This window comes from Hyperolius riggenbachi, chromosome 11, assembly GCF_040937935.1.
Source record: "Hyperolius riggenbachi isolate aHypRig1 chromosome 11, aHypRig1.pri, whole genome shotgun sequence".
Taxonomy (NCBI): Eukaryota; Metazoa; Chordata; class Amphibia; order Anura; family Hyperoliidae; genus Hyperolius; species Hyperolius riggenbachi.
The window spans coordinates 238,357,025-238,501,203 of NC_090656.1; the positions used below are offsets into that span (position 1 = coordinate 238,357,025).

At 45.8% G+C, this 144,179-nt stretch overlaps 3 protein-coding genes across 4 annotated transcripts in view; 1 reads left to right on the top strand and 2 right to left on the bottom strand.

Annotated features, from left to right (window-relative positions):
• Positions 1-37,390: 37,390 nt before the first annotated feature.
• Positions 37,391-96,329, bottom strand: IFTAP (intraflagellar transport associated protein). The gene is made up of 7 exons (XM_068260055.1): positions 96,244-96,329; positions 73,251-73,399; positions 57,093-57,211; positions 55,318-55,383; positions 53,118-53,187; positions 40,807-40,919; positions 37,391-38,049 (listed from the first exon to the last, which is right to left on the bottom strand). The coding sequence occupies exons 1-7, from the start codon at positions 96,312-96,314 to the stop codon at positions 37,909-37,911; spliced, it is 729 nt and encodes a 242-aa protein (XP_068116156.1). The 5' UTR covers positions 96,315-96,329; the 3' UTR covers positions 37,391-37,908.
• On the top strand, positions 84,782-117,149 carry RAG2 (recombination activating 2). 2 transcript variants are annotated; one of them, XM_068260053.1, is made up of 3 exons: positions 84,782-84,841; positions 109,581-111,163; positions 116,141-117,149. In XM_068260053.1, the coding sequence occupies exon 2, from the start codon at positions 109,586-109,588 to the stop codon at positions 111,143-111,145; it is 1,560 nt and encodes a 519-aa protein (XP_068116154.1). In that variant the 5' UTR covers positions 84,782-84,841; positions 109,581-109,585; the 3' UTR covers positions 111,146-111,163; positions 116,141-117,149. The 2 variants fall into 2 exon arrangements, with proteins under 2 accessions (XP_068116154.1, XP_068116155.1); XM_068260054.1 differs by having other exon boundaries at positions 109,581-111,073.
• Positions 117,150-140,219: 23,070 nt separating this feature from the next.
• The window catches only part of RAG1 (recombination activating 1), a 12,180-nt gene continuing 8,220 nt past the window's right edge, over positions 140,220-144,179 (bottom strand). The window contains exon 2 of the mRNA XM_068261650.1: positions 140,220-143,895. Within this exon, the coding sequence (XP_068117751.1) occupies positions 140,754-143,891 (3,138 nt within the window). The 5' untranslated portion in view covers positions 143,892-143,895 and the 3' untranslated portion in view covers positions 140,220-140,753. The remainder of the gene's footprint in view (positions 143,896-144,179) is intronic.

Below are 144,179 nucleotides of genomic sequence, written 5' to 3' on the forward strand. Positions count from 1 at the left end.
CTATATGTCCTGGTGGGCGGGCAGCAGCTGCACAATGCGTGCACTCTGAGGCATTCTGTTTCTCTCCTTCTCTATGATGCCTCAGAGTGCACAGATTGTGCAGCCGCTGCCCGCCTGCCATGACAGATAAAGGTAAATAGCGATGCGGTTACACTTGCAGGGTCCTGGGGAGCAGTGCCACAGAGAGCAGCAGCAGGGTCAGCGGCGCAGGGGCCTCTGTGGAGGTTGGGGCCCCAGGGCAATTGCTCCCTTTGCCTCCATGGCAGCAGTCCTGGCCTTCTGGCCTTACTTAGCAGCGCTCGTTAGGAGCACACTTTACCTTAGTTCCGCAAGCTGTTTCCGTAGCAACGTGCGTAACTTTAAATGCGTTCTACAGGGATTCACTGAGATTTTGTATTCTAAAGGGATTCAATGAGATTTGGTGCTCTAAAGGGATTCACTGAGATTTGGTGCTCTAAAGGGATTCACTGAGATTTGGTGCTCTAAAGGGATTCACTGAGATTTGGTGCTCTACAGAGATTCACTGAGATTTGGTGCTCTACAGGGATTCACTGAGATTTGGTGCTCTACAGGGATTCACTGAGATTTGGTGCTCTACAGGGATTCACTGAGATTTGGTGCTCTACAGGGATTCACTGAGATTTGGTGCTCTACAGGGATTCACTGATATTTGGTGCTCTACAGAGATTCACTGAGATTTGGTGCTCTACAGGAATTCACTGAGATTTGGTGCTCTACAGGGATTCACTGATATTTGGTGCTCTACAGGGATTCACTGAGATTTGGCGCTCTACAGGGATTCACTGAGATTTGGTGCTCTACAGGGATTCACTGAGATTTGGCGCTCTACAGGGATTCACTGAGATTTGGTGCTCTACAGGGATTCACTGAGATTTGGTGCTCTACAGGGATTCACTGAGATTTGGTGCTCTACAGAGAGTCACTGAGATTTGGTGCTCTACAGGGATTCACTGAGATATGGTGCTCCACAGGGATTCAATGAGATTTGGTGCTCTACAGGAATTCACTGAGATTTGGTGCTCTACAGGAATTCACTGAGATTTGGTGCTCTACAGGAATTCACTGAGATTTGGTGCTCTACAGGGATTCACTGAGATTTGCTGCTCAACAGGGATTCACTGATATTTGGTGCTCTACATGGATTTACTGAGATTTGGTACTCTGCAGAGAGTCGCTGAGATTTGGTGCTCTACAGGGATCCACTGAGATTTGGTGCTCTGCAGAGAGCGTTGATGCTCTACAGGGATTCACTGAGATTTTCTGCTCTACAAAGATTCACTGAGATTTGGCGCTCTACAGGGATTCACTGATATTTGGTGCTAGACAGGTATTCACTGAGATTTGATACTCTACAGGGATTCACTGAGATTTGGTGCTCTACAGGGATTTACTGAGATTTGGTGCTCTACAGGGATTCACTGAGATTTGGTACTCTACAGGGATTCACTGAGATTTGGCGCTCTACAGAGATTCACTGATATTTGGTGCTCTACAGGGATTCACTGAAATTTGGTACTCTACAGGGATTCGCTGAGATTTGGCGCTCTACAGAGATTCACTGAGATTTTGTGCTCTACAGGGATTCACTGAGATTTGGTGCTCTACAGGGATTCACTGAGATTTGGTGCTCTGCAGAGAGCGTTGATGCTCTACAGGGATTCACTGATATGTTCTGCTCTACAAAGATTCACTGAGATTTGGCGCTATACAGGGATTCACTGATATTTGGTGCTTTACAGGGATTCACTGATATTTGGTGCTCTAGCTGCCATTTGGCGCTCTACATGGATTTACTGAGATCTGGTTCTCTACAGAGAGTCACTGAGATTTGGTGCTCTACATGGATTTACTGAGATCTGGTTCTCTACAGAGAGTCACTGAGATTTGGTGCTCTACATGGATTTACTGAGATTTGGTACTCTGCAGAAAGTCGCTGATATTTGGCGCTCTACATGGATTTACTGAGATCTGGTTCTCTACAGAGAGTCACTGAGATTTGGTGCTCTACATGGATTTACTGAGATTTGGTACTCTGCAGAAAGTCGCTGATATTTGGTGCTCTACAGAGAGTCGCTGATATTTGGTGCTCTACAGAGAGTCACTGATATTTGGTGCTTTACATGGATTCACCGATATATTTGGTGCTCTACAGGGATTCACTGATATTTGGTGCTCTGGCTGCCATTTGGCGCTCTACATGGATTTACTGAGATCTGGTTCTCTACAGAGAGTCACTGATATTTGGTGCTCTACATGGATTTACTGAGATTTGGTGCTTTGTTGGGATGTAATGAGTTGTGGTATCCTACTGGGATTCACTGAGATTTGGTGCTCTACTGGGATTTACTGAGATCTGGTGCTCTACTGGGGTTCACTGAGATTTGGTGGTCTACAGAGAGTCACTGTGATTTGGTGCTCTACTGGGATTCACTGAGATTTGGTGCTCTACTGGGATTCACTGAGATTCGGTGCTCTACTGGGATTTACTGAGATCTGGTGCTCTACAGAGAGTCACTGTGATTTGGTGCTCTACTGGGATTCACTGAGAGTTGGTGCTCTACATGGATTCACTGAGATTTGGTGCTCTACATGGATTCACTGAGATTTGGTGATCTACAGGGATTCACTAAAATTTGGTGCTCTACAGGGATTCACTGAGATTTGGTGCTCTACAGGGATTCACTGAGATTTGGTGCTCTACATGGATTTACTGAGATTTGGTACTCTACAGAGAGTCTCTGGGATTTGGTGCTCTACATGAATTCACTGAAATTTGGTGCTCTGCAGAGAGCTTTGATGCTCTACAGGGATTCACTGAGATGTTCTGCTCTACAAAGATTTACTGAGATTTGGCGCTCTACATGGATTTACTGAGATTTGGTGCTTTGTAGGGATTCAATGAGTTGTGGTATCCTACTGGTATTCACTGAGATTTGGTGCTCTACTGGGATTTACTGAGATCTGGTGCTCTACAGAGAGTCACTGTTATTTGGTGCTCTATTGAGATTCACTGAGATTTGGTGCTCTACTGGGATTCACTGGTGCTCTACAGAAAGTCACTGAGATTTGGTGCTCTACAGGAATTCACTGAGATTTGGTGCTCTACAGAGAGTCACTGAGATTTGGTGCTCTACAGAAAGTCACTGAGATTTGGTGCTCTACAGAGAGTCACTGAGATTTGGTGCTCTACAGAGAGTCACTGAGATTTGGTGCTTTGCAAGGATTCACTTAGGTTTTGATTTTCAAAGCTATTGACTCTTATCTGAACCCGGACACATTGCTATTGGAAGCAGACTCTATGCACACAAACAGTATTTGACAATAACTGACACTAAAGTCCTGCGAATGAGGGAATGATTATATTGTACTCAGTATGGAGATCTTGTATTCCCAGGAAATGCTCTGTGGTTAGCAGGCGAGTGCTGCTTTAATTGAAGGATAAAGTCAATACGCTTTCATAAACAAATTATTGATTCTAACTAACAGTTGAATTAGCAGTTTCAAGCCGCTGGTAATTACTGGGTGGGGTGCAGGGAGCCGCCGGCGAGCGACGATACAGACAAGCCCAGCGAGGGGTCTATCTGCGGGGGAAGGGGCGGGAGTGGGGGAGGGGGACGCGGAAGAGGAAATGTTACTTTGATAAGGAGCTAAATATATACACAGCTCTGTTTAGTTCATTAGGAGCGGCACGGCAGATTTATAAGCGGCAGATTTCGACCTTGCGCTCATATGCAATTTTTTTGCATGCGTTTTTTTTTTCTTTACCACAGCTAATGAAAGTCAATGGGAATTTGCATGTGGTGTGAACATGTATGTTGCAAGATGTGCAGTGTTGTTGTTTTTTTTATTAATAATATAAACTAAATTCCAGTTGCTAGAATAATCTGCTGAATAATGATACCGTATATACTAGAGTATAAACGAGGAAATGTAGGTCTGATTCACTTCATAAAAGTATAGGTGTTGACTTATACACGAGTCACAGCAACACTGAGCACACTGAGTAATGTGTGTACTTATAGTGACATTCCCATTTGCAGCAATTTACCCAGTGGTAAGTGATACTTTGAGGAAAGGAAATGTCAAGAAAACACCGGTTGGGAAAGTTCTGGCCTCAACAATCAACAAGAAAAGGGGCAGGGGAGAAGTACTGGGCTGCAGGAGTAGGGGGGGGGTTAATAATTGCTGCACTTGGGGGCTTGGAGGAGTTCTTGGCTGCACTTAAGGGCCAGGAGGGGTTAATGGCTGCAATACTGTATGCAGTGCAGTCATTAACCCCTCCTGAGCCCCAAGTGCAGCCATTAACTTTGGTGGGTAGACTTATACTTGAGTCAATAAAAAATTCTAGCTTAAAGCGTTATTTACAGCATATTATATACTACCACCATTTTTTTTTTACTAGAACAGCATTCAAAGGGTTAAAGGGAAGGTCCAAGCAAAATAAAAAAAATGAGTTTCAGTTACCTGGGGCTTCTACCAGCCTCATGCAGCCATCCTGTGCCCTCATAGTCACTCACTGCTGCTCCAGTCCCCCGCTGACAACTGGTTCAATGCGTAAATCTTTACGCATTGAACCAGTAATGCGTAAAAATGTATGTGTTAATGTTCCTGCACAAGCGGGAATGTGTAAAAATGTATGCAATGCGAACCGCCGACCTCCGAGGTCAGCAAGCTGCCAGCGGGGGACTGGAGCAGCAGTGAGTGACTAAGAGGGCACAGGATGGCTGCATGGGGCTGGTAGAAGCCCCAGGTATCTGAAACTCATTTTTTTTATTTTGCTTGGACCTTCCCTTTAAGCTGGGAAAGATGGACGCATCCGAACTGGAGATAATGTTATCTTGTATTTAATTGTAACAAGTGAGGAATGTAAACAAACACTTCTCTGACACTGCAGACTCTCATGAACGCATTTCGACTTATATTTCAAGATGAAAAAAACGCAAAGGCAGCTCTCAGAGCAAAAAAGTGTACTTTGGGAACTTGTAATTTCTAAATGAATAATAATACTTATACACAAAAGCAAATAGGATAACCATATGGCATATAAGAAGTAGGAAAACATGTCTTTATTGAATATTGTGTCAGGGATTTCTACCGCTTTAAGAGGGTTGACTATTGCAGTCGGTACATTCATTTAATAGGATTGTGCAAACAATACAACTTGAGATTTGTTTTTTTTTGTTTTGTTTTTTTTTGCACATGCGGAAATGCGAACACAATTTTGAGAATTTTGGCAGAAGTGAGATTCTCCTTATTAGATGTGCGGTGGACGCACCCTTGCACATCATATGTGAATTTTTAAAAGCTTGAACTCTGGCTAAATTGGCAGTATTTAAAGGGACACTGTAAGGGGGTCTCAGGAAAATGAGTTGAACTTACCCGGGGCTTCTAATGGTCCCCCGCAGACATCCTGTGCCCGCGCAGCCACTCCCCGATGCTCTGGCCCCGCCTCCGGTTCACTTCTGGAATTTCAGACTTCAAAGTCTGAAAACCACTGCGCCTGCGTTGTCGTGTCCTCAATTCCGCTGATGTCACCAGGAGAGTACTGCGCAGACACAGACCATACTGGGCCTGCGCTGTGCGCTCCTGGTGCCATCAGTGGGAGCGAGGACACGGCCACGCAGGCGCAGTGGTTTTTAGACTTTGAAGTCTGAAATTCCAGAAGTGAACCGGAGGCGGGGCCGGAGCATTGGGGAGTGGCTGCGCGGGCACAGGATGTCTGTGGGGGTCCATTAGAAGCCCCGGGTAAGTTCAACTCATTTCCCCCCGACCCCCTACAGTATTCCTTTAAAGCAGCAGGGACACCCATATTATCCCAGGAATAAAAAATACATATATATATATATATATATATATATATATATATATATATATGTAGATAAATACTTGTTCTACTTACATAACATATGTATGATACTGTCCCCCATTTTGATTTCAGTGAATGTTATATATTAAATAAAGAGAAAACTGTTTCAGGCATTTTCCATCTTTACTGCCTCTGACCGAAGCCAATCCTAATGTCATTTCCTCCCTTACTTTTTTTTTTCTCCTAGAAACTGCACTGTCATAGCTATCTTGCTTTGTAAACACATTTAAGTGCAGATTGTATTTCAGCAGCATTTGCAGAGGGGTGAGGTGTATTTCCCTTCTCAGCCTCGTGTCACACTGAACTGCCCTCAGCCAATCAGTGAGGAGCAGGAATGTGGGAGGGGAGATAACAAGCTTCCCTCTACTCGTCAATGTACCAATAAGGAGCCAGGCTGACTGAGCCAAAATTCATTACAGCAGAAACATTTTTGATATTATTGGAATGCTTGCAATGCAGGGTCAGGTTGTAGACTGCATAATAAACACAGATCACAGGGTAAATGGAATTTGATTTTGTAACTGACAATCCCGCTTTAAAAACACATATTTGGGCTGTTTTGGTTCACACCAAGCGCAATTTTCTAGAGCTTTTATTATCTCCAGTGCGTTCCAGTATTTGGAGGAGTGTTTGGGCAATGAATTCCCATTAGCTATTTCATATAACATATCATTTTTTCATTTTTTTAATTGCAAAGCGCTGCATGTGACATTTTCGCAGCAATTGGGACTCGGTAGAATGTATAGAAAAGTAAAATCGCTGTGAAGATCGCTTGCTAAATATCGCTATAATGTCACCAAATTTCTAGCGCTTTTGGTGTATAACAGCCCTTAGTGTAAAGATATTTCTGAATTATTTTGTTTTCCGTATGCCTGGATATTCCTGAAAAGCAACTATGAGGTTGCAACTTAAAAATAAATAAAAACACACAGAATTGCCATAAGGGGGCAGCACTGACATTTCACCAGTGTGCTGAGTTGCACTCTTCTTTTTATTCTTTATTATAATGAAATTATGTCTCAATTGTAGGGTTGCGTTTACACATTAGGAAAATCAGATGCAAACATTTTCTGAGATTGAAATAAAACACACAGGCCAATATGTAAATCACTTTTTCCCCTAAATTTTCTCCTAGGTAAAATTTTTAACTTGTCAATAAAGTGCCTTTTAAAGGAAACCTTAAAGTGGATCAGAGATGAACTTTCACTCATGGCATAATTGTGTTCCTTTCCTATTGTTTATAGGGCATTCCTCAAGCCAAATATTTTTTTGTTTTTGTTTTAATACTCTAATTCCCTATAAACTAAACAAGCTACACCCACAGGTTTTCAGAGAGCCAAGGCACTTTCAGACAGTAGCAAGGGCTCATGGGAGCTCAGTCTGGGCAGGAGGAGGAGATTACTAGCCAGGGATTTCAGAGGCAGAGAGGAGGAGGGAGGATTAGGTTTATTTTGCTCAAGATGCAGATAAGCCTGCCTCTGTGTAATGTTTACAAACAACATGGCTGCTGTCATTGTATCACAGGAAGAAATAATAATTTTATATTAAAGCTGTTTGCAGCTAGGTTTGCTGTGTAAACTATCTAAACGTTAGATGAGATATATAGACAAGATACTTGTTATAGTTAGTTTTTCATCTCGGATCCGCTTTAACTGAGTGGGATATGGATGTTTCCCTTTAAAGGACAACTGAAGCGAGAGGGATATGGAGGCTGCCATATTGATTTCCTTTTAAGCAATACCAGTTGCCTGGCTATCCCGCTGATCTTTTGTCTCTAATACTTTTAGCCTTAAGGTGCGTACACACACACTACAGATGCCAACGACTGGTCCGTCAGACCCTCCCGCTGCGCTGACTTTCAGCCGACAGTAGTGCGTGTGTACACGCTGTTGGCGGACTGATAGCTGTTTCTGAACGATCCGCCCAGCGGATCATTCAGAAACAGCCTTATCAGTCCTCCGACAACGCGTACACACGCACTACTGTCGGCTGAACGTCCACCCAGCGGGAGGGTCCGGCGGACCAGTCGTTGCCGGCGGTAGTGCGTGTGTACGCACCTTATGACCCTACACAACCATGCATTAAATCAGGTTTTTCAGACATTAGTATCAGATCTTTCCAGATTAGCTGAATGGATGTTTCTGGTGATAGACACTACTGCAGCAAAACAGATCACCAGGGCTGCCAGGCAACTGGTATTGTTTGAAGGAAAATAAATATGGCAGCCTCCATTTTCTTCTCACTCCAGTTGTCCTTTAAACAATACCAGTTGCTTGTCAGTCCTGTTGATCTTTCTGGCTGCAGTAGTGTCTGAATCACACACATGAAACAAGCATGCAGCTAATCCGGTCACACTTCAGTCAGATCTGCATGTTTTTACATGGGCTGTGGCTAAAAGTATTAGAGGCACAGGATCAGCAGGAGAGCCAGGCAACTGGTATTATTTTAAAAGGAAAAATGCATATCCTTCTCAGTTTAGGTTCCCTTTAAAGGGACCCCGAGCAGTGTAAAAACTATGGAAAGATGCATATCATTTTAAAGCTCTCTTTCTCCTCTTTCCAATGATATATAAACCGCCGCCCTACGCCTTTTAGTTTTCACTATTTTTGCGATTGAAATTGCCGCGGCCGTGATTTCAATCGCGAAAATAGAGAAAACTAAAAAACGTAGGGCGACGATTTAGGTGTCGCCAGAAAGAGGAGAAAGAGAGCTTTAAAATGATATCCATCTTTCCATAGTTACTTGTAATACACAGGGCGACACTTTCCCCAGTGTCAGCAGCTCCATTCAGCAGAAAAAGTCGGCCTGTGTAATACAATGTAACTATGGATAGATGGATATCATTTTAAAGCTCTCTTTCTCCTCTTTCTGGCGACACCTAAATCGTCACCCTACGTTTTTTAGTTTTCTCTATTTTCGCAATTGAAATCGCGGCCGCGGCAATTTCAATCGCGAAAATAGCGAAAACTAAAAGGCGTAGGGTGGCGGTTTATATATCATTGGAAAGAGGAGAAAGATAGCTTTAAAATGATAGACATCTTTCCATAGTTTCTGCACTGCTCGGGGTCCCTTTAAGCCATCAAAAGCTGTAAAATACTGTAAATAATTTTGATAGTAATAGTTCACTTACTTTTTATTACTTTTTCAGTTGAAATGTGCTAGAAAGTTAGTTTAAGTAGAAGATGAAAAATTATCTCTTAGGAGAAAACTCAGCAAAAGAAGTAAATTGCATATGGGTCAATGGCCTCAATTCACTGAGATCATGCTGGAGATAATAAGGCAAGAGAAAAACTTACCTCCACACAGTGAGAGAGTTATCTTATCTCTTCATTCCTTAAGTTACCTCTTCTGTAGTTAATTTACCTCCTCTGTAGTTAATTTACCTCCTCTGTAGTTAAGTTACCTCCTCTGTAGTTATTTTCACACGCAGTAAATAAACAGCCTGTCTTTAACTCTCGAGTTATTTTAAGGATTGAAGAGTTAACTTAAAGACAGAAGAGTTAACTTTAGGTTTGCCTGAGGTAAAATGTTTTCTGAATACGACATGCCTCATCACCATGGTGATAACTCTAGAAACGCTATTAAAGACAGGAGATAAACTTAGTGAATTGAGGCCATTGTATTTTAATGCGACTTTTTATGCACCATTGTTCTCAATGGGCCTTTTTTGCGTGTTCTCTGACAAAAGAGAACATAACTGTTCCGGCGAGCAGGCATGTGCGAAAAATCACATTGGCCTCAATTCACTAAGCTTATCTCCTGTCTTTAATAACTCTTCTAGAGAGTTGTTACCATGGTGATAAGGCATGTAGTATTCAGGAAACATTTTACCTCAGGCAAGCCTAAAGTTAACTCTTCTGTCTTTAAATTAACTCTCCAATCCTTAAAATAACTCCAGAGTTAAAGACAGGCTGTTAATTAACTGCGTGTGAAAATAACTACAGAGGAGGTAAATTAACTACAGGAGAGGTAACTTAAGGAATGAAGAGGTAAGATAACTCTCTCACGTGTGGAGGTAAGTTTTCTCTTGCTTTATTATCTCTAGCATGATCTTAGTGAATTGAGGCCATTGTCTGCAATTTTTCAAATTGTATTTTCTTTTTGCAGGACCACACTGATGAAATCCAATCGAATAAGTGCTAGGCAAACTCTTGCCTAATCTTTCCCTGCTGAAGTGGTTGGAGTTTGACTAACAGGGACTAAAGGAAGACTTTGCTGATCCTAAGAATACTGTTGATACCTGAAGAAGGGCTGATCTAGACACAAAACAGGCTAATGCAGTCAAATACACTATTGCTTCCCGAAATGTACAGTATATGCCGCGCTACGGTTTGTTTTGAACTAAACCTACAGGAAATGGTCTTTTCCAGACTTGTCCTCATTTGGATGACAAAACATTGCATGGAAATCTGCACAGCGTTTTGTGTCTACAACGAGAGATTGAAATCCTTTGATCAGCATACAATTGAGTACATTTGCTAAACTGAGGTGATGAGAATAACGTGGGTGATGAGAATAACGTGCGTAATGAGACTAAACCGATACATCAAAGGTCCGCACACTCGCTAGATAAAAGCCGGCACACACAAATGAACAACATTGCGCAAAAAGACATTACCTGGCAAAAAGTAGTGACAAGTTGTGTCAAGGATGCTGTTCGCACATACTGGGATTCCAAACATCACCATCATCACTACATGCGTCATGGTTACTAGGTGGGGTTTGTTCGCTATAAGGTCTCTACAAGACTATGTTCTAACCAGAGTGTGGGCTATCACATGCTTTGTGTAGTGTTCGAGTCAGGATAGCTACACCCCACTTTACAATATTAGTGGGGGAGGCGTCAGCTAAGACCCCTTCTGGTCACACACAATTCCCATTGCTGTATACGCCCCACACCTACACGTGGTGAAGATCCGATCAGGTCACCAGCACCAGTGTTTATTTTAATACTGTTTGACCCAAAAAATTTATACATTTTATCAACTAGTGCATACATGTCAAACTCCGTCCCGTGGGCCAAAACTTGCCCCTAGAGCCATCAGATTTGGTCCTCGATGGTTTCCCCATTTTGCTTTGGCCCACTCTAGATCACCAGAGAAGCTATATTGGAGGGTAAGCCCTAGATCACCAGGTAAGCCATATGGGGAGGGGGTAAGCTATATTTACCAGGGAACTGTTTGGTAGAGGAAAGGTGACACTGGATACCAGGGTATTGATTAGGAGAGGGAAGGGGGCCACTAGACACCAGGGAACTGTTGAGTGGAGGGAGGACCACTAAACATCAGGGAATTGTATAGCTGAGGGAGGGAGGACCACTAAAAAGGGGGTGAGGAGACACCAGGGAAATTTATAAGGGAGAAAGGTGGCCACTAGACATTGAGATTGACCTGCGACTTGGTCCCAGAGCTCAATTTCGGCCCACTTTGTATTTGAGTTTGACACTATTGAACTAGTGGTACAGAACAGCCACCCCCTGTACATAAAAGGTTCAGTCTCTACAGACCAAGTGTTGTAGATTATTTACCTCTAAATCTTTTCCACCTGCTTCCAGTGTTAAGTATTGACAGGGAAATGGAGAACTGTGTTTTAAGGACGGTTGCTTAAAAAATTGACCCTTTCAAGATTTTTTTTTAACACCGCTTAGCACAGGAAGTGGCGTCTGTGTTAAAAATAGGATACGCCTCCACTTGTTTAAGAAAAAAAAACGGATCCGCACTGTGCATATTTTGTTGAACCGGATGGGAAAATGTATGCAATGAAAGCCCATGATAACAGAATGTCCGTTCTAACTAGACTAGTTGCCCGTTTCAATCACCGCTGTGACATAATACTTGTGTCCCGCCGCTGCTTGGTCCCCGTACACAGCCCGGTGGCCGACAGAAGCATGGGGGATCCCCACTGGGCTGTAAAAGGCCACTGGGAATCCTCAGCAACAGGGAGAATTCGCATTGGGTCATGGTGGACCAAAAAATTCTCCCTGTTGCTAGGGAAAAATGGCCTAATGCAGCCTATGGAGAGCCCCATGTTTCTGCCAGCCCCAGGCCTGAATATAGATGGACTGAGCGGCATCGGGACAGGTGAGCACTGATGCATACCGGGGGGGACGTGATCGACGCAGGACACGTGATGGAAGTGGACGAGCGTGCGGTTTCTTGCTGGAAGCGGATGCAAAACGGACGGAAAGCAGCTTACCATGTCTGTTTTACATCTGCTCTCGTGTGAACCGCCCATTACTGATGAACCACACCCTTCCTGGTTCACTCCCATCAATTCATTTGAGGTGTACCAAAAAATGTGTAAGGACTGGAGTTCCACATTCCTGACTGGCTTCTACTACTGAAATAAGTACAGTATCTAAATTGTCTTTTTCTTTTCAGGTGTTCTGTAACTGATAGCTAACATGGTACAACAATCTGCTGCTAAAATCTGGAAAAGAACGTAAATGATACAATGATGACTACAATGCAACATATTTCTTAGAACAATAGAATTTAGGCTTTGAAGGCAGCTTGATGTCTTGCTATAGATAGAGCAACACCCGACTTCCTCCATCTATTTAACGACTGACTGGATTTGTCTTATATTTTGGGTGAGTTGTAAGCAGAACCTGTGTTATTTCTTTGGTGTCTCGAGAGATTCAGCGTTCATCTTGAAACTTTCTGCACGAGCGAGTCTCAACTTGTGACTGGATGCCAAAGGATGTGGCCTGATCACCAGACCTCCCCGGGGAGGAACAGATCAAAAATGTCTCGTCTTGGAAGGGAGCCTGAACATGAAATCTATTAACGTAGGGGTTCCGTGGTGCAGACAGCAACCAAACTTTTTGGTCCTTTGTAGCCCCTTACCCACACCTAAAGCTTCATACACATGGGCTACCGTTGTTGATGTTGCTAGTACACAGGAGACATGTGCGCAACAGCTCGGCGACAGCTCCGCCTGAGCGACAGCTGTCTACACGTCTCTGCCCAATAGGCAGAGACGCGGCGGAAGCTGTCGCCGAAGGTTCAGCCCCCCCGCCGGAAGCTCCGTTCACAGTGTATGGGTAGCTGTCGCTAGTCCGCATACACACGCAGTACGCGTGGCGGACTAGCGACAGTTGCAGAGACAGGAGTTGCCGGCGATTGAACTTTTCAACTGCTGTCTCCGGCGACAGTTCGGGGTGTGCGCCTCATACACACGGGGCAACTGTCGCCCAGACATGCGCGTGCCACGTGTTTGTGGCGACAGTTGTGCTCTGTGTGTATGAGCCTTTAAGGCCCATACTCACGGGGGACGGCCGTCGCCGCAACCGCGTGGCAAGCGCGTGTTGCGGCGACAGTTCCCCCGTGTGTATGATGCGCGCGCCCCGAACCGTCGCCCGTCGGAGCTGTCGCCAGGCGATTGACATGTTCAATCGCCGGCTACAGTCGTCGCCGCAACCTCGCCGGAACTGTCGCTAGCCCCGCATGTGTATGCGGGCTAGCGACAGCTACCCACACACACCACACGGAGCTTCCGGCGGGGGGGAGGAAACTCGGCGACAGCTTCCGCCGCATCGCTAATCCCTCTGCTGCCGTGTGGATGCAGAGGGATTTGGCGACGAGCTGTCGCCGAACTGCCGCCGAACTGTCGCGCACACGCTCCCGTGTGCGGCGACAGCTACAATTGTACCCCCGTGGGTACTTAGCTTAAGAGTTCTGGTTCACCGTGAACTTAGGTGATCTGTAACTCTGGGGGCCATATGCAATTCACTTTTTCTCCTGAGTTTTTTCCTAGGTGATATTTTTAAACTTTTTAATAAAATGCCCTTTAAGCCAACAGCAAGCAAGAAAATACTCAAAATAATTTTGATAGTGCTCTTACACTTCTTTTTGGTACTTTTTCAGTTGCAAAGTGCTGAAAAAGTAGCTTAAATAGAAGATGAAAAATTATCTCCAAGGAAAAAAGGGAGATAAAGTGAATTGCATATGAGCTCGGGTGTTTCAAGGCATGCCTCATAGAGCTACATTTGGGCCCATCCACACTGGGGTGATTTGCGAGCGTTTACCGCTGATCACCGAACTGGCGGCGATCGCTAGAGCTTTCAAAAGCACCGTGTAATTAAAAGTATATGGCAGTGATCTCACTGCCAGGATCGCTGCCGATTCACAGTAAACACAAACTCTGCACATGCTTTGCTTTTTCGCAATTTTAGTGATCGCGATTGAAATGTTAAAAAACTTGAATCACGATCACTCAAAAATTACAAAAATATCCAATGAAAAATATGCATTATTTGCAAAACAAAACCCTGTTGCAAAACGCTAGCGATTTTGCTATCGTTTTGCAACCCCCAGTGTGAAAGGGCCCTGAATCAATGCCATGCACTGATGAGGATCAACCAAACCAAAACAGTTTGTATACATGCTGGATTATTGTGGCTTTGTAAAATTAACAAGCGGACACAGCATTACATTCCAGAGGTTCTGGAGGCGTGGCTAGCTATCAGGGACAACAAGGGGATGATTTGCATATTCAGCAGTGATGCATATTGGGGCACCTCAGAGCTTACTCCAACCCGAATAATCACAAATACCTCCTGTTTAAGAAGGCAAACTTTTGTTTTGCTTAAAGAGAATCTGTACTTTAAAATTCTTACAATAAAAAGCATACCATTCTATTAATTGGGCCCCTCTGTGTTGTTTCTGTCTTTCCCTGCTGCAATCGTGGCTTGTAATTGCCAATTGTAGGCAGTGTTTACAAACAAAAGACATGGCATGTGATATGCTGAGAGTAGCTCAGTGTGAGCCTGGAGGGGGCCTGGAGAGGGTGAGTATAGCTTATATCCTACCACAAGCAGAGCTGCACATTCCAGCCTGAGTGCCTGAGCCCCACCAAGCCGGCAAAGGAAAGAAGATTAGAATGTATAACAGAGATAAAATAGCCACTGTGCAACTAGGAAAGGCTGCAGTAATCCAGAGCACATTAGAACAGGTATAGGAACTTATAGGATAGAAGAAATAAGGCTGAACATTTTGTTACAGAGTCTCTTTAAAGTGGTCTGAAAGTCAGCATTTCTACTTTGCTCTAAACAATTCCTTACAGTTTTAAAGTTACTATCCCAGAAAAAAATTGTAGCAGAACATCACTGAAATGGTTAAACACAGCACTTTGTCCTGCCATGCAAAGGTTATGCGGCTTCAAATCCGCATCAAGACTGGAGATAGCAATCTTTGTTTACCTTCCAATGTTGATACATTTGTGTGTAACAAGTAAAAAAAAACACTCTCTGCGAAGCTGTCTCTGCTTCAGGCACACACCGTTCAGAACAGCTCACTAGAATATTTTTTAATATATAATAAAAAGCAGCTGGAATAAAATGCAATGGCAGCTTTCAGGGCAAGATAAGCTACACTTTGGAAGCCTGTAATTTGTAGACAGACAATATTACTTGTGCACAAAAGCAAATATGATAACTGTATGAGTAATAAAATGTAGGAAAACACATTTTTATTAAAAGTTATGTTAGAGTTTCAGACCACTTTAACATTTTAGTAAGAGGGCTTTTTGGTCCTTTGTAGCCCCTTACACACGCCAGAGAGTTCTGGTCCACCACGAGCTTGCTGGGTAATCTGTCACACAAACTATGAGTAAGAATGTTTGAGCCAGTGGAAAGGAGTTCTGCTACGCATGGGGACCATTGTCCTGACGCAACCCACTTCTGCCAACACATTTCCAGTGGGACAATCATTAACCCTCTGCACTCAAAACACTCACAGCTCGCATTGATAAAAAACAACTAGACTGTATTCAGTTGCAAAAATGCAGGATATTAGATTCCAAAATGGATTGCATGCAACAACATTCTGTACTAGACCCTTTCACCAGCATTGAGGTTGCCCTTGTGAAAAGGGTCCCTACTCTACCCACACCAATCAACAAGCAAACCTTTCATGTTCTTCAGCCTCTTGGAGGCTCGTTTTAGGCCCCTTCTCCATGGATCCATCACAGTTCTGCCTTTAGGGCTGGAACCCACAGGAGCGCTTTTGGCAGCACTGCGATACGCTAGCAGTTTGCCAAAACGCTGGGCTAATGTTAATGGATGGGGCAACTTCCACAGGAGCGTTTGCGTTTCTCAGAAACGCAAACGCAGGACGTGCAGCATTTTGGGAGCGTTAGCGTTTCAATGTAAAGTATTGAACCGCTAGCGGAAACGCTCAGCAAAACCTAAACTGAGCGGTTTTGCTAGCGTTTTGTGGTTCATCACACTGTAACAAAATGAAAAATAATTCACAGGACCAATCAGGATAAAAACGCAAAACGCAAAACGCTAGGCACCCGCTGGGGAAAAAAATACAATGTTGCAAAACACGACCAAAAACGCGCATGAATCCGCTTGCAAACCGCTCAGACAAAACGCTAGCGGTTGCGTTTTGCGTTTGCGGTTTTCAGTGGGTTCCAGGCCTTAAAGTGGACCCGGAATCTTGCACAGGGGAGAAGGAAAACAGAGATACGCACTATGTATGTATATAGGGAGTTTTCTAATGCCCCCTCATCTGTGACTAAGCACAAGTTGTAATTTGATCTCTCAGCTGCGTCAGCTGAATGTCGCGGCATAGAGCTAATTTGTAAACACAGGGACCCATATGCATTTAACTTTTTCACCTGAGTTTTCTCCTAGGAGAGACGTTTTCATCTCCTATTTAGACTAATTTTTCCACTCTTTGCAATTGAAAAAGTAACAAACGGTAGGTTAAAAAGTGCTATCAAAATTATTTTAAGTATTTTCTTGCTTTCTGGTGGTTTAAAGGGCATTTTAATGACCACCCTGAAAATATCGCCTAGGAGAAAACTCCGGAGAAAAAGTCAATTGCATATGGGCCAGGATGTTAACCCTATCTCTGCCTCCATGAATGCAGGAAGTAGACACACTGCAGATTTATTGCAGGATTTGTATCAGCTGTAACAAAGAAATGTGTTTCTGTAAAGGTTATTAACCTTCCTGGCGGTTCGGGGTAAGGAGGAGGATTTCTCAGGCCCTGCTGGCCCGATTTGCATAATTTTTTTTTTGCTATAAGCAGCTAGCACTTTGCTAGCTGCATGTGCACACCGATCATCACCGCTGCTACCCGCCGATTCGCCACTACCCGCCGCACCGCCACCCCCCAGACCCCATGCGCAGCCTGGCCAATCAGTGCCAGGCAGCGCTGAGGGGTGGATCGGGACTCCCGATGACGTCAGTGACGTCATCCCGCCTGTCGCCATGGTGACTGGGAAGCCCTAATGGAAATCCCGCTCAGAACGGGATTTCCGGACGGGCTTGATCGCCGGAGGCGATTGAAGAGGGTGGGGGGATGCCACTGCACAGCGGCTATCATGTAGCGAGCCCTAGGCTCGCTACACGATTTAAAAAATATAACATAAACTAAAAACTGCTGCGCTGCCCCCTGCCGGTTTTTAATAGACCGCCAGGAGGGTTAAGCTTTTAGAGCAGAGAGGGAGTTCTGAGTTCAGGTCTACTTTAATCACCGTGATAATGAAGCAGCAGCTACACTTCCCAGTTACTAGAGATTCAGCAGTTTAGCTTTAAATAAAGCGGTTTCTGAACAGCCTTCTTATCCAATCTAGCGGACAGTGACTCAGATCCTGAGCGCGCTCTGCCCTCCCCTCATGGAGGCAGCAATCCCGCTGCTTTCTTCCCAAACACAATCCATACGCATGCCGCAGAAACAAAATCATTCACCGCGTTGGAGGAACAAAGCAGCGTGACTCCGAAACAAACAGAGCATCCAGCACACACACCTGACAACCCCAAACACAGACGCCCGCTAAATACCACGACTCCAACACAGAGCATCCGACCGGCACACACACCTGACAACCCCAAACACAGACGCCCGCTAAATACCATGACTCCAACACAGAGCATCCGTCACACACACCTGACAACCCCAAACACAGACGCCCGCTAAATACCATGACTCCAACACAGAGCATCCGTCACACACACCTGACAACCCCAAACACAGACGCCCGCTAAATACCATGACTCCAACACAGAGCATCCGTCACACACACCTGACAACCCCAAACACAGACGCCCGCTAAATACCATGACTCCGACACAGAGCATCCGGCACACACACCTGACAACCCCAAACACAGACGCCCGCTAAATACCATGACTCCAACACAGAGCATCCGGCACACACACCTGACAACCCCAAACACAGACGCCCGCTAAATACCATGACTCCAACACAGAGCATCCGTCACACACACCTGACAACCCCAAACACAGACGCCCGCTAAATACCATGACTCCGACACAGAGCATCCGGCACACACACCTGACAACCCCAAACACAGACGCCCGCTAAATACCATGACTCCGACACAGAGCATCCGGCACACACACCTGACAACCCCAAACACAGACGCCCGCTAAATACCATGACTCCAACACAGAGCATCCGGCACACACACCTGACAACCCCAAACACAGACGCCTGCTAAATACCATGACTCCAACACAGAGCATCCGGCACACACACCTGACAACCCCAAACACAGACGCCCGCTAAACACCGTGACTCCAACACAGAGCATCCGGCACACACACCTGACAACCCCAAACACAGACGCCCGCTAAATACCATGACTCCAACACAGAGCATCCGGCACACACACCTGACAACCCCAAACACAGACGCCCGCTAAATACCATGACTCCAACACAGAGCATCCGGCACACACACCTGACAACCCCAAACACAGACGCCCGCTAAATACCATGACTCCAACACAGAGCATCCGTCACACACACCTGACAACCCCAAACACAGACGCCCGCTAAATACCATGACTCCGACACAGAGCATCCGGCACACACACCTGACAACCCCAAACACAGACGCCCGCTAAATACCATGACTCCAACACAGAGCATCCGGCACACACACCTGACAACCCCAAACACAGACGCCCGCTAAATACCACGACTCCAACACAGAGCATCCGGCACACACACCTGACAACCCCAAACACAGACGCCAGCTAAATACCACGACTCCAACACAGAGCATCCGGCACACACACCTGACAACCCCAAACACAGACGCCCGCTAAATACCACGACTCCAACACAGAGCATCCGGCACACACACCTGACAACCCCAAACACAGACGCCCGCTAAATACCATGACTCCAACACAGAGCATCCGGCACACACACCTGACAACCCCAAACACAGACGCCCGCTAAATACCATGACTCCGACACAGAGCATCCGGCACACACACCTGACAACCCCAACCACAGACGTCCGCTAAATACCATGACTCCGACACAGAGCATCCGGCACACACACCTGACAACCCCAAACACAGACGCCCGCTAAATACCATGACTCCAACACAGAGCATCCGGCACACACACCTGACAACCCCAAACACAGACGCCCGCTAAATACTATGACTCCAACACAGAGCATCCGGCACACACACCTGACAACCCCAAACACAGATGCCCGCTAAATACCATGACTCCAACACAGGCAGAGCATCCGGCACACACACCTGACAACCCCAAACACAGACGCCCGCTAAATACCATGACTCCAACTCAGAGCATCCGGCACACACACCTGACAACCCCAAACACAGACGCCCGCTAAATACCATGACTCCAACACAGAGCATCCGGCACACACACCTGACAACCCCAAACACAGACGCCCGCTAAATACCATGACTCCAACACAGAGCATCCGGCACACACAGCTGACAACCCCAAACACAGACGCCTGCTAAATACCATGACTCCAACACAGAGCATCCGGCACACACACCTGACAACCCCAAACACAGACGCCCGCTAAACACCGTGACTCCAACACAGAGCATCCGGCACACACACCTGACAACCCCAAACACAGACGCCCGCTAAATACCATGACTCCAACACAGAGCATCCGGCACACACACCTGACAACCCCAAACACAGACGCCCGCTAAATACCATGACTCCAACACAGAGCATCCGGCACACACACCTGACAACCCCAAACACAGACGCCCGCTAAACACTGTGACTCCAACACAAACAGAGCATCCGGCACACACACCTGACAACCCCAACCACAGATGCCCGCTAAATACCATGACTCCAACACAGAGCATCCGGCACACACACCTGACAACCCCAACTACAGACGCCCGCTAAACACCATGACTCCAACACAGAGCATCCGGCACACACACCTGACAACCCCAAACACAGACGCCCGCTAAATACCATGACTCCAACACAGAGCATCCGGCACACACACCTGACAACCCCAAACACAGACGCCCGCTAAATACCATGACTCCAACACAGAGCATCCGTCACACACACCTGACAACCCCAAACACAGACGCCCGCTAAATACCATGACTCCGACACAGAGCATCCGGCACACACACCTGACAACCCCAAACACAGACGCCCGCTAAATACCATGACTCCGACACAGAGCATCCGGCACACACACCTGACAACCCCAAACACAGACGCCCGCTAAATACCATGACTCCGACACAGAGCATCCGGCACACACACCTGACAACCCCAAACACAGACGCCCGCTAAATACCATGACTCCAACACAGAGCATCCGGCACACACAACTGACAACCCCAAACACAGACGCCCGCTAAATACCATGACTCCAACTCAGAGCATCCGGCACACACACCTGACAACCCCAAACACAGACGCCCGCTAAATACCACGACTCCAACACAGAGCATCCGGCACACACACCTGACAACCCCAAACACAGACGCCCGCTAAATACCATGACTCCAACACAGAGCATCCGGCACACACACCTGACAACCCCAAACACAGACGCCCGCTAAATACCATGACTCCAACACAGGCAGAGCATCCGGCACAAACACCTGACAACCCCAAACACAGACACCCGCTAAACACCGTGACTCCAACACAGAGCATCCGGCACATACACCTGACAACCCCAACCACAGAGGCGCGCTAAATACCATGACTCCAACACAGAGCATCCGGCACACACACCTGACAACCCCAAACACAGACGCCCGCTAAATACCATGACTCCGACACAGAGCATCCGGCACACACACCTGACAACCCCAAACACAGACGCCCGCTAAATACCACGACACCAACACAGAGCATCCGGCACATACACCTGACAACCCCAAACACAGATGCCCGCTAAATACCATGACTCCAACACAGGCAGAGCATCCGGCACACACACCTGACAACCCCAAACACAGACGCCCGCTAAATACCATGACTCCAACACAGAGCATCCGGCACACACACCTGACAACCCCAAACACAGACGCCCGCTAAATACCATGACTCCAACACAGAGCATCCGGCACACACACCTGACAACCCCAAACACAGACGCCCGCTAAATACCATGACTCCAACTCAGAGCATCCGGCACACACACCTGACAACCCCAAACACAGACGCCCGCTAAATACCATGACTCCAACACAGAGCATCCGGCACACACACCTGACAACCCCAAACACAGACGCCGGCTAAATACCATGACTTCAACTCAGAGCATCCGGCACACACACCTGACAACCCCAAACACAGACGCCCGCTAAATACCATGATTCCAACACAGAGCATCTGCCACATACACCTGGCAACCCCAACTACAGACACCCGCTCAATACCATGACTCCAACACAGAGCATCCGGCACACACACCTGACAACCCCAAACACAGACGCCCGCTAAATACCATGACTCCAACACAGAGCATCCGGCACACACACCTGACAACCCCAAACACAGACGCCAGCTAAATACCACGACTCCAACAAAGAGCATCCGGCACACACACCTGACAACCCCAAACACAGACGCCCGCTAAATACCACGACTCCAACACAGAGCATCCGGCACACACACCTGACAACCCCAAACACAGACGCCCGCTAAACACCATGACTCCAACACAGAGCATCCGGCACACACACCTGACAACCCCAAACACAGACGCCCGCTAAATACCATGACTCCGACACAGAGCATCCGGCAACCTGACAACCCCAAACACAGACGCCCGCTAAATACCATGACTCCAACACAGAGCATCCGGCACACACACCTGACAACCCCAAACACAGACGCCCGCTAAATACCATGACTCCGACACAGAGCATCCGGCACACACACCTGACAACCCCAAACACCGACGCCCGCTAAATACCATGACTCCGACACAGAGCATCCGGCACACACACCTGACAACCCCAAACACAGACGCCCGCTAAATACCATGACTCAGACAGAGAGCATCCGGCACACACACCTGACAACCCCAAACACAGATGCCCGCTAAATACCATGACTCCAACACAGAGCATCCGACACACACACCTGACAACCCCCAAACACAGACGCCCGCTAAATACCATGACTCCAACACAGACAGAGCATCCGGCACACACACCTGACAACCCCAAACACAGACGCCCGCTAAACACTGTGACTCCAACACAAACAGAGCATCCGGCACACACACCTGACAACCCCAACCACAGATGCCCGCTAAATACCATGACTCCAACACAGAGCATCCGGCACACACACCTGACAACCCCAAACACAGACGCCCGGTAAATACCACGACTCCAACACAGAGCATCCGGCACACACACCTGACAACCCCAAACACAGATGCCCGCTAAATACCATGACTCCAACACAGACAGAGCATCCAGCACACACACCTGACAAGCCCAAACACAGATGCCCGCTAAACACCGTGACTCCAACACAGAGCATCCGCCACATACACCTGACAACCCCAACTACAGACGCCCGCTAAACACTGTGACTCCAACACAGAGCATCCGGCACACACACCTGACAACCCCAACCACAGACACCCGCTAAACACTGTGACTCCAACACAAACAGAGCATCCGGCACATACACCTGACAACCCCAACCACAGATGCCCGCTAAATACCATGACTCCAACACAGACAGAGCATCCGGCACACACACCTGACAACCCCAACTACAGACGCCCGCTAAACACCATGACTCCAACACAGAGCATCCGGCACACACACCTGACAACCCCAAACAGACGCCCGCTAAATACCTTGACTCCAACACAGAGCATCCGGCACATACACCTGACAACCCCAACCACAGATGCCCGCTAAAGACCATGACTCCAACACAGACAGAGCATCCGGCACACACACCTGACAACCCCAAACACAGACGCCCGCTAAATACCTTGACTCTAACACAGAGCATCCGGCACAAACACCTGACAACCCCAACCACAGATGCCCGCTAAACACCATGACTCCAACACAGAGCATCCGGCACACACACCTGACAACCCCAAACACAGACGCCCGCTAAATACCATGACTCCAACACAGAGCATCCGGCACACACACCTGACAACCCCAACCACAGATGCCCGCTAAATACCACGACTCCAACACAGAGCATCCGACCGGCACACACACCTGACAACCCCAAACACAGACGCCCGCTAAATACCATGACTCCAACACAGAGCATCCGTCACACACACCTGACAACCCCAAACACAGACGCCCGCTAAACACCATGACTCCAACACAGAGCATCCGGCACACACAGCTGACAACCCCAACTACAGACGCCCGCTAAACACCGTGACACCAACACAGAGCATCCGGCACACACAGCTGACAACCCCAAACACAGACGCCCGCTAAACACCATGACTCCAACACAGAGCATCCGGCACACACACCTGACAACCCCAACTACAGACACCCGCTAAATACCATGACTCCAACACAGAGCATCCGGCACACACACCTGACAACCCCAAACACAGACGCCCGCTAAACACCATGACTCCAACACAGAGCATCCGGCTCACACACCTGACAACCCCAAACACAGACGCCCGCTAAACACCATGACTCCAACACAGAGCATCCGGCACACACACCTGACAACCCCAAACACAGACGCCCGCTAAATACCATGACTCCAACTCAGAGCATCCGGCACACACACCTGACAACCCCAAACACAGACGCCCGCTAAATACCATGACTCCAACACAGAGCATCCGCCACATACACCTGGCAACCCCAACTACAGACGCCCGCTAAATACCATGACTCCAACAAAGAGCATCCGGCACACACACCTGACAACCCCAAACACAGATGCCCGCCAAACACCATGACTCCAACACAGAGCATCCGGCACACACAGCTGACAACCCCAACTACAGACGCCCGCTAAACACTGTGACTCCGACACAGAGCATCCGGCACATACACCTGACAACCCCAAACACAGACGCCCGCTAAATACCACGACTCCAACACAGAGCATCCGCCACATACACCTGACAACCCCAAACACAGACAACCGCTAAATACCATGACTCCAACACAGAGCATCCGGCACACACCTGACAACCCCAAACACAGACGCCCGCTAAATACCATGACTCCAACACAGAGCATCCGCCACATACACCTGACAACCCCAAACACAGACGCCCGCTAAATACCACGACTCCAACACAGAGCATCCGGCACACACAGCTGACAACCCCAAAGACAGATGCCCGCTAAATACCATGACTCCAACACAGAGCATCCGGCACACACACCTGACAACCCCAACCACAGACACCCGCTAAACACCATGACTCCAACACAGAGCATCCGGCACATACAACTGACAACCCCAACCACAGACGCCCGCTAAACACTGTGACTCCAGCACAGAGCATCCGGCACACACACCTGACAACCCCAACCACAGACACCCGCTAAACACCATGACTCCAACACAGAGCATCCGGCACACACACCTGATAACCCCAACTACAGACGCCCGCTAAACACCGTGGCTCCAACACAGAGCATCCGGCACATACACCTGACAACCCCAACTACAGACGCCCGCTAAACACTGTGACTCCAACACAGAGCATCCGGCACATACACCTGACAACCCCAAACACAGACGCCTGCTAAATACCATGACTCCAACACAGAGCATCCGGCACACACAGCTGACAACCCCAAACACAGACGCCCGCTAAATACCATGACTCCAACACAGAGCATCCGGCACACACACCTGACAACCCCAAACACCGACGCCCGCTAAATACCATGACTCCGACACAGAGCATCCGGCACACACACCTGACAACCCCAAACACAGACGCCCGCTAAATACCATGACTCAGACAGAGAGCATCCGGCACACACACCTGACAACCCCAAACACAGACGCCCGCTAAATACCATGACTCCAACTCAGAGCATCCGGCACACACACCTGACAACCCCAAACACAGACGCCCGCTAAATACCATGACTCCAACACAGAGCATCCGACACACACACCTGACAACCCTCAAACACAGACGCCCGCTAAATACCATGACTCCAACACAGACAGAGCATCCGGCACACACACCTGACAACCCCAAACACAGACGCCCGCTAAACACTGTGACTCCAACACAAACAGAGCATCCGCCACACACACGACAACCCCAACCACAGATGCCCGCTAAATACCATGACTCCAACACAGAGCATCCGGCACACACACCTGACAACCCCAAACACAGACGCCCGGTAAATACCACGACTCCAACACAGAGCATCCGGCACACACACCTGACAACCCCAAACACAGATGCCCGCTAAATACCATGACTCCAACACAGACAGAGCATCCAGCACACACACCTGACAAGCCCAAACACAGATGCCCGCTAAACACCGTGACTCCAACACAGAGCATCCGCCACATACACCTGACAACCCCAAAAACAGACGCCCGCTAAACACTGTGACTCCAACACAGAGCATCCGGCACACACACCTGACAACCCCAACCACAGACACCCGCTAAACACTGTGACTCCAACACAAACAGAGCATCCGGCACATACACCTGACAACCCCAACCACAGATGCCCGCTAAATACCATGACTCCAACACAGACAGAGCATCCGGCACACACACCTGACAACCCCAACTACAGACGCCCGCTAAACACCATGACTCCAACACAGAGCATCCGGCACACACACCTGACAACCCCAAACAGACGCCCGCTAAATACCTTGACTCCAACACAGAGCATCCGGCACATACACCTGACAACCCCAACCACAGATGCCCGCTAAAGACCATGACTCCAACACAGACAGAGCATCCGGCACACACACCTGACAACCCCAAACACAGACGCCCGCTAAATACCTTGACTCCAACACAGAGCATCCGGCACAAACACCTGACAACCCCAACCACAGATGCCCGCTAAACACCATGACTCCAACACAGAGCATCCGGCACACACACCTGACAACCCCAAACACAGACGCCCGCTAAATACCATGACTCCAACACAGAGCATCCGGCACACACACCTGACAACCCCAACCACAGATGCCCGCTAAATACCACGACTCCAACACAGAGCATCCGACCGGCACACACACCTGACAACCCCAAACACAGACGCCCGCTAAATACCATGACTCCAACACAGAGCATCCGTCACACACACCTGACAACCCCAAACACAGACGCCCGCTAAACACCATGACTCCAACACAGAGCATCCGGCACACACAGCTGACAACCCCAACTACAGACGCCCGCTAAACACCGTGACACCAACACAGAGCATCCGGCACACACAGCTGACAACCCCAAACACAGACGCCCGCTAAACACCATGACTCCAACACAGAGCATCCGGCACACACACCTGACAACCCCAACTACAGACACCCGCTAAATACCATGACTCCAACACAGAGCATCCGGCACACACACCTGACAACCCCAAACACAGACGCCCGCTAAACACCATGACTCCAACACAGAGCATCCGGCTCACACACCTGACAACCCCAAACACAGACGCCCGCTAAACACCATGACTCCAACACAGAGCATCCGGCACACACACCTGACAACCCCAAACACAGACGCCCGCTAAATACCATGACTCCAACTCAGAGCATCCGGCACACACACCTGACAACCCCAAACACAGACGCCCGCTAAATACCATGACTCCAACACAGAGCATCCGCCACATACACCTGGCAACCCCAACTACAGACGCCCGCTAAATACCATGACTCCAACAAAGAGCATCCGGCACACACACCTGACAACCCCAAACACAGATGCCCGCCAAACACCATGACTCCAACACAGAGCATCCGGCACACACAGCTGACAACCCCAACTACAGACGCCCGCTAAACACTGTGACTCCGACACAGAGCATCCGGCACATACACCTGACAACCCCAAACACAGACGCCCGCTAAATACCACGACTCCAACACAGAGCATCCGCCACATACACCTGACAACCCCAAACACAGACACCCGCTAAATACCATGACTCCAACACAGAGCATCCGGCACACACCTGACAACCCCAAACACAGACGCCCGCTAAATACCATGACTCCAACACAGAGCATCCGACACACACAGCTGACAACCCCAAACACAGACGCCCGCTAAATACCACGACTCCAACACAGAGCATCCGCCACATACACCTGACAACCCCAAACACAGACGCCCGCTAAATATCACGACTCCAACACAGAGCATCCGGCACACACAGCTGACAACCCCAAAGACAGATGCCCGCTAAATACCATGACTCCAACACAGAGCATCCGGCACACACACCTGACAACCCCAACCACAGACACCCGCTAAACACCATGACTCCAACACAGAGCATCCGGCACATACAACTGACAACCCCAACCACAGACGCCCGCTAAACACTGTGACTCCAGCACAGAGCATCCGGCACACACACCTGACAACCCCAACCACAGACACCCGCTAAACACCATGACTCCAACACAGAGCATCCGGCACACACACCTGATAACCCCAACTACAGACGCCCGCTAAACACCGTGGCTCCAACACAGAGCATCCGGCACATACACCTGACAACCCCAACTACAGACGCCCGCTAAACACTGTGACTCCAACACAGAGCATCCGGCACATACACCTGACAACCCCAAACACAGACGCCTGCTAAATACCATGACTCCAACACAGAGCATCCGGCACACACAGCTGACAACCCCAAACACAGACGCCCGCTAAATACCATGACTCCAACACAGAGCATCCGGCACACACACCTGACAACCCCAAACACAGACGCCCGCTAAATACCACGACTCCAACACAGAGCATCCGGCACACACACCTGACAACCCCAAACACAGACGCCCGCTAAATACCATGACTCCGACACAGAGCATCCGGCACACACACCTGACAACCCCAAACACAGACGCCCGCTAAATACCACGACTCCAACACAGAGCATCCGGCACACACACCTGACAACCCCAAACACAGACGCCCGCTAAACACCATGACTCCAACACAGAGCATCCGGCACACACACCTGACAACCCCAAACACAGACGCCCGGTAAATACCACGACTCCAACACAGAGCATCCGGCACACACACCTGACAACCCCAACCACAGACGTCCGCTAAATACCATGACTCCAACACAGAGCATCCGACACATACACCTGCCATCCGCAAACACAGACGCCCGGTAAATACCACGACTCCAACACAGAGCATCCGGCACACACACCTGACAACCCCAACCACAGACGTCCGCTAAATACCATGACTCCAACACAAACAGAGCATCCGGCACATACACCTGACAACCCCAAACACAGACGCCCGCTAAATACCATGACTCCAACACAGAGCATCCGGCACACACACCTGACAACCCCAAACACAGACGCCCGCTAAATACCATGACTCCAACACAGAGCATCCGCCACATACACCTGACAACCCCAAACACAGACGCCCGGTAAATACCACGACTCCAACACAGAGCATCCGGCACACACACCTGACAACCCCAACCACAGACGTCCGCTAAATACCATGACTCCAACACAGACAGAGCATCCGGCACACACACCTGACAACCCCAAACACAGATGCCCGCTAAACACCATGACTCCAACACAGAGCATCCAGCACACACACCTGACAACCCCAACCACAGACGCCCGCTAAACACCGTGACACCAACACAGAGCATCCGGCACACACAGCTGACAACCCCAAACACAGACGCCCGCTAAATACCATGACTCCAACACAGAGCATCCGGCACACACACCTGACAACCCCAAACACAGACGCCCGCTAAACACCGTGACTCCAACACAGAGCATCCGGCACACACACCTGACAACCCCAACCACAGACACCCGCTAAACACCATGACTCCAACACAGAGCATCCGGCACATACACCTGACAACCCCAACCACAGACGTCCGCTAAATACCATGACTCCAACACAAACAGAGCATCCGGCACATACACCTGACAACCCCAAACACAGACACCCGCTAAACACTGTGACAGACCCTGAACAAGCATGCAGCAGATCAGATTTTTCTGACATTATTGTCAGATCTGACAAGATTAGCTGCATGCTTGTTTCTGGTGTGATTCAGACACTACTGCAGCTAAATAGATCAGCAGGGCTGCCAGGCAACTGGTATTGTTCAAAAGGAAATATATATGGCAGCCTTTACATCCATCTCACTTCAGGTGTCCTATAAGCCTGGTACACACATGCAATTATGACTGGCCAATCACTGACCAATTTTACAACCTCCATGTAGTATGGAAGCCAATATATTTTGAATACTATGAACCGATTGTGAAGGTAAGCTCCCATACAACATGCAGGTGGTAAAATTTGTCAGTGGTTGGCAAATCATAACTGAAAGTGTATACCAGACGTAAGGGTGCATACACATTTCCAATTATGATTTCATGTAGTAGGGGAAAAAAAAATAACTGGTCTGTTCATAGTATGCAGTTGGCTAATGGTATATTGGTTAAGGGCTCTGCCTCTGACACAGGAGACCAGGGTTCGAATCTCGGCTCTGCCTGTTCAGTAAGCCAGCACTAATTCAGTAGGAGACCTTTGGCAAGTCTCCCTTACACTGCTACTGCCAATAGAGCGCACCCTAGTGGCTGCTGCTCTGCTCTGGCGCTTTGAGTCCGCAAGGAGAAAAGCGCAATATAAATGTTATTTGTCTTGTCTTTTCTATTCAAAATGTGTTGGCCTTCCTACTACATGGAAGTGGCAAAACTGGCCAGTGATTGAACAAATAAGATTTGATGTATATATGCACCCTAATGCCTGGTACACACCTTCAATTATTATTGGCCAATTAGTGACCAATTTTACCACCTCCATGTAGTACGACTGATTAAGGAATGGTTCAGACGGGCGTCTGCAGAGCCTTTGCTATGAAAGATAAGTCACAGTCCAGGAACCCAGCAAGGAAAAACGTTCCCTGCATTGCCGTTGCTTCGCCTCGCTCAGGTCACCCCCTTGAGCAAACAGGTACAGAAACCGTGAAGAGGCGGCACACAAAAGGCTTGCTAATTAAAGCATATATTGATAGTGGAGCAACACTACATGTTACGAACCATCTCGGTTCTTCCTCAGGTGTATAATGAAAACCAACCACAACACCTACATTTATACTAGCATGAGAATCCCACCCCTTAATTAGGTGGCGTGGGAATCACTAACTAGACATAAGCCACTCCTTACTACCAACCTGCAAACACTCGTGATTACTTTAATATATCATTCTCTTATATTAATTATAAATACTCATAGAAACAGTACAAAAAAATCTCTTTTAAAATGTTCATAAAGGAGAAATTCCCCTGCGGGCTAACACTCAAATATATATACCGTATGTATATATATATATATATATATATATATATATATATATATATATATATATATATATATATATATATATATATATATAAAACCACTGACCGTACTCCTAGGGCACTCCACTGGGTCTAACCATGAACACCGACCTAAAAAAGAAAGATGGATTCTATAACAGCAGACACTTACCGGTAAAAATTATGTCAGTTCCACAGTACAGCATTAAAACCACATCATAGTGCATTTATAAAAAACATTTCCATTGCACTTGTTCGTTCATCCCTCTTGGGTATACCACATCCAAATAACTGATCGAACTTGCCTCTTTTTGAAGCAACAACTTTTCTTTATCGCCCCCACATAGTTGCAAATTCAAAGCATCCAGTACCAGCCATCCTAATTGTGATGGTCTGTGTCTAGCATCACGAAAATGTCTAGACACTGAAGTCTCATAAGTATCATTTCCCTCCAAAAACTTGCTAATCGATCGTTTATGTTCCTGAATACGAACACACACTGCACGTGTGGTCATACCCACATACATCATGCCGCACGGGCATTTTAGGCCATTAGCCACATACGGGCTTGCGCACGAAAACCTCCCTCTAATTTGCACTCTCTTCCCAGTATGTGGATGAGAAATAGAGTTGCCACTCACAATCGCGGAACAAACGTTACAACTGCAACAGGCAACAGTACCATTCCTCTGTGGGTTGTATTTAGTAGGACTGATAGCCGTATCTACTTTTCTGACTGTATTTAAGATAGTTTTTCCTCTTTTAAGAGCAAACAGGGGCTGTTCCTGAAAAAGACCTCCCACCCCCTGATCAGTACTAAGTACGGGCCAAAACTTTCTGACTGTTTTCTTTACAAGGGAGGTATTTTTCCCAAATTGCATCACAAACGGTATTCTCTTATCGCTACCCGTTGCTTTTTTGCTACCTCTTAGTAAATCCACTCCATCTAACAAATTAACCACCTCCTGAATTCCAACTAACTGCTCTCGCGGGTAACCCTTGGCGACAAATTTGTCCACCAATTCTCGTCCAACCCGGGCATAGTCATCTGGCACAGAGTAAATCCTTTTTGCTCTTATAAATTGGCCCTTAGGAATAGCTCTTGTAGTGTGGGGATGATGGTAACTATCTTTCCTAAGTAGATTATTTCTGTGGGCTTCTTAAACAGTTTTGTACACAACCCATCTAAACAGTTTTGTACACAACCCACCTGTTTAGAAATGGTAACGTCCAGGAAATTAACCAACTCCCTGGACGTTTCCATGGAAAACTTGATGGTGCTGTGGCCAATATTAGCCTCAGTCACCATCCCCTCAAGGGTTTCCATAGAACCCTGCCATAGAATGAAAACATCGTCCACAAATCTATAGTATTGAAAGATATGCCCACTGTATTTGGGATTATCAAGGAAAAATACCTTCTCAAGGGATTCTACAAATATATTTTCAACAGATAGGGCGGCTGGTGAACCCATGCTCGCTCCTTGTTGTTGGAAATAAAATTTACCATGAAACTTAAAGTAATTGCATCTGAGGATCAATTCTAATACATCAAGAAGAAAGTACACCATTGTATTAGATAAGTTAGTGTCCAGCAATTTGCCCTCAATACACTCAATAGCCTCACTCTGTGAAATCGCAGTGAAAAGGCTTTGTATGTCCAAGCTGCAAAAAATCAAATCATCGGGTATATCATTCAATAACTCAATCCTACACAACAGATCTGTAGTGTCTTTCAGACAATGGCCTCAATTCACTAAGATCATGCTGGAGATAATAAGGCAAGAGAAAAAACTTACCTCCACACAGTAAGAGAGTTGTCTTATCTCTTCATTCCTTACGTTACCTCTTCTGTAGTTAATTTACCTCCTCTGTAGTTGTTATCTCCTCTGTAGTTAAGTTACCTCCTCTGTAGTTATTTTCACATGCAGTTAATGAACAGCCTGTCTTTAACTCTGGAGTTATTTTAAGGATTAAAGAGTTAACTTAAAGACAGAAGCGTTAACTTTAGGTTTGCCTGAGGTAAAATGTTTCCTGAATACTACATGCCTTATCACCATGGTAACAACTCTAGAAGAGTTATTAAAGACAGGAGATAAGCTTAGTGAATTGAGGCCAATGTGTAAAAGTCTTGACTATCTCCTGTAGGTAACTATCTAGATAACCCGCCAGTGGGTACAACACGCTCCCACTGCTAGATACAATGGGGCGTCCAGGGGGATCCTGTAACCCCTTATGAATCTTTGGAAGGAGATATAGCAAAGGGACACGTGGATGGTCTGTAGTCAATCCCCTTGCCAATTGCTGTGAAAATGTCCCATCCTCCACTGCGCAAATAAGCAAACAATCAACCTTTGCCTTTACTTCAATTGTGGGATCAACTTCACTCCACTTATAATGATCAACATTCCCAACTTGTTTCAATCCTTCATGCAGGTAGCTATCCTTGTCCTGCACAACAGTTGTTATCATTGTTAACAGTTATCAGCCTTCAGGATGATGATACTGTCATTGTCACGAAGAGTATTGAGTTCCTGGCCACAATAGCGCCCTCTATGCTGCTATAGCATATATCATATACCATATAGCAGCATAGAGGGTGCTAATGTGTCTGGGAACGCGAAGAATCACTCGCGTCCCCAGCCTGTCAGCTCCTGTCACCGAAACAGGAAGTGGCTGCTGGCGGGGCCAGGAGGATCGGAGGGAGACAGCGAGGGCACCGGACAGCTGCAGCAGGCTATTGGAAGCCCTAGGTGAGTAAAACTCATTTTTTTTGTTTGACTTAAGTGTCCCTTTAAATACCTAGTGACATTGGCATGTCCATCATCCAACTGCAGAGCCTGATCTTTAAAATGTACTTTCAACTTCAATGTATGAATGAATTTATAGAAAGCCACCTCCCATTCAAATAATTGATCATTATACATTGGAACAAAACCTAATCCTTTTTCCAAAACTGACATTTTAGCTGTAGAAAGTATATAGTTCGATATATTAATCACATTGCTCACCTTAGGCCGATTTCTCGTATTGTAGCCCTCTCGTGGTGGCAATGCAACAGTGCGGTCAGTGGTGGTGTTGTCCCGGTTCCCTTGGTTCGTTTGGGATGGCCTGTCGTATTCATTTCCTGAATCATCCATCATGGAATCGGATGACGCCGCGTAGTCTCGCGGACCTGCTCTTCCGTCTGCAGAGCCTTTACCGCGTGTTCAGGGCTTGGCGTTAAAACGCTCCCATTCAAGTGAATGGGAGCGTTTGTGCCAGGCTTTTACGCGAACGCGGCACTCGGGTCCCGATTTTCCCTGGCGTTCAAGCGACCCTGGACGCTGCATGTAGCGTCCTGGGGCAGGTAACCGCCACGGGTAATGTTCCCCTAGGGAAAGAAAAATGCAGACCGCATCCGAAAGCTACTTGAAGGCTGCTGAAAGCCCGAACGCGTAGCCGCTGCAACGCCACCAAACGCAACTCCGCAGAAAGCCAGACAGAAGCCCGTGTGAACCAGCACAGATGTTAAATACTATGAGCAGATTGTGTAGATAAACCCCCATACTACATGAAGGTGGTAACATTGGTGAGTGATTAGCCAATCATAATTGAAAGTGTGTATCAGGCTTAACCTTTAAACTGCCACAAACATCTAGAGGTGTTCTGTGTTTTCGCATCCATACGCCAGAGACGTCTAAAGGCGTTTTAGTACTAAACTACTTGGGGGATGCGCGTGCAATTCCCGCTAATCTCCTCCCCCAGGACTTGACACCTTTTGGAGTTAAGCGATCCTTGGGGAGCCACTCTGTGGCTGCCAATCAGCGTTAGGTGGTCATAGAGTGGTTAAAGGATAACCGAGGTGACGTGTGACATGAGAGAGACATGTGTATGTACAGTGCCTAGCACACAAATAACTAGGCTGGGTTCCTTTTTTTCTTTCTCTATCTGAAAGAGTTAAATATCAGGTATGTAAGTGACAGTTTCCGTCTGGGTCGGACTATAGTGTAACCCTCACTGATGAGGAATTACAGCCATAAAGCATTTTCCTAGCAGAAATGGCTTCTGAGAGCAGGAAAAAGATACAAAGGGTCAATAGTTCATAGATTTTAGCTCTGGCATGCATGTGTCATTGAGCAGAAACAATGAAACAGTAAAAGCTTAAAAAGTAGATTTAAATAAAATTAAAACTGTGGGATATCTAAAAAAAAGTCATTTCAAGGAGAAGGAGGATAGATACAATTGTTTATCTCATCACTTCGGATGTCCTTTAACAAAGGAATTGATATTTCTTCAACAGGGCTGGCACTTCCATAGGGGCAAGCTGGGCAATACACCTGAGGAGGGGGAAGGGGGAGACACAGGGGATCCACTAGCCGGCTCTGGTGCTACAGGATAGCCAGAAACAATGGGGGCTATTGACGGGGGGATGGGTATTAGCTGTTTGGGGGGGCCATGTTGTTGTTGCCCAGGGCTCATTGAGCCTAGATATGGCCCTGTCCTTTAAAATATTTCTTCATATTTTTGGTGTCCCACAAGACCCCTTAAATATCTTATTATGTAATCCAACCCTTCACATCAATAAATATAAGAAATCTATACTACCCTTATTATTACATACAGGAAGGATACATATTTATTCTGGTGTGCTGGTGAGGCACTCGAGCCTAGCAGACCCCAGCTGTTGGCACTTTACAATTATCAACCTGAAGAAGTGGAATAGACCCACAAAACGCGTTGTTATTGTGTTTTTGTGCATTAAAAATGAAAAATGTACACTACATGCTTCTGGTGAGTACCTTTGAGCGATAAGCCAACAATACCTCTCCTTTTACACTGCTTTACTTATTTTATAGATTTTAGGCACTTCCACCCTGTAGCTTATTCTTTATGCACCTCTGTTGGGAGGTTGATTTTGTTGTTTTTATAACTACAAGAGCTGATTGGGAGTCCCGCGGTTCCGTACCAGACTGTAGTCTGGTATTCCTCTGTGTGATTGAATTGGTGGTTGCATCCCCTGTGAGGGCATTCCTTTTTTGGTCTCCATCTTTGTTTTTCCAGTCCCCTCTGTGTTTGGAAGATCATCTGCTCCCCATCTCTAAAGTGATTCTATGGGCTGGGTTCACATATGACATAGCGTGAAAGGCTGAATTTTATGTCATGGTTTATGTTAGGGTCTGTTTCTACTACACGTGGATTCTGGGTGCAGAAGAACTGACTCCAATGAATGCCTATGGGCCTGTTTCCACTAAATGCGATTTTTCTGATGCAGATTTCCCATAGGCATTCATTGGAGTCAGTTTTCTGTATCCAGAATCTGCGCGTAGTGGAAATATGCCCTTAACCTCCTTGGCGGTGGGGTAAGCCGCGCAGGAGGTTTTCTCCGGCCCTTCTGGGCCGATTTGTTTAATTTTTTTTTGCTGCGTGAAAACTCACTTTGCTAGCTGCGTCAGCACACAGATCGCCGCTATCCGTCGCGCCGCGCGCCCCCCCCCAGACCCCGTGCGCTGCCTGGCCAATCAGTGCCAGGCAGCGCTGAAGGGTGGTTCGGGACTCCCAATGACGTCCCGACATCGGTGACGTCATCCCGCCCCGTCGCCATGGCGACGGGGGAAGCCCTCCAGGAAATCCCGTTCTTTGAACGGGATTTCCTGATCGAAGCGGGCGGGCGGGAGGATGCCGCTGAGCAGCGGCTATCATGTAGCGAGCCCTGGGCTCGCTACATGATATAAGAAGAAAAAATAAAAAAAAAACTGCTGCGCTCTCTCCTGGCGGAATTTTTTATACCGCCAGGAGGGTTAATGTCGTGTGCGTTTTTACTGCGTTTTTGGTACGTTTGCGTGCATTTTAATGCGTTTGCATATACAAAATATGCGTTTTACATGCATGTTTATATTTCCATTTATGCAAATCACTTGGAAGATTACATAAAGCAAAAAATACAGCAACAAATAATAATTTTTGTAAAAAAACACATATAAAAAAAACCGCATGGTAAACCCAGCCATAGTGAGAATTGTCTCCCTCCCGTGCGATGCTGCTCCCCCTCCCAGTCCCATTACTGATTGGGAGTTTGTGCTTTGGCAGGAAACAGCTGTGAGTCCGGCTGCAATAAGGAGAACCTGCAAAGTTCTGCTGAGTGTACATCTGTTTTGCTTACTAAATTTCAAAGAATAGAATATGTCAATTTTACATTATATACATTCCTACTATCTGCATAGAATCTTAGTTTCCTTTCCAGAAGATATAATGTTTTTAATATTAAACAGGAACCATAATGACATATACAGTAGTAACATGCAGTAAATCACCCAAAATACCAACTTTTATGGTAATTTTCCTAATTTCAGCATCAGCAATACGTCCTATATCTATATATTGCTGTATACTGGTGTGTAGCCCCACCCTCCCAGTGATGCCTTGCCTAGACTGTTTAGCTATGCAGAATGCTCCTCTCAGAGCATTATGGGGTATATTTTTTACTGGCGTTAGAACTCTCTGGAAAAAAAACAAAAAAACATTCCGCAGTGATGCACCTGACAGGACTAAAGATGTTGCCACCTGTGGTAAATTTCAGAATGTAAACAAGGATGAGAAGAGATTTTTTTTTTTACAATGGACAAACACTGACTAAATAATCTATAAATAAATGTAAAAAAAATAAGCAATTTTATTCATTAGGTTATTTTGAGTACAGTTCCTCGTTAGGGTACATTATACATTATATTTATGGAAAAAAAAAGCACGCAACATGTTATTGTAAGCAGTGAATATTTATGACTTTTAAAGTGGACCTGAACTCTTGCACAGAACAGAAGGAAAACAGAGAGAAATCCACCCTGTGTGTATTTAGAGAGTTTAGCCTGTCTAATTCCTCATTATCTGTGTCTAATCACAAGTGTAATATGATCTCTCAGCTGGCTGCCTCGGTAGAGTTTGTAAACACAGGATGTTAACCCTATGTCTGCCTCCATGAAAGCAGGAAGTAAACACACTGCAGATGTATTGCTGGATTTGTATCAGCTGTAACAAAGCAATGTTTTTCTGTAAAGGTTATTATGCTGTTGCTTATCCTTTACAGCAGAGAGGAAGTTCTGAGTTCAGGTCCGCTTTAGGTTTCTTTAGGTGAGGCGTAGAAATGTATTCTGGCGGCCGTCAGCGTTGCTCCTCTCAGTCGCCGGTTTCTGCCGTCCGCTGTGTCCTGCCGTTCAAGAAGTCCAGCTCTGCGGCAGAAAACTTTGGGGTCAGCGTGACGCGGTCGTAATCAAAGCTCGGGTCCAGAGAGAAGGGCTGGACGTCGTCGCACAGGCGCTGCGGAGGAAGAAGCAAGGCAAAGATGAGAGATCATGTCCCAGGCGGGACCGTTTAAGACACTAGAGAACCAGGAGCGCAAGTCATTCTTTTAAGCATCCTTTTTTTGCGTTTGGATTGTCTTTACGGTAAAAGGTGACGTTCCTGCGATCTCTGTATTCGTTACCGCGATCCTTCATCAAAGTGCTGCTGTGATTTTGCAGAAACCTCAACTGAAGCTTCATTGAAAACTGAAACCGGCTCATTAGCAATACCCTGGGGCATCTTTAAAGGGAATGTACACTGTGTGTTTTTTAGCATATTTGTTTTATTTATTTATCGCGTTCAGTACTAAAAGATGTAAAGTTTGTTAATTAGCATCGTACGCGGATCAGGCACAACATTAAACCGCCGACAGGTTTCGCCTGTTAGGGGATGTAATTAGTGATTGCTGTACAAATCTGCCGTATGCAACGCAGATATCACCACTCTTTCTATAGCGGAATACTTTATATAACCTTATCTTATGTGCCTAAGTGTGCGTGTGTGTCCATAACCTACTTGTGAGCAGAGCTGAGCTTCTAATACCACCCCTCCATCTACCTAACCACACCCACACAGCAGCTGGAGGAGGGAATTATACCACACAGGTGCACAGACACAATGACTGGGGGAGGGAATTATACCACACAGGAGTGACACAGCAGCTGGGGAGGGAATTATACCACACAGGAGAAGTAACACAGCAGCAGGGGAGATAATTATACCACACAGGTGCACTGACACAATGACTGGGGGAGGGAATTATACCACACAGGAGTGACACGGCAGCTGGGGAGGGAATTATACCACACATGAGGAGTGACACAGCAGTTGGGGAGGGAATTATACCACACAGGGGGCGTGACACAGCAGCAGGGGAGGAAATTATACCACATGGGGAGTGACACAGTAGCTGGGGAGGGAATTATACCACACAGTGGGAGTGACACAGCAGTTGGGGAAGGAATTATACCGCACAGTGGGAGTGACACAGCAGTTGGGGAAGGAATTATACCACACAGGGGGCGTGACACAGCAGCAGGGGGGGAAATTATACCACATGGGGAGTGACACAGTAGCTGGGGAGGGAATTATACCACACAGTGGGAGTGACACAGTAGCTGGGGAGGGAATTATACCACACAGTGGGAGTGACACAGTAGCTGGGGGAGGGAATTATTCACACAGGAGAAGTAACACAGCATCTGGGGAGGGAATTATACCACATGGGGAGTGACACAGCAGCAGGGGAGAGAATTATACCACACAGTGGGAGTGGCATAGCAGATGGGTAGAGAATTATACCACAAAGGGGGAGTGACACAGCAGTTGGGGAGGGAATTATGCCACACAGGGGGAGTGACACAGCAGCTGGGGAAAGGTATTATACCATACAGAAGGAGTGACACCGCAGCTGGGGAAGGGAATTATACCATACAAGAGGAGTGACACAGCAGCTGGGGGAAGGTATTATACCATACAGAAGGAGTGATACCGCAGCTGGGGGAGGGAATTATACCATACAGGAGGAGTGACACAGCAGCTGGGGGAAGGTATTATATCACACAGAAGGAGTGACACTGCAGCTGGGGGAGGGAATTATACCATACAGGAGGAGTGACACAGCAGCTGGGGGAAGGTATTATACCATACAGAAGGAGTGACACTGCAGCTGGGGGAGGGAATTATACAATTATACCATACAGGGGGAGTGACACAGCAGCTGGGGGAAGGTATTATACCATACAGAAGGAGTGACACAGCAGCTGGGGGAGGGAATTATACCATACAGGAGGAGTGACACAGCAGCTGGGGGAAGGTATTATACCATACAGAAGGAGTGACACTGCAGCTGGGGGAGGGAATTATACAATTATACCATACAGGGGGAGTGACACAGCAGCTGGGGGAAGGTATTATACCATACAGAAGGAGTGACACAGCAGCTGGGGGAGGGAATTATACCATACAGGAGGAGTGACACAGCAGCTGGGGGAAGGTATTATACCATACAGAAGGAGTGATACCGCAGCTGGGGGAGGGAATTATACCATACAGGAGGAGTGACACAGCAGCTGGGGGAAGGTATTATACCATACAGAAGGAGTGACACCGCAGCTGGGGGAGGGAATTATACCATACACGAGGAGTGACACAGCAGCTAGGGGAGGGAATTATACGATACAGAAGGAGTGACACTGCAGCTGGGGGAGGGAATTATACAATTATACCATACAGGAGGAGTGACACAGCAGCTGGGGGAAGGTATTATACCATACAGAAGGAGTGACACAGCAGCTGGGGGAGGGAATTATACCATACAGGAGGAGTGACACAGCAGCTGGGGGAAGGTATTATACCATACAGAAGGAGTGACACCGCAGCTGGGGGAGGGAATTATACCATACACGAGGAGTGACACAGCAGCTAGGGGAGGGAATTATACGATACAGAAGGAGTGACACTGCAGCTGGGGGAGGGAATTATACAATTATACCATACAGGGGGAGTGACACAGCAGCTACTGGAAGGTATTATACCATACAGAAGGAGTGACACAGCAGCTGGGGGAGGGAATTATACCACTCAGGGGGAGTGACACAGCAGTTGGGGGGAGGGAATTATACCACTCAGGGGGAGTGACACAGCAATTGGGGGGAGGGAATTACACAACATAGTGTGACCGGCGCCGCAGTGGAGGGAAGGTATTAGATCACACAGGGTATGACTACCCACCTCTTCAGTACAAGGCTCCAGCATGGAGGAGGTGCGGATCTCCAGACAGGTGTCCCTCACAACAGGCTTATCACGTATCCCTGGTCCGGGGTCTGCCTCTCCGGGGTACAGCACTGGGGGAGGTAAAAAAAAAAAAAGCATCAGAAAATATGGGGTCTGCCTGTTTACACAAACTGATACATATTCACTGATAGGCAGGGTTAATGAGATGCAAATGATTCTATTTGGCATGCAAATATAATGCAAATTGTAGGGGTATCTAGATTCTATATACCAGCGAAGCTATATTGGAGGGTAAGCCCAAGATCTCCAGGGGAGCCATATGGGGAGGGGGAAAAGCACTAGATACCAGGGAACTGTACAGGGAAAGGAGGGGGCCACTAGATACCAGGGAACTGTATAGGGAGAGGAGGGGGCCACTCCGGGGAACTGTATGGGGGATGGAGATGGGACACTAAACACCAGGGATCTGAATAGGGAAGGGGCCACTAGACACCAGGGAACTCTATAGGAAAGGGAGGAGCCCACTAAACCCCAGAGAACTGTATAGGCAGGGCTGGGCCGAGGCAGAGGATAGAGAGGCTGCCAGCCTTAGGGTGCAGTGTAGGAGGGGGTGCACAACTCACTCAGCTATCATTCCCCTATTGTGTTTGAAGCAGAGAGAAATAAGAAAAGGGGATGCATGGCAGTGACTGCAAGCCAGATAACTAGAGATTATGGTGTTGGAGGCACAGGGAGCCTCTTAGACTAATAGCAATCAGTGTGTGACAGGCCGGCTTGGGTGGGAGGGATGGAGGGGCGCACTTTGGTGTCTCAGCCTTGGGGGCTGGAAGACCTTGTCCCGGCTCTGTGTATAGGGGAGGGAGGGAGCCACTAGACACCAGGGAACTGTATAGGGGAGGGATCAGCAGACACCAGGGAACTGTATAGGGGAGGGAGGACCACTAAACATCAGTGAACTGTATAGGGGATGGAGTGGAGCTATTAGACACCAGAGGAATTTATAAGGGAGAGAGGTAGCCATTAAACATAGAGGTTGGCCCACGACTTGGGCCCAGAGATCAATTTCAGCTCACTTTGTCTTTGACACCCGTGCTCTAATACTTTTAGCCACAGCCCCTGAACAAGCATGCAGCAGATCAGGTGCTCTGACTGAAGGGTGGATTAGCTACATGCTTGTTCTCAGTTGTGTGATTCAGACACTACTGCAGCCAAAGAGATCAGGACTGCCAGGAAACTGGTATTGTTTAAAAGTAAATAAATATGGCAGCCTCCAAATCACTGTCATTTCAGGTTTGCTTTAACTGTGGATAGTTGTGATGGATTTTGACCGTTACTGTCTCCAGGCATCCCTGTCTCGTCACATGACCCGCCATTGTTTTACGTGACAAGTGAGGGCACACTAACTCTAGAGATGGGGATGTCTGAAGATAGTTGTTGGAGTCAGGAGAGGGGAGTCCTTTCTCTCTTAGGGCCAGTGCACACCAAAAAGCACTAGCGTAATCGCAAACTCTCAGTGCTCTTTGAAGTGATTTTTCTAGGCGAATCTAGGCATGTGCCTAGTGATTTTCTAATAATGCCTAAGGACCTGAGCCCACTAACGCAGTTGTGTGCAGTTGTATCAGCTTTTCAGCATCTCTAACATTGATGTGTTGCTGAAAAGCAGACACAACTGCGTTAATGGACTCAGGCCCTAATGATTTTAGGAGCGTTTTGGCTTAGCGTTTTTTATTTCTTTGTTACAGTACAGCTGTAACTGAAAAGCTTCTGTAATAAAAGCGCTTGGAAAACCGCTCTGATCTAGCGCTTTTCAGAGCGATTTTCCACTTCCCTATACCGTACTCAACATTAAGGCTGAGTCACCTCAGAAAAGCGCAGAAATGCTGCCGGACCTGCGCTTGCGTTTCGGAGAAAATCACATCGCTCTGGTGTGCTCCATCCCTTCCAGATACAAAAGCGCTTTTCAAAGTGCTCAGAAGCGCTCTTGGTGTGCACCAGCCCTTATTCTCTGCAAGGGAAAAAAAGGGGAGGGGGTCACTTATGGATACCTATACTGGGGGGTCCCTCTGGCTAATAATACTGAAGGGGCTATCAATACTGCTGTGATGCTATGTAATAGGGACCCCTCTGGCTACCTTTCCTGGGACCTACCTATACTGGGGGGCACTTATGCCTGAATATACACTGGGGGGCTGTGGAAAGAGAAGCTGTAACCAAAATAACATAATTAGTAAAATTGCATTTGTTTTATCTATTTATTTTTTCTTTACAATATTAACCACTTTGTTCACAGGTCAGTAGATCTACTGACTTGTCCAGAAGCAGTGCTGTGCAGGATTGGGCATTGCTCCTGTGCACATTTCTGGCACTATCTGATGCAGCACTAATTGGTGAAAGGGAATATATGTTTCCTGAGCTAATGAGATTGATTTTTACTATTAAAAATACTTTTATTTTCTCATTTCATAGTGAAAAACACACTCTGTAGCATTATTTCAGAATCAAATATCTTCACCATAAATTGTGACCGGAACATAATCTAAGTTTTGTGATAAGCAGCAAGAATAGCCAAACAAAATCTGTGGTTTTTATCTAAAGTAGCACTTTTTATTTTTAAACTGGAATTCGTAAAACAGAGAAATACATGTTTTTTCTATTTTTTTCTTTGTTTTCCCATTAAAATTCATAGAAAACAAAAGGGTTTGAGGAAAAAAATGGCATACAATGAAAGCCTAGTTTGTCTTGAAAAAACAATATATATTTCATTTCTGTGTCATAAGTAGGGACAAAGTTATTTGTGATTAAATAAGGACATAGCTAAACTGTCAAAACTGCTCTGGTCAATAAGTGGGAAAAAAGGTCTGGATGCGAAGTGGTTAATAGTGCTGCTCGGATACCCCTTTTCAAAATCCGAATTGAATTCGGATCCGGATACCCAGATATCCGGATCCGAATCGCATACCCAGATCCAAACTTTTTGGTATCCGAGTAAACTCGGATATCCGAACCCAATATCCTGGATATCCGGCTGGATTCGGCTCTCCGGATAGAAAACCGGAAGTGACCTGAAAATGGCTTAAAATGCTTCCAAAAATCTCTTCAAATGGCAAAAACCCCTTTCCGGGGTCTCTCTCTGCCTGAAATCTGAGTTGTCTCAGATAGTGGTATTCAGATTTCAAAAAATATCCGAATTGCTATTCAAAGTTCGGATAGTGGAAAGAGTTCGGATTATCTGGGTAGTTCGGATACCCGAATATTGGATGAGCACCACTGAATATTAATTTATAAATGATTTAGGCAGTGTTTACCCACTGTCAAATCTTTCCTCTCCCTGATTTACACTCTGAAATGTATCAGAGATGGCAACATCTTTAGTCCTGTCAGAGGCAGCTCTGCAGAATGTTTGTTTCTGAGAGTTCTAAAGCCAGTACAAAAACATGGGTGGCATCTCAGAATGCTCAGGGAGGAGCGGGTTGAGGAGGGAGGAGGAGGAGAATTCGGCATAGCTAATCAGCCTATGCTATAATATCACTAGGAGGGATACATAACAATATACAGCTATAAATAGGGATCCATTCTAATGTATGTCACTACAGGGCCTCTTTAATACCAGGGGTCACTTGTGGCTACCTAAAACTATGTTGGGGTAAGGGGCACAAAGGTGCCTTATATTTTTTTCTGGTAGTGCACTAACCAAAATGATGCTATGGGACCCCATGAGTTATGCTCCTGGAGGTATCATTCCAACTTACAGTTAGTGGATGGACTCAGCTGCAGAGGGCATTTGAGGGCTGGAACCCACTAGAGCAATTTTCTGAGCGTTTAGGGAGGTTTACAAACCGTTAGTGATTTCCCTGAACGCTCAGCTAATGTTAATGGATGGGCCAAATTCCACTGGAGCGATTGCAATTACCAATTTTTGAGCGTTAGCGTTTCTGCAATGTAAAGTATATTAACGCTGGCGTAATCACTCGTAAAAACCTACACAGAGCGATTTGCTATCGTTTTTAAATTACTGCACTCTGTAAAAAAATGAAAATTAATTGAAAGGACCAATCAGAATTAAAACCGCTCATCGCAAATCGCTACACAATCGCTTGCAAAAAGCTTACACTTTTTAAAATCACTACCAAAATCGCCAGAAAATGCTCATGAAATCGCTTATAAAACGCTCGTTAAAAACGCTAGCGATTGCAATAGCGATTTGTAGTAGGTCCCAGGCCTCACAGAGCATTTTTATATGAATAATGAATTAAAAATAGTTTTTAAAAACGTTGGAGTTTTTACAAAATAACAGATACAGACTAACCAGCAAGCTCATGGTGAACCAGAACTCATTGGAGTATGTGAGGGGCTAGAATGGTCCTAAAAGCCCCCTTACTAAGATGTTAAGAAAAACAAAAGTTTGCTTTCTTAAAGGAGAACTGTAGTGAGAGGGATATGGAGGCTGCCATATTTATTTCCTTTTAAGCAATACCAGTTGCCTGGCAGCCCTGATGGTCTATTTGCCTAAAGAAGTGTCTGAATCACACCAGAAACAAGCATGCAGCTAATCTTGTCATATCTGTCTAAATTTGTCAGAAACACCTGATCTGCTGCATGCTTGTTCAGGGCCTATGGCTGAAAGTATTAGAGGCAGAGGATTAGCTGAATAGCCAGGCAACTGGTATTGCTTAAAAGGAAATAAATATGGCAGCCTCCCTATACCTCTCACTACAGTTCTTCTTTAAAACAGAAAGAATTTGCGATAATTCAGGTTGGAGTGAGCTGGAGATGTCTCCCAGTGCATCACTGCTGAATATATGCAAATTAACCATTCTACCCTTAGAAGCTAAACACACCTCCAGAACCGCTAGAATGCAATGATGTGTCAGCTTGTTAACCACTTGAGGACCCACCCTTTACCCCCCCTTAAGGACCAGCGCTGTTATTTGTGATCTGTGCTGGGTGGGCTCTACAGCCCCCAGCACAGATCAGGGTGCATCTAGAGCGATCAGATCGCCCCCCTTTTTCCCCCACTATGGGGATGATGTGCTGGGGGGGTCTGATCGCTCCTGCCTGCCGGTGTTGCGGGGGGGCACCTCAAAGCCCCCCTCCGCGGCAAAATCCTCCCCCCTCCCTCTCCTACCTGGCCCCCCTGGTGTTCCGGGCTGCACAGGACGCTATCCGTGCTGTGCAGCCAGTGACAGGACGTCCCCTGTCACATGGCGGCGATCCCCGGCCGCTGATTGGCCGGGGATCGCCGATCTGCCTTACGGCGCTGCTGCGCAGCAGCGCCATACAATGTAAACAAAGCGGATTATTTCCGCTTGTGTTTACATTTAGCCTGCGAGCCGCCATCGGCGGCCCGCAGGCTATTCACGGAGCCCCCCGCCGTGATTTGACAGGAAGCAGCCGCTCGCGCGAGCGGCTGCTTCCTGATTAATCAGCCTGCAGCTGGCGACGCAATACTGCGTCGCTGGTCCTGCAGCTGCCACTTTGCCGACGCGCGGTATGAGTGCGCGGTCGGCAAGTGGTTAATTAGTACAGAGCCAAAATAATCCAACATGCATACAATGGTTAATTTGCATATATTCAGCAGTGATGCACTGGGAAACATCTCAAGCTCACTGCAACCTGACTTATCGCAAGTTCTTTCTGTTTTAAAGAAAGCAAACTTTTATTTTTCTTTACAAAATAAAGAAGTAAAACGCATGCTTTACCAATTGAAAGAAACTTTTAACGACTTAAAACAACATTTAGTCAAATTCATATAAAAAGCTTTGCCTAAACCGGCGCTTTAAGGTTGGTTAGTGTCAGACAACTACCGTAGTTACTTTTTCCAAACTTTCTAGTGAGGTTTTAAAGCGGACATGAATTAAGAACTTCCTCTCTGTTCTAAACAATAAGCAACAGCACAATAACCTTTAAAGAAAAAAAAAACATTTCTTTGTTACAGGCCACAGAACTCCTGCAATAAATCTGCAGTGTGTCTACATCCTGCTTTCATGAAAGCAGGTATAGGGTTAACATCCTGTGTTTACAAATTAGCTGCTCTGCCGAGATTCCTGTGCGGACACAGCTGAGAGATCAAATTACAGTGGTGATTAGTCACAGATGAGGGGGAATTAGACAGGCTAAACCCTCTAAATACATACATGGTATATTTCTCTCTGTTTTCCTTGAGTCCTGTGCAAGAGTTCAGCTCCACTTTGAGCATCAGGATTGGAGATGCGAGATTGGTCTCACAGCAGAGTGCATGCTGGGAGTTGTAAAGTTTGCTGACTTCGGAAATACAGGCATCGCCATATAAAGGGGCCACTGACCATTTGCTGCCAACTTGAGAGACGGCCGGCGGCGCATACTGATGGAGAATTTCCTCCGGAACGCCGCAGCCATGAAAATTCTTAAATAATGCGCATCCGATTCCGGCCCAGCAAGCAGCTCGGCAAGAAGGCGGCCTTATTTTCCGGAGTGGATTTGGGGACGGTAAACATGTTTGCGATTATCCCCAGTCACGGCCGCGGGAGCGGAGGCAATCAGCTCGTGTTTATCGGGGGAGATGTGTCAGACGGGAAACATTTCAGCACTAAATTTAGCCTCTGTGACAGTAAATGAAAACGTCTAATCCGCAGCCTTCACTCCGCTGGTAAAGCTTAATCAAGCGTCCCCTTCACATGCAAAACGTCTCCGACAGCAGAAATCAACAGGAGAGAGACCGACGGGGCTAAAGAAGAACTCCAACCAGCTATAAAATTACTTCAAGGAAAACTGACGTGAGAGGGATATGGAGGCTGCGTGACTTGGAACTGGGGCTGCGTAGTTCTCAATTGAGGTTCAACCGGAAGATCCCATTGAATATAAAGAGGACGGGGAACATAATTATTAATATTATTTATATAGTGTCGACATCTTCCGCAGAGCTGTACAGAGTACATTGTAAAGCAAAAATCCAAGAGGTCCGCACACTCAATAAACTATTTATTCACATGATGCACCAGACATTCCAGTCACCAACAACTGTTTCCGGGACAAAACAAGTCTCCTTTTGTCAGGGTATTTAAAGAGACACTGAAGCGAAAAAAAAAAAATGATATAATGAATTGGTTGTGTACTATGAATAATTACTAGAAGTTTAGCAGCAAAGAAAATATTCTCATATTTTTATTTTCAGGTTTATAGTGTTTTTTCTAACATTGCATCATTCTATAATATGTCCAGATTACACAACACTCAGCATTCAAAATGATTCTTTCAGAGCAGTCTGTGAACTAATGACCTCTCCTCTGGCAGAGAAAAAGTAAATAGTTCAATAACACTTGAGATAATAAAAATCAGATAACAGCCCTCTCCATGACTTTGAAAGTCGCAGAGCTTAATTGCTTTTTTGCATAGAGATAACAACTGGAGTTTCTTAACTCTTCCTGTACTGGAAACAATTAGACTAATGTATCTGATCTTAATGTTTTATTTCTTAGCTGTACTACACATACAAATCATAATATCACAATTTTTTTTTCGCTTCAGTGTCTCTTTAACAGAATGGTAACCATTACCTTGACAAAGGGGACCCGCCATGGCCCCGAAACGGTTGTGGTGGGGGTCTGGTGTATCATGTGAATAAATCACGCTACAGTTTATTGAGTGTGTGGACCGCTTGGATTTTTGCTTTGAGGACTTATGGTCCAGCACCTCGGATCCTATAATGGTGTGCAACGCTTTCTCTGCTGATGGACCAACTACCTATCCAGGTATATCGTCCATGTGAAACCCAACCAACCAATCCCAAGCCCTCTGAAACAAGCCAACACGCTTTCTCTGCAGATGGACCAAATACCTATCCAGGTATATCATCCATATCAAACCCAACCAACCAATCCCAAGCAATCTGAAACACGCCACAACGATTTCTCTGCAGATGGACCAAATACCCATCCAGGTATACCATCCATGTCAAACTAAACCAACCAATCCCAAGCCCTCTGAAACAAGCCCCAACGCTTTCTCTGCAGATGGACCAAATACCCATCCAGGTATACCATCCATGTCAAACCCAACCAACCAATCCCAAGCCATCTGAAACAAGCCACAACGCTTTCTCTGCAGATGGACTAAATACCCATCCAGGTATACCATCCATGTCAAACCCAACCAACCAACCAACCCCAAGCCCTCTGAAACACTCCACCACTCCTTGTCTGCAGATGGACGAAATACCCATCCAGGTGTACCATCCATGTCAAACCCAACCAACCAACCCCAAGCCCTCTGAAACATGCCACAACGCTTTCTCTACTGATGGACCAAATACCCATCCAGGTATACCATCCATGTCAAACCCAACCAACCAATCCTAAGCCCTCTGAAACAAGCCACAACGCTTTCTCTGCAGATGGACCAAATACCCATCCAGGTATACCATCCATGTCAAAACCAACCAACCAATCCCAAGCCATCTGAAACACGCCACAACGCTTTCTTAGGTTTCTTGGAGTGTGCAGACCTCTTTTAACCCAGAGAGGCACGTCAGGTAACATGTGCTGAACGAAGATACGTCAATCCCTGCTAAATTAATTGGCGCTGGTTGGTTATGCAGTCCAATTACTGTGAGCCGAGTGAGCGTAGCTCCTCGTGGCTCTCTTCCCTTCCCCCTGTGCTCTGGCTTCCTATGGTCTTTGTGAATATTTGATCCAGGCTCACACGGAGTTCTCTGCTAGCTGACCTGAATATCTCCAGCTCCCCCATACGTCTCAATTCCATCCTCTCAACCTCTGCTTGCCCGCACACAGGCCTGTGATGATCCTAATTAAGTTACTAATTACGTTCTCAGTGGAGGTAATTAACGTGCAGCGGAAGAGCAAGGCATGCTGCTAGCGAGAGGGAGATAATTGAGAAAGTATTGACATCTTATGCTAGACGCCTTCTGCAAATTATTTCTCAAGTTCCAGACTCAGAAGTGTTTATTAGGCTTAGAAGACACAAGACAGGAGAAAAGCAAGCCAGATCTCCCCATTAGGTATCAAACCAAAAACCAAGATCGGCAACATTAAAGCGTAATTTTACTTAGGCCCCAGATTGAACAAGGCAAATGCAAAATAGCAAAAAAACTATAAGAAATCAGAAGGGGAGATGCCCAAAAAGAGTAAAATGTATTAAAACTGTTAAAGTAAAGGTATTGGAGAACTTACCTTTTCTGTAAGACCATCAGTTTGTTTGAATTTCAAAAATTAATTGTACATTAAAATCACTGCACATAAAAACTGGACAACACGTTTCGTAGGTGTTACCCGCTTCCTCGGATCAGTGACAGCACTGAGGAAGCAAGTAACATCCACAAAATGTGTTGTCCAGCTTTCATGTGCAGTGAAATTTCCTGTATAATAAGCTTTTAAAGAGACTCTGTAACATCAAAAAGATCCCCTGGGGGGGACTCACCTCGGGTGGGGGAAGCCTCGGGATCCTAATGAGGCTTCCCACGTCGTCCTCTGTCCCACGGGGGTCTCGCTGCAGCCCTCCGAACAGCCGGCGACAGACCCGACTGTCAGTTCAATATTTACCTTTGCAGGCTCCAGTGGGGGCGCTGTGGCTGTTTTTGGCTCGGAACTAGACGGAAATACCCGATCTCCGTCGGGTCCGCTCTACTACGCAGGCGCCGGAGACTTGCGCCTGCGCAGTAGAGCAGACCCGACGACGATCAGGTATTTCCGCCTACTTCGGAGCCGACAGCCACCAGAGCGCCTGCGCAGGAGCCAGGAAGGTAAATATTACGTCACCGCTGTACGGAGGGCTACAGCGAGACCCCTGAGGGACGGAGGACGGCGTGGGAAGCCTCATTAGGATCCTGAGGCTTCCCCCACCCGAGGTGAGTACCCCCCAGGGGATCTTTTGATGTTACAGTTCCTCTTTAAGATTCATACTGATGGTGTGAGAGAACGCGGAAAAGTCACCGCGTGTGCTGACAGCAAGGCGGCTGATTCCGCGTCCAGCGCGGCGGTTTGCACACGGAAGCGTGCGTCTGGTAATCTGAAGGAACGTGGAAAAGCCGCCGCATGTACTGACAGCAAGGCGTCTGGTTCCGCGTCCAGCGCGGCGGTTTGCACGCAGCAGCGTGCATCTGGTGTGGCTGAGTCTGTTAGTTCACACAGGTTCAGGAATACGCGCGCGCGCGCTCTGAGAGGCAGAACTTTTATAATGGTCAAGGGGGGATCAGCTGACCAGGCTGGTCAGCTGACCTCAGAGCTGGTAACCATTGGTTTATCACTTAGAGGTGGCGCAAGAGAGCGCTGCTCTATATATAGTTACTGCTGGCCACTCACAAGTTGTCTGCCGTTGCGAACACTACGTGGAAGCACTCAGACCTTAGTCAGATCCAACAGTGTGTTTGAACCAGGAGGACCTGGGAATTCACACTGAGCCAGATTACTTGTGTTATCATTCTGTTATTCTTCAGACTAGTTCCAGGGTGTAGAGACCACGGACCTCACACCCAAGACTAGGGAACTTGTGTTATCATTCTGTTATACTTCAGACTAGTTCCAGGGTGTAGAGACCACGGACCTCACACCCAAGACTAGGGAACTTGTGTTATCATTCTGCTATACATCAGACTAGTTACAGGGTGTAGAGACCACGGACCTCACACCCAAGACTAGGCATTGTTTGATATCTGTTATGACCTATTGCTTTCCTGACTATCCCTCTGCTTTCTGATTCGGTACCACGCATATCTGATATTCTGTTGCCAAACCCTGCCTGCCTTGGATACCGAATCAGCTTTCTGTCTTTGTACTTTGTCTGTCCGTGTGTTGCCGACCTGGCTTGCCCGACCTCGAGAGCTATCTCTCCCCTTTAAGAGATAGTCTCCAGATCAGTCAGTGACATCCACCTTCAGGTGTCACTCACTTACTGGTCCTTCCTACTTCCAGCCTGACTCCTCCCCTTGGAGAGTCTCAGGCTGCTGGAAGGTTTCTGTACTCTCTAAGAGCAGTATTGCCCATACTGCCCAGGGCCACCTGCTCCTCAGGTGGGTCACTCAAAGTCATACTGTTACACCAAACAATAATATATATTTAGAGGTGTCCAGAGGTTAGCACTATATCTGTATTATTGGTGATTCTGCAGATCATCAATAATCAGGTATATATATCTGTATTCTTGGTGATACTGCAGATCACCAATAATCAGATTCTCTCTGTGTGCTGACACCAATCGTTACAGATGGTCTTACAGAAGAGGTAGATCTGTCGATACCTTTTCTTTTTAGCATTTTGAATCCATTTAATTATTTTTGATTGTAAGGCTGTCTGGAAGATCAGACATTCAAGTCAGAGTTTGCGGCACTTATGGCTAAACCGCCGTCACCCGTGTGACTACCTTCTGCCGTGGCTGGCGATGACAACAAAGGGGGCCTGTCCGCTATGCAGAGGTGCAGGGATATAAAATGTGCATGCAGTGCTCGCATCAGTGGTATTTCATAAAGCAGCCAGAACAGAGTGGTCAGGCTGCAAATGCTTTTGTATCAGCGTGCAGCTGGCTATAATAGACAAGACATAGAACATTTATATCGCGCTTTACTCCTGGCAGACTCAAAGCATCAGAGCTGCAGCCACTAGGGTGCACTCTATAGGCAGTAGCAGGGAGTCTAGCCCAAGGACTCCTTACTGAATAGGTGCTGGCTTACTGAACAGGAAGAGCAGAGATTCAAACCCTGGTCGCCTGTGTCAGAGGCTGAGCTCTTAAAGGGAACCTTAAATAAACAAAGGGAAAAAAAGTGTTTCACTTACCTGGGGCTTCTACCAGATCGCTGCATTCGCCCTGTGCCCGCGCAGTCTTGGAATGATGCTCTGGTCCCCCACCACGGCTAAGTTTTGTTTTCAAGCCACTGCGACGTGTGTGTGTCCCCACCCTCGCTCACGCCGCTGTCCTGCACAGGAGGAGAAATCTCATACTGCGCATGCATAGGACGGCGACGTGAGGAAGCGCGAGGACTGAGCAGGCGCAGCGGCTTCAGAAACGAAAATTAGCCACTGCGGTGAAACGGAGCATCGCTCCAGGAAGGCAGAAGCACAGGGCGGCTGCAGGGGTTTGGTTGAAACCCCTGCGAAGTGAAACTTTTTTTTTGTGTGTCGTTAAGGTTCCCTTTAACCAGTACTATCCAGCCCTAACATAAGTCTGTTCCACTACAACATGCTGCCAGTGTGCACAGATGGCAATAACTGCTTTGGATAACATTAGCAGCAACTTTAGTTCTGCAGGTGTGACATCACCTCTGTGTGTTTCTGTGTATTTCGGTACACGTCTGCTTTAAGTAAATATAAATGATGGGTACATACAGTAGTTTTGTCCGGTCTCCTCTTCCTCCGAATCCGAGTTCACATCAGAAGAATTGAGGAAATTGTCAACCTGGGGATAAAAAGGAAGAAAACATAGCAGGTATAAACTGTACAAATATAGAGCAAGTGTACTTGGTCTTAAAGTGCACTTTGATTCATACACCACTGTGACTTGCCTGTGAATTTCTGCCACAGCCCTCGCACTGTGACTTTGTGCCGCACCCCCAGTGTTGTGACTTGCCTGTGACTTCCCTTGTGCCTCTCCCCCAGCACTGTGACTTCCTTTATGCCCCGGCTCCAGTGCTGTGACTACCCTATGACTTTGTGCCACTCCCCCAGCACTGTGAATGTCTTTGTGTCGTGCTCCCAGCACTGTGACTACTATATGACTTTGTGCTATTTCCCCAGCACTGTGACTTTTATTTGCACCATTCCCCCAGCACTGTGACTTCCCTGTGACTTTCTTTGTGCCACGCCCCCAGCATTGTGACTTCCCTGTGACTTTCTTTGTGCCACTCCCCCAGCACTGACTTCCCTGTGACTTTGTGCCACTCCCCCAGCACTGTGACTTTCCTGTGACTTTCTTTGTGCCATTCCCCCAGCACTGTGACTTTCCCGTGACTTTCTTTGTGCCATTCCCCCAGCACTGTGACTTTTCTGCCATGCCCCCAGCACTGTGACTTTCTTTCTGCCATGCCCCCAGCACTGTGACTTTCTTTCTGCCACTCCCCCAGCACTGGGACTTTCCCGTGACTTTCTTTGTGCCATTCCCCCAGCACTGGGACTTTCTTTGTGCCATTCCCCCAGTACTGGAACTTTCGTTCTGCCATGCCCCCAGCACTGTGACTTTCTTTGTGCCATGCCCCCAGCACTTGGACTTCCCTGTGACTTTCTTTGTGCTACGCCCCCAGCACTGACTTTCCTGTGACTTTGTTCCATGCCCCCAGCACTGGGACTTCCCTGTGACTTTGTTCCATGCCCCCAGCACTGTGACTTCCCTGCGACTTTGTGCCATTCCCCCAGCATTGTGACTTTCCTGTGACTTTGTGCCATTCCCCCAGCACTGTGACTTCCCTGTGACTTTGTACCATTCCCCCAGCACTGTGACTTCCCTGTGACTTTGTGCCATTCCCCCAGCACTGTAACTTCCCTGTGACTATGTGCCATTCCCCCAGCTCTGTGACTTTCCCGTGACTTTCTTTGTGCCACGCTCCCACACTGTGACTACCCTGTCACAGCACTGACTTCCCTGTGACTTTGTTCCACGTCCCCAGAAATGACTTCCCTGTGACTTTCTTTGTGCCACGCCCCCAGCACTGGGACTACCCTGTGACTTTGTTCCATGCCCCCAGCACTGTGACTTCCCTGTGACTTTGTGCCATTCCCCCAGCATTGTGACTTCCCTGTGACTTTGTGCCATTCCCCCAGCACTGTGACTTCCCTGTGACTTTGTACCATTCCCCCAGCACTGTGACTTCCCTGTGACTTTGTGCCATTCCCCCAGCACTGTAACTTCCCTGTGACTATGTGCCATTCCCCCAGCTCTGTGACTTTCCCGTGACTTTCTTTGTGCCACGCCCCCACACTGTGACTACCCTGTCACAGCACTGACTTCCCTGTGACTTTGTTCCACGTCCCCAGCACTGACTTCCCTGTGACTTTCTTTGTGCCACGCCCCCAGCACTGGGACTTCCCTGTGACTTTCTATGTGCTACGCCCCCAGCACTGACTTCCCTGTGACTTTGTTCCATGCCCCCAGCACTGTGACTTCCCTGTGACTTTGTTCCATGCCCCCAGCACTGTGACTTCCCTGTGACTTTGTGCCATTCCCCCAGCATTGTGCCTTCCCTGTGACTTTGTTCCATGCCCCCAGCACTGTGACTTCCCTGTGACTTTGTGCTATTCCCCCAGCACTGTGACTTCCCTGTGACTTTGTGCCATTCCCCCAGCACTGTGACTTCCCTGTGACTATGTGCCATTCCCCCAGCTCTGTGACTTTCCTGTGCCTTTCTTTGTGCCACGCCCCCACACTGTGACTACCCTGTCACAGCACTGACTTCCCTGTGACTTTGTTCCACGCCCCCAGCACTGACTTCCCTGTGACTTTGTTCCATGCCCCCAGCACTGTGACTTCCCTGTGACTTTGTTCCACGCCCCCAGCACCACAATACATCACAGCCATACGTTCATCACAGCTTACCTGAACTCTCCCTGAATGAGAAAGGCTGTGGCAGCATCCCACTGTAACTCCATCGTCAATTACCAGCTGGCAAGGAAAAGCAAGAGGTCATTACTACTCAGTTAAGAATAAGATGAAGGCTGCTGTAGGACATATTGTTAGGGCATGAGTTAGTGAATTAGAGAAAATAAAACATCAAGACATTTGTAAAGCTCTTTTCTCCCGTAGGACCCAAAGCACATAAGCCTGTCTCAGATGAGTACTTAGTGATGCTTTATAAGGGAAAAACTTATGTGATCATAAATGCCAGACTAAACAGGTAGCTTTTCAGTTTTGATTTAAATGCTTCCAGGGTTGGAGCTGTCTTGCTTGGGTGTGGAAAGGCATTCCAAAGGGTAGGGGCAGCATGACAGAAGGCAGTATGCTAACAGCAGCTGGAAGGTAGGGGATTCATCCATGAATTCTGGGCTTTGGTTTGCTAGGTTTATCCTGGCACACTTCTGTTTGTACAACTGAATTTTGCTGACATTAGGAACTGTTTTTTGTCGATGTAGAAAGTCATTGATTAGCTGATGTCCAATAAATTACTTTTGATTGACCTGGTTATAAAGAACTTGCCATTTCTCTGCCCCTTTGAGATCGCCATATTTATATAGGAGTGATCAGTGCTTAGTTGGTACAAATATCATCCGACTCCAATTCCGACTCCTTAGTTTATGAAACCACCGACTCCAATTCCGACTCCTCAGTTTGTGAAACCACCGACTCCAACTCCGACTCCAGGTACCTAAAAATGGCTCCGACTCCTCCACTCAGACTCCTTAATCTAATACTTACCAGGGCTGTGGATTTGGTAGAAAAATCATCCAACTACGACTCCGCTTTATGAAACCACTGACTCCGACTCCAGGTACCCAAAATTGCTTCGACTCCAACTCCACAGCCCTGCCACTAACGATACAATCTTTTTCATCCAATCTTACCATTTCTATGTAATATAAGTTAACTGCCTAAATTATCCATTCAATATATTCACTCAGTTTACCCTCGTACTACATAGATTTGGTAAAATTTGATGAAAAAGATTGGATCATTGCATTCAGCAAACTGGATCAGTGAATTCTTCTGTTGCTGCAATTAGGGAAATCTACTGAGTGGATGAATATGAACTCTGTTTTTTTTCTTCCCCACTTTGGCCTCTATTCATAAAACTTTTACCGCATGCTTACCGCTGGAAACAGCCGACTTTCCTGACCATTTAGCAAAGTCTCAATTCATAAAAGCTGTTTCCGCATGAAAAGCTACAATTCCCCAACAGAGCGATACATTTCCGCCTTGTGCAGTGATTTTCTGTCCATTCATAAAGATTAGAGGAAGCGGTATGAGGACGGGAAATACCGCTTCCTCGGATGTAGCGAGAAGCGCGCGGAATACATACAAGTGAATGGGACAGACCTCCCAAGCAGCAGCAGAGAGAGCAGCGCATGGAGGGACTCTGCCTGCTTCTGTGTTTCCGCAAGCCTACTGCCAGCCTACAGCGGGAAATCTCCGCAATGCTATCGCAGCTGACAAGATTTTTATGAATGACCACCCAGAAGTCTAAAATACCGATGCGGTATTTTCCCTCCACACATTTTTCGCCCTATATGTTTTATGAATAGAGACCTTTATAGGTCTGTGTCATTCATACAGGTTATTATTCTCTCCACAACACAAATAGATTCATTAGGGAAACAGGATAGATTGGATAAAAATGCCGTCACAGAGTCATGATCATGGTGTTTCAGAGACCATACCTGCTCTGCTTCCTCCATACCAACAGGAAGTACCGCCTCTTCTGACCGCTGAGTATTGTCTGTGTTGTCAGATGCTGGCCTGTGATTCTGCGTCCTTGGACTCTCGCAAACCCGTCTATCTGTCAACACCAGGAAAAAGGGCAACTGTAGTTACTGTTACAATATTCATTTATAAATTAGTCAGTGTTTGCCCATTTTAAAATATTTCTTCACCCTATCCACAAGGATCAAGTGGGCTTCGTCCCAGGGCGCCAAGCCCCAGACGCAGTCTACAGAGCAATCCAAGTATTCGAGAGCCTGCACTATAGGAAAATCCCAGGTGTCTGTGTAAGCTTGGACATTTACAAGGCGTTCGATACGCTCTCATGGGAATATCTGTATTTTGTATTACAGCACTGGGGGTTTGGGTCCTCCTTTATAGCTTGGCTACAAGCGCTCTATTCCTCCCCAACAGCAAAAATTAATTATGCGGGTTATCTATCCCCCAGCTTTGCAATCGAGAGAGGCACCCGCCAGGGGTGTCCTCTCTCACCAATCTTATTCATTATAGCTATGGAACCTCTAGCCTGTATCATTAGAGACGCAGACAGAGTCCAAGGTTTCCAAATAGCAGGAACTCAACATAAGCTTAATCTGTTTGCGGATGATATGCTAGTGTTTCTGTCAAATCCACAATCCTCTATCCCAGCCTTGATGGAAATAGTGGATGAGTTTGCACAGGTGTCTGGCCTTACTATTAACCCAAATAAGTCCTCCCTTATGAATATAACCTTAGCCCAGCCTGAATGGATGGAATTGACCAACAAAGTCCCCTTCCAGACAGTCAATAACCAGATCTCCTATCTAGGAATCAAATTAACTTCGAGATATAGTTCTCTCTTTCAGGCAAATTACTATGCACTATCCAAACAAATCACCCAATATATTTCCAATTGGTCTGAGATGCATTTGTCCTGGCTTGGTCGTGTGCATTCTGTCAAAATGACGTTACTGCCCAAAATTTTATACCATTTCAGGCTGCTCCCGGTCTGGGTTCCCCCACATTTTCTTAGATTGTTTCAGCTCAAAATCAACAAATTTATTTGGGGTAACTCCAGACCGAGAGTAGCTAAAGCCTCCTTATACCTACCTAAATATTCAGGGGGCCTAGGCCTTCCAGATTTGCATGCATACTACCAAGCCTCACAAATCGCTCCAATGGTTGGATTGTACAGAGGTCCAGAGATGCCGCAGTGGTCATATTTTGACATAGCCTTGGCGGCCCCTCTATCGGTGCAGTCCCCAATTTGGCTCCCACCCAAATCTCGGCCCCCCTTGCTAAGTTTTATTTTTACACATTGTTTAAGGGTATGGGACTCTTCTAAATATACCCGGAAATTGATATCCCCATTTCTTCCATTATTGCCTATCACTGACAATCCCCTCTTCCCTCCAGCATACGATGATCCAGCAGCATTTCGCTGGTGGACTACGAAAAACCTACTAATAGTCTACCATTTGATAAAAGACTCAAAGGTCGTCAGCTGGGACTTTTTAAGGGAAAAATTCCAGATCCCAGGGTCAGAATACTTCCGGTTCCTACAGCTGAGGCACTGGATCAACTCACTCTTAAAAAACACCTCAAATGCAGATGTGTCTTTATCATTGTTTGAAAATGTTTGTTTACATGACACCAAGGGGAATGGGCTAATAAGCAAGCTATATCTAAATTCAATAAGTCCAGCCCCCACCTTTGTACACGGGTATGTTAAGGCTTGGGAGCTCGACCTGAAGAACTCTAGACCTATAGAAGAATGGTCACACGCATGGAATAGCCTTTTTCACCTCTCTATAAACCTAGGCCTAATAGAGGCCTCCCTTAAAGTAATGATGAGGTGGTACTGGGTGCCTTCTAGATTGGCACACGTTGGAGGGGATGGGATGTGTTTCAGGGGTTGCCAGTCCAGGGGAGACATGCTGCACACCTTTTGGTCCTGTTCGATGCTGTCTCGCTTCTGGTCCAAAGTCTACCGCCTTATACAAGCGGTGTTCCACACCCAATTACGTAGAGACCCGTGGTCAGCATTGCTGCATTTCCGCACAGGCTCCTTAAATAAAAACCAGGAGGCTCTCCTCCAATTTATCTTTGTAGCAGCAAAACAAACTATCGCCAGAGCCTGGAAAAAGCAACTTGTCCCTTTTCAGGAAGTAAAAAACAGAATCACCTGCATTATGACCCAAGAACAATTAGCGGGGACTCTCCTGGACAGGCAACCCAGAGTGGACGCAATATGGGGCCCATGGAGGGCATACCTGTCTATAACTGGAAACAACTGAACAGTAAAAAAATTTAAACCAAGCAGACCTGCTTTATAAGTCTCTGCACAGGAGGGGCTCACCTCCTCTTTCCCTCCCCTTTCCCTCCATTTTCTCTCTTCTTTTTCCTCCCTTTAGTTTTCTCCCCCTCTTTCTCCCCCCTAACGCAGGGGGGTTCTCTCTCTCTCTAACCAATCCCCACAGCCCAGTAGGTAAGTGGGGGTCATAGATTTCTGCTAGACAAGGCACTCAGAGGCAAGGAGCGGAGCTCGCTCTGGAGCCCTGATTTCCTTGCGCTACTATGAAAGGGACCCTAGGTCCCACAAAATGTGATAACCTCTCATGCCTTTCTTATCTAAGGTGATGTTGTGACAGACAAATCTCTTGTTTTCTGTGAGTCATGAGAAGTTGCCCAAATGAATACCTTGCCTAGCACTGTACATCATATACTGTTTTTTTCCTTTGCTAAAACTCAATAAAAAGTTTGAAATTGAAAATATTTCTTCACCCTGATTTCCATTCTGAAATGTATCACGGGTCTTTCGTCTTGTCAGGTGTATTTTACAATAGTCAGAAGTGCTAACTTTAGCAGTTACAGTGATTGCAGAGCCCTGGTCCATGGTACAATCACAATTTGCTAGGTATGTTATATGCTGGGAATACACGGTTCGTTTCTGCCGTGCGTTTCTGCTCTCCATCTTTTTTGCTGCTCAATTCTGCAGGCGATTCTCCTATCTTCCGCTCGTTTTTCTTATATTTTTCCATTCACTTCTATCAGAAATTGAAAGGGAGATCGGAAATTAACCATCGAATCAGCTAATAAACGAATCGTGTATTCCTAGCATTAGGGGGGCTAGCAGAAACACGGTAAAAATAGAAAAAAAACCTTTTTTTAAAACAGTTAAAAAAAAAAAAAAGTTAACAGTTTTTAAGAAAATTGGTTTCAAAAACTTCAAAGAAAAATGGTTTTGCAATGACATTTTGCTGTCGTGCTCATTAAAAACCTCCCTGGCGGTATGATTATGTATTTATTTATTGTATTTATAAAGCGTCAACACATTACGCAGCGCTGAACATTAATTTAGGTATTTCCAGATTTAGATTATTTCCAGATTTTACTCTCTAAAAGCGGTGCCAATTTTTTCAGAGGCTTTTTAAACCCTAAAAATCATACCGCTAGATAGATCTGGGGCAGATCTGCACATTACACACCTCCCATGGATCCAGCTCGGGGTAACCGCTCTGAGCTGTGGATTTCCATCCCGAGCCTGACTCAGGGTTACCGCTAAGGAGGTTAAAAGGACCCTGAGCAGGACCCAGAAATGCCATAATGAACTTACTTGGGGCTTCCTCCAGCATCCCATAGTCTGTGTGGTCCCTTGGTGTCCTCCGGGCTCCCGCTGTTCTTCCGCCAGTGTCTCCGTTAGCAGCGTGACTGATAAAGAGCAGCCACGCTCGCTGTGCTTGAAAGAATGAATCAGGAGTGTGCAGAACGTTAACGCCTAGCAGATGTCAGTGGAAGAATGGTGGGAGCCCAGAGGACGCAGAGGGACCTCACGGACTACAGGGGGATCGGAGGAAGCCCCAGGTAAGTTCATGATGGCATTTTTGAGTCCTGCTCAGAGTGCGTTTAATATATACGGAGTTCTGATTTTTGTATACATTTTAAACCTTTCTAACACCTTAACAGAGGTGCCTGGCTCTTCTGCTGACCACATATGCTATTGCTCCGTTGTTGCCTAATGAAGCGGGATCAAACCTGCGAAACGCGTTGCATTGTCCCCTGGAGTATGTAGATAAACTTGTTGCATTTAACAAACACATTGGAAATGTTTGTGTCTGCTTGGAGGAGGTAAGTCCACCACTGCCTCCTGTTTTAAACTTTTTAGACACTTTTATCATTTTGGCGCCTCTGTATCCTTACTACGCTATATCAATTCCACCCTGCAGGGTGTTATCACCTTTTTTTCCTCATCTATGGAGAGCGACTTCTTAATTCTGAGTGGGGTCAGGTCTAATCTCCCCACCGCCTTTCAGGTAACCCTGCTTTGTGAGTATAGCTTATTACTCTATTATACTTAATTTCAACTACCAGTATATACTACACCATATTTGGCTCTTGGTGTCCGTACTCTGTGTTCTTTTTATCACCTTGTCACCCATGTAGGATTATAACCAAAATTCAGAGCCCGTACCGCATGAGGCCCCGCCCCCCTGAGCTATCCCAGCCTGCATGGTACATGATATAGGGGAGGAGCCCTTTGAAGAGAGGGGCTGCTTCTCCCCTACAGCCCTCGTGTCATCATGTGGACAAATCCCTACCTACAGTGTAACCTGGAAGCCCCCTTAACTACTTTGGCCTCCTGGACGTACTAGCTATGCCCAGGAGGCCATGTGCGCGTCCGCACGCTCCCATGGCTGATCGCGCGTGCACGCGCGCTCCCGGCCCGCGGTTCGTTAGCCAGGCAATCAGTGAATCGGGCTATGCTGCCCGATCACTGATTCCTCTCCCCCCCCCCCCCCCCCCCGCAGAAAAAGCGACAGCTTCTCTCGGAAGCTTAGATTTTTCTGACTGTTGCCTCCCCCATGCGTCTCTCTAAGCGTATATTACGTTTAGAATGACGTCATGTAAACAAACTCATGGCCGCCATCTTGTGGCCAAAAAGTGAAACTACAACTAAAAGTAAAAAAAATTAAATTCAACACACATTTACATTATAAAAACTACTGTTTCCATCCCACCCTCCCAAAAATACCCAAATAAAATGTTTAATATAAAAAAAAAAAAAAAAAAAAAATCATTACAATAAAAAACAACAACATGTAAATATTTACCTAAGGGTCTAAACTTTTTAAATATCAATGTAAAGATGAAATATTTCTATATATTTTTTTTTTTTAAACTTGTAAATAGTGATAGATGCAAAACGGAAAAATGCACCTTTATTTCCAAATAAAATATTGTCGCCATACATTGTGATAGGGACATAATTTTAATGGTGTAATAACCGGGACATATGGGCAAATACAATACGTGAGTTTTAATTATGGAGGCATGTATTATTTTAAAACTATAATGGCTGAAAACTGAGAAACAATTTTTTCTTATTCTTCCTGTTAAAATGCATTTACAGTAAAGTGGCTCTTAGCAAAATGTACCACCCAAAGAAAGCCTAATTGGTGGCGGAAAAAACAAGATATAGATTAGTTCATTGTGATAAGTAGTGATAAAGTTATAGGCTAATGAATGGGAGGTGAACATTGCTCGGATGCATAAAGTGAAAATGACTGAAGGCTGAAGTGGTTAAAGAGGAACTCCAGTAAAAATGTAATAAAAAAGTGCTTCATTTTTACAATAATTATGTATAAATGATTTAGTCAGTGTTTGCCCATTGTAAAATCTTTTAAATCCCTGATATACATTCTGACATTTATTGCATGGTGACATTTTTACTGTTGGCAGGTGATGTAGCTGCTGCATGTTTTTTTGGCAGTTGGAAACAGCTATTTGCCACAATGCAGCAAGGTACCCAGACAGGAAACTGCCAGGAGTACTACTCAAGAGTTTCTTGTGGGAGGGGTTTCACCACAATATCTGTCATACAGCGCCCCCTGATGGCCTGTTTGTGAAAAGGATTCGATTTTTCATGTTACAGGAGGTATCAGCTACTGATTGGGATAAAGTTCAATTCTTGGTCGGGTTTCAAGATGTACTCCTACCCCCAGATAAAAAGGGACGAAAGAAAAGGAAAAACAAAAAGAAGGGGATAAAAAAAAGTACGAGAAAGCAAGAGGGAAGCTAAGCGTGATGAAAAGAGAAGGGCGAGAAGAAAAAAGTGTGGAGAGAAGGAGGGGAGAGTGGGAAAAAATCTGCACACTATAAAATTTATTTTGTAAACTCTAAATTGTGCCTCTTAAAAATGTTTTGCCTGTCAGAGCCGGGATGCTGAGTCCGCTTGTATGGAAAGAAACATGATGACGATGACAGCTACCAATTACCGTTCCTCCTGCGAATTCATGGCGGCTACCACCCCATACCCAGCACCACCCTCCCCCCTACAACGTCCCTCTAAGATCCTCACAAAACTTTTATCCCTGCGTAAGCTTCTCCGCGTCAAGACAAAGAGACATCTGTTCAGAGCAGGTCCTTCACAGCGAGACGTGAACCAGGTATGAAGATGATATTCCTCTGAAGATCGAACGGGAGGACATGAAAAAATAACTCCTGTGGTCTTTAAATTTAGCTCTTCACATCAAACCGTAATAAAAAAAGGAATCTTTCATTCAAATGAGGTGTACAATGTCCCCCTGAAATAATACTGACAATGGCGGGGCTTACTGCCGGCATCCCAATGACTCACGACCAACATCAATCACAGATCGCCAACTGCGCCAGTGGCGGCTCTCCTCTCGCTCTTCATGTTGGCTGCCACTTTTATTAGCAGGGTGCCCTTTTCACCCGCCTTTCATGCGAAGCCTAATTCTCCCGCGAGTGTACAAAGGCAGACGGAACAGCTTTTGGTCATCGCCCCATGAGACTTTACAGAAGGGGATATTAGGAGGAACCCAAGTGAGAAGAAGGCTCCTTCTGAGCTTAGCCCTGAAACAAAGAGGTTTGTTAAGGATCTTACGAGACACATCCTTATGTTATACCAGGAGAAATCTTGTCCTTTAGTTTTAGAATATCCACCGTGCTTCTTTATACCCAACATGAGGCCCTTGTAGACGAAAAAGACAAAAAAAGGACAACCCAAAAAAAAATTGCATTCCGGCCCTGCTGTGAATACTGTGAAGGTATTTTTTTCTGATATCACACGGTATCTACAGGATAGACTAGAAATACAAGAGTTAAAATGTCTTTATGGGAAAAAGACAATCCATATATAATCCATACTTCAGTATTTTAACAAGACCTATCACACAGACACGCCTGTGATCTCTCCGATCCCCATTCTGAAACCCTCTGTGTGATTCACAGTAAAGCTGGCCATTAAGGTACCCATACATCTAGCGACTTGGCAGCAAATTGTCCATCTGATTGATTATTATTATTTAGTATTTCTAGTACCAACATCTTACGCAGCGCTGTACAGAGTATATAGTCTAGTCACTTAAAGAGAAACTCCGACCAAGAATTGAACTTTATCCCAATCAGTAGCTGATACCCCCTTTTACATGAGAAATCTATTCCTTTTCACAAACTGACCATCAGGGGGCGCTGTGTGGCTGCTATTGTGGTTGAACACTTCTTCCCCCCCCCCCCCCCCCAAGAAACTCTTGAGTACGCACTCTTGGCAGTTTCCGGTCTGTGAACCTTGCTGCATTGTGGGAAATAGCGGTTTACAGCTGATTCCAACTGCCAAAAAAGCAAGCAGCAGCTACATCACCTGCCAGCAGTAAAAATGTCACCATGTAATAAATGTCAGAATGTAAATCAGGGATTTAAAAGATTTTACAATGAGCAAACACTGACTAAATCATTTATACATAATTATTGTAAAAATTAAGCACTTTTTTTATTACATTATTTTCACTAAAGTTCCTCTTTAAAGAGAAAACGTGACCAAGACTTGATCTTCATCCCAATCAGTAGCTGATTCCCCCTTTTACATGAGAAATCTATTCCTTTTCACAAACGGATCATCAGGGGGCTCTGTATGGCTAATATCGTAAACTCTTTCCTCAGTCACCCTGGTTTACTTTCTGATATGCATCACTGGTGGTGACATCTTTAGTTCTGCAGAGGTGACATGGGGGGGGGGGGCGCACGGGAGGCACCAGGGAACAGAGGTGACACGAGGGGGACACTGGAGGTACAAGGGAACAGAGGTGACACGGGGGACACTGGAGGCACAGGGGAACAGAGGTGACATGGGGGGCACTGGAGGCACAGGGGAACAGAGGTGACACGGGGGGGACACTGGAGGCACAGGGGAACAGAGGTGACATGGGGGGACACTGGAGGCACAGGGGAACAGAGGTGACACGGAGGACACTGGAGGCACAGGGGAACAGAGGTGACACGGGGGGAACACTGGAGGCACAGGGGAACAGAGGTGACATGGGGGGACACTAGAGGCACCAGGGAACAGAGGTGATATGGGGGGACATTGGAGGTACGAGGGAACAGAGGTGACATGGGGGGACACTGGAGGTACGAGGGAACAGAGGTGACACGGGGGGAACACTGGAGGCACGAGGGAACAGAGGTGACATGGGGGGACACTAGAGGCACCAGGGAACAGAGGTGACATGGGGGGACATTGGAGGTACGAGGGAACAGAGGTGACATGGGGGGACATTGGAGGTACGAGGTAAAAGAGGTGACATGGGGGGACACTGGAGGCACAGGGGAACAGAGGTGACATGGGGGGCACTGGAGGCACAGGGGAACAGAGGTGACATGGGGGGACACTGGAGGTACGAGGAAACAGAGGTGACACGGGGGGAACACTGGAGGCACAGGGGAACAGAGGTGACATGGGGGGATATTGGAGGTACGAGGGAACAGAGGTGACATTGGAGGTACGACGTAAAAGAGGTGACATGGGGGGACACTGGAGGCACAGGGGAACAGAGGTGGCATGGGGGGCACTGGAGGCACAGGGAAACAGAGGTGACATGGGGGGACACTAGAGGCACCAGGGAACAGAGGTGACATGGGGGGACATTGGAGATACGAGGGAACAGAGGTGACATGGGGGGACATTGGAGGTACGAGGTAAAAGAGGTGACATGGGGGGACACTGGAGGCACAGGGGAACAGAGGTGACATGGGGGGCACTGGAGGCACAGGGGAACAGAGGTGACACAGAGGGGGACACTGGAGGCACAGGGGAACAGAGGTGACATGGGGGGCACTGGAGACACTGGAGGAAACTGAGGTGACATGGGGGCGGCACTGGAGGCACCAGGGAAAAGAGGTGACAGAAAGGGAACACTGGAGGCACCAGGGAACAGAGGTGACACAGGGGACACTGAAGGCACCAGGGAACCGAGGTGACAAGAGGGGAACACTGGAGGTACGAGGGAACAGAGGTGACATGGGGGCACTGGATGCACAGGGGAACAGAGGTGGCACGGGGGGACACTGGAGGCACAGGGGAACAGAGGTGACACGGGGGGACACTGGAGGCACAGGGGAACAGAGGTGACATGGTGGGGGGGGGGGACTAGAGGCACAGGGGAACAGGTGACACAGGGGGACACTGGAGGCACAGGGGAACAGAGGTGACATGGGGGGGAGGGACTAAAGGCACAGGGGAACAGGTGACACAGGGGGACACTGGAGGCACAGGGGAACAGAGGTGACACGGAGGGACACTGGAGGCACAGGGGAAACGGGGTGACAAGGTGGGGGGGGACTAGAGGCACAGGGGAACAGGTGACACAGGGGGACACTGGAGGCACAGGGGAACAGAGGTGACATGGGGGGGGGACTAAAGGCACAGGGGAACAGGTGACACAGGGGGACACTGGAGGCACAGGAGAACAGAGGTGACACGGGGGGGGGGGAACTAAAGGCACAGGGGAACAGAAATGACATGGGGGACACTGGAGGCACAGGGGAACAGAGGTGACATGGGGGGGGGGGACTGGAGGCACAGGGGAACAGAGGTGACATGGGGGACACTGGAGGCACAGGGGAACAGAGGTGACATGGGGGGACACTGGAGGCACAGGGGAACCGAGATGACACGGGAGGGAAACCGGAGGCACAGGGGAACAGAGGTGACACAGGGGGGACACTAGAAACACCAGGGAACAGAGGTAACACGGGGGGCACTGGAGGCACCAGGGAACAGAGGTGACAGGGGGCGGGGGGGGGGGGGACACACTGGAGGCACAGGGGAACAGAGGTGACACAGAGGGGGATTTGCAAACAAGGTTCAGGCGGTGAATTATGTTTTCTTCTTCATCATGAATAAAGTTTATCTCTGATCGACTTTTTATGTATCCCATTAATACAAAGAGAGGAGCCGTTTTCACAGTCGCTCGCCCCAGTTTTCCACTCTCTCCCTGCTAAAGTTACCAGGCCTGACTTCAAAGCTGTTTTGGTACCTGGGGCAGTGCAGTTTCTCCAGCACTTCATGCATGGTTACAGAAACAATAACATCACAGAGATGGCGGGAGCAGATGTTAGCAAGTGGGCCGCAAAGCAAAAAGGAGAAAACAGCCCTTATTGTGCACAGGGGGGCAACGCATGAGCAGACAGCGAAACCACAACTTTCCACCCCCGGCGCCTCCGCTTTCCACCGACGCGAGGAAGCGGCCCCGAAGGACAGCGCCACGTCTATAACATAACATAAAGACACGGCGTAGTGTATATACCGGAGGTAGAGAAAAGCACTGTATCTTTAAAATGAATGCAGACAATAGTGGGGGGCACCTTCTACATGCTTACTACAAATTGGGCCTTAACGTAAACCTAAAGCAAAAAAAAAAAAAGTATGGTATAATGAATCTTATGTGTAGTACAGATAGTGAATGAAACATTATATAGTTATTTGTATTATTACATTGCAACATACTGTCGCAGTTGTAGTTTTAAAACCACACTATGTATTTTAAGCTATAACACAAAGCAGAAGTAATGACCCTTTGAACTTTCCTGCAGTAAAACCTAATTTCAAGCTGCTTCTCACTGTTTCTTGGTTGATTAAGTGCCTCAGAAAACAGTCTTCAACCCAGTTTGTCGAGTAAAATAGAGAAGACTCTTTTCTTTGCTACTAATGTTCTATTTCTTAGCTGTACTACAAATACAATTCATTATCTTATACAGTAAGTTTATCTTCCCTTCAGGTTTGCATTAAAGAGGAACTGAAGTGAAAACAACATAATGAATATTTTTTTTTTTTAATATATATATATATATATATATATATATATATATATATATATATATATATATATATAGACCACTTTACTTACGGTAAAGTCTTTTCCAGTAGTCATGAGGACAGCACCCCTGGATGAGACTTGTCTCCCTCCCCACTGTGGACAGGAAACTGTTAAAAGAAGAATTTGCATAAGCAATAGGCAGCCACATATAAGATACTACACCTGCCACAGTACCTCAGTTAATAAAAAGATGACACGGACATTTAATGATGCTTACACAAACTTATTTCTCTTTCCTACCCAAATAAGGGCGGGTTGCAGGGGTGCTGTCCTCATGACTACTGGAAAAGACTTTACCGTAAGTAAAGTGGTCTTTCCCAGAACGTCATTTCGGACAGCACCCCTGGATGAGACGATATACAAGAGTTAAAACCTTAGGGTGGGACCACAGCTTGCAAAACTTTCCTTCTGAAGGATAAACCTGCAGAGACAGATACATTAAGGCGATAGTGCTTTACAAATGTATTGTGACTTGACCAGGTCACAGCTCTGCAAATCTGATCTATAGAGGCCCCTGCCCTCTCTGCCCAAGAAGTCGAAATTCCTCTTGTGGAATGAGCCATGATAGAATTGAATTGCTCCCCCTGTGTCTGATATGCTAATGAAATAGCCCAAACAAATGTATAATCTGTGTAGGATTTAATTAAGGAAGATTTCTCCCAATTAATGATCCAACCTAAATCTTGTAGTAAGACTATTGTCGTAACAATCTGATCTCTTACCGAATTGGGAGATGTCCCCCAAAACAGAAAATCAAGGTAACCCAAAATGTTAACCTTTCTCTGTCTAAGTGTAGCCAGAACCCCAGACATTACCTTCATAAACAACCCTGGAGCTGAGGATAATCCGAAGGGCAAAGCATTAAACTGATACATTCTTACCTCTTCCTCCATCTGGATGGCAAACCTTAAGTATTATTGAGAAGTCAGATGTATCGGTAATTGAATATACGCATCTCTTCCGTCTAGAAAGGCTAGGAAATCGTCCTTCTGTAAGAGATGAATAATAGATCAAATCCATCCTGAATTTTCTGTATTTTACCTTCTGGTTTAGACTCTTTAAATTTAGTATGAACTGATAATTTCCCTGTAGCTCCTTTACTAGAAAAAACACAGGGCAATAGAATCCCTGTCCTCTGACATTTCGGTACTTCTCGAATTACCCTTTTTTTCTAAACAGGGAAAGGACTTTCGATTGTAGGGCTGAAAACTTTATTTGGTCCTGCAAGCGGGGAATAATGCAAAAGCTCTTAAAAGGAGGCTGGCTAAACTCTATTCTGTATCCCTCCAAAAAAAAAAAAAAAAAAAAACACCTTAAAGGCTCTTTCCCACTAAGACGTTGCGTTAGATGCGACGCTAAGGTCATATAACGTGCCCCCAACGCAATGCATGTGAGCTTTGAAGTTGTATGCTATTTAGAGCCACGTTATGCGTCTCCTGATGGGTCTGTGATGCGTACTTTTTGACGCATACTATCGGACGAAAACGGCGCATGCGGCAAAAGACTGGAGAGCACGTGATTGGAAAACTCCGCATCACGTGGTCCTGCCAGCCAATAAGCGGCCGCTCCAGGAAGTTAACACTGCAGTGCATATTAATTAGTCATGTCCTCCTCCACGCTGCAGGGCTCTGACTGTTCACTCAACAGTGCTGCTTGGAGCCCTGGAAAACGCTGCCCCTGCCGCCTGACATGGATGGCACTCCTGGAGACCTCTCCCATGCATCCCGTCCGGGACAGGAAACTAAACTGAGGTACTGTGGCAGGTGTAGTATCTTATATGTGGCTGCCTATTGCTTATGCAAATTCTTCTTTTAACAGTTTCCTGTCCACAGTGGGGAGGGAGACAAGTCTCATCCAGGGGTGCTGTCCGAAATGACGTTCTGGGAAATATATATATATATATATATATATATATATAATTTGTAGATTATTTAGTCAGTGTTTGCCTATTGTATAATCATTCCTCACCCTGAAATGTTTCACTGGTGGTGATATCTTTAGTTCTGCCAGGTGATCTGTACGGAATGGTCCTTAACAATTTCTGCCGCTAGGACGTGAACCTCATGGAGGGCTGTATGGCTGATATTGTAGTGAAACCCCTCCCAGAGTGTGATGTCATGGCCATGGTCCTGACAGTTTCCTGTCTGTGAACCTCATTGCATTGTGGGAAATAATGGCTTTTTTTCCAACTGCCAAGAAACTAGTATCTCCCTCTATGCATATGTATATTTAAAAAAAAAAAAAAACCTTTTATAGCCTATCACATTGTTGGGGGTGGGGGTATTGATAATGGCAGTTGGTGTTGTCCGTTTTTTTCTTGTCTGACAGTAGTAAAGATGATCATTTGTAGGCTGATTGTGGATCAAACAACTTGAACAAATGACATGGCGAATATCAATCATTTCTTGATCTCATGCAATGCATTGATTTATTTTTTTCTCCCCTTTATACTAAAGTTCTTCTTCAACCACTTAAGTACCAGCTGTCTCTGCCCCTTTAAGGACCAGAGACCGCTGGTACCATAAACTGCAGGACAGCGACAAATCGCCGCACATACCAGCTGCAGCCGCCATCCACACTACACACGGGTGCGGCAGGCAGAGAGTGACGCAATCGGCGGGAGCAACGCAAGCAGCGTCGGTGATATGAAATCTGCGCCCTGGTAGGTATTAGGGGATCAAAACAAGGCTTTCAATTACTGCCCTATTAAGGTTAATGTAAATTTAAGAAAAAAAATGACTAAAAATGAAATGAATCTTAACACATCTACCCACGAGTTACTAGAGTAAGGTTGGCTTAAGGAAGCACAGGTGGCAACATCTTAAGTCCTGTTAGGTGCAGCTCTACAGAATGTTTGTTTACTGAGAGTTCCGATATATATAGCAATACATAGATATAGGATATATGTTTTATACTGAAACCAGGACAAATACTGTAAAAGTGGGTATCCTGGATAATGTACTGCATTTTACTATATGTCACTACAGGGTCTCTTTATTGTATTTTATTATGTCACTACAGGGCCTCTTTACTGCATTCTACTATATGTCACTATAGGGCCTCTTAACTGCATTCTACTATATGTCCCTACAGGGCCTCTTTACTGCATTCTGCTATATGTCACTACAGGGCCTCTTTACTGCATTCTGCTACATGTCACTACAGGGACTCTTTACTGCATTCTATTATATGCCACTGCGGGGCCTCTTTACTGCATTCTACTATATGTTACTACAGGGCCTATTTACTGCATTCTACTATATGTCACTACAGGGCCTCTTTACTGCATTCTACTATATGTCACTACAGGGCCTCTTTACTGCATTCTACTATATGTCACTACAGGGCCTCTTTACTGCATTCTGCTATATGTCACTACAGCTACAGGGCCTCTTTACTGCATTCTGCTACATGTCACTACAGGGACTCTTTACTGCATTCTATTATATGTCACTGCATTCTACTATATGTCACTACAGGACCTCTTTACTGCATTCTACTATATGTCACTACAGGGCCTCTTTACTGCATTCTGCTATATGTCACTACAGGGCCACTTTACTGCATTGTACTATACCTCACTACAGGGCCTCTTTACTGCATTATGCTATACGTCACTACAGGGCCTCTTTACTGCATTCTGCTATATGTCACTACAGGGCCTCTTTACTGCATTCTGCTATATGTCACTACAGGGCCTCTTTACTGCATTCTGCTATATGTCACTACAGGGCCTCTTTACTGCATTCTGCTATATGTCACTACAGGGCCTCTTTACTGCATTCTGCTATATGTCACTACAGGGCCTCTTTACTGCATTCTGCTATATGTCACTACAGGACCTCTTTACTGCATTCTACTATATGTCACTACAGGGTCTCTTTACTGCATTCTACTATATGTCACTACAGGGCCTCTTTACTGCATTCTGCTATATGTCACTACAGGGCCACTTTACTGCATTGTACTATACCTCACTACAGGGCCTCTTTACTGCATTATGCTATACGTCACTACAGGGCCTCTTTACTGCATTCTGCTATATGTCACTACAGGGCCTCTTTACTGCATTCTGCTATATGTTACTACAGGGCCTCTTTACTGCATTCTGCTATATGTCACTACAGGGCCTCTTTACTGCATTCTGCTATATGTCACTACAGGGCCTCTTTACTGCATTCTGCTATATGTCACTACAGGGCCTCTTTAAAGGAAACCAGAGATGGTTCCCTAGCCCTTATTTATACTTAGGGCTTCCTCCAGCCCCATGGAGCACCAGGGCCTCCCTCGCCATCCTCATTGATCCATCCTGCCGCTATAACTCCCAGTAATCTGGGCAGTCACGGCTTTCTGTGAAGCTCGCCTGCGCGCACCCTTCGTCATGCTCCTGTCCCCCAGAGCGTTATGAGCCTGTGCACTAGTACTGCGCAGGTGCAGAACGCTCCAGGAGGCAGGAGGAGAAGGCAATGACTGGCGGTGGCCGTATTACCGGGAGCCGTAGTGCCAGAACGGAAGGGTTGAAGAGGATGGCAAGGGAAGTCACGGTGCTCATGGGGCTGGAGGAATCCCCGGGTAAGTATAAATAAGGGCTAGGGAACCATCTCTGGTACCTTAAAGGGACCCTAAGCAGTGTCATAAAAAAGAAAACTGCACTTACCTGGGGCTTCCACCAGCCCACCGTAGCGCACGAGGTTCCCAGCATCCTCCTGGCCCCCTCTGCGGTCCCGCAGTTCTCTAAAGACTGAACCGCTCGTGCGCAGTACTGTTATGGCGGCCGGTGTGATGAGCACGGGCCGCATTACTGGAGCTGCCAGCGAGACCACGGAGGGGACCAGGAGGATGTCAGGGACCTTGCAGGCTACGGTGGGATGGAGGAAGCCCCTGGTAAGTCCAGTTTTCGTTTTTATGATACCACTCAGAGTCCTTCAAACTGAATTTCTTTTGTATACGTGCCCAGCTCACCTTGGGGAATGGAGGTGAACGTTGCCAGGAAGTCATCGTACGTCTGCTCCCGAATATTCAAAAACCGATTCAAGACAGTAGAAACCATGTTGTCTTCGGTCACCTCCGAGGACCTGTCACAAGGACTTGGCATTGTGTACGCTCCTGGCCTAGGGAACATAACACATTACAGCCTTAATCTATTAGTAAAAACCACAGCATTTATTACCAAACACCATCCTAACATCCCCGCTCTGCCAATGAGCTTGTCTTCTCATCCACCCTAATCACGTCTTCTTACGGGACTTCTCATGTGCTTCTTCCCTCTGCTGGAACTCCCTCCCTAAATCTGTGCGGCGCACGCCAACCCCTGAAATCTTCAAACAAAACCTGAAAATTCTTCTCTTCAGGCAAACATACAATGTGACCCTGGTTATTTTACCCTGTTAATGTCCCGTCATACATGCAACATTGCAAATCTGGTGTAAAGGGGGATGCCAGGGTGAGTGTAGGCACATTGGGTTAAGTGTCCCACACAGGTATTTTCCCAACTTGACAGGTGGACGACCTGCATGATTAACGAGGAAAGGTTGAGGGTGTTTGTATCCTCTGCGGATATTCACTATGTCCTTTCTTCCTCCTTGCATGTAATGGTCACATAAACAGAGGGACAGCAGAGGGACCTACAAACGTGGGATCTGCGTATCCACGGTCCTTGGACCTTCAGCGCAGGTATATGGTAAAGTTTTAATAGCCGGTATCACCCGAAAGTTATTGTGGTATATTGATGACCTTTTGTCAGTGTCATCATTGCTTCCTAAGTGCACGATGCTGGGAAAATCAGCTCGTTGTATCATTTATATTTTTAGTTCCTGCATGTGAAGGGTTATCGTGCCCAACAAATTCATGATGAGATGATGGCAGTTTGTGGAAATGATCTGCCATCTTATGACACTATTGTGAGGAGTAATTTGCAAAGTGGACACATGTCCCTCATAGACGAGCCGGACCTGAAAGACCATCACTGAGGGATGATGCCGCCACAGTGAAGACAGTGGAGTGTTTTATCAAGGAAGACAACCATCCAAATGATCATGAATGAACCTGGCCTCAGTTATGGTAATGTGTGGAAAATTATTCATGGTAAACTGCACATGTCTAAGGGCTACTTCACACACGGCGCCGCTAGCCCGCGATAGAGCTCGGCTCCGCAATCGCGATTTTAACTAAAATCTCGCGATCCTGCTGGATTTGTGCCTGTGATACCCGTTCAATAGAATGAGAATCACAGAGCAATCGCCCCCAAAGACGCGGCATGCAGCGCGTTTGCTATTAATTGAAATCGCAACCGCTGCAGTGTGAATGTATCCATAGGAATACATGTAGCAGCGCTCTGCTGATCGCCGGCAAACAGCAAAGCGCAGAAGAATCGCCCGAGTGTGAACCAGCCCCAAGGCGTCTGCACACTGGGTGCCACGCTTGCTAACTCCTTTCCAGAAACAAACTTGACGTGACCTTTCAAGACTTTTTTGGGGGGAAACTTTATGACCTTGTGAGCCTCAGTCTTTTCCATTTCACACTTAGGACACTTTCGGCACAACCTGTAAAGGAAATAAAAGATACACTGAGCGGATTTTCCCAGCATTATGCAGTGATGGACCAATGTTGGCACTGACAGCATTTCATCAATATACTGTATATACTCAATTATAAGTCTAGAAATGTAGGTCTGATTCACTTCAGAAAAATATAGGGGTCGACTTATACACGAATCACAGGAAACACTGAGCACACTAAGTAATGTGTGTACTAAAAGTGACTTTCCCGTTTGCAGCAATTTACCCCGTGGTAAGTAAAACTTTGAGGAAAGGAGATACCAAGAAAACACAGGTCTGAAAGTCCTGACCACAAAAATTAACAAGTAAAGTGCAGGGGGAAATACTGAGCTGCATAAAGGGGAGTGAATAATTGCAGCACTTGTGGGACTGGAGGAGGAATTGGCTACACTTAAGGGACAGGAGGGGTTAAGGGCTGCAATACTGTATGCACTGCAGTCATTAACTACTCCTGAGCCCCAAGTGCAGCTATTAACTTTGCAGGGTAGACTTATACTTGAGTCAATAAAAATTCTAGCTTAACAGGGTTGAGTATTGGAGTCAACTTATACATGAGGGCGACTTGTATTTGAGTATATACGGTACCAATAATAACTTCCAGGTGATAATTGAAACTTTACAATACCCCTCGTATATTCCCTCTATCCTGTGGGTGGGTGATGTAGCCCTAGAAATAGAGACAACTGGATGAGAATCATGCTGGTGCCAAGTAGATCAGTGTGGTCCATCTGGATATGGTGAGTTTACATCTACCATAAACTGAAGACCCCCTTAGTGAGCATTGGAAGACAGTTAGCGGTTGCAAGCCCATCCAAGTGTTAGGAGCTGCGGCAGGTAGTAGGGTCAACTTTTAAATCATTTGTGGACTTTTATTAGCGTTACAACAAGTAACATGATTTCCTATGACATCATCTCATCTACTTAAAGTGGACCTGATCTCTTGTACAGGACAAAAGGAAAACATAAAGAAATGCACTCTGTGTTTAGAGTTTAGCCTGTGTAATCCCCCCTCCTCTGAGACTAATGACAACTGTAATTTGATCCCTCAGCTGTTTCAGCTGACTGCCTCAGCAAAGCAGCACATTTGTAAACACAGGATGTTAAAGAGGAATTTCAGCCTAAACAAACATACTGTCATTAAGTTACATTAGTTATGTTAAATAAAATAGATAGGTAATATAATCTCTTGCCCACCCTGTTTTAAAAGAACAGGCAAATGTTTGTGATTTCATGGGGGCAGCCATCTTTTTGGTTGAAAGGAGGTGACAGGGAGCATGAGACACAGTACCCACTGTCCTGTGTCCTGATCACCCCTCCCAGTTGCTAGGCAACGAGAACAACAACATCAGAATGCTTTGTACGGTATTAGGGGGAAAATGCCAGGGCATTTTTCTTTGATGGATGGAGCTTAGCTTCTGTGCAGCCAAAAAATGAGGCTTGGGTAAGAAAAATAAAGTTATGATGCTGTGAAACCGGTAAAGAAACGCCAAGCCTTTTCAGTGCTGCTGAGTAGATTTTTAGTCTGGAGGGTCACTTTAACCCTATGTCTGCTTCCATGAAAGCAGGAAGTAGACATACCTATCAAAGGCTTTTTTTCAGATATTGACCTGATAAAGTTGAGATCACACCACGAAAACTCATTGTGACATGCTTCTAATTTATTGTCTGTGAATATACATCGTATCTCATCATGTGTGGCCGAAGCTTTCGCTTATACTCCATTTTATTGATTTTAAATGTGTTTATTCTGTTTTTCAGGCACCTCCAATAAATGAGTTACTTGATGCACTTTGGAAGGCAAACAACCACCTGTACTTTCACACACAAGCAGGCTAAGGCTGTCAGCAAAATATTACTTCTGGGAAGACGTTCAAACTTATCCCAGCAGGAAGAACATTGCCTCTCTGGGCCAATCATCTTACAGCGGAGGCGGAGATCAGCATGACTTCTGGGGTCCCCCGGGACTCAGAGCGCCGACCGCACTAACCGCACAACGCTGGTGGTTTATATGTAAATTCTGAGGTTTTGAGGAAGGAAATGTTGTATTTTTCTTCTCTTGTTTTTCAGGTTTCAGATTATAGCGGTTAACACATCGCGTCTGTGGCTGCCGGCGAGCTTTGATGTTGTTCGAATAGCGTAGCGAAGAAAAGAAAAAACAAGAGGAGAAAGTTCAAAATAAGCATTTTTATGGTTTAATGAGAAACGCTGCATTTTCCTCGATGGGAAATAAACCAAATTTGCCTCCTCATGCTAGCCGGTTCGTTATAGGTACAAGACTTATTATATAGCGATGTGATGATTTTAATTTATGCGCACCTACTGAGAACTTTATTAGGGGCACCTGTACACCTGCTTAGGCATGCAAATATTCAAATATCTAATCAACAAAGATCAGGATCACCGTAATAGTTTTTATATGCAAATAGTGGATATTTATTTTCTAAAGAGGCCCTGTAGCTGTAGTGACATACTGTATAGTAGAATGCAATAAAGAGACCCTGTAGTGACATATAGTAGAATGCAGTAGAGGCCCTGTAGTGACATATAGCAGAAGGCAGTAAAGAGGTCCTGTAGTGACATATAGTAGAATGCAGTAGATGCCCTGTAGTGACATAGAGCAGAATGCAGTAAAGTGGCCCTGTAGTGACATATAGCAGAAGGCAGTAAAGAGGCCCTGTAGTGACATATGGTAGAATGCAGAAAAGAGGCCCTGTAGTGACATATAGCAGAATGCAGTAAAGTGGCCCTGTAGTGACATATAGCAGAAGGCAGTAAAGAGGCCCTGTAGTGACATATGGTAGAATGCAGTAAAGAGGCCCTGTAGTGACATATACCAGAATGCAGTAAAGAGGCCCTGTAGTGAAATATAGCAGAATGCAGTAAAGAGGCCGTGTAGTGACATATAGTAGAATGTAGTAAAGATGCCCTGTAGTGACATATAGTAGAGTGCAGTAAAGAGGCCCTGTAGTGACATATAATAGAATGCAGTAAAGAGGCCCTGTAGTGACATATAGCAGAATGCAGTAAAGAGGCCCTGTAGTGACATATAGCAGAATGCAGTAAAGAGGCCCTGTAGTGACATATAGCAGAATGCAGTAAAGAGGCCCTGTAGTGACATATAGCAGAATGCAGTAAGGAGGCCCTGTAGTGACATATAGCAGAAGGCAGTAACGAGGCCCTGTAGTGACATATAGTAGAATGTTGTAAAGAGGCACTGTAGTAACATGTAGTAGAATGCAGTAAAGAGGCCCTGGAGTGACATATAGCAGAATGGGTCCCTGATGGCTACCTCCCTCTAGCGTCAGAGCCCATCCCCCTATGAGGTTTCTTAGACACCACCATGACAGTCCATGTTAGGAGGGGATGAAGTTGTGTGCCCGCTTTTTTGGGTGAAAGCATACCTGCTAAGGAATGACAGTCAGTGACATGACTATGCACTCTGTAAAGTGCTTCAGAAGATGTCAGTGCTATATAAATACATAATAATAATATGGTAGGACATGAGACATATGGCTATGGTAGGATTAGATTGTGAGGTCCTCTGAGGACAGTCAGTGACATGACTATGTACTCTGTAATGTGCTGCAGAAGATGTCAGTGCTATATATATACATAATAATAATTTGGTAGGACATTAGACTATGACTATGGTAGGATTAGATTGTGGACTCCTCTGAGGACAGTCAGTGACATGAATATGTACTCTGTAATGTGCTGCAGATGATGTCACTGCTATATAAATACATAATAATAATATGGTAGGACATTAGACTATGACTATAGTAGGATTAGATTGTGAGCTTCTCTGAGGACAGTCAGTGACATGACTATGTATTCTGCAAAGTGCTGCAGATGTCAGTGCTATACACAGTATAGCACAAAAGTCTTTACAAGTCACATTTTTGTAATTATTGTATTTAATCTTTTCACGGACCAAAACTGAAGATGTGACTCTTTGATACAATGTAAAGTAGTCAGTGTACTCACTTTTGTTTCCAAACGTTTAGACATTATTGGCTGTGTGTTGATTTATGTTGATGGGACAGCAGATTCACACTGTTACACAAGCTGTACACTGACTACATAACATTGCATCAAAGTGTCACATCTTCAGTGTTCTCCCATGAAAAGATATAATAAAATACTTACAGAAAGGTATGCAGTTTACTCACTTTAGGCCCGGTTCACATTAGCGTTCCCTGTCCGGATTTTCCGGATCTGATCCGGACCGCATACCGTACAAACGGAACGTACGTTCCGCATAGCAATGTAAAGGCTATGCGGACGTTCACACGTGTCCGTTCCATACAGTACGGAGCCGGATCGGATCCGGACTCTTTTCCAACATGCGCTATTTTTTGGGTCCGGATCTCCGGCCCACGCACCCGGACCGCAGCCGGACCTGAGCCTGACAGCACCATCAGGAACACAGAAACCAATGGGGAACGGAAGGCACAGAACACACTGCCTACAAAAACCTGACGTTCTACCCCACTTCCTATGCGTATCCAAGCGGCCATTTCGGATGGGGACACATGGGCCAAGCATGTCTGGAGTGGAGCAGCAGTGACAGACGTGCTGGAGCTGCTTGGCAGAATGTCGGAGGTGGAGGTGAGGCCTACAGCAGAGGAACCTGATTCTACAGGTGCACCAGGTGCACCTTCTGCTGACCCCAACATTTTTTTTTTAAATTTCGCTATTTTTTGCCCACGGATCCGGATGGCAGCCTGATGCATGCCTGATACAAACGGACCGGATCCGGATCGGAACCGTACAGTTCTGATCAGGATCAGGTCAGGATCCGATCAGGATCCGGTCCGTTTACTTGCCAAAACGCAAGTGTGAACGGGGCCTTATTGAGATATTGGCCTCGATTCATAAAGCATTCCCACATGCGGTAATGCTGAAAACAGCTGATTTACCGAGCACTTAGGAAAATGTCATCACTGCACAGAGATTTCTCTATTGAAGCGGTAAATTACGGAACTTCAATTACACCTCTGAACATTTTTATGAATCAGCATACCAAAGTCTAAAATTCCGATTGCGGTGATTTACCGAGCATTTTACATTTACCGCACACAGCTCTATGAATCGAGGCCATTGTAGCTTCTGTAGAGGTCTTCTTAAAAATTAGGACGGGGGCTTCCTAAAAGGTTTGGTTGTCCTAATCTTAGTCCAGAAGGGTCTTGGAGGGGATTTCACAACAATAACAGAAATGCGGGAAATTTATAATAAAATAAATAAATAATAAGGGCCTGGACACATTGCTGCGCTTGCGCTGCATTTTTTAAATTGCGCGCGTATTTAAATCCCAAGGTCTTAAAAAAAAAATCATGAAAACGTGAGGACCTGTACACAGTGGTGCGATGCGTTTTTCGAAAAATGCAATCGCAGTGACTGCTGCGCTTTTTAAGATAGCCTCAGCAAAATCGCAAGCGCACAAAAATCACAAGTAGAAATTTGATTGAAAAAAGCAATCGCATCGCACTGCGTTTGTGATGTTCAGTGTGTACAGACCCTAATAAATAATAAAATAACATATTTATTTATTGTATTTATAAAGCGCCAACATACTGTATTACGCAGCGCTGAGATAATATAATATTTGATAATAAAGAGAACCTTAATTGAGAGGGATATGGATGTTCTCTTTTAAACAATACCAGTTGCTTGTCAGTCCTGCTAATCTATTTGGCTGCAGTAGTGGCTGAATCACACACCTGAAACAAGGCTAATCCAGTCTGACTTCAGTCAGCACCTGATCTGCATGTCAGGGGCTGTGGCTAAAAGTATTAGAGAAACAGGATCAGCAGGAGAGTCAGGCAACTGGTATTATTTTAAAAGGAAAATCCATATCCTTCTCAGTTTTCTTTAAAGGAATCCAGAGCTGAGATAATATAAACGTTTTATACATACCTGGGGCTTCCTCCAGCCCAATGTACATGGATCGCTCCCACGCCGCCGTCCTCAGTCTTCTCCATCTTGGGTACCGGTTCCCGTAACTTCAGTCGCAGCCAGTCTGCGCAAAAGAAGTGTGCTCTTTACTTATCTCTCCAGCGGTTGACGGAGAGATACGTAGGGAGTGCATGTACATTGGGCTGGAGGAAGCCCCAGGTATGTATAAAACGTATATATTATCTCAGCTCTGGTACACTTTAAAGAGAAACTCCACTATCAGAAACTGCATTCGGAGCAATAAAGAGCAGTCTTGCCTTTTGGGAATGTACAGTGGGATGCGAAAGTTTGGGCAGCGTTGTTAATCGTCATGATTTTCCCGTATAAATCGTTGGTTGTTACGATAAAAAAATGTCAGTTAAATATATCATATAGGAGACACACACAGCGATATTTGAGAAGTGAAATGAAGTTTATTGGATTTACAGAAAGTGCACAATAATTGTTTAAATAAAATTAGGCAGGCGCATACATTATTTAGGCACTGTTGTCATTTTATTGATTCCAAAACCTTTTGAACTAATTATTGGAACTCAAATTGGCTTGGTAAGCTCAGAGACCCCTGACCTACATACACAGGTGAATCCAATTATTAGAAAGAGTATTTAAGAGGGTCAATTGTAAGTTTCCCTCTTCTTTTAATTTTCTCTGACGAGTAGCAACATGGGGTCTCAAAACAACTCTCAAATGACCTGAAGACAAAGATTGTTCACCATCATGGTTTAGGGGAAGGATACAGAAAGCAGTCTCAAAGATTTCAGCTGTCTGTTTCCACAGTTAGGAACATATTGCAGAAAATGGAAGACCACAGGCTCAGTTCAAGTTAAGGCTTGAAGTGGCAGACCAAGAAAATTCTCAGATAAACAGAAGCGATGATTAGTGAGAACAGTCAGAGTCAACCCACAGACCAGCACCAAAGACCCACAACATCATCTTGCTGCAGATGGAGTCACTGTGTATTGTTTAACCATTCGGCGTACTTTACACAAGAAGATGCTGTATGCGAGAGTGATGCAGAGGAAGCCTTTTCTCCTCCCACAGCACAAACAGAGCCACTTGAGGTATGCTAAAGCACATTTGGACAGGCCAGTTTCATTTTGGAATAAGGTTCTGTGGACTGATGAAACTAAAATTGAGTTATTTGGGCATAACAAGGGGAGTTATGTATGGAGGAAAAACAACACAGCATTTCAAGAAAAACACCTGCTACCTACAGTAAAATATGGTGGTGGTTCCATCATGCTGCGGAGCTGTGTGGCCAGTGCGGGGACTGGGAAACTTGTTGACGTATGGATTCCACTCAGTATCAGCAGATTCTGGAGACCAATGTCCAGGAATCAGTGACAAAGCTGAAGCTGCACCGGGGCTGGATCTTTCAAAAAGACAACGACCCTAAACACTGCTCAAAATCCACTAAGGCATTCATGCAGAGGTACAAGTACAGCGTTCTGGATTGGCCATCTTAGTCCCAAGACCTGAATATAATTGAAAATCTGTGGTGTGAGTTAAAGAGAGCTGCCCATGCTCGGAAGCCATCAAACCTGAATGAAGTAGAGATGTTTTGTAAAGAGGAATGGTCCAAAATACCTTCAAGCAGAATCCAGACTCTCATTGGAACCTACATGAAGCGTTTAGAGGCTGTCATTCCTGCAAAAGGAGGATCTACTAAATATTGATCTCATTTCGTTTTTTGTGGTGCCCACATTTATGCACCTGCCTAATTTTATTTAAACAATTATTGAACACTTTCTGTAAATCCAATAAACTTCATTTCACCTCTCAAATATCACTGTGTGTGTCTCCTATATGATATATTTACCTGACATTTTTTATCATAACAACCAACGATTTATACAGGAAAATCATGACGATTAACAAGGTCGCCCAAACTTTTGCATCCCACTGTAAATACTCAGGAACATCTACTAATTTGAAATGGTGCACCACTTATAAGAAGATGCCCCCCCCATCTTCCCACCATCGCAGAAGGAAAGAGCGGATGGCTACACCGGATCAGCCCAACGATGAGGCACTCACAAGATCCCTCCGTCTCTGGCTGATCACACAAGAGATCAGGTGATGATGTACCGATGGGTAGGGATCCTCATTCATATTCCGTGGAACTGAAAATGGCAGCATTTCCGATCAGAAATCAGCGTTTCCAATTTCCGCAGAAATCCAAATTACCGCAACTGGGTAATTTGAGTTCAATCCCAGAACTCGGAAGCATTGGACCAATCAGAGAATGCAGAATTTCTCCGCTGTAATTTTAGACCAATAACAAGTCTCGAATATTACAGAGTATTCCTGAGTCTTGTGAATGGGCTAAAACTTCCAAGGTGTTCCGATTGCCGCGGTAAAATTCTGCTTCCTCTGATTGGTCCAATACTTCCAAATCAACTCGGAAGTATTTGGTCAATCAGAGGATGCAAAAAAATGAAAAAAAAAAAAAAAGACTCCTCAGAAAAAAGAAATTCCGTAGAATCAGAAATCTGCATTTCTGACGATCTCTACCCATTAGGGTTTTCAAAATATAAAAAGAAAATTGTAAGTTTTAAAAAATAGTCCGTGTAAAAGGTAGCTTTATTATTTTTATTTTTTTAACCAGAGAAATCATACCAAATTATACCTCTTGATCAAATAGTCAGAAAAATCCAACCTGCATACCATACACCTATGATCGATTTTCCCTAAAATATCCAACAATCGAATAAACTTTTGTATATTTTTCTGTCTTTTTCTCAACACATCCGATCAGATTATTATTTTTTATTATTATAACTTAGTATTTATTTAGCGCTGACACCTTCCGCAGCGCTGTACAGAGTATATATAGTCTTGTCACTAACTGTCTTTTGAAAAAGCTCACAATCTAGTCCCTACCATGGTCATATGTATATATAGTGTAGTGCATGTATTGTAGTTTAGGGCCAATTTAGGGGGAAAGTCAATTACCTTATCTGTAGGTTTTTGGAATGTGGGAGGGAACCGGAGTGCCCGGAGGAAACCCACACAGACACAGGGAGAACATACAAACTCCTTGCAGATGTTGACCTGGCTGGAATTCAAACCGGGGACCCAGCGCTGCAAGGAGAGAGCGCTAACCACTACGCCACCGTGCTGCCCACAGATTTAAAATGTATTGTTTTTTCTCAATTGAAAAAAGTTTCTTTTCAATTTCTTGATTGATCGTTTTTATAAAAAAAAAAAAAAATGAAAAATGTATTGATTTGATTGTACTGTGTATGGCCACCTTGAGGTGGCTATAAACGATTCAATTTTTTTATTTGACTAGAAAACGTGATCAGGTCTTCTGCTTGATCGAATAATAAGAAAAATCCAACCAACATACCACACACTTATGATACGATTTTTCTGGTAAATCAAAAAAAGATTGAATACAAATTTCAGGTTTTCGATCTGATCTCTTTCAACATATCTGATCAGAAGTTTATGTAACAAAAAATGGAAAAGTAGATCTTTTTTTTCTTGATCAAAAAAAGAAAAAAAAAAGTTATTTTCAATTTCTTATACATGACCATTTTATTGAAAACAAAACAAACAAAACAGGGAAATCAATCCATTTGATTGTATCACGTAGGGACACCTTTCAACATTTCAGAGTTGGTTGCAAAGAGAAATAAAAAAAATGAGTTATTTGAACAGCATTAAAAATGACTTGTTTAGCACCGCCATGTGTGCCTACAGTATTTTTTTCTAAGAAAAAAATTAAATATCACTTTTAAAAAATGCCTGCAGTGTGACTGGTTGCTGTCGGTAACACAGACTAACGTTCTCCACAGTGCTTGTGTGTCACAACGTCCCAGCTGTGCAGAAAAGGGATTCAGGAAGTTTGTGAGTTCAGTCTGAGGGTAAACGGTCACAGACAGTTACCCACATCGCACTGGGGCTGCCGGCACATCTGCACCAACGTCAGCCTAACATACGGGACTCACAATCTGCTGCAAGATACAACAGAGTCAGGAGCGCAAAACCTGCTGCAAGATACAACAGAGTCAGAAGCGCACAACCGACCGGGTAAGTCAGCTACATTTTACCAGCTTTCAGCGCAATGTAACGTCCATAGCTTGGCCCTGGTGACAGTGTCTCCCTGACTCTCTTATTGGTGTTTTTCAGATGCACTTCTTTCTTTTAAAACAATGTCCCTTTGTCCCCTCTCATTCGCAGATAGTCACAAAGAGAATCTGAAGCCTATTTGAAAAAAACAAAAAACAAAAACAGATACTTACCTAAGGAGAGGGAAGGCTCTGGGTCCTAATGAGATTTCCTGTTCCTCTCAGGCCCCGCTTACATTAGAGCGAATGTGCATGCGTTTCCCGCATGCACATTCACATAGACAATACAAGTGGATGGGACTGTTTCCACTTGTCAGGATTTCTGAGCGTTTTTCTGTGCAGAAAAAATCTGCACGGCAGAACCATCAGAACTCGCATACCGCATACGCGATTCGCACACAATGTATTTAATAGGGAATTCGCATGCGGTTTTGGTATGCAAATTTTCATGCGAATCTGCGCATGGAATCAATGGAAAAGCACACAGGCACTGCCATGGTTAAATTTGCATACATCGTCATCCATGCAAATTCGCATGAAAATTCGCATCCGCATGCAAACTTTTACCGCAGCGATTCCCACCGCACAAGTGGAAACGGGCCCCTGCAGTCCCTGCGTTCCAGTGCTGGCTCCCCCGTTCAAATTTCTGGCTTCATGGGAGGCTTCGGAAGTGTTTGCGCTCCATACTGCGCATGCGCAAGTGCGTGAGAGAGCGTGCTTGTGCATGCGCATTTCTAAAGCCCTCCGCAGCGGCAGAGAGCAGTCTCTGACTCACTGGTCAGGGACTGCTAATGGAATCCAGCGCTGGAACGCGGGGACTGCGAGAGGAACGGGAATGCTCTATAGGACCCAGAGCCATCCCTCTCCATAGGTAAGTATCTGTTTTCCATAGGTAAGTATCTGTTTGTTTGTTTGTTTTTTTTATTGGCTTCAGACTCACTTTTAAGCAAACCAGAAGGGAAAAAGAAAACCTTATGAAATAATGATGTGTATGCATAGCACAGCTAAGAAATAAATCATTAATAGCACATATATGAGTCTCATATGGTTTAGAGTACAGGAAGAGTTAAAAAAAAAAAAAAAAAAACTTCAGTTATCTATACAAAAGAGCTTCTCTGAGCTTGGGTCTGAGACAGTCCTGTTTTCTGAAGCACTTAAACAGTCAAAATACAGTGAGAGAAAGCTTGAGATAAGGTTTTACTGCAGGGTCGTTCAGAGGGTCATTCTTTCTGCTTTGTGTCATAGCAACGTGTGCTTTCTAAACTGCAAATATGACAGAATGATGCAATGGTATATAAAAAAAAAAAGCTATAACTGAAAATAAAAATGAGAGACTCTTTACTTTGCTACTAATGTTTGTATTTGTTATCCATACTACAAATACAATTCATTATATTTTTTTTTGTGCTTTAGGTTTGCTTTAAAGGACTCCTAAGGTGAGAGGTATATAAAGGCTGCCATATTCATTTCCTTTTTTTACCAATACCAGTTGCCTGGCTGTCCTGCTGATTCTTCTGGTCAGTTGTGGCTGAATCACAGACCTGAAACAAGCATGCAGCTAATCCAGTCTGACTCCAGTCAGAGCACCTGATCTGCATGCTTGTTCAGGGGCTGTGGCTAATGCCTGGTACACACAAGGAGATTTTTTCTCATCATGCAGCATTAACCTTCCCGGCGGTAACCCCGCCACTTTGCTAGCTGCGTGAGCACACCGATCGCCGCCGCTCCGCGCCGATTCACCGCTATCCGCCGCGCCGCCCCCCCCCCCCACACACACACCCCGTGCGCTGCCTGGCCAATCAGTGCCAGGCAGCGCTGAGGGGTGGACCGGGATACCCAATGCCTTCACGACATCGATGACGTCATCCTTCCCCGTCGCCATGGCGACGGGGGAAGCCCGCCAGGAAATCCCGTTCTTTGAACGGGATTTCCTGATCGCCGATCGAAGAGCGTAGGGGGATGCTACCTGATTTAAAAAAAAAAAATAACAAAAAAAATGGCTGCGCTGCCCCCTGGCGGTTTTAGAATAGACCGCCAGGAGGGTTAAAGGGACACTTAAGCCAGGGGAAAAAAGAATCAGTTTTACTCACCTGGGGCTTCTACCAGCTCCCTGCAGCTAGTTTCATTTTTGCCAACAGGCTTACTGCACCTGCGCAGGCCTGGCCACGCGTAGCCCTGTTTGCGTTTCCGTCCGCAATAGCATCCTGCGCAGGACATTATTGCAGACGGGAATGTGAAGAAGGTGAAAATGAAACTAGCTGGAGGCGGGGACAAGAGGATCTGTGAGTGATGGCGAGGGCATGGGGCGGCTGCAGGGGGCTGGTAGAAGCCCCAGGAGAGTAAAACTGATTTTTTTTTTTTTTAACCTGGCTTAAGTATCCCTTTAAATCTGCCAAAAAAAAACTCATTGTGTGTACCAGGCATTAGAGTATCAGAGGAAGAGGATCAGCAGGACAGCCAGGCAATCTGCATTATTTAAATGTAAATAAGTATGTCAGCCTTTAAAGCCCCCTCACTTTTTGGGAGGGCTTTAATCCAGTACACACATAATTATTATTACTTATGGTTTATATAGCACCATCAACTTCCGTGGTGCTGTACAGAGTTAAGCCTGTTGTACGCGTTCAATTTTGGCCAATCACCTACCAATTTAGCCACACCTCCACCTCCATCTGCTCATAGTATTCAATGTCTGTAGACCCCCATTCTACATAGAGGCGGTAAAACTGGTGAATCATTTGCCAATCAAAACTGAAAGTGTACCGGGCTTAAGAAACAAACGGGACGATACATAAAAATACACACACTGGTACGTAAGGCAGAATTGGCAGATTATGGTGACAAATGTAGAATGATTCAGATTCCCCAAATCCCGTTTTCCCACATCCCCAAAGTCCCCCAGTGTGAAGAAACGTCCTGTTTTCTCATTGCCCCCAATGCAGGGCTTCTGGATCCGTTTCCCTTCCGCTGGGCTCAGCGGTCCGGAAAAATTGGTGCTGCAGGAATCTTGCGGTCCTTTCAGCGGATCTTGCGGAACGGATCCGTTTGAACGGACGGATGTGAACAGATCTATAGGTTAACATTGGATCTGTTCCCTTCCGATCTGGAGAAGGACCATTTTTTACCGCTAATGTGAACTGGGCCTACGACTTGGGAGTTGGGATGAGCTCCTGGAATCAGAATAGTTCCTATTTTCGCATCAGAATTCGGCCATTCCGAGTGAAATAGCAACAAATGCAGCAGCGCTGTGTAGTCAACTTTAGAGTAATGTAGTTCCACCTCCAGAGATCCCAATAGGTAATTCTTCCACTCCTAAAAGTGCAACTCAGTGCACAAGAAAAAGGAGATAGGGACTCTCTCAGTGGAATAGATAAAATGCAAAATTTATTTGAGTATGTAGATTCAAGTCAGATAAGATAAAACTCACATATAGAGGGTCCTACTCTAGTAGGAACCCTCCTGGCAACAAACGCTTCCCACTCCGTGTGGTACTATAGGTATCAGCGTCAGCGATCAGTGTGATATTGCCCGCTCTCGTCCCGACTAGTTTCGGCCTTCCGCCGTCATCAGGGGATACGAGAGCGGGCGGGCAAACACAAATACTGCGGGCGCCATTCGCAACTGTGCTGACTCTGGGGAAGGTAATTATGGCCACCAAATTGTATATATTTGTGTTTGCCCGCCCGCTCTCGTATCCCCTGATGACGGCGGAAGGCCGAAACTAGTCGGGACGAGAGCGGGCAATATCACACTGATCGCTGACGCTGATACCTATAGTACCACACGGAGTGGGAAGCGTTTGTTGCCAGGAGGGTTCCTACTAGAGTAGGACCCTCTATATGTGAGTTTTATCTTATCTGACTTGAATCTACATACTCAAATAAATTTTGCATTTTATCTATTCCACTGAGAGAGTCCCTATCTCCTTTTTCTTGTGCACTGAGTTGCACTTTTAGGAGTGGAAGAATTACCTATTGGGATCTCTGGAGGTGGAACTACATTACTCTAAAGTTGACTACACAGCGCTGCTGCATTTGTTGCTATATCTGTTGTACTGGAGGCTAAGGATTTACCTCTACAGTGGCTGCAGTGTGTGTCTCTGTCTAAGAATACCGGCTGACATCACGTGAGGCGCCTCTACTATACCATTGACTATTCCGAGTGAAATAATTGGCCATTTCCCTGTTTCCAGTACCGCGTTCCATTCTGCCTTTGCGAAAATTTGCTTCGGAAACAAGACTTTTTCAGCCCATAGCGATGTATACAAAATAGCTGCCGAGCATTCCCTGATCCATGGAGGGCACACAAAGGAGGCAGAATGAGTGATTTTTCACATGAATGGGGGGGACCAGAGCATTCCCTACCCTGGTACCCTGATCCATGTGGAGAACTGCTCCTTCTTCCACTTTAGTGTGGCCTCAGGCAACTGGGGATTCCCCAGTGGCCATCTTATTGGTGTAACAAAGCCAATTTTCAAATCGGCAGAACTATTGACCACATTGACTTCAATAGAAAATGCCTTTGGAACCAGGGCTGTGGAGTCAGAGTTTGAGTCGAGGAGTCAGAGCAATTTTGGATACCCGGAGTCGGACGATTTTTGTACCAAATCCACAGCCCTGGTAAGTAATAGACTAAGGAGTGGGAGTAATTTTGGGTACCTATAATCGGAGTCGGAGGTTTCATAAACTGAGGACAGTGTTCTCCCCAGGCTCTTTTTGCTGGGTGCTCCACTCGGCTAGTTTTGGTGACCACCCGGCTGTCATCGGCTCACCTCCTCCTCTGTTGTAAGCTGAGTTGTGCATAAAAGCACTGGCCTTCCATTCCCTCATCTCGCCCCACCCGGCTACTTTTTCATGCCACCCGGCTGGAAAACATTTCTGGGGAGAACACTGGAAGAGTCGGAGTTAGATGATTTTTGTACCGACTCCACAGCGCTGGAATGCAGAATTTTGACAAAATGAGAATTCAGCGGTTCCGATCAACCTTGGACTTCAGCCCTGCCACCGTGGAAGCCACGAGTCCCCGATTCTGCCCCCGCAGTTCTGGCTTTAGCCCGCATGCTAGATCACGCTCGCTCACACAAGCTGTTTTCCCTGCACTAACATCCGCCAACCTCTCCTCCCTGCTTGTACTTCCAGCTCCGCTACAAAACGATGGACCAGAGATAGCGTTACCTCTGGGAAGTGGAACAGCCAGAAAAGCACAAAAATCCAGCTGAATGTCGCCGCTGCGGAGGCTGCCTGACCTTTCTGCGCGGGCCGCTATTATGCCAGGTTGCTTATTTCTGTAGCACAGTAAATTGGGTCCAATAAATTATTCATGGGATAACATTTCACATAAAAGATGGAGATAAGCGCCGCTGTTTACTGTACTGCGCCGCGGCTGGGCTATTTAAAGCCGGGCCCCGCGATGGAGCAAACATGCAATTAGCAGGGAATACATTAAATTATGAGATATAATGCCGGTCTTGTTCATATGCTGGGTGAGTTATTTTAGGTATTTAATGAGGAAGAGGATGCGAGTCGCTAAAAAGGAGTGCAGGCGATGGCGAGGAGCTTATGCAAAAGAGGCACTCCACCCACAGAAATAAATGACAGCGGGAAAGTGATTTACAAGCTGTTAAGATTTTTCTAACTGTTCGAGACTGTGAGTATCTAAAACTACGCCGCTCTTGTGGCTGCTTGCTTAAAGAGAGACTGAAGCGCAAATAAAAATTTTTGATATAATGAATTGGTTGTGTAATACGAATAATTACTAGAAAATGACCCCCCCCCCGATGTTTTTGTACATAAATATTTGTTATTATTTTATTAATAAATTTGTCTATTTTTTCTTTTGTATTTTTACCCCGCTCCCTCCTTCCTCCTGCCAGCCAATCAGCGTGATCGGCTGTTATAGGCTTCAGCCTATGACAGCTGATCACTCCCCAGCCTATGAAGGGGACAGCCATGTCACACGGCTGTACGAGGTAATTAGACGGTTTCGCCGTCTAACAGTCTCCGAGTGGGAGGCTGAAGGCTCCGTTCTGCCTACCAAGCAGGAGATACAAATGCAGCCTGCGTGCAATCTCCTGCAAAACAAAGCTCCAGGACTTTACACGTCAGGCGGTCCTGGGGCTGCCACCAGGGCTGTGGAGTCGGAGCTGGAGTCGAGGAGTCGGAGTCATTTTGGGTACCCGTAGTCAGAGTTGGAGTCTGCAATTTCATAAACTGAGGAGTCGGGAGTCAGAGTCTGATGATTTCGTACAAAATCCACAGCCCGGTTAAGTATAGACTAAGGAGTCAGAGTCGAGGAGTCGGAGTCTGAGCCATTTTGGGTACCTAGAGTCGGAGTCGGTGGTTTCATAAACTGAGGAGTCGGAAGATTTTTCTACCGACTCCACAGCCCTGCCCGTCGGCGTAACGACATCAGCAAGCAGTTGAAGAGGAACTGTAACATCGGATTGAACTTCATTCCAATCAGTAGTGGATAACCCCCTTTCCCACGAGAAATCTTTACTTTTTCTCCAATAGATCATCAAGAGGGTCTGTATGGCTGATATTGTGGTAAAACTCCTCCAACAGTGTGATGTCATGACCATGGCCCTGACAGTTTCCTGTCTGTGAACCTTGTTGCATTGTGGGAAATAACAGCTGTTTCCAACTGCCAAGCATGCAGTATCTCCCTCTGCGCATAGAACTCTCAGTAATAAACATTCCACACAGATCACCTGGCAGAACTAAAGATATCACCACCAGTGATAAATGTCAGAATGTAAATCAGGGAGAGGAAAGATTTTATAATGGGCAAACACTGACTAAATAATCTATAAATTAATATTGTAAAAATTAAGTATTTGTGTTAATTATGTTATTTTCACTTGTATGTGTAGTGTAGCTAAGAAATAGAACATTAGTAGCAAGTAACAGAGTTTCATATTGTTTCCAGTACAGGAAGAGTTAAGAAATATCAGTTATCTATGCAAAAGAGCTTCTCTGAGCTCTCCTAATTTAGTCAGGGAGTCGCTGTTTCTTGTTTGTTTCTGTAAGGAAGTTCAAAGGGCCATTAGCTCTGCTCTGTTTCATCATTTAAAATACAGAGTGTAATTTGTAAACTGCAAATATTAGAGAATGATGCAATGCTATGGAATAAAAAATAAAAAAAAAGCTATATAACTGAAAATAAAAATATAAGACTTTTCTTTGCTACTAATGTTCTATAAATTATCCGTACTATACATACAATTCATTATATCAGAAGGTTCCTTTTTGGTTCAGGGTCATTTTAAGCCTGATGCCTAACACAGGATGCAATATCGCATCCCCGCCAATTCAGAACTCATATGTCTGAGGGTAGGTTCACAGTGCGACGTTAAAGTCGCACGTTATAGCCCTTTCTAACGTGTACAAACGCACTGCAATGCAAAGTCAATGCTACAATCACAGTGCATGCGTTGCGGTATAGTGTAACGCAGCACGTTCTGTGAAAGTAGTGCTTGCAGTGCATTTGGCACGTTATGGGCTGCGTTACTGTGTTTGCACATGCTCAGTGGGTTTTGTTTTTAATAAAAAAACCTAACGCATGCGCCGTTTTGGGCGCATCGGGATGCCACGATAACGGCGCATTTGATGCAACGTTAAGGTAGCATTGAAATGACAGCTAAACGCAACGCAATATAGCATAACGTGTACTAACACATTATGCTTTTGTGTTGCGTTACTACCTGCGGTGTGACCTTAACGTCGCACCAAAAATGCAACGTGAACTGTGAACTTAGCCTGAAGACAGCTGACCTCCGTAACTCGATCTGGAGCTGTTTTTATTGGCTACTGACCTCCTGATCACTGGGAGCCAATCACAGCAATCAGGAAGAGAATTAGATAGAGCCCTTCTCCGCTGCGTACGCTATAATGTGAGTATCGACATGCATGCGTTCTACTGATCGCAACCTTGTAAATTGTGTCGCTCGGTACAGAGTGGTGTGATCAGTTGTATACCCAATTGCAAATGCTGTGCCTGCTGCATTTTTCCTGCATGTGCGAATAGGCAAAATGAACGGGAGCGCATGCAAATCGCATAGCAGACGCGATTTCCCATTTTAAGTGGACCTAAACTCTTGCACAGGACAGAAGGAAAACATAGAGAAATGCACCCTGTATGTATTTTAGCAATTTAGCCTGTCTAATTCCCCCTCATCTGTGACTAATTACAACTGTAATTTGACCTCTCAGCTGTGTCAGCTCGGGAATCTCCTCTGCCGCAGCAGAGCAGCTAATTTGTAAACACAGGATGTTAACCCTATGTCTGCTTCCATGAAAACAGGAAGTAGACACATTGCAGATTTATTGCAGGATGTGTATCAGCTGTAACAAAGAAGTGTTTTTTTCTTTAAACACTATTATGCTGTTGCTTATCTTTTAGAGCAGAGAAAAGTTCTGAGTTCAAGTCCGCTTTAAAATGCTTCCTTTTTAACGGCGGGAATCGCAGTTGCCCTGCCGATCACACCAATAATCAGAGTGAACCGTGCAGTGCACCGCAAGTGCGAATTTCAGTGTGGAAGGGCTCAGAAATGTATTCTTGGAGAATTTGTAGTACAAGATTATTGCTAAAGTTCTTTTTGTGGCAACTGTCCTGAGAGGCTACAGGTTCATACAGATATTAAAGAATTGCTCACAATTATCTAGGTGGATCCGAGATAAACTTTTACTCATTGCATAATTGTGTTCCTTTCATATAGTTTATAGGGCATTCCTCAAGCCAAATACTTTTTTTTTTTTAATACTCTAATTCCCTATAAACTAAACAAGCCCCACCCACAGCTTCTCCAGAGAGCCTTGGCACTGTTGCAAGGGCTTATGGGAGCTCAGTCTGGGCAGGAGGAGGAGGAGATTACTAGCCAGAGGTTTCAGAGGCAGAGGGGAGAAGGGAGGAGGAGAGGGGTCTGAATGTGTCACAGGCTGAGGGGCTGGAGATGCTATCAGCTTTCCTGTGTGTAATGTGACAAACAGAACATGGCCGCTCTCGTATCACAGGAAGAAAATAATCATAAACTGTTGAAGCTGTTTGCAGCTAGATTTGCTGTGTAAACTAGCTAAACTTTAGATAAAATATATAGACAAGTTACTTGTCAGAGTTAGTTTTTCATCTCGGATCCGCTTTAACGTCTGTTTGAACATTCCTGTCTTCCATGCCCAACCAGACAGTGAAGTTATTTTTCAGCTAATTACTTTGTGCCTGGGAGCTGTGGGGAGCCTCCTGCTTCTCCATTCCCTCTCTCTAGGTTTATAAATGAAACTTGGTCTAACCCAGCATGCAGTAACTGTCACTGACTTCCGGCAGGGTGACCGCACAAACAAACATTGCTTTGGCTGGCAAAGATGGAAGCTAGTCAAGTTGAGAGGACCCAGCGGGAAACCTCTTAGACCAACAGCCACTCCCTGCTTGCGGTTTGTTCGCGTCCAATAATTTGTAAGCAATAGGGGACCCAGCGAGTAACACTAACGATAAAATTGCACCCCAGGACCCCCTCGCCTGCAGACATTGACCAACTTTACTATACCTATTCAGCTGGTGGCGTGGATAGCATTTCATGCTGGGTCTCCTCAACTAGACAAGTGCCCAAAGATGTTATATCTGTATGAGGTTAAAGTGTACCTAAAGTGACATAAAATGTAATAAACCGCAGGGTGCCCCATATACATGGGTGAATGTTATAATTACCCCAGCATACTCCTGAGCACCCCTGGGGTCGTGTGTATGTACATGTGTATGGCCACATACTTATAGCTGTGAGTAATGGTTCATGTAATCTCCAGCAAAATAGCACTGCAATGCGGACCGTCACACTGCAATATAAAACCTATGCAATATTTACAATGCAACGCAGTGCTATCTAACGTCATGTGACATCCCAACCACAAAAGGCGCGCTTTAGCAGTGACAGAAGCCACTGGCACCGATTTTGGTGGGGTGGTCACGGTTCTTGATTAGCAAAGGGTGGTTACGGTTCTTGATCAGCAGGGGGTGGTTACTGTTCAGCATTGGCAGAGGGGTGGTTAAGAGTTAGGCATCGGTAGGGAGTGGATAGGGTTAGGAACTCCCAGGGGTAGTGTTTAGGGTTGGGCATCAGCAGGGAAGTTAGTTAGGGTTATGCATCGGCGGGGGGGGGGGGAGAGGGAAGGTAGTTAGGGTTAAGCATCATCGGGGGGGGGGGGGGGGGGGATAGTTAGGGTTAGGTATCGGCAGGGTTGTGGTTTAAGTTAGGCATCTGCAGTAGGGTGGTTAGAGTTAGGCATCATTAGGGGAAGGTTCTGTGTGAGAATAGGGTTAGGTTGGGTTGCATTTTCTGATACTAAGAGCTTTAAACAAAACCTGTAACAAAAAAATCCCCGTCCTCCTCGGTCCTACGGCGGCGATCAAGCTCCCCGAACAGCGGGGATGTAAATATTTACCTTCCCGGCTCCAGTGCAGGCGCAGTATCGGCTCTCTGCCTCGGAGATAGGCGGAAATAGCCGATCGCTGTTGGGCCGCTCTACTGCGCAAGCCTCCTGCGCCTGCATAGTAGAGAAGACCCGACGGAGATCGGAAATTTTTGCCTATCTCTGTGCGGAGAGCCGCAACAGCGCCCCCGCTGGAGCCAGGGAAGGTAAATTAATCAATGCTTATCAGGCTTGTCGAGGGAGGATTACGGGACACTTCGGGGAGCCAGCGCTGGACTGCCTGCAGCTACAGCAGAGGGGGAAGCCTCATTGGGACCCTGAGGCTTCCTCCTCCCAAGGTGAGTACCCCCCAGGGGAACATTTTTTTGTTACAGGTTCTCTTTATAGGGAAGGTCCAAGCAGAATTAAAAAAAAAAAAGAAAATGTACTTACCTGGTGCTTCCTCCAGCCCCTGGCAGCCGTCCTGTGTCCTCGCCGCAGCTCCGCTCCCCTACGTTACAGACGCCGACCTCGCCAGGTCGGCATCTTCCGCGCCTACGCAAGCACCGCTTGCGATCACACTCACGTGGTCTGGAGTGTTCTGCGCAGATCGGCCGCGCGCTCGCACATGCGCAGTAGATGCTGGTCAGCATCTGCACCAGAGGGCCCCCCGGGACGCGGGCGGGTAGCAGAGCTGCGGCGAGGTCACAGGAGGGCTGCCATAGGCTGGAGGAAGCATCAGGTAAGTAGATTTTCTTTTTTTTTTTTTTAACACCCCAGACCTACCCTTTAAGTCATTGGTTAGGTTCCCTTTAATAACTATAAATTATTGCAACTGGTTGCAAAATTAGACAAAGTTGCAAAACCTTTCACCACACCACCCCTCCTCCAGCCACAGACCCCTGCAATGCTCTCTGCCCTTCATAATGTAATATCTGCATTGGCTGGCAAACACATATATTCCTACCTCCGATGAACTGTCTGCCAGGCACCCCTATCAGGATCATACAAAACCACAGAGAGGAAATCCCTTGACATCAGAGCGAAGGGGCTGCCGGGAGCTGTAGTTCACTCCGGGGATTGCTGAACTAGCGCGAGTGAAGCTTGAACTACCACCCCCAGGATGCACCGCCCCGCCCGGGCTTCGCTCTCACCAGCCCGCCCGTCGTCTTGGTAACGGTTGCGAAGGAAGCTTTGGCGTTTAACCCTCAGTGTGCTGGAGTGAAATGCAGGCCAGGCTTTTTCTCAGTGCTGCTGGAGAGAGGAGGCTGATAGATTATCATCACACAGCTCCCAACTGTCCCTCTTTGGGATCCCTGTCCCTCTGTCCCTCTTTCCTCCTCATTTGTCCCTCTTTCAGGACTTTTGTCCCTCTTTCTATAAATATATATATATATATTTCTCTACTAAAAATGTGTTTGATTGACTCTAAACTTTATTCCCATACTTTAAATTGATATGTTACTAATTTTAAAATGTTAATATGAAGGGAAATAAACCAGGATAAAAAGGACTAGTGTGGTTTGAATGATCAAACAACATATTTTTCTTATGAAATCTTTATGGTATGCGTGACTAGGGGCCTGGCGGGACGTGATCAAGAGTGTGGCAGGGGCGTGGCTTAAGTGTCCCTGTCAGGAACCGGCCCGCGGCACGCCTGCGTATACGGTTCCCGACTGCGGGTTTGACCAGATTAAGCGGGGAACAGCCTTATTTAAGCTACAAACAAGGCTGGAACCCCTCAAACACTTCTCACTGCCACCACTAGCTGTTCGCTAGACACTTCCACTCTGCTGTCGAGTCCTCAGTGCGCACTCCGCGTTTTCGTATCTGGGTCAGCTTTGCGCTTAGGCCAAATACGGGAACGCCACGCACCCACACACACACACAGTTGCAATCTTACACTGTCGTGAAGCAAAGACCCACTAACAGTCGTTCCGAACGATACTGTTAGCCACTCTGCTGTCGCTACTCGCACTGGCGTTGTTCGTACGTTGGGTCAGCTGCGCGCTTAGGCCAACGTATGACAAACGCCCCCACACACAATGCAATTACAATTTCATACGGTAGTGTTGCTCAAGCGTACAATTAGGCATGAAACTTATACACGGTTACACTTCAGTCTCTTCTAGGCTATGAGTGTTAGTTTAGTACGGCAGAAGTCAAGCTTATTAAATAATAATTTAATCTTCCAGAAAAACATAGAACAGTGCAGAACTTAATATATACAGAAAAATTACAAAAAACAAAGTAAAAATAGTTACAAGATAAAGTTACAAAGATAACACACAAAGCGATTTTGCTTACCAACATAAAGGGATCCCGATAGAAGAATCGTGGACTTTGGTGTGGACGGACACAGTCTGGCTAGACCAGGAGTTCACTAGCTTGGGCCAGGAGACCGGCTGCCACTACCGTCAGAAGAGAACTGATTTGAGGTAGCTGTCCCCTGGTTTTTATAATGAAATATTCGCCTCGAGGCTGTAAGCCTGTGTGGACAGGGGGGAAGCTGGATTTAATTACATCCTCAGTCATAATTGGATTTCCAGAGATCCAACATCCACTATAGTCCACACACCCAACAAAAGACTTCCTTAGCCCAATTTCCCCAGGTTACAATGTCTTTACATCAAGAGATTGTTAAATGAGGCTTTTCAACTCCACCAATAATTCAATTTCCACAGGTAGAAAATGGTATCAAAAGGACTTCACCTCTTCAATAATTTCCAGTAGGCTGTCAAATACATTTCAAACATTCAGGTGTCAGCTTCCCCCTGCCCCCAAGACTCTAGCAGGCTTGCCTTGTCCCAATGGCTGACACCAGACTCAAAAGCCATGCCGACCAGCCTATTCTTCCTCAATTGGCAGGTAATTAGCAGTAGACACAGTTTCCCCTGCTGGACAATGGGGCAGAGGTAATGGACATCTACATACAGAATTACATTAGACAGACTTCAGTTTACTCTGGCCAGGTGACCAATTACTCCCAAGCCCAATACACATCTGAGGCATTATTCAGACAACATGGTCTGACCACCTGTATAGGCTTCACAGCAACTGTCTAATTAAGGGTTTCCTCATTAGAAGCAGACAATGATAGGTAATTTACACTTTATACGGAATTCCAGGAAGACTGGCTAACAGACAATCCCATATGTTACAGTCAAAAAATGAAGGAAATATGTTCCTGTTATCCTTAATATCATCAGCACCTCAATATATCTCCACACCTCCGCCGTTAACTTGGTGCAAGGCAGATGATCTTCCCAGATCATCCTGCCTGCACCTACACTGTTGGTTCTGCTTGACGGGACAGCCCATCAGCATTCCCATGATTGCTCCCCTTCCTATGTTGAATGGTGAAGCTATATTGTTGGAGAACTAAGCTCCATCTCAGCAGTTTTCCATTGTCCCCAGAAACCCGATGTAACCAACTAAGAGGGTTGTGGTCGGTTACGACGGTGAATACACGACCGTAGAGATAGTGCTGCAGCTTTTGTAGGGCCCATACAATTGCCAAGCACTCCTTCTCTATGGTGGCGTAAGCTACCTCCCGGGGTAGCAGCTTCCGACTTAAGTACAGAATCGGATGTTCTTCCCCAGTTTGGTTTACCTGGCTTAATACAGCACCTAGGCCAAAGGCTGAGGCGTCCGTCTGGACTACAAACCGTCGGCTGAAGTCTGGCGCTTGCAACACGGGAGGGCTGGCTAGGGCCCTCTTCAGAGCTGTGAATGACTGTTCACATTCTGGTGTCCAGAGAATCTGCTTGGGCAGCTTCTTTTTTGTGAGGTCTGTCAAGGGCTTGGCGAGGGCACTGTAGCTGGGGACAAACTTTCTATAGTACCCCGCAGTCCCTAAGAAGGACTGAATCTGCTTCTTCGTGTGGGGGGTGGGCCAGGACACAATGGCATCTACCTTCCCAGTATCTGGACGAAGCTCTCCCCCCCCCCACCACATGTCCCAGGTACTGTACCTGTTTCATGCCTATCTGACACTTGCTAGGCTTGACTGTTAGTCCTGCTGCAGTGATGCGCCCCAAAACCTGTGACAGCTGCGCTAAGTGGTCGTTCCAGTTGGCGCTAAACACGGCGATGTCATCTAGGTAGGCGACAGCGCAGTGTTCCAAACCTTCCAGGAGACCATTTACAACCCTTTGGAAGGTGGCTGGGGCGTTTTTCATCCCAAAAGGCATCACATTAAACTCAAACAGACCTGAGGGGGTGATAAAGGCAGACCTCTCCCGTGCCTCAGCTGTTAGAGGGACCTGCCAGTATCCCCGACTCAAATCCACGATTGTTAGATATTGCGCGCCAGCTAGCTTATCTAACAATTCGTCGACCCTCGGCATTGGGTAAGCATCTGATGCAGTTATCAAATTTAGTTTTCGATAATCTACACAGAACCGAGTGGTCTGGTCCCGTTTGGGTACTAGCACTACAGGTGATGCCCATGCGCTGTGCGACCGTTGGATCACCCCTAGTGACAGCATTTCCTCAATCTCCTTGCTGATGTGGGCCTGAACCTCAGGGGAGACTCTATAGGCTGACTGTCTAACCGGCTTGTTATTTCCGGTGTCAACATGGTGTACAGCCAGGCTGGTCAGACCAGGGCGGGCTGTAAAGGTACCACGGTAAAGGATCAGCACATCAGATAGCCCAGCCTGCTGCTCTGCTGTCAACTCCGGATTGATCTGCACCTCGGTAACAGAGTCGGTTTCCTGGGTGGATGCCAGGATGTCAACCAGGGCCTCTGCTTCACCGTCCGGTAGCAAACTGCAGACAGGGAGAGCGCAAGCGGTTCTAGCATGATGTTCCTTTAACATATTTACATGGTATGTTTTCAGCTGCTTACCTCGGTCATCCAGCGCGACCACATAGGTCACATCACTAATCTTCCTATGTATGGTATAGGGCCCATCCCAAGCGGCCTGCAGCTTATTCTGTCGCATCGGGTTTAGGACCCATACCTTGCGACCTACCTCATAAACTCTCTCCCTAGCCCCGTGGTCATACCACTGCTTCTGGGTGGCCTGGGCTTGAGTCAGATTCTCTCGCACTAACCCCACCAGGGTGTCCATCTTTTCCCGGAACTTCAGAACGTATTCCACTATGGAGACCCCGTGGCCCATATCCTGCCCCTCCCAGACCTCTCGAATGAGATCGAGGGGTCCGCGTACCCTCCTCCCATATAATAACTCAAAGGGCGAGAACCCGGTGGATGCCTGGGGCACCTCACGATAAGCAAACAGTAAGTGGGGCAGGTATCGCTCCCAGTCTCTCCCTTGCGATTCAACAAACACCCTTAGCATCTGTTTCAGAGTACCATTGAACCGCTCACATAACCCATTTGTCTGGGGGTGGTAAGGGCTGGCCATGATGTGTTCTACCTGCATTTGTTTACAGAGGCATTCCATTAGGCGCGACATGAATTGCGGGCCGTGATCGGTGAGCATTTCACGGGGAAAACCGACCCGTGAGAAAATGCGCACCAATGCGTCCGCAACCTTGTCTGCCCGTATGGAGCTCAGGGCTACAGCTTCAGGGTAGCGAGTGGCATAATCGACCACCGTAAGAATGAAACGTTTCCCTGTGCTGCTGGGTATCGCTAGAGGCCCAATTATGTCAACAGCAACCCTTTGGAAGGGCTCCTCTATGATGGGTAAGGGCCTTAGTGGGGCTTTGTCGGTGTCACCTGCTGTGCCGACCCGCTGACAGGCGACACAAGACCGGCAAAAATCAGCAACATCTGTCCCCATGTGGGGCCAATAAAAATTGTGGGCAAGCCGGGATTTGGTCTTGCGGATCCCCAAGTGACCAGCCAGGGGCACCTCATGTGCTATTCTCAATAGCTGCTCCCTGTACCTGTGAGGAACAATCAACTGCCGGTCGGCCTCCTCCACTTCAGACGGCTCAGAGGGAATAACCTCTCTGTACAGTCTGCCGTGTTCCCAGTACACCCTCACTTTGTCGCCCTCCACCGGTGCCCTGTCCGCCAGACTCCTGAGCTCTTCCAGGCTGCTATCAAGTCGCACAGCCTCGGAGAACTCAGCGCTGTCGGCCACAGGCACCAGGGAGGTGGCAAACTGAGAGGCCTCTGGGTCCTCAGAGCCAAGCTCTGAAGTGGAAGAGCCCGACCCAGTGACATCAGCCCCTTCAGTGGACAATTCGTCTGCTGCAGCCCGGTGAGCACTGCGGGTCACCACTGCAGCTGACGGAGCATTCACTGTACACATGTCATCATGCAACACATCACATATTACATCAACATTATCTGCATTCATGGTAACAACGTGTCCTCCTCCAGGCCTGGGCACTGGAGACTCACTAGGGCTGGCTCCTAGTACACAGTCCGTAGCCCCTGGGGCCTCACCAGCACTCCCCGCTTGCACAGCATTATCACACAGTACCTTGCAAGAGTCCTGAACTTCTGCGGGGGATGCAGGCTCCACGGGGTTTGGAGTAGGCTCATACCGGGCCACTAACCGTCCCAGGTCAGTACCCAACAAAACGTTCGTGGGGATGGCATCCGTTACCCCCACTTCTTTCATTCCGCTGCCGGCCCCCCAATCCAGGTGGACCAAGGCGGTGGGTATGGCAGGGGTGACGCCCCCAACTCCTTTGACAGCCATAGTCTTGCCAGGAATGTACTCCTCAGGGTTCACAAGCTGGGGGTGCACTAGAGTCACCTCTGCTCCAGTGTCTCTTAGACCGGTGGTAACTGTATCACCAACCGTGACAGGTTGCAGATTCTCTGCATAGCTACCTGCATTCCGGGTGGCACACAACGCATTCCGGGCCCCGCCAGAGTTTGGGGCTTCCTTCTTCTTTTCTGGGCACGTAGCACTGATGTGACCCGGTTTGTTACAGGCAAAACATCTCCGAGTGTCAACGGTGGCTGTTCTACCTCCAGGCGGCTGCGGGACTTGACTTCGCTGGGTGCTCAGAGGAGAAGGTCTCGCAGGCTTTTCTCCCTTCCAGCTGGGCGCCGTAGTCCTCCGAAAATCAGATGCTCGATTGGACGTGTAGGCATCAGCAACTTTCGCGGCCTCATCCACGGTCTTTGGCTCTCGGTCCCGTACAAACTGCCGGACCTCAACAGGACAAGTGTGGAGGAACTGGTCTTTTATTATCAGTTCCTGCAGGGCATCAAAGGTCTCAACCGCCAGTCCTTTTACCCACTGCTGGAAGGCAGTGCGCAGGTTGCATGCATGATCCAGGTAACTGTCATTAGGACCTCGCTGCACTGTCCTGAAACGTTTTCGATACACCTCTGGCGTGAGGTGGTATCGCGCAATGATGGCTTTCTTAATCGCCTCAAAGTCTGTTTCTTCCTCCTGGGGGAGACTCACAAACGCCTCCAGGGCCTTGCCTCTCAGCCCTGGTGTGAGGTATCTTGCCCACTGCTCACGGGGCACCCCATACTGCCGACAAGTCCTTTCAAACCCCTGTAGGAAAGTGTCTATGTCAGAGTCCTCAGTGCGCACTCCGCGTTTTCGTATCTGGGTCAGCTTTGCGCTTAGGCCAAATACGGGAACGCCACGCACCCACACACACACACAGTTGCAATCTTACACTGTCGTGAAGCAAAGACCCACTAACAGTCGTTCCGAACGATACTGTTAGCCACTCTGCTGTCGCTACTCGCACTGGCGTTGTTCGTACGTTGGGTCAGCTGCGCGCTTAGGCCAACGTATGACAAACGCCCCCACACACAATGCAATTACAATTTCATACGGTAGTGTTGCTCAAGCGTACAATTAGGCATGAAACTTATACACGGTTACACTTCAGTCTCTTCTAGGCTATGAGTGTTAGTTTAGTACGGCAGAAGTCAAGCTTATTAAATAATAATTTAATCTTCCAGAAAAACATAGAACAGTGCAGAACTTAATATATACAGAAAAATTACAAAAAACAAAGTAAAAATAGTTACAAGATAAAGTTACAAAGATAACACACAAAGCGATTTTGCTTACCAACATAAAGGGATCCCGATAGAAGAATCGTGGACTTTGGTGTGGACGGACACAGTCTGGCTAGACCAGGAGTTCACTAGCTTGGGCCAGGAGACCGGCTGCCACTACCGTCAGAAGAGAACTGATTTGAGGTAGCTGTCCCCTGGTTTTTATAATGAAATATTCGCCTCGAGGCTGTAAGCCTGTGTGGACAGGGGGGAAGCTGGATTTAATTACATCCTCAGTCATAATTGGATTTCCAGAGATCCAACATCCACTATAGTCCACACACCCAACAAAAGACTTCCTTAGCCCAATTTCCCCAGGTTACAATGTCTTTACATCAAGAGATTGTTAAATGAGGCTTTTCAACTCCACCAATAATTCAATTTCCACAGGTAGAAAATGGTATCAAAAGGACTTCACCTCTTCAATAATTTCCAGTAGGCTGTCAAATACATTTCAAACATTCAGGTGTCAGCTTCCCCCTGCCCCCAAGACTCTAGCAGGCTTGCCTTGTCCCAATGGCTGACACCAGACTCAAAAGCCATGCCGACCAGCCTATTCTTCCTCAATTGGCAGGTAATTAGCAGTAGACACAGTTTCCCCTGCTGGACAATGGGGCAGAGGTAATGGACATCTACATACAGAATTACATTAGACAGACTTCAGTTTACTCTGGCCAGGTGACCAATTACTCCCAAGCCCAATACACATCTGAGGCATTATTCAGACAACATGGTCTGACCACCTGTATAGGCTTCACAGCAACTGTCTAATTAAGGGTTTCCTCATTAGAAGCAGACAATGATAGGTAATTTACACTTTATACGGAATTCCAGGAAGACTGGCTAACAGACAATCCCATATGTTACAGTCAAAAAATGAAGGAAATATGTTCCTGTTATCCTTAATATCATCAGCACCTCAATATATCTCCACAGTCCCTGTCTCTCATCTCAAAAAGTTGGGAGGTATGAATTCAGAGTGACCACAGAGGACAGAGATGACACAGATTATGTTAATTAACTGCAAGCGGTCTCAAAGGTAGCCCATACATCCAGCGATGATGGGCAGATCCCCCAAGAGACAGATCTCTCTCTGATCGGAGAGAGATCTGTGAGCTGCCCATACACCGTCCGCAGGCCAATTCCCAATTGATTTCATGCTGAAACCGATCAGGAGACGCTGCTTATGCCGCCTCGCTGGCCCGACTATGCTCCCCCCAATGTAAAATGCCCAAAAAGTGCCCGGTGCAGTATACTTTTCCTGTCCGTGTCTGCCGCTGGCCCCGGCTCCGCCCGTAATCTGCATACACATGCCCCAAATGGTTCCCGGCGTATATGTAGGCACGTGTGTGACGTCACAATGTTACACGCCGCTGTCGCCATCCACCCGATCGACCACAACGGTCCGACATCTTGCAGCATGCCAGATCAATACATCGCATCGATGATTGCCCATGCTCTTGGGGGTACACATTTTCATCCAGTTTGATTAAAAACTATCGAATTGGCTGGTCAATCGGCCCCCAAATCACAAGATGGATGGTCACCTTAAGGTGCCCATACACTGTGAGATGTTCCCCGACAGATTGTGGTTGAATCTGACAAATATTGTTGCTTCTACATGCCATCCGATCCTATTTTTGACCCAACATTACCGATCAAACAGGATTTTTTTTCAATAGTCAATCGTGGCCAGGGGCAGTTCTAGACTTTTCGCTGCCTGAGGCAAACTTCTGTGGATGTGCCCCCCCAAAAACAAAAAACAAAACAAACACACACAATTTGGAAGGATCGCACAGCAAGAAACAATTTACTTTGCTTCATTTAATGTTCTCACATGACATGCTGCAGCTCAACACAATAGCACACTGACTGGCTGTGAGCCTGTGACAAACAAACTTCTCACCCTCAGCCAGTCCATTCCTCCTCAGTCAGGACAGCAGCGCCACCTCCTCCCTTCTGCTGTGCAAGTCACATGAAACACTTCTGCTCTCCTGCTTCCCCTCTTCTCACTCACTGTCAGACTCCTCACACAGCACAACGAGCTGCTTTTCCCCAATGATGCTCTCCTGCCTCCCCCCTCCTCACTCACTGTCAGACTCCTCACACAGCACAACAAGCTGCTTTCCCCAATGCTGCTCTCCTGCCTCCCCCTCTCCTCACTCACGGTCAGACTCCTCACACAGCACAACGAGCTGCTTTTCCCCAATGATGCTCTCCTGCCTCCCCCCTCCTCACTCACTGTCAGACTCCTCACACAGCACAACAACCTGCTTTTCCCCAATGATGCTCTCCTGCCTCCACTTCACTCACTGTCAGACTCCTCACACAGCACAACAAACTGCTTTTCCACAATGATAACCTCTTCAACTCGCTCTCCTCTCTCTTCTCCTCCTACTCTGACTACATGCTGTAAGTATAAACACACAGTAAAAACATGCTACCCCTGTAATCTCTTCGCCTGATGCAAATGTTTCACCTTGCTTCATGAGAGAACCGGCCCTGGGTGCGGCAGGGTTATGCAGGGGGTCGCAGAGGTACTGACGTTTCCACACTGCTGCCCCATACAGAGCGCTCTCAGTCACCTCTCCAGCCACCTCTCTCCTTCCTCTGTGCTGCTGGCATCTCCTGGTGCCTGTAGTGATCACGGAGAGATGAGGGCAGAACAGAGGAAAGAGTGTGCTAGCCGTGACGAGCGCATCGCTAAAACACTGCATGGGGCCCCCGGCCCCCTGGGGAGAGCAGCATTAGCAGGGGTGACACATTTTGGGGCAGTCGTCATACAGCGGCAGTTTTATTGATTTTTAATAGATTTCATTCGATTTTCATAGATTTACTCAGCAATCAAAAATGCAGCTAAAGAAAAATGCGCAAAAAATATACTTTGGAAAATCACTGCACATATCGCAGATGATGAATCTCATTTTTAAGATAGATAGTTCTCACCAGGGCCGGGCCGAGGCATAGGCTGGAGAGGCTCCAACCTCAGGGCGCAGTGTAGGAGGGGGCGCACAATTCATTCAGCTGTCAATCCTAATTGTGTTTGAAGCAGAAAGAAATAAGAAAAGGGCATACATAGCAGTGACTGCAAGCCAGATAACTAGATATTAAGGTGTTGGGGAGGTTGTGGGCCCTGTGGCTCCTCTTAGTCTAATAGCAATCAGTGTGTGACAGCTGGGGAGGGAGGGATGGAGCAGCGCACTTTGGTGTCCTAGCCTTGGGTGCTAGAGGACCTTGTCCCTGCTCTGGTTCTCACCAACTCATTCCTTCCCTCCTTCCCCCCACCCCTCTCCTCCCCTTTTTCCTATTCTTCCCCCTGGTCGGTGCCATTGGCATGAAGTGGTAATTCCACCCATGGCTAAGCCCTTTACCCATCCACCTACCCTTACCTATCCCCCTCTCCCTATTCTCTCCTGGCCTATCCCTCCACCCTCCTTGTATTGACTTTGAATAGGACAGAGGTTATGAGAACATGTTAATGCTTTTAGATGGGCTTATATCCTTATGTAGGCCTGTATAAGTATATATATGTATCTACGTTTTTGTCACTGTGCTATTAATGACCACTGTTATTTGATATGCAATTATGTGTTATATGGCCTATCCCCACAAGTGGGGTTCTATTGTTTTTTGTATTTTTACTGTATCTTGATTTTTCCTCAATAAAAACCCTTGAAACGGAAAATCCCTGCACAAACGCTGTGTGCCTGTAATCCTATATGAGGCAGTGGGACCTTGGGGTCTCAATGAACACAATGACTTTTCGGTATTTTTGTAGGTTATGATGTATTTGGCTTCAGCTTGTCACTCTGTTAGATAGTTATTTTTCTAATTCCCTCCCCCTCTCTTCACTCCTTTCGGGTTGCCTGACATGTGTGGAATTTTTATTTAGGAATTGTGATTGGAAACCCTCTTTTTTAGATTTGTATAATGTGCTGATTCTTACTCTCGGGCATCCTGTATTGGTGGGTGGTTGCTATGGGCGCTGCAATCGCGGGCATGGGGGCGTTTTTTGTCTTGTGGCTTTTGCACTCTGGGCTGTGATTGGCTGGGCTAATTATAAGGGTGGATGATCCTGTCCTTAGAGTGGGTGGGAAATAGTGACGCGGCTACAGCTTTTCCTACGGTTTCCGGCTTTTGGAACGCTCCTGCATCCAGGAAGTGACGACTCGGAGGTCCTGGATGCGCTGCGGTGCCATCCTGCCTTCCTATATGTGTGGAATACAGTGGTTTGCAGAAGTATTCGGCCCCCTTGAAGTTTTCCACATTTTGTCACATTACTGCCACAAACATCAATCAATTTTAATGGAATTCCACGTGAAAGACCAATACAAAGTGGTGTAAACGTGAGAAGTGGAACGAAAATCATACATGATTCCAAACATTTAAAAAAATAAAAATAACTGCAAAGTGGGGTGTGCGTAATTATTCAGCCCCCTGAGTCAATACTTTGTCTCAACTCTGACCAGATTCACTGTCCCTGCTGAAGAGAAGCACCCCCAGAGCATGATACTGCCACCACCATATTTGACAGTGGGGATGGTGTGTTCAGAGTGATGGGCAGTGTTAGTTTTCCGCCACACATAGCGTTTTGCATTTTGGCCAAAAAGTTCCATTTTGGACTCATCTGACCAGAGCTCCTTCTTCCACATGGTTGCTGTGTCCCCCACATGGCTTGTGGCAAACTGCAAACAGGACTTCTTATGCTTTCCTGTTAACAATGGCATTCTTATTGTCACTCTTCCATAAAGGCCAACTTTGTGCAGTGCACGACTAATAGTTGTCCTATGGACAGATTCCCCCACCTGAGCTGTAAATCTCTACAGCTCGTCCAGAGTCACCATGGGCCTCTTGACTGCATTTCTGATCAGTGCTCTCCTTGTTCGGCCTGTGAGTTTAGGTGGACGGCCTTGTCTTGGTAGGTTTACAGTTGTGCCATACTCCTTCCATTTCTGAATGATCGCTTTAACAGTGCTCTGTGGGATGTTCAAGGCTTTGGAAATCTTTTTGTAGCCTAAGCCTGCTTTAAATTTCTCAATAACGTTATCCCTGACCTGTCTGGTGTCTTCTTTGGACTTCATGGTGTTGTTGCTCCCAATATTCTCTTAGACAACCTCTGAGGCCGTCACAGAGCAGCTGTATTTGTACAGACATTAGATTACACACAGGTGCAACTATTTAGTCATTAGCACTCATCAGGCAATGTCTATGGGCAACTGACTGCACTCAGACCAAAGGGGGCTGAATAATTACGCACCCTCCACTTTGCAGTTATTGATTTGTGAAAAATGTTTGGAATCATGTATGATTTTCGTTCCACTTCTCACATGTACACCACTTTGTATTGGTATAGTGGAATTCCAATAAAATGTATTCATGTTTGTGGCAGTAATGTGACAAAATGTGGAAAACTTCAAGGGGGCCAAATACTTTTGCAAAACACTGTAAGTAAGTACACTATTCAAGGAGTAGATTTTGGGGGGCTCAGTGTCCTGATGAAGTACTCCTTATGAGAGTGTGAAACAGCTGTCGACCTCCTACTTGCTTTGTCACTCTCTCCCCCAGCGGTCTGATGTCATTGTACTGTTTGATGTTTTAAGTGATTCTCAATAAAGTGGCATTTTTTTACTGGAGGTGCCCAGCCTTTTTCTTCTATTTTTTAGGTATGTTGGATCTTGCAAGGGCTTAGAGCACTCCAGAGAGCTGTGTCTAGTGTCCTTGTGCACCTTCCTCTACTACAAACTTCCTATATGACCTCTATCAGACGAGAGGATGAACTGTGGGCTTGTCGAGCAGTTCTGCACCCCTTGTGCCACCCATGAGAAAAAAACATTTTTGATGAACTCCACCATTGTCCCTCAAGGCTACAAAAATACCTGGAATTAGTGTTGCTGAAAATGATATTTGACGATCACTTGGGGTGACAGTTTTTCACATCAGTGTACAAATGAGCTGTTCAGCTCTCTGCTGTGCAACCATTAGGCCCTAGGTAGAGAGTAGGGGAGTGGATTAGCAGAGGGAACTACAATAATAGTCAACCAAAATTGCCCAGCATGTTTGATCACTACCGATCACACCTCTGATGTAAACAGATACCTGTACACACTAGTCAGTCTCTATATCACTAATGGTTGTTATGGGCAATACAAGTGAGAGAGCCTAAGCGCTTTGAGTCCTATGGGAGAAAAGCGCTATAGAAATGTTATTGTATTGTATTGTATAAAGCTGTACATATACAGTATAAAACAGTAATGTGAAGATTAGAATATGCTGTGAAAATGCTCTTGAGGATAGCACTGCATTCTGATAACACAACATGTTTTCTTTTCTCTTGTCTTCAGGTGTGATGACCCTTCAAACAGTTGTAGCTTCCAGCAACACCTCTCTAATCCAACCAGGATTTTCCTTGTTCCCGTTTGCCCGCCATGTTTTTTTCTTTGGCCAAAAGGGCTGGCCAAAGAGGGTGTGTCCTACAGGAGTCTTCCTGGTGGACCTGAAGAACAATGAACTGAAACTCAGACCAACCACCTTCACAAATGATTCCTGCTACCTCCCTCCACTGAGGCATCCAGCCATCACTAGCTTCTCCAAAGCCTCAAGCGGTGAAGACCCTCAGTGTCTTGTCCATGGAGGAAAAACACCAAACAACGAACTATCTTCAAAGTTTTACATCGTGTCCATGGCTACAACTGCCACTAAGAAGACGACACTCTGCTGTTTGGAGAAAGATTTAGTGGGCGACATACCGGAAGCACGCTATGGTCATTCGATGAATGTTGTCCACAGCAGAGGCAAATCAGCCGTACTGCTGTTTGGTGGTAGGTCCTACATACCTCTGAACCAAAGGATTACAGAAAAATGGAACAGCGTTCTCGATTGTCAGCCGTCGGTCTATCTCATTGATCTCCAGTTTGGTTGTTCAAGCATGTACACCCTCAAAGAGATTCAAGATGGGCTCTCCTTCCATGTTTCGGTATCGAAGGATGATACAGTGTATATTATGGGTGGTCATACCCTTGAAAGCAACATACGGTCTCCCAATATCTATAAGCTTAAAGTTGATCTTCCTCTCGGAAGTCCAGCAATAACTTGCACGGTGCTTCAAAGTCAGTTGCCCGTTTCCAGCGCTATCGTAACTCGTACAAGCCAAGATGAATACCTCATTGTTGGTGGATATGAGTCTGACGGCCAGAAGAAGATGAATTGTAACAGAGTTTCCATAAGTAAGGAGGACATAGACATCCAAGAGGTGGAAACACCTGACTGGACTGGAGATATAAGGCACAGCAAGACATGGTTCGGTGCCGATATGGGAAATGGCGCTGTGCTTCTTGGGATTCCAGGAGACAACAAAAACCAAAGCTCAGACAGCTCCTATTTCTTCTACAAACTGAACCTTGGTGGAGAGGAGGATCTGATGCGGTCCTGCAGCCAAGGATCGCTGGAGGATCAGGAAGACTCAATGCCGCTTGAAGACTCTGAAGAATTAACCTTCGTTGGAGATGATGTGTTTGATGAAGACACTTACAATGAAGATGATGAGGAAGACGAGTCGGAGACTGGTTATTGGATCACATGTTGCGTTGGCTGTGATCTGGACGAGAACACCTGGGTGCCGTTTTACTCCACGGAACTCAACAAGCCAGCCATGATCTTCTGCTCTCGTGATGGTGGACATTGGGTCCACGCTAAGTGTATGGACCTCTCAGAAACCATGCTCGTCTACCTCTCTGAGAACAATGTCAAGTATTTCTGCCAAGACCACATTAAACTGGAAAGAGGCCTGCAAACCCCCAAAAAGATGATCCCGGTTCTGAAACCATCGATGAAGAAAGTAGGTCGAAAAGCATCAATCAGCAGAATGTCAACAGTGAAGAAATCTTTCCTCAGGCGACTGTTTGACTAAAATCTTTACTGTCTCTAGGTGATTAGACCTTGCCTGGAAATTGTGGTTTTTTTTTAATTTAAGTACCCCTGTCACTTGGTTTAGGGATCAAACTCAGGGAAAGAGATGAATACAGTGAAAAGAGTCACGGCAATTGCCATCTCTTCCAATGAAATCTATGCACAGACTAAAACTTAAAGGGAACCCGAGGTGAGATGGATATGGAGGTTGCCATATTTATTTCCTTGTTAACAATGCCAGTCGCCTGGCAGTCCTGTTGATCTTCTGGCATAAGTAGTGTCTGAGCCAAAACCCTGAAAAAAGCATATGACTAATCCAGTAAAACCTGAGTCAGCTGACGCAGGGTACCTGAACTGCTGCATGCTTGTTCAGGGGCTATGGGTGAAAGTATTAGAGGCAGAGGATCAGCAGGACAGCCAGGCAATAATGTGTTTTGTTTAAAAGGAAATAAATAAGGCAGCCTCCGTATCACTCTCACCTCGGGTTCCCTTTAAAGGACAACTGTAGTGAGAGGTATATGGAGGCTGCCATATTGATTTCCTTTTGAACAATACCAGTTGCCTGGCTAAGCTGCAGATCACCTGCCTCTAGTACTTTTAGCCCTAGACCCTGAACAAGCATGCAGCAGATCAGGTGTTTCTGACATTTTTGACAGATCTGACTGGATTAGCCCCCCCCCCCCCCCCCCATTCCCTGAGGTTGTGGGGGCTAGAGCTATCCCCATGCTCCTATATTTAAAAATCGAGGTATCTGCAGCATTATTGGAGCATTTGCGCTTCAATGCATAGCATTGGATTGCTACAAAGTCGGTTTTCAGTTGTTGTACAAAGCGATTTTGCAGCACTTCTACTACTTAAAACCACTTGCTGTACCCTTGCTCTAATGAAAATCACAATCTCTATATAAATCGCTAGCATGCCGAGGATCACAAAACCCTAGCGATTTTAATAGCGTTTTGCAATCCCCAGTATAAAAGGGGCCTTAAACGTATTGCTAGTGATTTATATAGCGATTGCGATTTTCATCAAAGCAAGGCTATATGGGTACAGCGAGTGGTTTTAAGTAGCAGAAGCGGGGATTATTCTTTTTCACTTTTTTTGCATATTTTACTGGACATTTTTGCATTGTTTGAGCAGTTGTAACTCGACTTGGTGGCTGATCGACCATCCGAATAAATAATTATAATCAAATTGGATGAAAATCAGTGCCTCCAAGAGCATGCCCGGTCATCGGGATTTAACCAATTTTGGCCTGAAATTGGTCACATGTATCGATCAGACAAGCTGCAAGCTTTTGTGGCATCATGGTAGATCGGTGCACGATGGTATCGGCGAGCGATATCTGGATGAGCGACAAAACGTGCCCCCCCCCTCCCAGTGTTTAAATTCCCACCATGTGTACATTTATACATTACCTGTTCTGTCGCCCACCGCGCAGTGCCCATCCGTCTTCTGGTTCTTACTTTTCCATTTGCGCCTTACAGCCAGCGTATAGCGCGTGGCGCATGTGTGACATCACAGTCGCTAAACGCCAGCAGTCTGAGAGGTTCAAATAGAAGAGGAAGACTCAGAAGAAGGATGGGCACTGTGCGGTGGGCGACATAGGACAGGTAATGTATATACACTACTCTAGGGGGGCAGCGGCGAGGTGGCGGACGTGGCCTATTCCCGAGAGATTTCATAATGAAATTGATCGGGAATCGGCCTGCGGTGTATGGGAGGGCGGCCGACAGATCTCTCTCTAATCAGATTCCATCTCTTGTCCTATCTGCCCATCATCGCTAGATGTATGACTACCTTTAGGGGTTGATTTCACCTTGTTATAAGTTCACTTACCTCTATTCTGTTCTCTTAAAGCGGTATCGTCACAATAAAAATCAAATTTCAGCAGCAACTGGTCTGAGTGTATTAAGTGATAAAGATGCTAATCCTGCATTCCAAACTAGCAAAACTGTTTCTGCTGTTATGGTTTGGAGTTATCACATACTTTAGGAGCACTGGCCCTTTAGTAGTCAGTGCCAAACAGTTGAATGCTGGGGATTCTTTTTATCTATAATATATTCTTCCTCTTCCATTTATTTCCCTGCCTAGCCTATCTGAAACATGATCCTCTGCTCACTTGTGTTTACAAGCAAAGCTGATATGACTTAGCGATTGGAGGAGAAAAGAAAAAAAAGACAGACCAGTTCCTAGTTTCCACCTCAGTGGGAGTGTCTGAAGACTATGGGAGGAGGGCAGCTAATGTATACACAATGAGCAAGAGAAAGGGGGGGGGATGGTGGGCGAACAAGAGTCAGGGAGGATATGATGTCAGCAGGGCCGGATTACCGACCAGGCAACAAAAGCAGTCGCTTGGGGCCCCATTCAGAGTCAAAGGGGCCCCATTAGCACATAAACCAGCCCTTGCCATCCTGTCAGCGGTGGCTGGATGGTATAATGGTTAAAGGGCTGCTCTATGCCTTTTAGTTTTCGATATTTTCGCGATTGAAATCGCGGCCACAGGACGACTTTTCTCCAAAGTCAGCGGTGGCTGGATGGTATAATGGTTAAAGGGACTCTGAGCAGTGCAGTAGCTATGGAAAGATTCATATCATTTTAAAGCTCTCTTTCTCCTCTTTCCAATGATATATAAACAGCTGCTCTATGCCTTTTAGTTTTCGATATTTTCGCGATTGAAATCGCGGCCACAGGACGACTTTTCTCCAAAGTCAGCGGTGGCTGGATGGTATAATGGTTAAAGGGACTCTGAGCAGTGCAGTAACTATGGAAAGATTCATATCATTTTAAAGCTCTCTTTCTCCTCTTTCCAATGATATATAAACAGCTGCTCTATGCCTTTTAGTTTTTGATATTTTCGCGATCGAAATCGCGGCCACAGAACGACTTTTCTCCAAAGTCAGCGGTGGCTGGATGGTATAATGGTTAAAGGGACTCTGAGCAGTGCAGTAACTATGGAAAGATGCATATCATTTTAAAGCTCTTTTTCTCCTCTTTCCAATGATATGTAAACAGCTGCTCTATGCCTTTTAGTTTTTGATATTTTCACGATCGAAATCACGGCCACAGGACGACTTTTCTCCAAAGTTGGCAGCTCGATTCAGCACAATGCAATGAAATATAAGGAACCCAGGGGGATATAATTACAAACATCATGCTGGTAGGTGTGAGGATGTAATGAATTAGTTGTGGGTATGCTTAAAGGCATATCCACAGGCACTGCTTGGAGTCCCTTTAAGGGCTCTGCCGCTGACACAGGAGACCAGGGTCCGAATCTCAGCTCTGCCTGTTCAGTAAGCCAGCACCTATTCAATAGGAGACCGTAGGCAAGTCTCTCTAACACTGCTACTGCCTATAGGGCGCGTCCTAGTGGCTGCAGCTCTGGCGCTTTGAGTCCGCCAGGAGAAAAGCGCGATATAAATGTTATTTGTCTTGTCTTGTCAAATGATGCCATGCGCTGCTGATTGTCTTCAGAGCCAGGCTCTCCTCCTAGGTCCCCCTCCTGCTACTGTGCGCTCTGCCGCTGCCCACTCCTCCCTCCCTTCCCACAGAGAACCACAGCTGCAGCAAGAATGATAGCAGCAGATGGCAAACGCTCACTCACCTATCCATGATCCAAGCGATAGAGATCCCGTCATCTGAAACCCATCTGTCTCTTCTACAGTGCAGCCGCTCGCTCTGAACTTCCTGATTCTCAGATCAGACATGAAGTAGGAAGTAGTAATAGTAGTAGTAACAGAGCGGCAGCACTCTAGAGGAGACAGATGGGCTCCGGATGACGGGACCTCTATTGCTTGGATCGCAATAGGTGAATGTGATTCATCTGGTGCTGTCATTCTCCCCCACTGCGGCTGCCTTCTCTGCTGGACTATCGTATTCACTGGGATGGAGGCTGCATGGTGGCTGTCTAGTTTGGGAGGAAATTGGTTGTTCGGTGGTGGGAGTGGTTATGTAATTCTGTCTGGGGAACGGCTTCCGGTTTGGCGGTGTCCAGAGCTTTCTGCTATTGCCAGGCTGGAGATGCAGGGGGAAAGTGCAGCTGCGGTGATATCTGGCGCCCTCTTCACAGGGGTGCCCCAGCCCCTGAGTGCAAATGTCCCAGCCATTCATCTCTCACTCTGCATTTTGCCGCTGCTATTCCCTGCATTGTGCACCCACAGAGGAAAGCGTGCTGTTGCCCATAGCAACCAGTAGCTCGGCTGCCCGGTGTGTGCGACATATTGCTGTGCAGCTGCATCTTCTGATTCTATTACGACATGATGGGGGGGCCCAAATCAGTTACTTTGCTTAGGGCCCCATTTAGCCTTAATCCGGCTCTGGATGTCAGTGTTAGCTTAGCAAGATGGCCACTGCCTAGAATAGCATTTTCTGCTTCTCCTTTAAAAAATTCACAGGAATCATTACGTGGATAGCACAATACATCTGTTATGTAAGTAGAAGTAGTATTTATCTACTTATATATGTGTTTTTTATTTCTAGGTTAGTATGGGTGTCGCTTGTTCTTTAAAGGACATCCGAAGTGAAAATAAACAGATGAGCTTCACAACTGTATCTATCCTCCTCCTCCTACAAATGACTTGTTTAGCTATGCCACAGTTTTATTTTATATTTAAATCTACTTTTTAAGTTTTTACTGTTTCATTGTCTCTGCTTAATGACACATTCATTGAAGTATGCCAGAGCTAAAATCTAAGAACTATTGTCCCTTTTTATCTCTTTTCTGCCCTCAGAAGCCATTTTCTGCCAGGAAAGTGTTTTATAGCTGTAATCCCTTATTAGTGAGGGTTACGCTGTAGTCTGACCCAGACAGAAACTGTCACTTGCATACCTCATTTGTAACTCTTTCAGGCACAAAAAGGAAAGAAAGGAACACAGTACAGTTATTTGTGTGCCTGGCACTGTACGTAGACATGTCTATCTCATCATGTCACTTGTCACCTAGGACGTCCTTTAAATTATTTGGCACGTTTGACATTTCTCTTTCGTTTCTTTGTTGCAGGATCCCGCAAGTAAAACGTGAGCTCAGATACCGATGAGATTTTCTGTGTAATGACTGGGCCAAGTCACTGGCAAAGTTATCTTATCTCAGGAACTGCAAAAGGAAGTTTTGAATCAGGATGATACCTTTGCTTTTACTAATGGCTAGCACAGTATACTACTCTACTACTTATCTCAGGAACTGTGGATATAAAATAGAATTTCAGGGTGAAAAATAATGTATAATATAAGGGCTGGAGGTTGAGGAGCTGTGTAGTTATTGTAATCAGCCACCTACAGAAGTGTAAACATTGGTAAGCGTTTGCAGATGGCCACTATGCGACGGCAAGCATGTGTTTGTCAAAAGATCGTCAAATGCCTGCCATGTGGTTGGACAGCAGTTAAGTTGAAGACCATGCATAGGAATGCGTCCGCAACTTCACGCGATCAGATGAGAGAAAACCAACTGCCAGAAGCCGCAATTACAATCTGCGAATGCCGGATCTTCCATGACCATCCACGAAAGCTGTCTGCATGAACGCTAAAACTTATATCAGGCCAGATTTATGATGTTACCGCTGTAGACCAACATGGCTATCAGTCTGTGTGCAGCAGCAGCGGTCCCCTCCCATTCCATGTGTGCGTGTATCAAAAAAGGGCGCCTGGAAAAAAGGGCGTGGGGTATAGCCGAAATTTTAAGTTTTAATTCAAAACCATATTTCTCTTTTAAGGGGTTGTAAACGAAAATTTTGTGCTAAATCGGTTAAATAAACGGAAATGAAATGGCAAAATACCGTCTATAACAACAAACGAATTCTGAAAAGAAACGTCAAATATCGTCTATAACAAAAACGATATTTACACTTGTATTAAGCATAGCAATGCAATGGTAGGTTTTACAGATATTTTACTGTAATTATACCAAACTGTAGGCTCACACAGATCTCTCCCTATCCCTAACCCCTAGACCCCTCTTTGTTTAAATATATATAATTTAGTAAATTGTATATATTACATATATTGTGCTGTAACTATACCTAACCTTACTCTCACACAGAGCCCTCCCTGTACCTATCCCTAACCCCTAAGACCCCCCTGGTGGTGCCTAACCCTAAGACCCTCCTGGTGGTGCCTAACCCTAAGACCCCCTGGTGGTGCCTAACCCTAACCACCCCCCTGGTGGTGCCTAACCCTAACCACCCCCTAATTGCGTATATTATACTGTGACTATACCTAACCCTCCCTGTACCTATCCCTAGACCCCCTGGACCCCCCTGGTAATGCCTAAACCTAACCATCCCCACCGCACAAACACCCTAAACACATATAAACAATACTATATTCAATCCTTAAAATACTTCTCTACAAATAACATAAATAAAATAATTTATATATTTGTAATAGAATAAATAGAAGAAGTGTAAACGAAAATGTAGTTGTTATACTTTTGTAAGTAAAATTATTAAACTAATAAGTAAAAACTGAAATAAGCGAAATTTAAAAACGAAAAAACAAGTATAACACAAACTCAAAACGAAGTTGTAAACAATATTTGTTATAAACCTTATTCTGTAAAACTTTTGTTAACACGATCCCTGCAACCGCTATTTCTCGGGCGCCCTTTTTTCCTGTTGGGCGCCGAATAGACGATATTTTGCATTGCAGTCTATGGCGGCGCCCTTTTTGTCCACTATCCCTGTGTGCCCTTTTTTACTAGCACCTCCATGTGTACCTTGCAGCTACAGACTATGATCATTGTAGGGATTAGAGTTGGGCCGAACCTCCGATTTTTCCGCGGAAGGTTCGGTTCGCGTTAAAGTTCGCGAACCGCAATAGACTTCAATGGGGATGCGAACCTTGAAAAAAAAAATAATTATGCTGGCCACAAAAGTGATGGAAAAGATGTTTTAAGGGGTCTAACACCTGGAGGGGGGCATGGCGGAGTGGGATACACGCCAAAAGTCCCCGGGAAAAATCTGGATTTGACGAAAAGCAGCGTTTTAAGGGCAGAAATCACATTGAATGCTAAATGACAGGCCTAAAGTGCTTTAAAACATCTTGCATGTGTATACATCAATCAGGTAGTGTAATTAAGGTACTGCTTCACACTGACACACCAAACTCCACTGAACAGAACAGGTATGCAGTGGCGGGTTCACTAAACAGGTATACAGTGGCGGGTCCACTGAACAGAACAGGTATGCAGTGGCGGGTTCACTGAACAGGTATGCAGTGGTGGGTTCACAGAACAGGTATGCAGTGGTGGGTTCACAGAACAGGTATGCAGTGGCAGCAGGATCACTGAACAGGTATGCAGTGGTGGGTGGGTTCACAGAACAGGTATGCAGTGGTGGGTTCACAGAACAGGTATGCAGTGGTGTGTTCACAGAACAGGTATGCAGTGGCAAGATCACTGAACAGGTATGCAGTGGTGGTGGGTGGGTTCACAGAACAAGTATGCAGTGGCAGGATCACTGAACAGGTATGCAGTGGTGGGTGGGTTCACAGAACAGGTATGCAGTGGCAGGATCACTGAACAGGTATGCAGTGGCAGGATCACAGTACAGGTATGCAGTGGGCTGAGGGCTCACTGAACAGAACAGGTATGCAGCCAGGAAGAGGTTAAGCCTAACTAATCTTTCCCTATATGAGAGACTGCAGCAGCTCGCCCTACTCTCACTAATGCAGGCACACGAGTGGCCGTAATGGCCGCCGCTGCCTGCCTTATATAAGGGGGGTGGGGCTCCAGGGGCTAGTGTAGCCTAATTGGCTACACTGGGCCTGCTGACTGTGATGTAGAGGGTCAAAGTTGACCCTCAGGTGCATTATGGGGCGAACCGAACTTCTTCCGCAAAACGTTCGCGTGCGGTACCCGCACGCGAACCACCTAAGTTCGCGCAAACCACGTTCGCCGGCGAACCGTTCGGCCCAACTCTAGTAGGGATTAGATTGTGAGCTCCTCTGAGGACAGTCAGTGACATGACTATGTACTCTGTAAAGTGCTGCAGAAGATGTCAGTGCTATATAAATACATAATAGTAATACGGTAGGACATTAGACTATGACTATGGTAGGAATTAGATTGTGAGCTCCTCTGAGAACAGTCAGTGATAACTAAATACATAATAATATGTGATATGACATTAGACTATGAATATGGTGGGATTTGATTGTGAGCTCGTCTGAGGACAGTCAGTGACATGACTATGTACAGCGCTGCAGAAGATGTCAGTGCTATATACTGTAAATACATAGTAATGATATGGTAGGACATTAGACTATGACTGTGGTAGGATTAGATTGTGAGCTCCTCTGAGGACAGTCAGTGACATGACTATGTACTCTGTTAAGTGCTGCTGAAGATGTCAGTGCTATATAAATAATAAGGGCCGATTTTAGGGGAAAGTCAATTAACTTATCTGTATGTTTTTGGGATGTTGGAGGAAACCAGAGTGCCTGGAGGAAACCCACACAGACAATGGGAAAACATACAAACTCCTTGCAGATGTTGACCTGCTGTGGGGGTTGGTTACCACAACGCCACCCTGCTGCCCAGTGGTAGGACATTAGACTATGACTATGGTAGGATTAGAGTGTGAGCTCCTCTGAGGACAGTCAGTGGCATGACTATGTACTCTGTAATGTACTGCAGAAGATGTCAGTGCGATATAAGTACATAATAATAATATGGTAGGACATCAGACTATGACTATAGTAGAATTAGATTGTCGGCTCCTCTGAGGACAGTCAGTGGCATGACTATGTACTCTGTAAAGTGCTGCAGGAGATGTCAGTGCTATATAAATAAATAATATGGTAGGACATCAGACTATGACTATAGTAGAATTAGATTGTCGGCTCCTCTGAGGACAGTCAGAGACATGACTATGTGCTCAGCAAAGTGCTGCAGAAGATGTCAGTGCTATATAAATACATAATAATAATATGGCAGGACATTAGACTATGACTATGGTAGGATTAGAGTGTGAGCCCCTCTGAGGACAGTCAGTGACATGACTATGTACTCTGTAAAGTGCTGCAGAAGATGTCAGTGCTATATCAATACATAATTAAGCTTAATAGAAGTTTTGGGGTTTTTTTTTCTTAACGGGGCATTAAGTGCTAAATAAATGATTGTTTTATTACTGTTGAATTCATTTTGTTTAACTTTATTTAGGAAGGTATAAATAAAAAAAATAAAGTCTTCATATTTTGTTCATTTTCATCTGTAACAGCAACCTCTATCATCATGTATCATCATGCCACAGATAGAACGTCCATCCAAAATCAAATGAATATCAAAAAAAATAGTGTAAACAAAAATACAGTTATTAGGAAAAGTTTACACATTGCATTGTGCCTAGGATGATGGAGGCCTTTAAAACTTGCGCTGGGCATAAAGTTTATAATGTGTACATCAGCGCTGCCCAACTTCATGGGCAGGGGGTATGTCTAGCACTGGATTTCTTGGCTGGAGGGGGGCGGAGCATCAATGTCCTGGCTTGGGGGGGATGGGAGGGGGTGTTGCTAGGCCAAGCGCAAACAAAAGGTGGGCCTGCCTGAGAAGTTGGCCTGACACAAAAAATAGTCTGGGCAAAAATAGTCTGGGCAAGTGAGTGTGCCCCGCGGGCAGCCAGTTGGACAGCCCTTGTCTAGGTTTACTTACATACAGAGATGTAAACTGATTTTCTTATTGTAGTAGACAGTCTAGCATCAGGATGCGAAGAGACGCTAAAAGTGGGATTATACTCCCAAAAGTAACATTTTAGTAGCTACTCGTAGGGCTCATTTCCACAGGCAGTTCAACTGTATGCTCATCAAGCAGTTACCAGGCAGCAGCAAGCAGTTGTGAGAGTTTGAGAGGCTTTTCACTCTCTATCAACTGCTCATGAAAAAAGGGGCCTTAGGAACATAAAAGATGATCTGAAAGCATTCCCAAGCATTCCCTTTGAGTAAAAACATTTACTTTAACTTCAGAGAGCAGTACAGGCTTGCTTATCTCTGGCTAATCGGCAAATGTAATTATTGCCGGCAAGAATGTGCCTGTGTCTTCTTTCCACTCCCCTCCTTTTTGAAGTGACTCAGCTGTTGCCAGGGCGATGTGTCTATTCATCAGACGGAGGGGGCAGAATCAAGACACAGGCAGAGTGTCTCCTGGCCGGCAATTATTACATTTGCTGATTAACCAGAGGTAAGCAAGCCTGTACTGCTCTCTGCAGTGTAAATAAACATTTGTACACACAAGTAATGCTTGGGAATGCTTTCTAGTTTTCTTTCATGCACCTAAGAGCAGTTACTGAAATTTAGTTTTTTAGTTTTGGGAGTATAATCCCACTTAAAAAATATTACCCTGCTTTGTTACAGAGAGGAGAAGCCCTTTATTCCAAGCCAAATACTGTCGCCATGGTATCCATAATTGATCCTAGAAACATAGCACTGGTACATTTTATTAGCCAATTTACCACTACCATGTAGTATCAGGAATTTTAAATACTATGACCAGATTGGGTCCGATCCAATTCACATTTTCTTTCTAATATTTCTCCTAGGCGATATTTTCATATTATAAATAGAAGGTCATTAACATCCCTAGCGTTATGAATTCCTGATTTTAGGTTTTGAAAGCGTTGCAATGATTTCACAAGCTTTCATACCCTAAAAAACATACCGTTAGATAGATCTGCAGCATCCCTGCTCTTTGCACACCTCCCATAGATCCAGCTCGGGGTTACTGCTCTGAGCTTCGGGATTTTTGTCCCCAGCCTGACTTGAGGTTACCGCTAAGAAGGTGAAAGTAAACCAGAGATCAAAAACATCTAAAGAATCCTTCTTCCAGCTCCATAAGCAAGGATGCGTCCCTCGCCATCCTCCCGCAGTCCTCTGTTCAGCCGCAATCATCCCTGGTAACTTGCTCAGTCGGGTCCAGTCTGGGTCTTCAGCGCATGTGCAGTAGCCCCGGACTGACTGGGCCAGTTACCAGGGATGATTGCCACGAAATGGAGGACTGCAGGAGGATGGAGAGGGAAGCATCCATGCTTATGGGGCTGGAGGAAACCCTGGGAAAGTAAAAAAAAAATCATTATATTTGCAGGTTTCTGGTTCACCCGTATTTTTCGGACTATAAGACGATCCTGACCATAAGACACACTTAGGTTTAGAGGACAAGAAACAGGGGATCATAAATATATACTAAACCTGGAGCATCCATGGTGAAGGGGCATCTTGTGGATTATGCCCCCTTTGTACCTCATGCCCCCTTGTACCTCTTGTGTCTCCCTGTGTCCGCCTCTTACTCCATGTGTCATTCTCTGTCCTCCTTGTGTCCTCCTCTATGCCCCTTTGTGTGTGGGTTGTGTGCTGTGGGTTGGAGATTTGTATTGGCAGGCATCCACAAGTCAGGAACTCCCTGCATTTGGACTATAAGACGCAATTACTTTTTTTCCCCACTTTTGGGGCCCACTTTTAAGCCTCCAGTAAACAAGAAAATAATGTTGACAGTACCTTTTCACCTACTTGTTGGTACTATTTCAATTACAGAGTGCTGAAAAGTTATTTTATACAAAAGATGAAAAACTTGGGGGTAAACAGATTTTTGCACTAAAGCAGCGTTGCGTTTACGTTATTTTTTTGCCCGCTAGTAGGGATGCTCATTCGGTTTCCGCAGAATTCAAATTTCCACTTTTTCATTCAGAAATTGGACTTCCGTGGAAATCTGATTTACCGCAACTCGGCAATTTTTTTTTTTATCATACTTGTTTTTATTTTGCAAATACAAAGAAAAAAGGAACTGGTTTCACAGGTATAACAATCAAGGTAGTAGTACAACGGATATGGGGATACAAAGGAGGGACAATTGGGGCCATAGATCGAGTCCTAGAGGTAAATATGGAGGAGTCCCAATCAGTGTCCAACCTTAAAACGTTTGAGGAAACAACAAAATGAATTGGGGGGAAAAGAATCTTGACTCGAAGACGAGGAGTTCCAGTTGGAGGTGTGGCGAGTGTCTGAAGTCCATGAGAGATGGATAACGGGAAGTTTTCAAGCCACATTCTGAAGAGTGGGGGGAGCATAGGGAGGAGGGGGGAGGGAAGAGATAGTAAGCTTCGAGATATAGAAGTGAGAAAAAGGAGTCACACCACTGCCCTAACGGCCTGTATTATGTATGGAAAATATAAGCTACTTGGGAAGGGCCTAGCAAAATCTAGCAAGGATGGATGTCCAATGGTGGGGATGTAGTTTATTAGGTCAGCTCAGAAATGAGATGGTGGAGGGTGGAGGAGATGGATATATGTTCAGGGGGGGTGAAAAATGAGAGAAGAGTACGGCCAGGAGTCCCAGATTTTGTGGAAATTCAATTCTGTGTCTCTTAGTGAAGCCGTAAGCAGTTCCATATTTTTTGTCCAGTTGATTTTGTGGATGACTTCTGATCGCAACTCAGCAATTTTAACCCAGTCACAGAACTCGGAAGCACTTGACCAATCAGAGAATGCAGGATTTGTACGCAACAATCAGATTACCGCGGTAATTTAAAACTAATCACAAGATTCTGTTTTTCTGATTTTTTTCTGTCATTTCTTGCATTGTCTGATGAAAAATAAATGGGTATTTCTGACCATCGCTATTCACTAGTAACATCATTAGTTTTCGTTTTTGCAAAAAATTGAAATTGCCCTTTTTCTTTCCCTTTGGTTATCTGTAGCAGAGAGGGGGTGTGAGTGCAAATTTTGGTGCCTAAAAACATCACTGTGACAATTGCTCAAAACTCTGCTCATCAGTTATTGCTAATATTATGGTACAAAATGTAATACCATAGACACGCTAAACTATACCAGTCAATGGTGCCCTCACTGCGCTGTCACTCAAATGTAATTTTAGACACATGGTGATTAATTGATTATTACTTACAAATTTTACAGATGATAATTTGAACTATACAGCCAGAGGTGTAGCTAGGGCTTTCAGCGCCCAGGGACAACGATTATCAATGCGCCCCCTAAGGTGAAGGCTGCGCCGCGCCCAAAAGGGGGCGTGGCCACATAATAAATGTGGGCGTGGTTATGGGTGGAGCCAAATGTACATGGAGGTTAGCAGGCTCACGCTCACCCACCCTCCCTCAGTATGTACCTCCCAGCATGTTCCAAGACAAATTCAGCAATCATGAGCCCCCCCATCAAGACAAATTCAGCAATCATGAGCAAATATGAGGCCCCCAACATGACCAACTCAGCAATCATGAGGCCCCCAACAAGACAAATTTAGCAATTATGAGGCCCCCAACAAGACAAATTCAGCAATCATGAGGCCCCCAACAAGGCAAATTCAGCGATCTTGAGGCCCCCAACAAATCATGAGGCCCCCAACAAGACAAATTCAGTAACCATGAGGCCCCCAACAAGACAAATTCAGCAGTCATGATGCACATAAATAGACAGCATTTAACATAAATAGGCAGAATGCCCACTTAATATGGTAGACACCTCTCACCTGGCAGCAGTTCCCCAAAATACACTCAATCTGACAGCAGTGGTTCCTCAAAAATAGGTAGCCCCAGGTCTATAGGTGTCCCCAGAATAGGTGGCCAGCGGTATAGATGTCCCCAGAATAGGTAGCCAGTGGTAGAGATGTCCACAGAACAGGTAGCCAGGGGTATATGTGCCCAGTATATGTAAGCAGGGGTATATGTCCCCAGTATATGTAGCCAGAGGTATATGTGCCCAGTATATGTAGCCAGGGGTGTATGTGCCCAGTATATATAGTCGGGGGTATATGTGCCCAGTATATGTAGGCAGAGGTATATATGTCCAGTATATGTAGGAAGGTGTATATGTTCTCTCAGTACATGGAGTCAGGGGTATATGTCCCCAGTATATGTAGTCAGGGGTATATGTCCCCAGTATATATAGTCAGGGGTATATGTCCCCAGTATATATAGTCAGGGGTATATGTGCTCAATATATGTAGCCAGGTGTATATGTGCCCAGTATATGTAGTCAGGGGTATATGTGCCCAGTATATGTAGCCAGCGGTATATGTGCCCAGTATATGTAGTCAGGGTTATATGTGCCCAGTATATGTAGTCAGGGTTATATGTGCCCAGTATATGTAGCCAGGTGTATATGTGCCCAGTATATGTAGTCAGGGTTATATGTGCCCTGTGTATGTAGCCAGGGGTATATATGCCCAGTATATGTAGCCAGGGGTATAATATGCGCCCAGTATATGTAGCCAGGGGTATGATATGCGTCCAGTATATGTAGCCAGGGGTATATGTGCCCAGTATATGTAGCCAGGGGTATATATGCCCAGTATATGTAGCCAGGGGTATATGTGCCCAGTATATGTAGCCAGGGGTATAATATGTGCCCACACTGCCCAGTATATATAGTCAGGGGGATATGTGCCCAGTATATCAGGCATGGTCGGAAGAGCCAATTTCCGATTCTGCGGTAATTCCGCATACCGCCACTACCGAAATTCCGCTTCCGCTACATTCCGGTGGAATTCCGCTACATTCCGCGGTATTCCGCCACGTGCACTTTCCGTATTTTTAAACGGATTTCCGTAAATTTAGGAGGAAACACTCAATCGCTCATTTGAAATATCTATTGTTAATAAAGTTGATTTGTATTTTGTAAATTTGGATAAAAAAAATGTTGAAACCGTTATTTTAGCGCAGTAACTCTCCGCTGATTGATTGGTCAACTCATTCCGCATCTCCTGATTGGTCAATTCATTCCGATTTTGCCGGAATTCCGAATTCCGGATTGCAAATTCCGAATTCCGGATTGCAAATTCCGAGGAACCATGCGGAAACCCCAATTCCGGTGGAATTTCGGAATTTTAGCTTCCGCGGAATTCGGAAGCTCATGCCTGCAGTATATGTAGCCAGGTGTATATGTGCCCAGTATATGTAGCCAGGGGTATATGTACCCAGTATATGTAGCCAGGGGTATAATATGTGCCCAGTATATACAGTCAGGGGTATATGTGCCCAGTATATGTAGCCAGGGGTATATGTGCCCAGTATATGTAGTCAGGGTTATATGTCCCCAGAGTAGGTAGCCAGGTCCCCCCCCCAGCAGGAGGGGAGCAGCGCAGAGAAGAGGGAGAGCTGTGCGGCCGGTGGAGAAGGGGGCCCCCCCCCCCTTTCCTCACCTTAGGGTGCTCTCCCTCCCTCGCTGTCCCCTCCATTAATGTCCGGGTGGCTGGCAGTGGCGGGCGGAACTTACCTCCGTCTCGTCGCAGCGCCGGATGGATTTGCCGCTACTCGGTCTGGTCCAGACCAGAGCAGCGGCTGCGGCACCCGAACTTCCGGCGCCGGAGCGAGATGGAGGTGAGTTCCGCCCCCAGCTGCCAGCCACCCGGACAATAATGGAGGGGACAGCGAGGGAGGGAGAGCACCCTAAGGTGAGGGAAGGGGGGGAGATGGCCCCCTTCTCCACCGTCCGCACATCTCTCCCTCTTCTCTGCGCTGCTCCCCTCCCCAAAAGAAACAAAAAAGAAAATAAAAACGCAGCTCAGCTGGGCGCCCTTGGGGACCCGGCGCCCGGGGGCACTTGTCCTACCCCGACCCCCCCTAGCTACGCCCCTGTATACAGCACGTCTAGCAGAAGTCCCAGCATTGCCTGGGTATGTATTTGGCTGTTTGCTCTGCCCACTTTTTGTACCCTTAAAGCGCACTTGAATTCAGAACATCCTCTCTGCTCTAAAAGATAGACTGCATAATAACACTACAACATAAACATTCCTTTGGTACATCTGACACAAATCCTAAAATAAATCTGCACTGTTTCTACTTCCTGGTTCATGGAAGCAGACATATTGTTAAAGGACAACTGAAGTGAGAGGGATATGGAGGCTGCCATATTTATTTTCTTTTAAGCAATACCAGTTGCCTGGCTGTCCTGCTGATCCTCTGCCTCTACTACTTTTAGCCAGAGACCCTGAACAAGCATACAGCATATCAGGTGTTTCTGACATGATTGTCAGATCTGACAAGATTAGCTGCATGCTTGTTTCTGGTGTTATTCAGGACACTACTGCAGCCAAATAGACCAGCAGGGCTGCCGGGCAACTGGTATTGTTTAAAAGGAAATCAATATGGCAGGCTCTGTGTACCTCTTACTTCAGTTCCCCTTTAACAGCCTGTGCTTTCAAATGAGCTCATCTGCCATCTCTGCCATTGGCAGTCATGTGACACAGGCTAGAGATCAGATTACAATTTGTGATTAGACACAGGTGAGGGGGAAATAGACAGGCTAAACCAGAGGGTGTCGAACTCCAGGCCTGGAGGGCCAGATCCATGCCAGTGTTTAGGATGGACTGAGAAAGAAAGGAATGTGTTCTACCTGATGGACCACACCCAGGGCCAGTTCTGTCATGAAGCAACGTGAAACACTTGCATCAGGCGCAGAGATCACAGGGGCAGCATTTTTGTACTGTGAGCAAGGTGAAGAGGTCATCATTGGGGAACAGCAGCTTGTTGTGCTGTGTGAGGAGTCTGACAGTGAGTGAGAGGGGGGAGGCAGGATAGCAGCAGTGTTTCATTTGAATTAAATTAATCAGAGTACATTGTCCAAATCTGAGTGATCATTTCAAATCGGGAAGGGGTGCGCATCCTCACAAATTTGCCTCAGGCAGCAAAAAGTCTAGGACCAGCCCTGACCACACCTTTCCCGATTCAGACCCATCAATTTGAGCGGTGTCAAAAATGTGTGAGGATCTCGGCTCTCGAATGACCAGTTTGACATCACTAGGCTAAATCCTCTAAATATATACAGGGTGCATTTCTCTAGGTTTTCCTTCTGTCCTGTGAAAGAGATCAGGTCCACTTTAACACACAGACACTCAATGACCAAGTTTGTGAGCTTCTGAGTTCCTCTGCATGAATAATTTTAATTTTCTCATATCAGAAATCTGATTGGCCGTTTGGGGCAATGCTCCCTTTTCTGAATTTGAAACCCAGTTGCCCAATGACCGACTGACCAATGACCGACTTTACCAGGTTTGAGGCCTCTGCTATTAACAGTGTTAGAGCTTGTTCAGACTGACGTCTGAAACACCGACGTAATTACGCTAGCTTTTGTGAAGCCTTCAAAGCCAGCGGTTTGGCTCCCTGCACTGCTTTCCTGGCGTTTACTGCATCTGAAAGCAACATGTTGCTTTCGAAACAAGACGCAACGCCGGGATCTACAGCCAGGCTTTCTTGAAAGCCTGATGCGGAACACTCCCATTCACTTGAATGGGACGGCGGTAGATTGTGGTAAACGTTGCGTCTAAACGCCGGCGGTAAATGCCAGGAAACCATCCATGTGAACCAGCCCTAAGAATGGCAACAATTTAAATATTCCAATTGAAAATCGGTCAAGGAGTTTTCAAGTGATGGCGACACATACACACATATCTGAATGTATTTATTGACTAGTGTCATATATACGTTAGTGTATATTTTACTACATTTTGCACCAGAGTCTTGAGTAAATGTCATATTGAGGTTTTTAGGCATGATAATTTGGCCTGATGAAGTGGGTTGAGCCCACGAAATGCATTGCCATTGTCAAATAATAAGAATCCTTTTTAGTACATTTAGTGTAATCATTTGAGGTAAGCCACATCTTCATTATCCGTTTTATTGTTTTTTTACCCATTTGACAGCAACCTGGCTGCCTCTGCTACCCCCAATATATCTTCTTTAACCTTCCTGGCAGTAAGCACGAGCTGAGCTCGGGCTATGTCGCGCAGGAGGATTTACTCACTTTTTTTTTTTGCAACACGCAGCTAGCACTTTGCTAGCTGCGTGTGCATTCCGATCGCCACCGCTCCGTGCTCGATCGCCGTGCCCCCCCCCCCCCCAGACCCCAAGCGCTGCCTGGCCAATCAGTGCCAGGCAGCGCTGAGGGGTGGATCAGGACTCCCTTAGACGTCACGACGTCCATGACGTCGGTGACGTCATCCCGCCCCGTTGCCATGGCGACGGGGAGGCCCTTCAGGAAATCCCGTTCTTTGAACGGGATTTCCTGATCAAAGATCGCCGGAGGCGATCGAAGCGGGCGGGGGGATGCCGCTGTACAGCGGCTATCATGTAGTGAGCCCTAGGCTCGCTACATCATTTAAAAAAAAAAAAAAAAAGGGAGGATTAAAGACTCCACCTATGTTTTCAATTTTAGTTGAGGATAGAATGTAAAAATGTAGAGCCTTTTTTTGAGTGCTGTAGCTGTTCCCATTTTAGTATAGACGTTGAGTATAGTGTGGGATAGAGGTCAAATTTGTGTCAATTTTTCACTGCTGTAATTCTCCTTCCATGGTGACCGTGACAGCATAGGTGCAAATTTGAGCTCAGGGTGTCATTAGAACACAAACACCAATAACAAACAAACCATTCTATCCAAACAGAAAAAAAAGAGTTTGCTTTGGGCTGCGCTTGTCAGTGACTCTGTATTTATTAGTGAAAATGTTATTGCTGTTTTTAGGGAAGGAAGCAGTTATCCACATAGCTATCCCATTGCAGGATAAAACCATCATGGCTTCCCTTGTAAGCTTTCCCAGAATCCTCTGTTTTTTCAAACATGGAACAGTGGTTTGCTCTGCTATGACTGCTCTCTAGAGGTGCCCATACATCTAGCGATTTTGGCGGCCGATCGACCAATAGACAGATGTCTCTCTGATCGAATCTGATCGCAACGAGAACTGTTGGCCGCCATAAATTGCAAGGACCGGAAGAGGAGTCCGGTGGGAGGTGGAGAGGTATTGTATTAATGCAGGGTTAGCGGGGATGGTGGAAGGGGGGGGGGGAGTTTACATTTACACTTACACTAGGGGGGGCCTGCGGCCAGGGGTTTCCATCGCATTTGTCGTTTGCGATTATCACAAGCTGATACATGTGACCAGTTTCGGGCCAAAATTGGTCGCATTGTCGATAGAGCATGTTTTGGAGGCACATATTTTCATACAATTCGATAATTATTTGGGAGATGTACCAAGAAAGGTTAGATAAACTGGGTTTATTTAGTCTAGAGAAAAGACGCCTTAGAGGAGATCTAATTAACATGTATAAATACATCAGAGGGCAATATAATAGCTTGGCGGATGAGCTTTTTGTCCCTAGGCCTTCTCAAAGGACTAGAGGACATGAGATGCGCATGGAGGAAAAACGTTTTAGCCATTTATTTAGGAAAGGGTTCTTTACAGTAAGAGTGATTAAGATGTGGAATGCATTGCCACAGGAAGTCGTTATGGCAAACTCTATACCTGCATTTAAAGGGGGCTTAGATGCTTTCCTTGCGTTGAAAGACATCCATGGCTACAATTACTAGGTTATGCCTAATGATGTTGATCCAGGGATTTTATCTGATTGCCATCTGGAGTCAGGAAGGAATTTTTCCCTTTTGGGGCTAATTGGACCATGCCTTGTGGGGGTTTTTTCGCCTTCCTCTGGATCAACAGGGATATGTGAGGGAGCAGGCTGGTGTTGTGCCTTCCTCTGGATCAACAGGGATATGTGAAGGGAGCAGGCTGGTGTTGTGCCTTCCTCTGGATCAACAGGGATATGTGAGGGAGCAGGCTGGAGTTGTACTTTGTACTGGTTGAACTCGATGGACGTATGTCTTTTTTCAACCAAAATAACTATGTAACTATGTATGGGCACCCTAAGGTTCCTTTTGCACTTAAATTTACAATTGCACTGCTATGTGATTTTTCTATTTTACTCCATGTGTTTTTCTGTTTTGGTGTAATTTTGATGTAATGGATCGGTTTTCATGTTCCTATTGCATTGATCTTTTACCTATGATTTATAGGAAAAGGAAAATGAAGACATGGAAATCTCAAGAAAATCATACGGTGCTGCATTTTCTATGCAATTTTCTTGCTTTCCCATAGACTTTAAGGCTGCTTTCACATTGGGACGTTACAGGCGCACGTTAGAGCAGCCTGTAACGCAGCCCAATTCACAGTAATGAAAAATCAATGGGCTGTTCACAGTGCCCACGTTGCGTTACATTGTAACGCTGCACGTTATTTGAAAGTGCAGCATGCTGTGCGTAGACTGTTTGCACATGCTCAGTATTGTGTGTTTGTTTTTTTTTCTTTTGAGCAGGAGAGGAGGAGGGGAGAGTCCACTATTGTTAGCCACATGGCTAATTAATATTCACTGCACTGTAGTGTTGTGATTGGAAGTTTGGCTCGATTCATTAAAAAGAGCCGGACTTCCTATCGCTACTGTTCAGAATCGATTCATTGAAAAGAGCCGGACTTCCCATTACTAGGTTCAGTCCTGCTGCTCTCCCTCTGAATCGATTCTGAACAGTAGAGATAGGAAGTCCGTCTCTTTTCAATGAATCGATTCATTGAAAAGAGCAGGACTTCCCATCACTACTGCAGTGTTTACTTCCTGGAGCAGCCGCTGATTGGCCGGCGGGACCACGTGATGCGGAGTGTTCCGATCACGTGGTCCCCGCAGAGTATCACACAAAACAGGTGCACCAACAGCCGCACAACGCGGCTCACTCTGGCGTCGTCCTCCAACACCACTAGGCGTTGCGTTAGGGGTACGTTATGCGACCTTAACGTCCCCCCCCTAAAACGCAACGTCTTGGTGTGAAAGAGGCCTAAGCCAAGTGCAAATACAGGTGCAGCGTGCCTTGTGTTTTTTCCTTTAGGCTGCTTTCACAGTGAGACGTTACAGGTGCACGTTAGAGCAGCCTGTAACGCACCCCACCGCACAGCAATGAAAAATCAGTGGGCTGTTCACAGTGCCCACATTGCGTTACACAGTAACGCTGCACGTTCGTTTGAAGTGCAGCATACTGTGCGTTCTAGCGGCTTAAGCCGCGTTAGACTTTGCACATGCTTACGGTGACCATACGTCCCGCTTTACCCGGGACGCGTCCCGCCTTCGGGGGGCGCTGTCCCAGGTTGCATGAGGTCCCAGGAAACGTCCCGCTTTTAGCAGCGGGACGTCCCGGCCTCGGGACTCTGGCCACCGTACAATGAACTAGCCGCAGCGTCTCCTAGACGCTGCGCTAGTTCATTCCCCGCAGCCCCGCTCCAGCCTGCATTGTCCTCCTCCGGCAGGCACAGGCAGAGCAGGGCTACGGGAAGATGGCGTCCGGAGGCGGAGCCCTGTACTGGAGACTATTTGTGTCTGCAGTACAGGGCTCCGCCTCCGGACGCCATCTTGCCATAGCCCTGCTCTGCCTGTGAGAGGCTGAGCGGGAGATTGAAGATCGTCCAGGCAAGGGGGAGCTGCACACACCAGAGGCACCAGAGGCCGGCTGCGTGAAGGGACGTCTTCTGCCAGGTGAGTAAATGCTTTTTCTTGCAGGTGAAGTGTTTGCCCACATTGTGTACATTTTGTACTGACATGTTTGCCCAAATTGTGTTCATTTTGTACTGACATGTTTGCCCAAATTGTGTTCATTTTGTACTGACATGTTTGCCCAAATTGTGTTCATTTTGTACTGACATGTTTGCCCAAATTGTGTTCATTTTGTACTGACATGTTTGCCCGCAGTGCGTTTATCTTGTACTGACATGTTTGCCCGCAGTGCGTTTATCTTGTACTGACATGTTTGCCCGCAGTGCGTTTATCTTGTACTGACATGTATGCCCGCAGTGCGTTTATCTTGTACTGACATGTTTGCCCGCAGTGCGTTTATCTTGTACTGACATGTTTGCCTGCAGTGCGTTTATCTTGTCCTGACATGTTTGTCCGCAGTGCGTTTATTTTGTACTGACATGTTTGCCCGCAGTGCGTTTATTTTGTACTGACATGTTTGCCCGCAGTGCGTTTATTTTGTACTGACATGTTTGCCCGCAGTGCGTTTATTTTGTACTGACATGTTTGCCCGCAGTGCGTTTATTTTGTGCTGACATGTTTGCTCGCAGTGCGTTTATTTTGTGCTGAAATGTTGCCCCCATTGCGTTTATTTTGTGCTGACATGTTTGCCCCCATTGCGTTTATTTTGTGCTGACATGTTTGCCCCCATTGCGTTTATTTTGTGTTGACATGTTTGCCCCCATTGCGTTTATTTTATGCTGACATGTTGCCCGCAATGCGTTTATTTTGTGCTGAAATGTTGCCCGCAATGCGTTTATTTTGTGCTGAAATGTTGCCCGCAATGCGTTTATTTTGTGCTGACATGTTGCCCATTGCGTTTATTTTGTGGTGTCTGGGGTAACTGTTGCTGCATTTATTTTTAATGGTCATAGTTGGCTGTGTTTGCTGCTTTGGGGTTATGGCATACTATTAAATAGCATCACACAGTTTCTGCACACCTATGATGTGAATCCACGTTTGACCACATCACGGCGTAAACACTGCTTTCTTATGCCTCGCTGTTGCATCATTACGTTAGCTCCGCCCATAGAATGTCATGGCCACGCCCATTTTTCGCGCGCGCTGCAGACACCACATTTTTGCGCGCGCCGCTCCCCCTATCCCCCCTATCCCCCCATCCCCCCCCCCCCATTCCCCCCGTCCCAGGTTGAGCCTACAAAAATCTGGTTACTGTACACATGCTCAGTATGGGTGTTTTTTTTTTGTGGGTGGAGAGGAGGCGGGGAGAGCCCGCTACGTAGCCAGGCACATGGCTACTTTATATTCACGGCTCTTGCGGTGTTTACTTCCAGGAGCGGCTGCTGATTGGCTGGCGGGACCACGTGATGCGGAGAGCTCCGCTCACGTGGTCTCCGCAGCACATCTGACAGAGCATGCGCACCAAGAGCTGCTTTTAGTGCGGCTCTTGGTAGCGTCCTGCTCCAACACCACCAGGCGTTGCGTTAGGGGCACATTATGCGCCCTATAACGTCCCCTAAACGCAACGTCCTGGTGGGAAAGTAGCCTTAGGGGGGGAAAAAAACCGGATATTAAAACACCAGTACTCTTGCATTCCAAAAATAAAAAATGCATGTATTCCTAAAATCGTTTTGGGAATGCAGTGGATAAGGGCCCTAATTCCACATTGTTGCTTGTAAGTCCTATATAACCAATGTGTGAAGGTAATTATTTATCAACCTGTTCTTATTTAATAAGAAATCAATTCACGCAGATGTGGTTTTAAAATTTTATTAATGCAATAATCATACTCCAATAACTTTAAAACAATGAACATCAATATGAGTTACAGTCTGCAATATTCAAAACATGTTCAAAAATGCATTTCAAATGCACTCTAAATATTTACATCATTTAGGCTGATTTAACACTCCCCCCCCTCCCCCCACTCAGTGACGTACTCCCTGCTAGACAGGAAATAAATGACTGGATAACCATTGCTCTGCGCATGTGCACTGCTGACGCGATCGCCCGTGCTGCATACTTGCCACAACGCCATAGACTTGCATAGCTGCATATTCCGTGCGCTAGGAACGGATCATGCAGCAAAGCACTGCAGAGGTTGTGGTGGGCTTACGTCAATTTCACTACTGCCGTCACACCGCAATAGTGCGTACGTCTCCATAGAACTACATTGGCCCTGTGGTGAGCGGCAGGGAGTACCAGGGTGCACAAAAACGCGGCAAGTGTGAAAGTAGCTTCAAACAAAATCAAAAAATTACCTTTTCAGTAGTCAGCTCTATCAGTCATAAGAAAACAATAGTTAAATGTAATTCTGCAACTGTAAAGTGTAAACGTTCTCAAAAGTAATTTACACAAGATAAAGAATGAGAGACAAAAAAAAAAAAAAAAAGGATAAAAATACGCCTCTCCATTTGCTTGAATTGAATCCCAAATCTAGTCCATCTTGTTTTGCTTTTAGGTAGGATGCGAAAAAGTTTAGAACCGCAAAGTTCTGAGTTGATACAAGTTTTATGCCAATTGTTTTCAAATATAGGCAGCAGCTACATTCAATTGAATAATGTGAAATTTCCATATATTTGCATTACATAAGAATAAAATTTGCATCAATGCAATTATCGCCCTTTCCACATGTTTAAGCTGGCATCATTAACATTTTTTAAACTGATACTTATTCAACTAACTTTTTCCACCTGAGTTTTCTCCTATCAGCTAATATTACATAGCTAGCTAATATAGTAATAAGTACCATCAACATTTTATTGAATATTTTCTTGCTTGCTAGTAGTTTGAAAGCAAAACTGAAGGGAAACAAGGTATGATATGATCAATTATATCTGTAGTATGGATAATGAATAAAACATTAGTAGCAAAGAAGAGAGACCATTTTATTTTCAGTTATATAGCTTTTTTTTTTTTTTTTTAACATTGCATCATTCTGTCATAGTTACAGTTTAGAAACTACACTCTGCATTTTAAGCCATAAAACTAAGAAACAATGACTCTTTGAACTTTTCTGCAGTAAAACCTTATCTCAAGCTGTCTCATAATGTTTGTCTGTTTAAAGGAAACACCCAAGCTCCCCCCAAAAAACAAAATCCACTTACTCGGGGCTTCCTCACCGCAGCTCCGATGCCTCCCGTTGTCCTGCGCTGCAGAAGCCGACCTGGCGAGGTTGGCTTCTTCTGCGCTTCACGTGGTCTGGCCGACGACATCAGCATTGTACTGCGCAGTAGTTCTGCGTAGTAAGATGCTGAGGACATTGACCGGACCACGTGACCGCCGCCGTCGAGCGCAGAAGAAGCCGGCCAGGAAGCCGCCAGGTCGGCTTCTGCAGCACGGGACAACGGGAGGCACCAGAGACAACCAGGCACCGGGTAAGTGGATTTTGTTTTTTTGGGGGGAGCTTGGACCTTCTCTTTAAGTGCTTCAGAAAACAGGACTGTATCCCACCCAGTGGGTCGAAGAGCTCAGAGAAGCTCTTTAACTCGATAACAATTTTATTTTTAGCTCCTCCTGTACTGGAAACAATATGAGAGATTTTTTTTGCTACTAATATTCTATTTCTTAGCTGTACTACACATATAGTTCATTATCTCATAAGTTTATTTTCACTACAGGTTTGCTTTAAAGATGTTGTAATGTGCCGCATGCATTCAGCGTGAGCTAAGCCTTAATCTTGGGCATCAAGTATATATTTTTTGTTCTGGGCAGACAAAGGTGTCTGTATCGCTTTCCTAGTTATGAAAATAAACAATGTGCAATCTTTCACACAAAAAAAAAAAAATACCCCGAGGTAGACTGCATAAAACAAAGCACACATTTCAACTATAAAGTAACAGTTTGAATTAAAACACATTAAAAAGTGTAATCAAATAGCAAATTAGATCAAATGAGAGCTTACAGTTGACAGTTACCAAGAAAAAAGTCAGAAATTCCCATCTAAAATGCCACCCTTCCCCCCTCACCACTAACTGAATCAGCCTGGCAGACCAAACAGCTGCTTTGTGCTGCAACACCACAGAAAAAAAAAAAAAAAAAAAATCATTATTTAGTGTAAGGCAAAGATTACAACAAGTAGCTGTGAGGCCCAGTGCACACCAAAACCGCTAGCAGATCCACAAAACGCTAGCGGTTTTTGGAGCAGATTACAGAGCGATTCTAGGCATGTTTAGAAAGGTTTTCTAAACATACCTAGCGGTTTTGGGAGCGGTTTTGGGTAGCAGATTACTAATACTTTTACAGTAAAAGCTGTTACTGAACAGCTTCTGTAACAAAAAATGCCCGGCAAACTGCTCTGATGTAGCATTTTTCAGAGCGGTTTGCGTTTTTCCTATACTTTACATTGAGGCAAAAACGCTTCTGCAAACCGCAAGTGTGCAGCAGGAGGCACATTTGCGGTTTGCTACAAACCTCAAACCGCCGGTGTGCACCATCCCATTGAAATACATTAGCCAAGCGGTTTTACAGGCGGATGTGGCCGGTGGATCACATCCATAACCACTTGGTGTGCACTGGGCCTCAATCTGCAAATCAGCCGTGGAACAGTAATAGGCTAAAATAATAGACTTTATTGTAGAGTCAAAACAAAACAGGAAGGCTGACACATGATTATGAATCAGCCCTTATGAATCACGCGATTCCCACTCAGCGCAAAACGCTAGCGGTTTTTAAAAACCGCTAGCCCATGTAAGCCTATGGCAGTGTTCTCACTGCCGCATTTTGCGGTTTTGCCGGCGATTCACGATTAGCGACTGCGATTAGCATGCATAGCACCGCTAATCGCAATCGCTCCCAGAACGTTGCAGTGTCCAGTGATTTTTCTGCGTTAATCGTGGAAAAATAACTCTTTGCGGGTTTAGGTGTGAATTGGGCCTTAGTCATAGCCATAAAAGATGAAGGAAAATTGTTTACATAAAAATAAAAACACACACACAAAAACTATGTAATTGTTAAAAAAAAATAGATAAGGTTTGTACAACACAAGAATATTAATTGATTGATTTAAATGTTTAAAGATACAACGCTGAATTTTTTTTCAACTATGCCACAACCCTGAATTAGTAGTTCCAAAATAAAATGAAAAGAAATAAAAACAACAAAAAACATTCTAATTGAAAGTAAATTTCAAAAATGTCCTCATGCTAAAGGTGCTTTCACACTGTGCCAATTACGTTACACTGTGTTACCAAACTGTCCATACAACTGTATAGGCGTGTTCACACCGCCACATTATAATGTCCACAGTGCATGTCTGGATATGTGTGAGAATGATCATAGCATGAAATAATACATATACTGACTTAAGGTGCGTACACACATGCGACTATAGTCGTTTGTAGCGATCGTTCCCCGATCTTTACCAACGACGATCGTTACAAAAAACGAACCACCGACTATTAAGGCAAACGACGAACGAGCCAAATCGCTACAAAAGAAAGTTCTGTCTCGGCGGATTTTAACCAACGACGATCGTTTGCAAAAGTAGTACATCGTTGGAAACGATCGTTCGTACTAGGCTTGACATGCGCATTTCACTATTTCTCCATGGAACTTCTCATTTTTATGCGCAGGCGCAATAGTTGCTTTCTGTGATGTAACGTTCGTTCTAACGATCAGATCGTTACACACATTTTAAAACTACCTTTACTTAGGTCGTTCTTTCATCAATTAAAAGTTCGTTCGTCGTTCTTAACGAACGATCGTTGTCGCATGTGTGTACGTAGCATTATTCCCTCATTGTTGTGGCACATAGGCCCATATGCAATTAACTTTTTCACCTGAGCTTTCTCCTAGGAGATCATTTTTCATTTTCTATTAAATTAACTTTCCAGCACATAGCAATTGAAAAGGTACCAACAATTAGTTAGCAGAGTACTATCAAAACTATTTTGAGTATTTTCTTGCTTGCTGGGGGTTTAAAAGGCATTTTAATGACAAGCTTAAAAACATCAGCAAGAAAACTCAGGCCTTGTTTCCACTCTCGCAGACGCACGCCGGCACTGAGCGGGGTGGGCGGGATTGCAGGCGAATCCCATGAGCCGTGCCATGCACGGCTATGGGAATCGCAGCCTCCGCCGCAAATTCTGTGGGTGGGGGTTCCGGCCGAATCGCTACTGCAAGCGATTCGTCCGGCGGCGCCATTCTCCCCTATGGCAGAGTTTCCCTGTTTCCCCGAGCGATTCATGTGCAGGGAAACTCTGCGGAATCGCAGCGATTTCCGCGATAGTGGAAACGGGCCCTTAGGAGAAAAAAACGAATTGCATATGGGCCTTAGTGTGAATGTACCCTAACTTTAAAAAAAATAAAATAAAAAAAAGTGTTAAAAATTTTAAATTTTACTTTTACACACACCCATATATTTTATTTTTCGCAATGTAGTTTATTCATCCACACCCGTACTATGGCTTCCTGCTTCAATGCAGGTAAAAAAAATAAAATAAAAAGCATATTGTGCAAAAGTCAATTTCTTTCAGTAATTCAACTTAAAAGGTAAAACTAATATATGAAATAGGAACCCTTTGCAGGTGTTTTGGATGAATTAGCGGATTAGAGTCTGACAATTTGAGCCTCGAATATTGAACCTTTTCACAATATTCTTATGCGTTGAGATTTTGATTGTGGGGTTCTCCTAAGCTGTAATCATCAAAATTATAACAAATAAAGACTTGTAATATCTCGCTTTGCATGTAATGATTCTATTTCATTTAATAGTTTCACCTTTTAAGTTAAATTACTGAAATAAATGGACTTTTGCACAATATTCAGGTTTTTACTATTTTTACCTGTAGATTTGGAGAAGTGATAAGAAGACTGTATAGTCCCCTCCTCCCCCCCCCTTTTTTTGTTGTTGAAATCCCTGCACTTTAAATAAGTAATGACAAAAAGATAACAACTTCAGAGAGAATCAAAAAAGTATTAATTCATATTTTTGTATAAAAAAAAATCAACAGAAACTTTTTAAAAAGTTTGGTGAAAGTATCTAGACATAAGTATTCAAGACATTAAAATAATGAAAACAATAGCTAAAATAGCAAACACAAATGTTTAGTATTAAAAAAAAATATTTAGTTACTTTGTTGCATTAAAAATTTCCACTGAAAAACTTCTGCAAAAATTATTTGACGACGATACCTTTGGCATAAAAAATAATAATGACCTTAACTGCCATTGCTTTACAATAGATTATTAACATTTTCTTAAAAATATTGCTTAAACCAAGAAAATAGCTCAAAATGTGTCAGACACTGATATGTTTGGAACAACAATGCTCTCTTGCAGAAAGCTGATGGCTTAATGAGCATACACACATCCAATTTTTATTGACCAATGTTACCACCTCCATGTAGTCAGAGTACCAACAGACTTTAAACACTATGAATAGATTGTGTAGGTAAGTTGTCATACTACATGGCAGTGGTAACATTGCCCAATTAAAATTCGATGTGTGTACCAGACTTTAGATTTTGCCATTTCTGTAATTGAAGCAATAAACTGAAAAATAAATTATCTTTTTTTTTCTCTTTAAAAAAGGGGGTGGGGGGAGTACTTCTACAAACCATTTTGATGAAATTAAATATTTGTTATTCATGTTTATTATTTACAATAATGTATAGTTGTCAATGAAAAAAACAGCTGTATAATACTTCTTCAAAATTTAAATAAAACAGCTGTTGCTGTACCTAATATAACCATTTAGATGGAATACATTAATGAACATTTTCATTATTCTAATAATGCATTTAATACAAATTTCTTGAAGTCTATAGTAAAGCCTTACGCTGCTTCAATATGCATCAGAAATGTATACGTCACTAGATATGTGTGAATAAATTATTGATTCCACACACAACTATGACTGCTGAAGTTCCCACCACTGCACAAACATTGAGCTATTTGACATTTGCTACCAGAATAAAAAATGAGTAGCAAAATATAGCATGCTGTTTTAATTGAGAGTAATTCATTGACAGGAAGTCAGAGGTGTGCTGTAATATATTGCTCCTCACTCAGCCTTATTGTTTCTAAATATATTCCATTCTGAAGTTATCCTGAATATTTTCCTCGGGTAGCTATGGATGTTATGCACATTTCTTAGTTCGGGCATAGTACTCTGTTAAGTGATAATGAACTTATTTCTACAGTAAGCTACAACCAGTCTACACCTCAGAGCTTTTTAGTTAACTCTTTGCACCCTGCATTATTCACAACTCCCTGTGTGACCATCAACAAGGACTTTGACTGGCCCTTATCTGTTGACTCTCTGCTAGACTTATTCAAACAGAACACCTAGTCAATGCTAGTTGCAACACAAAACAGTGTAGATTTCTGAACACTAAACTCAGAATTCTATTGACTCTAAATTATCTATAGAGCATTCTAGGTTATCCTCTTGCTCTGCCTGAGGCTCTAGATCTACAGTGAAACCTTGATTTTTTAGACTTTTATGGGCATTCATAAATTTCTGGAGATATTTGGAGGTGTAAAGCCAATGATGCTTCAGCACGTCTTCCATCTCGTAGATTTTTGATTGACGAGCATTCATCTTTCTGAAACGCCTGAATAGTTTGTTGCCGGACTCATTGCCTTCACTGGCCCAAGCCCCAATGGAACCATCACGTTCAATGATCTCTGGAACATGGGCTAAGGTTTTGTGGAAGTAATTGGTAATCTTGCCCTCATATCTAAACTTGAATTTGGTGGATAGGAGTTCTGCGAAACGTTGAGAGTGATAACTATATTGGCACAGCAGCTCTGGGCACTCTTTGGCAGGACATGAAGAGCGCCAAACTGGCTTCATGTTGAGATAAAGGTCCATAAGTTCTTTAAGAGCTACTTTTCTCTCTTCACAGTGTAATAATTCACAGACGGCCTCTACTGTCTCTTTACTCATGAGCTTCCGGGCAAAGTTTCCATTCATTCTCATTATTGGTTTTAGGTTCATCTTCTTCCTCAGGTGTTTGTCAAGTATAGTGGACCATTTTTTCCGCTCTTCCTTGGTGGCATTAGGGTTTTTGTAGACCTCTCCTATTTCTAACTGAAATATTTTATAAAATTCAGCTGCATTTCCAATGTCACAATGTAATGCGTCAATGGATGGAAGGGTTTCAATAAATGGCTTTGCAGAAACTCCTTTGACTCTGTCACGAAGTTCATCAACAGATTCATGGTAGGGATTGGCTCTCCACGTCTCATAGCGCTGTAAGTTCTCGGAGTGGCTTCTGGTGATAGAATGGAAGACCAAGTTCTGAGATGCTTCAAGGCGAGTAGCATCACAGAGTGTACAAATAAAGATGGAACCTGAAGCTTCCAGTCCTTCCACTTCCCTCACAAGCTTTTCATCGTAGCCTGTTCCACGGAAGATGAATTTAAAACTTCTGAGAATTCCGCCGATTTCAAGCATGAGCTCACTGGACTTCATGGCTTCTCTTTCAGCTATCAAAGGGCTCAAAATGGCTGTTAAAGTCTCATGGTCTGATTCATCAGCCAGCATTAGACACAATGGCTTGCAGCAGAGTTCAGAGTTTGGTTTGGCTTCTTCAAAAATCCGAACTGACCCATTTTTGTTAGGAACACTGATATTCATGACTGTAAATGAGAAACGTACTGCTTTCTCTGGAACAGCAGGACCGCAGCCATGTTTCTCGCTGACATCTCCCATCCCATCACAGGATTCCTTGATCACTACAGTGAAAGGACCACTTAGGTAATCTTCTAAATCTTCTGATTTTAACCCTTCAAGAATATCTTCTTCCATGTCTTTCAGAGTTGACACTAAGGCCACATCATATCTAAACCTTTTGGAAATGGCATCTACAGGATACTCATCCACGGATCGATGCAGTCCAGAGAGACCATCGATGATACCAACATCAGTACTAGTGGACACATTCTTCAGAGGTGGCTTCCATTCAAAAGGATGATAACCTGGCAGCAAGGCCTTCTCTGCATTTCGAAGAGCATGGAGTGGCTGAAAGATCTGGCGGCCAGTTGTAGCTTTTACTGTCCTGTACATTTTGTGGTACTGGCTGCAGCTCAGGAAGGTGTTGACTCGTATGGCAAGACAAACAGCAGGGTGAAGACCTGCCCCTCTACCTTCCATGATGGCTTCTAACTCATCGGCTTGCCTGTGTTCATTCTTTGCTCTTAGGGCTAACAGAAAGAGGGTCAAACAAACCGATTTAACATCTCCACCCTCTTCTTTGTCTGCAAAGGTCTTCACTTGCATCTTCAAATCTCTAAGGCGGTGTTTTTGAGCTCTTCTCGTCAGTGAAAGCAGGTGTTGCCGAGGTCGACCGCCTTTGTTAATATGAGAGTAGGCCTCTTTGCCTTTAATATCTTTGTGTTTGGAAATGTGGTGAGAATATTTTCCAAGAGAGGCTTCTTCATCGCACCCATTCACTGAGCATTTCAGCACCAAGGAATTTAAGATGTTCAGGTAAGACTTCACTGGTGATGTAAGGTCAGTTGGAAAGCAAGTGTACCTGCAGGCTGGGCAGTAGCAGCCCATGATCTTGATGTATTTAAGAATGCAAGTTCTGCAGAACAGGTGTTTGCACGAAGTTTGCACCGGATCAGACAAGATATGCTCACACACCTGACAGCTCACTGATTTAACAAAGTCAGAAGGATAGTCCACAACCAGGAGATTGGCATCGAGGTGGATTTTCTTGCAGCAAGTCTTTATCTGATTGAGAGCTTTGCTGTTTTTCCAGAAGGATGTGCTATTCCCATTTTTGTTCTTTTTACCTGGCTCCAAGCCAGTCTTGCGCTTTTTCAGCAAGAGTCCACTTTGGATGTGTCCTCCCTTTCTTTTGCCCCAGCTTTTCGAGGAACTACAAATGTCACAAGCGGTAGAGTGGGCTTTCCATTCCACTGCTTTATTACGGGGAAAATAAACTTCGCTGGCAGAATTGCTGAACTTCTGGTGCATGATGGTCCAGCAGTTGTGACAAAAGCGCGTGGGGTGGATGGAGTCCATGTCACCTCTTACATCAATCTTGAAAACCTTTGAGATGAGGTCAGGCCATGAAGTGGCTTTCCTCTCTCTCCGCCTTAGGACTTCTTGGGTTTCGTCGTCCACGGGACCATGAACTGGATAGCTTCTACTCTGTTGATCCATTTTGAAGGAGACGCCACACACACGGCACAGATGTTGCAGAAGTGCTGTGTGAGCATCTTCCTCCATCCTTCTCAGTTCAGAGTCATTGACCATCATGCTTTCATCTTGTGTAGACTTTGAATGTGATTGTGATGATGGCTCAAGGCTGAAGTCCTCTGAGTGGTCATCAAAGTAAGGAGATGTCTCCTGAGAGGCAGTGCAGGACACCCCACTGTCATCCTGTTCTTCTTGAGATGGAGTCCTTTCCAACGATTTCACGCGGAACAATTTGAACTTCCAGTCAGAGAATCTCATGTATGGCGCGTGAATATCATTGAACAGCGGATCCCGTGGTGTGCAGACCAGCGGCGACTCCATGTTCCTGAGGACGAGAAAAAGAAAAGAGCAAATATTAATTACATTCATTACCAGCAACACTTCCTGTACTTTTCAGGTGTTATGATTAGGTTGTGGCTTGTTTCATCAGTGTGCTGGTTTGATTTTACAGATTACCCAACACACATGTTGATAAAAAATCTGCCATTAAAGTGAACCTGAGGTCAAAAGAAACTGATGAGATAAACAATTATATTTATCTTCCTACTCCTAAAAATGACATATATCCCATGCTTTTCTTTTATATTTAAACATTTACAAAGTAGGTTG

What these genes read in the sequence shown, in the direction of transcription:
- IFTAP (XM_068260055.1), bottom strand. Translation starts at nt 96,314, where the DNA reads ATGTCAAGGGATTTCCTCTCTGTGGTTTTGTATGATCCTGATAGGGGT. An exon ending in GTTCACCTCCATTCCCCAAG is followed by an intron (nt 57,212 to 73,250) that starts GTGAGCTGGGCA and finishes TGGTGTTGACAG; the next exon opens with ATAGACGGGTTTGCGAGAGT. An exon ending in CTCATTCAGGGAGAGTTCAG is followed by an intron (nt 53,188 to 55,317) that starts GTAAGCTGTGAT and finishes TTTTATCCCCAG; the next exon opens with GTTGACAATTTCCTCAATTC.
- RAG2 (XM_068260053.1), top strand. Translation starts at nt 109,586, where the DNA reads ATGACCCTTCAAACAGTTGTAGCTTCCAGCAACACCTCTCTAATCCAA.